The sequence below is a fragment of the Periplaneta americana genome, chromosome 13 (assembly GCF_040183065.1).
Source record: "Periplaneta americana isolate PAMFEO1 chromosome 13, P.americana_PAMFEO1_priV1, whole genome shotgun sequence".
Taxonomy (NCBI): Eukaryota; Metazoa; Arthropoda; class Insecta; order Blattodea; family Blattidae; genus Periplaneta; species Periplaneta americana.
The window spans coordinates 31,814,475-31,958,653 of NC_091129.1; the positions used below are offsets into that span (position 1 = coordinate 31,814,475).

At 34.3% G+C, this 144,179-nt stretch overlaps 2 protein-coding genes across 6 annotated transcripts; one reads left to right on the forward strand and one right to left on the reverse strand.

Annotated features, from left to right (window-relative positions):
• The first annotated feature begins 3,986 nt into the window (after positions 1-3,986).
• On the forward strand, positions 3,987-100,132 carry LOC138711787 (neprilysin-11-like). Of its 4 annotated transcripts, none has more exons than XM_069842995.1 (20): positions 3,987-4,054; positions 12,869-12,963; positions 21,968-22,048; positions 29,556-29,717; positions 34,308-34,391; positions 38,912-39,117; positions 47,164-47,361; positions 52,909-53,022; positions 53,133-53,274; positions 57,293-57,410; positions 57,555-57,651; positions 60,717-60,893; positions 62,498-62,598; positions 65,530-65,588; positions 70,448-70,499; positions 73,497-73,564; positions 75,637-75,785; positions 77,251-77,415; positions 77,589-77,784; positions 99,927-100,132. In XM_069842995.1, the coding sequence occupies exons 1-19, from the start codon at positions 4,032-4,034 to the stop codon at positions 77,763-77,765; spliced, it is 2,268 nt and encodes a 755-aa protein (XP_069699096.1). In that variant the 5' UTR covers positions 3,987-4,031; the 3' UTR covers positions 77,766-77,784; positions 99,927-100,132. The 4 variants fall into 4 exon arrangements, with proteins under 4 accessions (XP_069699096.1, XP_069699095.1, XP_069699094.1 ...); XM_069842994.1 differs by lacking the exon at positions 99,927-100,132 and adding an exon at positions 77,916-81,871; XM_069842993.1 differs by lacking the exon at positions 99,927-100,132 and having other exon boundaries at positions 77,589-81,871.
• On the reverse strand, positions 98,307-108,661 carry Pym (partner of Y14 and mago). 2 transcript variants are annotated; one of them, XM_069842998.1, is made up of 5 exons: positions 108,561-108,661; positions 108,353-108,391; positions 108,135-108,231; positions 101,302-101,465; positions 98,307-99,214 (listed from the first exon to the last, which is right to left on the reverse strand). In XM_069842998.1, the coding sequence occupies exons 2-5, from the start codon at positions 108,366-108,368 to the stop codon at positions 98,847-98,849; spliced, it is 645 nt and encodes a 214-aa protein (XP_069699099.1). In that variant the 5' UTR covers positions 108,369-108,391; positions 108,561-108,661; the 3' UTR covers positions 98,307-98,846. The 2 variants fall into 2 exon arrangements, with proteins under 2 accessions (XP_069699099.1, XP_069699098.1); XM_069842997.1 differs by lacking the exon at positions 108,353-108,391 and having other exon boundaries at positions 108,561-108,630.
• Positions 108,662-144,179: the final 35,518 nt, after the last annotated feature.

The following is a 144,179-nucleotide window of genomic DNA, read 5'->3' on the forward strand; positions in this document are numbered from 1 at the left end:
AGAAAACCTTTGTGCTACCTGGACTACAGGCTTGTCCAACACAAGTTACAAATCGAGGGTATACCAAGAATAGAACCTCGGTCCGCAGGATTATAAATTAGCGCCCTATCCACTAGACCATGGTGGTAGCAAAGCTTCAACTATGCACATAGGGTCCTTAGAACAGTCTGTTTTCATTAACTAAGTTATAAGAGAGATATTTGTAGTAGTATTTATTCTTACAATTTTTTTTATTGCTTTCGCGTGTTTATGCATTTTAATACATGATTGAAATAAATTAGGCCTTTCTTTTTAATTTAGAACCATTTTCTAAAGCATGCAGAGCACATGTATAATTGTTTCTTCGGATGAGTCTTTGATCGTTTTAGATTATATCCCAATGTCATAGTTGACTCTTCCATCTGAGTTTTGAACAGCCTATATTTCTTTATCTTTTAATTTTAGTTACCGTAATTTATAATACAACATTTCATTTGATGTTTCGTTCTTCTTTTATACATATGTTTGAAACTGTTATGTTCACAGTTTTATTGTTCCTTTTTTTGTTTTCTTTTGTTTTTTTTTTTCTGTTTTTGTTTGTTTTAATTAATGCATTTTGAAGTTTTTATTGATACTCCCACTTCTCTTGTGTTCTTATTCAGATACACCTGCTGTTATCTTCAGGAATTACATTTTCTTAGACTATTTTTTATTCAGGACTCAGTCTGATACACCAAAACTGCAACGATCATGTTTCTGGAAAAAATTGGATCGGTGTCTGGCAGAGTTCCCAGGTAGCTCAGTTGGTAAAGCGTTCGTACGTTTAACCAAAGGTCCTGGGTTCGATACCCTGCCCCGGAACAATTTTTCCCTCAAAATTATTCAAATCAACTTTACCTGAAAGCTTGACTTGCATAATACACGTCACTGTTCGTTAACAGAAAACCACAATTTAAGTCACACAGAGTTAGTGTGCACTCAGTGTTGGTTGCTTGATGGTTGTCAGCCCACTTTGAGGTCTGTGGATATAGAGGGAAAAATTGGATCGGTGTCTTGTAGAGTTCCCGGGTAGCTCAATTGGTAGAGTGTTGGTACGTTTAACCGAAAGGTCCTGGGTTCGATACCCGGTCCCAGAACAATTTTTCCCTCAAAATTATTCAAACCAACTTTAAACCAACTTTACAGGGAATTATACCTGAAAGCTTGATTTGCATAATACACGTCACTGTTCGTTAACAGAAAACCACAATTTAAGTCACACAGAGTTAGTGTGCACTCAGTGTTGGTTGCTTGATAGTTGTCAGCCCACTTTGGGGTCTGTGGATATAGAGGGAAAAATTGGATCTGTGTCTGGTAGAGTTCCCTCAGTTGGTAGAGTGTTGTAAGTTTAGCCAAAGGTCCCGTGTTCTATATCCAGCCCCGGAACAATTTTTCCCTCGAAATTATTTGTGTTTCTGGAAATTTGTATAGGGCCTATGTGTTGCCTTCTCTTCTTTTAATTTGTATTTATATATAAACCTCCTATGTAAAATATCTTTATCCTAAATAATTACAACTATTCACTTTTATATTATGACTAGCCGTACCCGTGCGCTCCGCTGCACCTGTTAGAAATAAATATAAAGTAATTACATAATTAAAATAGGTCGTTTGATCCAGGGAACATTCGTGTTTGTTAGAAGGACAAATCGTTTAATATGTTACTTAATTGAAATTGTATTTAAATAATTAAATTGCGATCATTTTGGCCAAAGAGCACTCATTTGGTGCAATGACAATTCCTTTAACATGTTTCTTATTTGTTATTACACGCAACTATAGTTTAATGAAGATTGACATATCATTTAATTTTAATGTGTAAACTTTATATTACTTGCTATATGGTTCCATTGAATTATGGTAATAACTTAATTTTAACCCTTGTTTACTACGTCTTCAGTAAATGGCCCTTGGCCCACTATGGTTCTGAAACCTTCAGATAACTTAAATAGTGATACAACATAAACAGTGATATGTAATTATATTTCTTTCTTTCGAAAATGTAAGAATTTACGATCTCCTATGTACCATTGTCATGGAATGAATAATTTTATATTTTGCACATGGGAATTACTGCAGGAACAACAACACTACAATCTGAGGCGGCGGTGAAAACGTATTGTATTGTTATTTTAAAAGTCTATCAGACCTACCAAATTTTGCATAGAATAAAACTTATCGGAAATCATTTTTAAAAAAACTTTTGTTACGTAACATTTTTCACAAAAAAACAATAAGCGAGATATTTCGATTTAATTCAGGCCCCGTTAAATGAAGTATTTTGAATGCCATATAGCCTAAAATCTAAATTACAACGAACTTAATTTATATTTCAATTTTCATCGAAATCCGTTCAGCCATTATCGCGTGAAAAGGTAACAAACATCCAGACAGACAGACATACAAACAAAAATGTCAAAAAAGCGATTTTCGGTCTCAGGATGAATAATTATACATGTTAACACCAATTATTTTTGGAAAAGCGAAAATTACCAGAAAATTTTCGGCTACATATTTATTATTAGTATATATTATATTATATTATATTATATTATATTATATTATATTATATTATATTATATTATATAAAAAGTGCGTTGATAACGGATGTACTCCAATAAGAAAGTTTTTAATTTGTTGTGGGGGCTCTTGAATCTCAGAAGCAACAACTTTTACAACAGCACAACATAATCTGCTTGGCTCATTACCCAATTTTTTTTGCATTGCATTTATTGCATATATAGTCTATTTTATGTATTTTAACACGATTCGATTGAGCATAGTTAAAATTTGAATTATAAAATAATGGATTGCTAAGCTAACGTACTACTACTGCATACTAAATCAATACACTCTCGTTGTTCGTTAATTCTCTGAGATTAAAATGAGTGTGTACATAAATATTATTTTAAGAAATACAGAAAACGAATGTACAAAAAAGCCTATCAAATTTTCTGTGCATAGGAAGCTATTTTAATCTTACCTGTCCTCGATTTACTAAGAAGTTACTGTAATAACATTATAGCAGTATGTCCATCTAGAGAAACTACACTTTCCAATGGTGAAATAATAATTAATTATACAAATCGGTTAATTTAGCTTCTGATATTACTTCATACAAACACAGAAACATTGCCTGTAGGCTAAGTTTAATAGTTTTCGATTGTTGTTGTCCAAGGCCCCTTATAGACGAAGTCATTTGTTATTTCATTGCACCGTCTTAGATGGCGTTATTTTAATTTTAAAACTCATTTATCTCATTAAATATCAGTCCTATCAAAATTTTGTAAAGAATAAAACTTATCGGAAATCATTTTTAAAGAAACTTTTGTTATGTAACATTTTTCACAAAAATCAATAATAAGCGAGATATTTCGATTTATTTAATTCAGGCCCCCTTATAACCCCCCTTTTAAATAAAGTATTTTGAATGCCATATAGCCTAAAATCTAAGTTACAACGAACTTAATTTATATTCCAATTTTCATATAAATCGGTTCAGCCATTATTGCGTGAAAAGGTAACAAACATACAGACAGACATACAAACAAAAATTAAAAAAATGCGATTTTTGGTTTCAGGGTGGTTAATTATATATGTTAGGACGAATTATTTTTGGAAAATCGAAAATTACCAGAAAAATTTCGGCTACAGATTTATTATTAGTATAGATGTGCGAGTTTATAATATTATTTTTATTGTTTGTGTTTTATATTGAATCCCAATGAAGCAATTATTGTTTTTATTTTTACAACTGATATTGTTAAATTATAATGTTTTGTAATGTATACAAGGTATTTATAGTCCTTCTTATCTACTATTAATAATTACATGGTTGTTAACTGCAGTGTTGTGCTGAAGGTTGTACATATAGCACACTTATGCATTATAACTCGTTCAGTTTCGTATGTAGAACTGTTCTAAAGATACTGTGCTTGGTACTGGTACCGTAGTAGGCCTACATAATAGTAGAGTCAATGGTGATGGGTCAGTGCAGTTGAATAGGAGCCATCATGATGAGAAGAGCGCATCCTGGGTAAGTTGCGTGTTCCTATCTTGCTCTGTTTCGTAATGGATCTTAGTGCACTTAGACATACTCGTTTGTAATTTTCTACGATTTTCATAAGAACATTATTTATTCTGTATGTCTTAAAATAAATAGTTAATTTAGCTGAAAACTAACAGTGATTTTTCTGTAATAAAAGATTCTATGTTGAATATAAAATATGTTACTATCAAGTTTTGAGATCCTGTTGCATGACAGACTTATGAAATCTCACAACATTATGCAGTTGGTATTTGGCAGTAGCCTACATCATATTTGAATAGTAGAATAAGTTAATGATGTCAGTTGTAATTATAGTTTATATATGCGTGTTTTTATAACTGTCAACCATAAAATTATTTTTTACTTGAAAAAGTAATTAAATAGAGTAGCGTGCAAATTTATCCGAACACGACATATTTCTACATTCTCTGTCATTGTTGGCCTCACAGCTGCTCATACCGCTTTAATTGACATCTGTAGTACGTTTAATTCCATTGTTGAAGGTCTGTCATTATTTTTTTTTTATAATATGTGACATTTTGCCTGTCGTTTTGTACTTATAGGCCTAAGCATTTCAGTTGTGTTGAAGACTTAATACTGCAATCCTGTGTACATTCTGTCGTCTTCACAAATGGATACAACTCCACGAAAACGGTCCAAAATTATAACATTAGCAGAGCATTCTTCTATGACAGAGACAAATTGCTACAGAATGTCACATCGGTTTGGCTACTGTTAATTTGATCATAAAACGATACAGTATTGTAATTATTTCTTAATGTGTAATTGGCTATTTTTGCGGTAGAGTAAAGTCATCGGTTTATTTTATGTTCACAGTTACTTAGACAATATTAGTTTCGTATTAAAATGTTCAATAACTCTACCTTCCTTTTAATAATAATTTCTACCTTTTGTCGGAACATATTATTGAAAATTGTAATTAAAATTTAATTGTAATAGCTCAAAGTTAAATAAATACATTGGCTACCAGCGTACCTCGGTCGGCTAAGGCACTTGTTTGCCGATCCAGAGTTGCGCTCAGGTGCGGGTTCGATCCTCGCTTGGGCTGATTACCTGGTTGGGTTTTTCCGAGGTTTTCCCCAACCATAAAGCGAATGTCAGGTAATCTATGGTGAATCCTCGGCTTCATTCGTCAAATATCATCTTGCTATCACGAATACCATCGACACTAAATAACCTAGTACTTGATACAGCATCGTTAAATAACCAAGTAACAAAAATTAATAAATAATATTAGTATTATGATATGAACTGTGTTATTTTTATTTCTGTTAAATAAAACATATTTTGAGCGTAATTGTTAAAATTTCATTTTGTTTATTTTTAGTAGGTTATTTTACGACTCTTTATCAACAGCTTAGGTTATTTAGCGTCTGAATGAGGTGAAGGTGATAATACCGGTGAAATGAGTCCGGGGTTCAGCACCGAAAGCTACCCAGCATTTGCTCATATTGGGTTGAGGGAAAACCCCGAATAAACCTCAACCAGGTAACTTGCCCCAACAGGGAGTCGAACACAGGCCACCCGGTTTCGCGGTCAGACGCGCTGACCATTACTCCACAGGTGTGGACTTCATTTTGTTATTATAAGGATATTAATATTAGAACTTCGAGATTATTTATTTGTTTGTTTATTTTATTTCGTTCATTCATTCATTCATTCATTCATTCATACAAACATTCGTGGTTCAAATATTCTAAAAACTTGCACAATATAATTATATTAACTGTCATTAATAAAACACATCGAAAAGCCACCGGCATGGCTCAGTAGGTTAAGGCGTTTGCCTGCCGGTCTGAAGTTGCATTCGGGCACGGGTTCGATCCCCGCTTGGGCTGATTGCCTGGTTGGGCTTTTTCCCGAGGTTTTCCCCAACTGTAAGGTGAATGGCAGGTAATCTATGGCGAATCCTCGGCCTCATCTCGCCAAATACCATCTCGCTATCACAATCTCATCGATGCTAAATAACCTAGTAGTTGATACAGCGTCGTTAAATAACCAACTAAAAAAAAATACACATCGAAATTTTATTCTTAATATTAAACAATATGGCTGATTACCTGGTTAGTTTTTTTCCGAGATTTTCTCCAACCATAAAGCGAATGTCAGGTAATCTATGGTGAATCCTCATCTTGCTATCACCAATACCATCGACACTAAATAACCTAGTAGTTGATATAGCATCATTAAATAACAACGTAACAAAAATTAATAAATAATATTAATTATTATGGTATGAACTGTATTATTTTTATTTGTTAAATAGAACATATTTTGAGCGTAATTGTTAAAATTTCCTTGTGTTATTATAGGGTTATTAATATTAAAACTTCGAGATTATTTATGTTTGTTTATTTTATTTCGTTCATTCATTCATTCATTCATACAATCATTCGTGTTTCAAATATTCTAAAAACTTACACAATTTATGTTAACTGTCATTAATAATACACATCGAAATTTTATTCTTAATAATCAACAATACAGTTCTTCACTGAGTGTACACCACTGCCGATTTGAATCATCGGAAATCTTCATCCTAGGATGGTTCATTTACCAACAAAGATCGTCGGTCGATTGTTTTTTGTTTTATCATGGATTCACCCTATTTATGTCTATGGATGGTAATGATTAAACAGCTGTTTTCATATCGAAGAACTTTTAAATATGGTAATGAAACATGAATTTCAATAGAGCAAAGATTGCTATCTTGAAATATATGCCTTATATGTCTGGAATTTATTAGAAGTCACATATAAAAAATATCATTTCCCATGTAATGCTTAATGATTCCCCATTACCATGTACAAATAATATTTTACTGAATGTAATTATTGGCGACGAAGCCTTTAATAATATAAAAACACATAATGAGACCATATCCAAAATCGCAGTGCGTAACTGATAATTCAAGGGATGTATTCAACATTTGAGTTGAGCCTGAAGAACAATTGAAAATGCATTTGGGATAATGAGCCAAAGATTTAGGGTAGTTATTTTTAACCAGTAACAATTAGCCTAAACAGAAATTACAGACTTACTTATTACAACATGCTGTTGCTTGCATAATCTACTAAGAAACTCAAATTTCAATGAAGATGACATAATAACGAATCTGACAGAAAATATTTTATTGGAGAACAATTCAGAAGCTTTTGTAGTGAGAAGGGAATGTTAAGTGGCTTTAATAAAAAAAAAAACTTACAATGAACCAACCTCGTTGTTAATATAGAATAAAATATCTGTGTGGCACATACCTGAATTTAATCACAAATGTGGACTTTTGTATGGAAAAATGTGCGTTAAATGTGTAATAATTAAAGCGTGCAATTATATTCTCAAATGTTCTATTAGCCTTTCTAATAATTCCGCTACTTCTTGCCACATAAATTCTTTTGCTTGGGCGCCCTTGTATTCTTTCGAATTCATATCATAGCATTGTCTTTAGAAACACAATCAATAAGAAATTCATTGTCAGATACTGAGAAGTAACAGAATGATTTGTTTTGCTACCAAATTTTTACAGTTAATGTGCAGATAACTTATGTAATTTGCAGGGTTGTCAGGTTCCCAACCTGAAAATGTTTTGGAAATGTTTGCCAAAATTGTTCCATCATGATATTATTGGCATGTTTCACGTTTAGGAGAACGTTATTTATAACTAACTATACACAAAAGTATTTAAAACTAAATCTGATCTCTCTCCCTTTTTTTTGCTCTTGTGTGTTATTTATTGGTTTGAATTAAGTTACTTACTGTATTTAGTAAACTGTCCATGTAAATTTTATGTTATATTATTTCTTAAGTTAGATGCCATGGAATTACTCTGCAGCACATATAAGGATCACCTTCAAACTTATACAGATGGATCTCTAAATCCTAATAATGGGACATCAGGAGCAGGGTATTATATTCCAAAATATCAAGAAAGTTATTTCAAACCATGTTATTTCAAACCATGTTCATCCTCCTCCAGTCTTGACACTGAATTGCTAGCTATTGATGCTGCTCTTCAGTGTGTTACTCAAATTTCTGAAAAACCTATTTGCATACTTACCGACTCCAAGGGGGCTATATTTAATGTAATTAAATATGTACCAAACTTATATGCACATAGAATTATTCCACTTCAGAAACAACTAAGTAAACTAAAAGAACTCCAAAAGGAAATAACATTTCAATGGATACCTAGTCATTGTGGTATACCAGGAAACGAGAAAGTCGATAATATTACAAAACAGGCAACATATTTGCAACCAGACCTCTTCAAGTGATGTCTCTATCCATTGCTTTTGCTTCAGTAAAGTCTCTTTTACAAACCTATAGATCAACAGTTGGCTCTCTTCTGACAAAGGAAAAATTTTACAATCTGTTCAAAAGAAACCAAATGACCTGGAAATGTACAAAAACTTTCCCAGACATTTTCAAACATTTTTAACAAGAGCCAGAACAGATCACATTGTCACTCAATTGTACCTACACCATTTTCACATTTCTGATAATGCTACTTGTCTGTGGTGTAATAATTATGATGAAGATCTGGAACACATTCTTCTATACTGTGCATCCATAAACCACAAAAGAAGTAAATTAAAATCATCAGTACCAGTTGCAGAAGACACAGCTCTGCAGTATATATTGACTACACCCCAACTCTGCCTACTAGCAACAGGCATCTATAATGAACACCGATCAAAATACCCCTCATTTCTCGTGAAAAACAACAACTGAATAGACTATAGTGGACTATATGTTGTCAGCAAACAGCTGGATACATTAAGAAGATTGATTGATGTTATATTATTGACTAAAACCACACTGTACACGAGACTGGTTCTTATGGTAGTGGCTAGAAACATTTTTGTTTTATAATTTTAATTTGTACTCGCTAGCTAGCTAGTTAAATAAATATATTAAATAGAAATTTAAATAAAATAGGAGAAAAAAATTATACACATTGAACCAAAAAGGCAGAAACTAAACATACTGTACCAGAACAATGGATTTACAAACACATATTATGCACAACACTACCAATCATAAACACAAACCTCCATCTACATACCCTCACTGACACCAGCAAGAAGAAACCAGAAGAAAGCACAAGACCTGACTAGCAATTTGAAGATGGCATACATTCCCACTGAAACTAATCATTAAGGTAAAATACTGTAATAGTTTCAAGATTAACACTGTAATGTTAAGAAGTTGCTCATTTAACAAATTCAATGGGTCATTAGTGAATATCGGTAATACATTTTAATATTCCTAACAATTTTAAGTAATGATATATATTTTCGTAAATAGTACATTAATATGATAAGCGATTACAATGTTTGATGAGCTATATCATAAGAATTCGTGCAAAATTAACTATATTTGTAGGTGTATTACTTCTTGAGAGTATTAAAAATGTATTTTCTGTTAGTGTGCGAGAGTGGATCAGAAAGTAAGCTCAAAATTTAAAAAAAGTTTAATAGGTAAATAAAAATAAAAAATGCACAAATGAACTCACATCTTTTAGCAACTTTTTTACATAGACGCCAAGTTTCTCAACACATTTCTCCCATTGTGGTACCAGTTTCAGTATACCCTGTTCACAGATGTCTGTTCGGTTGGAATATAGCCATCTGTGGACAGTTGATTGAACTTCTGATCAGTTGCAAAGCGATGGCCAGCCAGGAATTTCTTCATGGGACCAAACAGATGGGACCAGTCCGATGGTGCAAGGTCTGAACTGTATGGTGGATGCTGGAGCACCTCCCAACCAAATATGTTTATTTTTCTCATGAAAAGAAGCCGCAACATGGGTGCGAGCATTGTCATGAAGAAGTTTGACATCATCAGCATTAATGTTATGGTGTTTGTCATGAAGGGCATGATGCAACTTTACCAACGTTTGAATGCAGGCTGCAGCATTCACTATGGTCCCGTGTTCAGCAAAGTGTACCAACAAAACACCATGCATATTCCAGAACACTGTCACAAGCACTTTCTTAGCAGATTGCGTCACTTTGAATTTTTTCTTTCTGGGGAAGCAGAATGTTTCCACTCCATAGAGGCCTGCTTTGTTTCGGGCGTGTAGTGGTATGCCCAGGACTCATCACCTGCGACAATTGCTTCTAGAAAGTCACGCCCTTCTGCAGCGTAACACCTTAAGTGGTCCAAGCATGTCATCATTTGCTGGCGCTTGTGGTCATCTGTCAGGTTCTTAGGCACCCAGCCGGCACTAACTTTATGAAATTTCAATGTGTCATGCACGATATTGTACACTGCACTGTATGAAATGTTGAACTGCTGAGATAAGGTTCGCAGTTGGATACGCCAGTTGTTCAAAATTACCGTCTCAATGCCTGTGACATTCCACTGGGTTGCTGCTGTTACCGGCCACCCATAACATGGCAAATCACAAAGGTTCTCACGGCCGTTTGTGAAGAATGCGCACCACCTGGAGATGTTGCTACGATCCATACAGTCTTCCCTGTATATGCTTCACATGTCCCTTAGGTCACAAAAATCGCACAACACTTCTCTGCTCTTCACAAGTTGACGACAGTAACATGCGCGCCATCTTTGTTGCGTAGTTCACGCTTCTGTCGCTAGAGCTGCACATGCAAAACAAATTGTATCTATAGTGAAAACTTCAAACTATATATCGGTGAAATGTCAACATCCCAGGCCACAATACCAATGCAGAAAAAAAATATTGTGCGTTACTTTCCGATCCACCCTCATAAAAAGTGGAAGTTTTTTATTTGTGTATACAGTATATTATTTTATTTCTGATGATGGTTCAAGATATATTACAAACAAATATTATTTGTTACATGATGAAGAACTAAATTGTTGTAGAATGCATACTTAAATCATGTAATGGAAAATTGTCTCTTATGTTCATGTTACTAGTACCCATTTTTACAGTTTTATGTTTTAATCTCGTGTGTTGCCTATTACGGAAAATGTAAGATACCTATTTGAAACATGTTAATCATAATGATAAATGGGTGTAAAAGTATTATGATAATACTTGAAGACTTCTTGCTTTGTTCTTAGTTCTAAACCTATATTTAGTCACTTTGCATCTTATTCAAAACAATTCTTTCATTCATAGCTTTTTACCCATGGCCAGGTCTTTCACTACAAACCCAGCATTCTCCAATCTTTCCTATTTTCTGCCTTCCTCTTAGTCTCCGCATATAATCCATTTATCTTAATGTCATCTATCATCTGATATCTTCTGCTCCAAACTTTTCTCCCATTCACCATTCCTTTCAGTAAGCAGTTTCTTCTCAGCCATTGAGCCAACCAATTCCTTTTTCTCTTCTTGATCAGTTTCAGAATCATTCTTTCCTCACTCACTCTTTCCATTTCTTATTCTTTCTGTCTATTTCACCCTCTCCATTCTTCTCCATACCCACATTTCAAATGCTTCTATTAGCTTCTTCTCTTCACTTCGTCGTAATGTCCATGTTTCTGCGCCATATAGTGTCACACTCCACACACAGCACTTCACTAGTCTCTTTCTTAGTTCTTTTTCCAGAGGTGCCCAAAAGATGTTCCTTTTCTATTAAAAGCTTCCTTTGCAATTCTCTTGACTTCCTGGCAGCAGCTCATGTTACTGTTTACAGTACACTCCAAGTATTTGAAGCTGTCCACTTGCTGCCTCATTTAGAATTCGCACGTTTACCTTCTTTATTTTTCTTTCGATAACCATGGTCTTCGTCGTCATTTAGCTCCAGTAGCATATCCCTTAATATCGTTTCCTCTTCTGCTAACAACGCCATGTCATCAACAAATCTTATGTGCTTTAATCTTCTTCCTCCTGTTATCACACCTCCCATGTTCTGAAAACAGTTAATTCAAAACAATATTATATAATTCTACAGAGTGGCCATAAATTCTTTGCAACATTACAAATGTTTATAACACAGAAACTATTACAGTTATGGCTATGTGCTTAGTGGCAAAAGAAAGACAAACTCATAAAGTTTCGTTACAATGTCGGTGCACTTTCTCTTGTCGCCCGCAGAATGTCCAAGTGATATTTCACACCCTGTTTTGTGCAACATTATTGAGTGATATTAGTAAAGCGTTACATAGTTATCCTTCTCTGAGTGTCCAGATGAGGTACACTCTGTCCTTGATATAACCCCACAGAAAAAAGTCAACTGGATTATGTTCGGCGATCATGGTGGCCAGGGTTCTGACTTCAGCCCCAATCCACCTGTCAGGAAATGTGTCATCCAAAAACTTTCGAATGAATAATCCCTAATGTATGACGTGCTGCCTTGCTGTAAATTAACCATAGGTTGCAAGTCAATAAGTTGAGGTGTCATATAGTGTTGTCAAATCCAGGTAAAAACAAACAAAAAGTACCAATGACTTTATCATTCTGTGAGGTTACATAAAAAAGAGAGTGTATGCAACATCTGTACCTGATCTAGGCACATTGAGTAAGATAACTGACTCTGTTGATAGTCACCCAAAAAATGTTGCACAAAACATGACGCGAAATTGAATATTGCTTAGACATTTTACAGACGACAAGGGTGCAAAGGGTGCACATGTGAAAGTGTACTGATATTGTAACAAAACTTTATGTGTTCATCTTTTTTTTTGCCACTAACTACACAGCTATAACTGTAATAGTTTCTTTGTAAGAAATGTGTGTAATGTTGTTAATACTTTATGGCCACACTTTATTTTAATTAATATTTAAATTTTCGTTTACTACCTATTCCATTTTCTTAGTTTATTTAGGAGGGACATTTCTTTTTACAGGAGCAACTGTATTTGGAAGTTGCCTGTTATAGCACCCTTAATATTCCTCTACATAAGTGCTACAAATACAGAACACATTAAACATGGCAAAAAAGGTAAGAATGATTAAAATTTTGAAACAGTTACATTGATTTGCATAAACCTCGATTAACCATTCTGTGGATTATCCATAACTACAAAACAGGAGCAATTAAGTGAGGATTTAAGTAATACCGCTTTTTTCTACTTTTTGAATTCTGCCTTCTGCGATTTCGTAAGTTTGCTGTATGCATAACTTCCATTTGACTTTCTATCAGGGTTAAATATATTCCTTCACCCCTTTGGACTATCATGAAAAAACTCACTTCGCACTCCCTTGCTCGAGTATTTCTTATTAAGCTAAGAATGGAAGTATAAAAAAAAAGTAGTTTTAGGGAAGTTTAGAGAAAAGTGACTGATTTTTGAGAAGTATTATAATTGGTATGAGATATATTTAAGTCCATTAAAATTGAAAAATACTGTACATAATATCCGTTTTTTTTTTTCGATTAACCATTCACTGTGTGTCATTCATTAAAATGGATAATCGAGGTTGTGCTGTATTTTGAAGTTGTCTGTTTTAGCATCATTAATATACCCTCTACATAAGTGACAGAAATATAGAACACATTAAACATGACCAAAACAAAGAGAATTGCTAGAAACTGAAGTACGGTAATTAATATTGATTTGCATAAACATCTTTTGGCTCATCATTCTCTTCCTTCCATCTTCTAAGCACGGAAAATATATCTAGAGGATGCTTCACGAAATTCTCCCCCGACTTAGGAAGGTGATTCATGAAGTTGGTACCTACCAAAAATCTAAATAAGCTAATGAGACCATATTCGTAATTAAGGAGTTAGAGTAACTAGAAAACAAGAGAAAAAATTCAGTTTTAGAATTTCAGTGAAAAAGAAAATGCAAGTAATAATACAAACACTTCATCACTCTAAAATCAACATTAATTTTTTCAATTTCGTGATTTGTAGTTTTCGTGTGTTTTAACATAACAACAGTACCCAGCCCCGGAACAATTTTTCCCTTGAAATTATTCATAACAACAGTAATTGCTAAACCCTCATTTCTGTCGATTTGTTTCATAAACTGGATTTCAATCACATTTTCGAAAATCTTTCTCTGCATCTCAGTACCTTGAGTTGTACAGGTATTAACTGCTCGCATAGCATTTCACAGCTTCACACGATTGTTCCTTATTGTCACCATGGCATCCAGAAGGCATGCAAGCAACTCTTCGCGTGTTTGTACCTTAACCTGGCACACAATGTCCTTCATATAACTAATAGCTGGCGATCTGGGAAGCCAGATGGTAGGGCCCTCATGACCAATTCACTGTTCTGTAAATTGCTGGTCCAAGTGAGTTTTAATGGTGTGAGAGAAGAGAAGAGGTGCACCGTCATGCTGAAACTTTCTTCTTTTTCAAATTACCAAGACGAAATTGATATTAGAAGTTACACTTCTTGACATTGCCAAGAATTACCTTTCAAAAAACTTGTAGGTTACCATCCATCCATCCATCCTTCGTCATTTCTTTCAGTTCAGGAACCAGATTAAAAGCTTATTCTGCATTTGCTATTTTTTTTTAGTCCATTGTCCATTTGTCTGCTATTTTATACCTGTAACATTGTGTCACTATCCATTCTTTAAAAGTGCCCCATACATTGTCTTAACTTAATATTTTCTCACATACAGTAACAATCTTTATATCCATTCTAATATAACTTTGAGAAAATATCTAAAAATTTTTTACTGTGAGTGAGAAAATACACATTCATCAGCAGGTACGCAATATGCTTGTATGAAACACTTAGAACAATACATGATGCACAAATGGTATTGTTCCTGTTGACTTAAAATAAAAATAAAAGCCTTCTGCCTGTGACAAAAATGGGGGCAAGATGGAAGGTCTGATCACGAGGACAGGATGAACTTAACAGTCAGAATCAGAAGTTTGACGGCAAAGTTGCTGCTATTGGTGTCAGAATTATTTCCTGTTATTGCAGTTATACTCTCTACTGCGTCTTCCTACAAGGTGTTAGACTTCAGTAAAATATTCTTCTACAGTGCAATCAGTTACGCTTCTCCTCGCGGTGCAGGGTTTTTCCTCTCGTTTGCCGCGCACTGGAGGGAGTAGCTTACTTATTCACCTTGCCGAATGTCGCAGCACAGGTGTTCCCAGGTGTGTGTTGTGTTGCTCGTTTCTTAATTCAACAGTATACATAAAGTGTATTATGCCTCGTGAGTTTAAAATGGGCACAGCGTGTCTTTAATTACCGTTCATATGTGTTAACTCAATCAGCTCGTGAAATTCGAAGGTGATTTCAAGAAAGACTCCTCCTCTAGATCTTAAAACAGTCCATAATCTTTATCATAAATTTCAGGAAACTGGAAATGTCCAGCTTAAGAAACCAAAAAACCAGCATAGAGTTCTCACCGAAGAAAGATTCCATGACATTCGTAATCGTTTAGAAAATTCTCCTAAAAAATTTCTTCGTTGTCTTGCACAGCAAGTGGGACTTTAATATGGTTCTGTACAAAAGGCTACTAAATTAGTGCACTTCAAGCCCCGTATAAAATAACTGTGGCACATGCTCTTCAGTCAGGTGACCCTGTACACAGGCGCACATTTTATGAGTGGATTCTGGAAAATGTGATGAATAATTTCCTAAAGAGATGCGAAAAATGTGTGGAGAATGAAGACGGGCAATTTCAACACCTCATTTGATAATTTGGTAAGTAATGAGGCTCTTAAATTTGTTTGTGTATTGTTGTATAGTTGATTTGTTTTATTGGTTTACTTTCCCACTCATCACTAAGACCCGGTTAACTGGCTAACAAGCAGCGCACTTGCCCATAGGCAAAACACTCCAGCAGAAAGCACTGTATCTTGTTAATATTCTCTCAACATTTGTGCCATTTTTTTTACTTGTTGGCGAGAAGTTCCTCAAATGAAAATTTCAATGAATTTGATTGGACTATTGTACGAAAGAGTCCCGTGCCGTGGCGTCGTGGTCTAAGGCATCCTGCCTTTGACTCGCGTTACGGAATGCGCGCTGGTTCGAGTCCTCATGGGGGAAGAAATTTTCTCATGAAATTTCGGCCAGTGTATGGGACTGGTGCCCACCCAGCATCGTGATGCACTTGGGGAGCTACATAGTTAGCGAAATCCGGTTGCGAATACCAGCTGTAACAGCTGGGGGGATCATCGTGCTAACCACACGATACCTCCATTCTGGTTGGATGATCGTCCACCTCTGCTTCGGCATGTGGGTGTGAGGCCAGCAGCCAGCTGGTCGGGCTAGGCCCTTCATGGGCTGTAGCACCACGGATTATTATTGTAAGAAAGATATATACTGTGTCCACACTAACGGTCTTACTAATAAAAACTCTGTATACAGACGTTTAACTGTCTTATACAATGAGTAGCTCGTTTATAAGTCGTGTGTAAATTCCTTATTAATAATCACTACATACGTCGTGTACAACAGTATAACTGTTACACAGCTACGTCATAGTTTCGTCATTACTTCGTTACGAAAGGTAATAGAATATCTGAGGTTCTCTACTGGATCCGGTAGAGCGCTCTAGTGTGGCGTGTTAAATATTGATAGTACAACTGGCTCTAATCGATTACCACACTACATTTTGGTCAAAGAGTACAAGCTACAGCAATATTATTCTAATAATTCTGTGATCTTTGGTTTGTTCTTCTGTGATTACAAGGTAAACATCATCATAAAATGACAGTCGATATGAACAGCTGTTAAAGGGGCGGCCATTTTTTCCCTATATACAACGCTTAAACAAGGGGTTTCGTGTATATAACTACTGCAAAGCAATTCCCATTGTATAGTTACAGCCTGTTTATACGTCCATAGCTTATTCACTGTTTATTAGTAACGTTTTCTGTCTCAACTCTGCATAAGTCTGGTATAAAAACTATACACGGTTTCTTAGTAAGACTGTAAAAGTATACAGAAATAACAGCTTATATCGTAACTTGGATAAGGTTTATTAAATAAATTTCTTCTGCATTGTACAGAGTAACTAAAATAGTTTTTATTTCCACTAGTACATTTGAACATGAGCTCCATTTATAGCTCGACAGGTACCAAAATGATACTCAACCTCTTGTCAGGTGTTCACCAACGTATCAGGTGTTATAAGCTCAACTGCTTGAATGATACGTCGTCTCAAATCAATCAAATTACGAACGTTTCTTCTGTACACAAAATTTTTAATAAATCCCCATATATAAAAGTCCAAGGGAATTAAATCCCGGGGCTCTAGGCGGTCAGGAAGTTGACCCACCTCTACCAATCCAATTTCTTCGGAAGATTATATCCGAAAACGTTTTAACATTTCGATGGAAGTGTGGTGGAGCACCATCCTGGTGAAATGTTAAACCTGGCGGAAATTGAGGAATAGTAAAGTTTTCCAGCATATCAAGGTACATGATTCCCGACACTGCAGGCTCCATAAAAAAGAATGGGCCAATTATTCCATTTTTGTTCATTCCCAACCAGACATTGACATTTGGCGAGTCCCTTCCATGTTCAATCATGCTGTAGGGATTCTGAGAACCCCATATGCGGCAATTATGATGATTAACCTTCCCGCAAACATGAAAGGTTACTTCATCACTGAACAGCAACAAATCGACATATCTGGGATTTTCATTGATACGCCGTATCATCTCATCATGGAAATTAGCTCTCTTGCAACAATTATCTGATTTGAGTTGCTGTACCATTCACATCGTATATGATTATGTCTCGTGACGAGAATATTGTACGAAATGGAAATATAAAAATTGGAAATTTATCTTTTGAAGAGGTGGAGAAGTTCAAATATCTTGGAGCAACAGTAACAAATATAAAAGATACTCGGGAGGAAATTAAACACAGAATAAATATGGGAAAATGCCTGTTATTATTCAGTTGAGAAGCTTTTATCATCCAGTCTGCTGTCAAAAAATCTGAAAGTTAGAATTTATAAAACAGTTATATTACCGGTTGTTGCTTATGGTTGTGAAACTTGAACTCCCACTTTCAGAGAGGAACATAGGTTAAGGGTGTTTGAGAATAAGGTGCTTAGGAAAATATTTAGGGCTAAGAGGGATGAAGTTACAGGAGAATGGAGAAAGTTACACAACGCAGAACTGCATGCATTGTATTCTTCACCTGACATAATTAGGAACATTAAATCCAGACGTTTGAGATGGGCAGGGCATGTAGCATGTATGGGAGAATCCAGAAATGCATATAGAGTGTTAGTTGGGAGGCCGGAGGGAAAAAGACCTTTAGGGAGGCCGAGATATAGATGGGAAGATAATATTAAAATGGATTTGAGGGAGGTGGGATATGATGATAGAGAATGGATTAATCTTGCTCAGGATAGGGACCAATGGCGGGCTTATGTGAGGGCGGCAATGAACCTCCGAGTTCCTTAAAAGCCAGTGAGTAAGTAAGTAAGTAAGTACCGTTCACATCTCTATTGACAAGGAACTAGACTGATAAATGCAAATTTTTCATTCATGCAACAACATTTCACACAACAATGGCCGTGCAACAATAAGCTTGAAACAAAATACTGCACATAACAATGGCCATGGAAAAGGTATGAAACGAAATCTTGGAGTGTTTTTTTATTGATTGAGCTTTATCTTAAGGAATTATAATATACAGTTGTGAAATTATAAGCTATTATTTCTGTATACTCTTAGTGTGGACACAGTATATATCAACTTTAAAATCTATATGACTCCATACGAGTTTAACATTTAAAATTGGATGCCACTTTATAATCTGATGTTGAAATCACCTTTTCTTATTTTGTTACATAAAATGTGTGAGTTTACAAAGGCCTGTGTAATCGAATGTGTCATACAGATGATTGTTATTATAGCAAAAATTATATATTTGTTTGACACAGAAACTGTTCTTACTCTGAATACCAGTTATGCTTTATGGATAAATTATTTTTAATTAAATTAATCTAGCAGCTGTAAAACATGCCAGACCTTAGGCGAAAGTCATACGAGAAGGCAAAATGCTATTTGTGCGAGATCGTGCGTATTTGCTTGGTTTCCGCACAAAACCAATCCGCGGAAAGTCTAAAATTCCACATTCAGTATTCCCAACCTAACACACACAACAATTTCCCTCTTCTTACCGCTTAAGTGACATATTGATTTTACTGCTTTAGGCTTTTAACATATTATTTTTAGAGACGTTCATTATAGTAATAATTATAAATTGGAAACTTAATACTGCAATTTCACCTAAATTGCACTGTTAATTATTGTTTTTAAATATTTGCAAAAATTAAGTAAACTCTACAACTCCACATAACCTTACCATTTGTTTTAAGTTCGCATTTATAGACTGGGGGAAAACAAAGACAGATGTATATCACGGCCTGGTGGAATATAGTAAACACAGAAAACATTTTAAAGCAACAATGTTGAAGATAGATATTTTTGTTTTGCAAATTTGCCGTCATTGAACAGAAACCAAGATGGAGATTTCATTGCAACTAATTAGAAATTCCTCTTTCAGGTATGTAATAAATGATCTTCGCACAAAATAATGTACGATACACGAGCGGTATGTTTTCTTTCAATTCTCGGAAATTAAAAAAGCTCAACTACATTTCGCTTTTTCAAACTTTTCCTCGAACATGAAAACTTCAACATACCGCTCTTGTAAATCATATTACTATTAAAATACTAAACAAAGAATGTTGCAAAGTAATTATTGGGAAAGTTTACAGTTACTGTTTTTCGTCTTATTTTTATCCTATCATCACCATTGTCATTGTTATTGCTGCTGCCACCGACACTACCACCATTACCATCACCGCTATAATCATCATCACAGCCATACTTTCAATTCTTCACGAATTCAGACTATCTGTTTTGGCAAATAAATTAATATCATATGTCAAACTCTTCAGAAGTCTTAAATGTTCTTTTCCCTACTTGTTAGTGGCTCACATTTGTACACGCAAATTGTATACATTGTTTTATATCATATCAACTTATCAAAAAATGAGGACATTATGTAAGAACTTCAAATAGAACCCATTATGCAGTTCATCAGCAAATATCAACTTCAGTGGAAGAATCATCTCGAACGAATGGATTGATGCAGAATTCCAAAAGCACTGTTTCATTACCATCTGCATGGCAAAAGATCTCTAGGTCGTCCGAAGAAGAGATGGACTGAAAATTCTAGTTTGAGACCGTAACAGGCCACTTGGCCTAATACTTGTTAGCAGGGGCGGCTCGTCCATAAGAGCTGCAGAACTGCAGCACTTCCTGCTTTGACAGGAGAATAAAAATAATATTTATTTAATTTGTAGAAGAATTGTTACAGCTTTTATTGGTAAATTGCTTTATATTTCATCTGGCCGGGAATATGTACTATTATCTTATGCATAATCTTTTTGCGCGTCGACTGTATTGGAATTGACACTGCATTCAAAGTCTTACCTGGGATCTGCAGGGTGGTCAGCTCATAGAGAGTGTCTCTTGCATGGTCAGGGGGTAGAGAGGTGAAGGGAAGCAGAGGGAAACTGCCGCTGTTTAAAACCCATATCTCGCTGCAGTGGCTTGCAGCCAGGCCACAAGGGATCTTTCCTCTCCTCCCACACTGCTATTGTAATGCTGCGTCAAATGGATTCTCTATTCCCTTGAAACTTAATGACAAAATTTTTATCTTCTTTTCACATACTTATTGTTGTAGAATCTTATCGAGTTAATATAACGAAATTAATATTCTCTTTTGCCTTATTATTACGTATATATCCCGCCTCCAGCAGAACCTAATATTTACCTTAACTCAAAATGATTGCACGAGTAGAATCCTTTTGATATAGCACGTAAAATATGAAAGAGACTTCTTTTCCAGTTTTAGAAAATTGTTGACCATCAGTATATCTGAGTGTTGCTTTGGTGTGACGTCTTAATACCGTAACTTAACCAGTGCAAATTTGCAAGCATGAGTGTGTGTATGAATTACAGAATATTAATTTTATTTTTCTCAACTTTCCCTTGCGGAGAATATTGATGTAATGAAGTGAAATTAAAGGGTCGTCCATTACCCGACTTAAATCTTACTTAAGCTTCATCCAGCCGAAATAGTGCCTATATGTAAGGAAGTATAACAATGAAATTTATGCTAAGCATTTGTGGTTACGTGGATGTGAACAAAAAAATCTGTATTCTGTTTTCCTTGCCTCCTCTTCGGTGGTGATGCTGCATGGACTAGGAGTGGTGTGACAGATTTAGGACATTTGCCCCTAAAAAGCAAAATGCACAAATCTTCGCAGTCTCACCTGAAAAATGTTGTTTCATTGGCTATGTTACGCAACTCATACTGCTGTGCAATTAAGTGAAACGAACAGAACAAACCTTCTCAAACATAATCAAGAAGTGAGAAAAAATCGTGAAATTATTTAAAAAAAAATATTGATTGTATCAAATTTTGTGGCCAATATGAACTTGCCCTTAGGGGACATGATGAAAAAACGATTCGAAGAACCCTGATGTGTTTCGTGGGTTGCTACAGTTCGTGAGTAATCTAAACGAGCCTCTCAAAAATCATTTGGAACATGTCACTGTTTAAGGTTATTCTAAGACAATTCAGAATGAACTGGTAGATTGTAAGTTGAGTGTCTGCCGATCTGAAATTCAGACTGAAATCGATGGTATTAGTTTTTCTTAGGGTTTAGCAAATGGTCCCACAGACATCTCCCAACTAAGTCAGGAAGTTTTGGTTTTTCGATATGTAGTGCATTTATTTTTGTCCTATACTTATTAGTAATGGATAAAGAAGTGAAATTTGTATGTACCAAAATCTACTGCAGCTCTCCCAATCCACAAGTTCACAAGCCGCCACTGCTTGTTAGGAAGACGACGACAACTTATCAAATTGTGTTTCTACGTGTATATTAAATTTACTGAGAAACTGTGTGAAATCTGGTTTCTGTACACTTTCTTCATTTTAAATGTTGCACTTTTTTTCATTATTAGCTAACTTATAGTGTATTTTCTAGGGATCTTGCCATGGCCATTACAAATTATGCATCACAAGACACATGATGGTGTTTGTCGAACAGAGGAATGTAAGGAAACAGGTAAGTAACCTTTTAAGGTGTTTTTATCAACGTGAAAGTAGTTATTTCATTTTTACTCATATGAAGTAGTTTCTCCGAGTGGAACAGTTGAGAATTCTCAGGTAATTTTAGTTTTATTTTGTTCTATTTTTTCATTACACTAAGTACTGTATAAAGAGAAAATATGTGATGGCGCAATGAAACATTTAGAGATGTTACAGAAATATACAGTTTTCGCATTTGCGATATCGCAAAAGAGGTTTTTGGCATCCAACAATTTGCCTGAGAGCAGGGATATTTTTTTTTTTTTTTTAACTATTGGACAGATTTTGTTCAAATTCAGTATCAACGAGTTGGTTCATCTGAGAATGATACACATACAGTATAAACATTTTAATTAATTAATTAATTTCGGGATATGTATAATTAATTAATGTCTATTTAAAAAATAATACAAAATTATTTACTAAGAAATGGCCCTAATGATTTCTGAATTATGTAATTTCATGTGATATGCATATGCGCAAAATTGTTAGTGTCATTGAAGTTATTATTTACATAATTATGCGTCTAATTGAAACTTCTTGAGGCAAAATTTTAGGGCTTGAAAATATTTAAACAATTTACTTTGTAGGACCCTATTCAATTCAGCAGAAGATACCAGTAGATACTTTATTTTTCTATAAAAGTTGCTTTTGTACAGAAATATGGTACCGGTACCTCCAATTGAAAACATTTCAGTTAGAAATTTTAGAACTTAGACATGTACAACAACATCAGTACACTGTTTAGAAGATTTATAAAACATTTTCCATTCTAAGATTTGATAAGTTATGCTAGAGACTAATAAGCTTTCTATCATCTAACTGTACGTAATTCATTGTAATTTTTGTTATTTCTAATGTTTTGTATAATTTCAGTCTAAATTGTAAGTGTAGTTCAGACGTGGACATCAGTAGTACATGTCGAACTGAGTCGAACGCAAGGACGTGATCTCCCTCCCTCCACACCCCTAGCTGGGGTACCTGTCAGACCGGTTGATGTAGTGGCAGTCAGCGGTGGATTTCACTAAAAAAAATATCGCTCTCTAAGGAAGCTCCTGAAGTAAAAAAGTCCAAAAATATTATTTCCACAAAGAATGGGAAAATGAATTCTTTTGTTGCGAAGAAGGGGAAAGCATTAGGTGCTTATTATGCTATAAAATTTTACTAGCACGTTGAGCGACATTATGAAAAGACTCGTTTTAATGGAATAATTTTTTTTTATTTTATTTGTTATAATAATAGTAGTCCACACCTGTGGAGTAACGGTTAGCGTGTCTGGCCGCGAAACCCCAAATGCAAGTGCACAAATATGGCTGTTTAGATGTATATAAGCTTAAACAACTTTGCAAAGTAAAATATTAACATCTTCGGAGTTTTGTTATGAAAATTGCTTCTATGTTTGGCTCAACCTTTATTTATGAACAGTTTTTTTTCTCAGTTCGCCATTGTAAAATCCAAATCAAGATCACGCATTTCAGACGAAAATTTATACTATTAGTTCACAATTGCAATGTCTGACATAACTCCAAATTTTGAAACACTTGCTGATTTACGTGACGAAGAATAAACGAATCCTTTCTTTTAAAGGCATGAGTCAATTGACGTAAATTGACAAAAACAACAAAGAACTACAGTAAGAAGTTTAAAAAATAGCCTAATTGTTGCTTTTCTGTTTCTTAATAATCTGCTTGATATTTTGTTAAGAATCTATTTTTCCTTAGTTTCTTAATTTTATTTTCAAAGGATGCAAATTAGTCATTGAGGCCTTTTCAAAACAAATAGGTTCAGATTATGGCATTACTTTTTAACTGTTGTGGAATTGTACGTTTTATATCAATTTATAAGGTTTTTACAGTAATTGTTTAAATTAGAAATACAGTTATGTTTCAGCTTTTTGTAAAATAGTTTGTATTTGTTTTGGAAAATTTGTTTTCTTTCATTGTCATTATTCATAAAAATAACATTTGTAGAAAACTTTGTATCTTTTTGTCCTGCGTAATTACTTAACGTTTCGTGTTTCAATACTTCACGCGATCCACCGCTGAGTATTATGTTAACAGGTGATGCGTGTTGCAGCAATCAGAGTAGTACGGCGCATCTCTTTAAATGCCCACGTCTGGTGTAGTTCATTGTAATCATTATGTTTAATTACCAGTAGAATATTTTGTTCAATTTCAATGTACCAGTACTATTAACTTTTAATTTTTAGATTTGTATGCAACTTTAACATTCTGACAATGTCAGAAACTTGTACAGAAGTCTGTTGACTAATAATAATAATAATAATAATAATAATGATAATAATAATAATCAACTTCAGGGATTAGGCCTTTCGACTTGTTCTGTCCTCTCAAAGAAACTGGTCCCTCCATCTTGCTTCATAGGTCTTCCTCTCTCTCGTCTCCCTTCAGCCTTATATGTATGGAATTTTTGGGAATGCGGGAATCTGGCATCCATGACACATGATCATAATAATTTTCTTGATATTCTTTTATTTTATTATTTAAATTAAATATGTTCAATTGTTCTCTTATTGACTCATTATATTGTTTATCTAACCTTCTATATCCAGTAACTGCCCTCATGAATCTCATTTCTGATACTTATACGTATTTTATGTTTTTGACTTTTTGTAAGAACCCAGCATTCCGAACCATAAAGAAGATTTGGAACCGTTAAGACTTAATAAAATTAAAAAATTGTATCTTTTCGTGTTTTGTTTAAAATTGTCCTTGTAATTGTCACACATATTTGATAAAAACTCTGTAATTTCTTTTGTAGGTCTAGTTCTCTTGTGTTGCCGATTTCACACCCTAAATCTTTGAAATTTGTAACTTGTATAATAATATTAATAATAATAATAATAATAATAATAATAATAATAATAATAATAATCTATCTGTCTGTCTAAAACTGATTTAACAATGTGTACACATCTTCCAGTGCCCAATATTCTAGTTTTTGAAAATTAATTGTAAACATTCTCTCCAATCATCTGTTAACCCATTGTCCTTCCTTCAATCTTCTTTCCCTCATTGCAGTTTTAATTCCAGGGGATGATGACTCCGAATTCAAACATCCTGGTTCTCCAAGTTCAGGGTTATTTCGTCAGGCCAGCTCCTTGGCCAGTATAAAAAAATACAGTATAATGTTAAAAGTCCAATAATAATAATAATAATAATAATAATAATAATAATAATAATAATAATAATAATACATTATGCAGAAAAATTATGATGCTTGAAGAGTGTATCATTTTTCCAATATATGCCAAAATGAGCCTAGAAATGATGTAACTAAAATCTCCTGGTGATGTAAAACTCAAACTGGATATGCTATTAATAGTTTTGTGTGCATCAGAGAAAATCTTAAGAATTAGCCATTGAGACTTAAACAGTAGATGAACTTGGTAAAACAATTGATACTGTACAGTATATAAAATACCTAATTGATCTAGTCCAAAATCTCATAGTCGATAATTACTCATCGGCCTTTCATTGCACTAGACTAGACAGCAGTTCGGAAGGCGGTCGGCTCCTACATGCGCCGTAGCATTTCTGGCATGTGACGTCACAAGCTTGTACAGTAGAACCAATAAGAATCAGTCTATAACGAGTACTTCCAGAGTTCGTTTGTTCACGTGTGAGTGTTTCGATACATTGAATAAGTAAACTAACATTTACTGTGTGTGTGTAAGATAAATAAATGAAAGAAGAGACTGTAAAAAGACAAGTACTGCACAGGCAGGCGCGGAAAATAGTGTTTAAGGTATATAATTATTTTTGAAACATTGACGAGCAGAACGCTGCCGGCCATCTTGATGCTGGCTGCAACGTTGCCAATGCGCAAGAAACGACTGCAGAAGCATGTGGTGTGGGATTGAAAACTGTGCAAAGAATATTATTAGTGAAGGAAAGAGTTTATGTTTGATGTCATGCTTACAGTAATCAACGGCTAAGGTCATTATTGTCTTTTGATAATTTAAATACTCTCCTGCGCTATTTGTATTACACGTGCGCGTGAAGTACGATGTGGCAATGTTGTATGCTGCCTTGCTCTCTCTATCTGTCTCTCTCGATGTAAACGCTAGCAGACAACCGCCTTCCCAATTGCCGTCGACTCTAGTTTTGCTGGAACACAACAAAATTCCTGTATGTATTTTGAGAAAGAATACCGGTACTGATACAGCAAAAGAAATGAAAGTGAGTAAAACTCGAGGAGTCCATTCTCTTGAATTCTGTTTCCTTGACATAACTACGATCAGCAATGTCCCTAAGCAAAATGAGTCTGTAATTCCCCTAAGTATGATATAGGCCTAACACGTTGTTTCATTCAGTAAGCAGCATCCTGGAATCCAGGTGATTATGCTTTTCCAACATCAGGAGCAGCAAGTGACCTCTGGGATTTTAGGAGTAGAGGGGAGTGTTGTGTTCTGTGAAGTGTCTTCTTTGGATTGTCCCCCAAGTACCTTGTCCTTCAATTGTTCTGGTACCTATGATACTGTGATATAAGGCATTGCTCCCAGCAACAGGAATAGGAAGCAGTTTAGAGCTATATTTCGTCTGCTTTATTCTAGCTTACACTTATAATTTAAGCAATAGAAACAACAGACTGTGAAATATAATATGGTTCCCCATTTTACAAATGATTAATTAATGGCAAAGAGCAATACTGTGGCTATAGTTCTGACACCTTTTACTTTCAGCTGTAATAAATAAAGAAACAATCATTGTAAAATTAGAGGTGGGAAGAGTTGGAGACATTGGTAAATTAACAACAATGCTGATGGTCCATTTACCCCAGTCTAGGGTGACCAGACGTCCTCTTTTGTCCTCCTTTTTAGGCCTTTGTCCGGGGTCCGGGCGGATTTTTTAAAAATCAAGAAATGTCCTCTTTTTCATAACTTTTATACCGGTACATCTGCTATTTTGAAATTATCTGATTTGACGCTTTTTTCAAGTAAGTTGCCTGTACGTGGCAGCAGCATCGACGAAATATACTCTTTGCCAATGATCATAACTCTATTTGTTTAAAAAGTAATATTAAATTCACATTTTGTGCAGTCGTCTTATGTATTTTGATTATAATTATAGTTCCCTTGGCTTTCATATGTAGTTAACTGTAAAATCATTTTATATTATTAAGTTTTATCGTAAGTATACTGTAATAAAATAGATATTGACATAATTTTAAGTACCAGTACCAGTATAATATAGACCTAAGCCTAAATCTAAATAGATATTTTCTTTCTTCTTTAATAATTTATAGTTCCCTTGACTTTAATATGTACATAGCTGCTAACTCTAAAATCATTATTATCAAGTTTTACCATAGTTAGTTTGTAATATTAACATAGGTACCAGGTACTTTTAAGTATGATATAAGCCTAAATCTGTACTGTAAATATTTTGTACGATAATAGATACTGACGTAATTTACAGTATAATATAGGCCTAGTCCTAAATCTAAGTACATAGTTTGTCCTCTTTTTTCGAACAATGTCCTCCTTTTTGAAGCTTTGTGTCCTCTTTTGTATCGATGTGAATCTGGTCACCCTACCCCAGTCAAAAAACCAAATGCAAGTAACATACATAGAGGAATAAAAAGGGTGGCCCAGTTACTCCAAAATTTTGGGGAACTGGTCCACTAAGATGTTGGAAAGAAAAAAGTGAAAAGCTAACCAGTGTTGTTATAATTATTATTTTGAATGGACAAGAGAACAATTTGTAAATCATTCTAATTTAAACGAGATAGGAAATTATATTTATATGATTTCTATCTGGAGATGTAAAACTACTGTCCACTTACCCCACCCACCTAATATGGGACAACTATACTTAACAAGTACTGGTAGATTACAGTATATTTCTAGATAATATTTCATTTCTCTTCATATGATACTACTGCTTATCATGCTAAACGACGCAAATATGAACATTTAACATCAAATTACATCTTCGTCGCTTTTGCAGTTGAGACCTTTGGTCCGTGGTGTAGAGACGCTAAAGATCTACTCACCCAAATTGGTACACTCCTACTGTCCCGTACCGGCGATCCTAGATGTATCAATTTCCTTCGTCAACGCATTGGAATAGCGGTTCAGCGAGGGAATGCTGCCTCCATCCTGGGATCATTTCCTAACTCTATTTCGTTAGAAGAGATCTTTCTCATTTAATGTGTAGCGTACCTGCTTGAGCACGGGTAGAAAGTTCACAAGAACAAAACTTCCACGAAGAAAGGAGAGAGGATGTCCGATCTTTAATGAAGCCATGGTCGAGAATATCCACAAGGCGAGGTGCTCCCCATCGGCAACATGAAGATCAACTCTATGTCTGAGTTACAACGGCTGGCCGGCGTCAAGAGCATGGGCGATGCGGAATGCCCCACGCTGCTGGACATCGAGATCTGCAGCGAGCAGGTCGACCCCAGGCAGCGCCCCAACTTCGGCGTCAAGTGCAAGATCTTCGAACTGGATGCTTGCCAAGGCATCGGAAAGGTGTGTCTGGTGTACCTTCACAAGAGCGAGTGCGAATCCGATCTAAAACGAGAGGACCCCAAGATCTGGCTGCTGGACAGAAGTTTCGAGTGGCACTACCTGGCTGCAGACTTCGCGCAGTACTTCCGCATGATGCTGGTACACCAGGGTCTCCCCCAGTGGCAGTTCAAATTCACGCCCATGGACCATTATTATGAAATTAGTTTACAATGTTATACTTATCGCATGAGCTAATATATGAAGAAACAGTAAAATAAAAGTATATGGAGTATAAAAAAAAAAAACTGCAAGTAGATCTAAGCTTAAAATTAAATTGCGTCTAATATTATTGAGTTAATTTCTTTAAACCGTTCTTTTGTATTGATGTCTTGAATTTATCAGTTTCGATTAATATATGGTGAACTCGTACCAAAAATCCTAGTGACTCATTTACCATTGCAGCAAAGATTATTCCTTCAATGATGGTAAATTTTTTGGTTGTTTCACTGTAACATCATAGATTTAGAGACATCCGATATTTCGGAGCTACGTTTCTGATCATTATCAAAGAAGGTAAGGAAAGAGAGAAATCTCCCTTTTGATTCATTACACAATCTATTCTCCAGAACTGGAACAGTTAGTTAGGTTTCCCTTTCCATGTCTTTCTTGATGGAGATGATACACAGCTTCGAAACACATTGTATCCACGACAGCTGCAAAAATTCAAAAGCTTCAAACAACTTTGGACACGATGAAAATCTTAAACCATGATTATTCCTAGATTTTAGTAGCTATTTTATTTGTTAATTTTTTCTTGTAATTTATTTTTCATTACATTTTATCATTTTTATTTAGCTGCAATTTTATTACAAAGTCAGAATTATTTTTTCTTGTAATAGTATATTTTTCATTACATTTTATCATTTTTATTTAGCTGCAATTTTATTAAAGTCTGAATAGTTTTTTTCTTGTAATTTATTTTTCATTACATTTTATCATTTTTATTTAGCTGCAACTTTATTACAAAGTCTGAATTTGAGTGTCAACCCTTGTGAAGATTTCTATGAGTTTGCTTGTGGTGGTTGGGTGCAGTCACATCCTCTGCCTCCCACTGAAGCACATAGAAACCAGTTTGATCTTGTTATGGAGAAGGTAGATCTTGAAATTAAAGGTATGTTGAATGCGCGCTAATTTTTCAATGAATTTCTTTTAAACTCATGCTTGTAATTTTACAATTCATTTTGTTTTCTGATAAATCTAGTTCAATATAATAAAAGTTTCAAGTTCAAGCTATAAGATTTATCTATTTTCCAATGTTTATTTGCTATAACATTGTATATGGAATATTAACGTTTTCGCCTTTTCGGCATCATCAGATATTGTATAATATTGTCTGATTGTCATTAAGTATTTTACAATTAATTTTGTTTTCAGATAAATCTAGTTCAATATTCAAGTTGAATCTACAAGATTTATCTATTTTGCAAATATTTATTTGCTATAACATTGTATATGGAATATTAACAATATTGAACTAGATTTATCTGAAAACAAAATGAATTGTAAAATACTTAATGACAATCAGACAATATTATACAATATCTGATGATGCCGAAAAGGCGAAAACGTTAATATTCCATATACAATTTTATAGCATATAAACATTTGCAAAATAGATAAATCTTATAGATTGAACTTGAAACATTTATTATATTATCATGCTTGCAAGTTGATTACATCTTTCGTGATGAGTGCAAAGTTATGTGCATTGGTGTGTGTGGGCATGAGTGAATGTGTAAAAGTGAAAATAACTTTGTTAGTTAATTTGGGAGAGTTACACACAGGTATGTTACGGTATATTATGCAAATCGACTGGTCTGATGTGAGATAAACAGCTTAGTGTAGTTAGCGGCAAAGGAGAGAATGAAAGTTAGAAGGTTCGAATATTTCGCCTATGTATGGTTTCTAAAATTATTGTATGCAGAAAGTACATGTTATAGTCGCGATGCTGTTATTCCCAGCGTGACTCCTCCTCTTTGCTTACGTCTTAGGAAGTGAAGGCTCTATAAAGTCTATGTAGTTAGTATCGTTCACCATTTTTGTTCTTTCGTTGCCGAGCTACTAGACGAGGAATCTATTTGCCGTACCGTTAAACATTATCGTGTCGTACCTCCTATGATAATAAATCAAACGCACTGTAATTCAGCAAAAATTTGTGCGGCAAATAACGTCCTCGTGTGCTTTCTGCGAACGCCAATGAAAGAGTCAAAATGATGGGCGATTATATTAAGTATTTATCGAGCCTTAGGAAATGCATAATGACTTCATAGCAAATCACAAGACGCACACGTTTAAATGTAGCCGACCTGCAATGTGATTGGCTGCCGGAAATTAGAGTGACAGGACTATAGGTGCTAGTAGCCTATTCTGTGATTAGAAATAAACAATATGCAATTAAATGATTCTTAACTGAAATATGGCAAGGGAAGAATCAATAAAAGATAGAACATAATAATTACTAAGCTGAAGTATTTTATTGAAATTTAATGCTTTAGTTATTATTATATTAGATTCTTACAAACGATGTTATAACTGTCCTTTCGCCATTACATTCAACATAATATTCAAACTCAACTCCTTTCATATTATGCAGCTGGTTCTCCTAAAGATGTTTGAGGAATTGCTTTCTCCAGATCTTGTTACTTCTGATTTGAGTTCATCTAAAGGAAATCGTGTACTCCCAACTTTCGAAACAAGAAATCGTCTATGGAAGACAGTTGCAGTGACAGAATGTCATTTGAAATTTTCCAAATATCTTTCATATGAACAGAGCTGGATCACGTAAAAGGGCTGAGCCTCATGTCGACTGCAATGAAGGGCAGTTTCTAGATATTTTGTAAGCATCTAATGTGATATACAGAGTGATTCACGAGGATTTACCGTCACTTACGGAGCTTATTTCCGAAGACATTCTGAGCAAAAAATGTCATATAAACATTTGTCCTAATCTCAATATTTTTAGAGTTACACTAATTTGAAGTTGTTAGTAAAATATCTTTTTCCTTTAGTTTTAAGGGAAAAAAAGTATTACAAGTGGAATATGAACTATTAAGAAGTGTAATTTCTTTAATTGGCTAGTGATCTGAAGCTAAAAATATGTTGATAATTGCTTTGTACAAATTTTGTTTTTCATTTTTTAATTAAAAGTGACATCATTTTTACGCACTTATCACAAAAATGGTTACAAATCATACGACTTTAGGAACTTGATTCTTTACAGTTTAATTATGCATCCTAATGTACAATCTTAAAGAATTTACAAGAGTGGCGTGATTTGTAATAATTGTTGTGATAAATGCGTAAGGAAATGTAATTTTGTACTTAAAAATCGAAAAAAAAAAAAAAAAAAAATTCTGTACGAAGCAACTATGAAATTCACAACACATTTTTAGTTTCAGAATATTACCTAATTAAAGAAATGACACTCCTAAATAGTTCATTCTTTATCTGTAATATTCTTTTACCCTTTAAACTAAAGAATAATGGCATTTTACAAACAACTTCAAATTAATATAGGCCTAATTCTGAAAATATTGAGATTAGGACAAATGTTTATATGACATTTTTTGCTCATAATGTCTTCGAAAATAAGCTCCGTAAGGGACAGTAAATCCTCGTGAATCACCCTATATTTATAGCATTAAATTTCAGTCAAATACTGCAACTTAATAACTATTCTGTCTTGTCATTTATTAATTTATCCCTTACCACTTATACAGGGTGTTTCAGAAGCGATGGTAAAAAATTTAGGGATGAGAGGTAAAGAGGAAAAGAAGCAAAAAGGTTCCAGTAAACATTGTTCCACAAATTAACCGTTATGAGATAATGCCATTTTGTGCTGGTTGAGGCTTGCTGAATACTAATTAGGCTACTAATTCCAACAAAAGCAGTAACAATTTTGTTTAATGTATCAATCATGAGACAGTAATATTCATAATTTTGGCTTCAACACCACAGAAATGTGATTGAACATACACAAACGAAACATTTTTTTTTAACAACAGTCAAGTTTGTGGATAAACAAGGTACCGGTACAGTACCTACCATATGAACATGTTACCGATAACTGAAGAATTTTATAGTAGATGTTCAAAATGCTGACCATGCACTTGAATGCATCTGTCTAGACTTCTCCGCAAAGAGTCAAGAATGTGCTCAAGCAATCCTGGGTCATTCTTCATTTGCTAGAAGGCATCTACGTCTGATACTGCAATTTTTCAAATGTGGTGATGTGTGTTGTGTAAACTAGGTTTTTTTTTTTCTTTGCATAACCCCATACACAAAAATTCAATGGATTTAAATCCGATGATCTAGATGCAGGTCTTCCTCTACTTATCCACCGTTCACCATATCGTCTGTTTAGATGTCATCTCACACTTAGAATGAAATGGGAAATGGGATGGGGAGAGTGCAGCATTCATATGAAGCATGAATGTTGCCACTTTTCTGTAACGAGGTGCTCAGTTCACTGGCGGCTCCAACCAGCAAAAAAAAAAAAATGGCATTTTCTCGTAAACAGTTAATTTGCGGACTCAAGTTTACTGGAATGTTTTTGTTTCTCTTCATTCTTATTTCTCATCTCTAAATTTTTTACCGTCACTTTTGAAACACATTGTATGCAAAGAATCATTTCATAATATTTTGTTTGTTTCTAACCGTAGAATATGGTACCATACATCTACTTGCTATATGTAATTACGAAACACACTATACGGTATTAAATATCAATAGTAACTTCAAGAAGTTATATGTTGAATTCATTATTTAACTTAGTTACCTTTGTGAACTCAAGTTTACTTAAATGCTAATTCAAACTGTATGAACTTTGCGCGTCGAACATTAAATTTCTCCCATATTCAGAATATTTCTCAGTTGATATAGGACTATTTTAATAACGTTTTTAAATTCAAGTTGAGGAGATATAGTCTTATTGTATATCTTTCTTATTTAGTAAAGTGATTTTTAATAAACATCAGAATATCTGAGGTTAAAGATAAATCGGACGGAGTTATGCAATAAGAGGCCAACTGCCAAAAAACCTGTTTTTTTTAGATACTGATCATTGAAATTAATCTGGTTTTTATTAAACATTTTATGCAAGAAGTATTGTAACGTTCATACTATTACAAAAAATATAGCACAAATAATGCAAAAAAAAAAAGGCTAACTGATTTTTAATAACAGACCAGCAGTTGATTTAATATTGCAAAGTAAAATAAATACATTTTATGCAATAAACGTATTTTGCTTATAAATAGCAGCAAAATGCAGGTATCGCATTCTTTAATTTTTCCGAGTTCAATAATATAGCCAACAACAGATCTGTGCAAATAAGTTATTTAAATTTTTTCAAATTGTTAGTTGGTCTATTATTGCGTAACTCCGTGCAATTGAACAATTGTAAAAATCTTGGCTTATAATAATATGTACAATTTTATTGATCTGATAGATGTGTGAGAAGATATGGATTGGTCTGATAGATGTATGAAAGGATATGGATGTGATGGTTGTATTTATTTATTTTTTTCTTTTGTCAGAAACTTAAATAAGATATTAAAAGTTTCCATTCTCTTAGTTGTGATTCAATCTAACTTTTATTCCTTAAGTATGTCGGATGGGAAGAAAGTTGCTGTTGCAATAAAATAGTGACATTTTATTTGACTGTAATGCATGACTACTAATCATACGTTCTGTTTTCCAGAAATTCTTGAAGAGGCAGAAAATCCAGATGAGCCATTTCCTGTTAGAGCCGCCAAGAAAACTTACAAAGCTTGCATGAACACAGGTATAAAATTATTGATTAGACCTGTTCATTACAAGTCACTTTATTGTATATTTTTCTTTAATTAAGTTAAGTTAGTAGCTGTTTTGGATTAAATGGAGGATTTTGCTGACAGAATATATATTTTTTTAGAAGTGCTTAGTAAAGTTAATGTGAAACTACTAATCGTAACAAACTGTATTAATTATTAATACAAAGTCATTCAGGAAGTAAGGGCCTGTCGAATATTATTAACGATCGAGAGTTTTGAATAGATTCGCACATGACCAGTCTGTTAAGTGAATCATTGGGCAGCCATGTGGAATACATTGTAGTAATGATGGGAGCACAATGGATATCTCTCTGCGTAAACATGTGCTGCTTTTCTGAAATTCCGATTGCATTTTTCAAGTATCATCAACATGTCGAATGTTTTTTCATTTGTGAATGGCAGTTTCCAAATAGCAAACCCAAAAGGAGACAACGTGATATGGACGAATAAACAAAATTCGCGTACCTACTACTGGTACAGTACGTACATAAACAAAGCATTTCTCAGAAGATACTGTTTTCTTTGCTTTGTGAGTAAACAATAAAAGTTACAAAAAAAAGTTGCAGTAAAAATTGTTTCTTTTTAAAAGTAGTTTCCAATGGTACCTTCAATGACGTATGTTCTCATTTGAAATTTCGTAGTTGACCACAGGTATCCCTACTTCCGGTTTGTTACGGGAAATGGTACTACCACCAATCGATTCTTGCTTTTGGTAATCAAATTTTTTTTTAATGAACAACCGGTATTATGTAGTTTTCTAAAAAAAAGCCTGATATGGGTGGTCTGAAACATCTGGTCTAATTTTCCTTTGCACTATCAATCTCGTCCTGATAGCTTGTAATAAAGCAATTTCTATTACTTTTTCTTAAATCTATAATAATAATAAATCTGTAAGCAAAATTTTTCTGGTAATTTTCTTTTTTCCAAAAATAATTAGTGTTAACATGAGACAGAAAATCGCTTTTTTGAAATTTTTGTATGTATGTATGTATGTATGTATGTATGTATGTATGTATGTATGTATGTATGTATGTATGTCTGTCTGTCTGTCTGTCTGGATGTTTGTTACCTTTTCGCACAATAATGGCTGAACGGATTTTGATGAAAATTGGAATATAAATGAAGTTCGTTGTAACTTACATTTTAGGCTATATGACATTAAAATACTTTATTTAAAAGGGAGATTATAAGGGGGCCTGAATTAAATAAACCGAAATATCTCGCTTATTATTGATTTATGTGAAAAATGTTTCATAACAAAAGTTTCTTTAAAATGGTTTCCAATAAGTTTTATTCAAGCAAAATTTTGATAGGACTGATATTTAAAGATATACAAGAGTTTTAAAATAACAATACAATACATTTCCACCACCACCTCAGATTATAGCGTCGTTGTTCCGTAACTACTATGTGCAAAATATAAAATTTTTCAGTAGGAAGAAAAATAGATTTATTCATTCTATGGCAGTGGTACATAGGAGATCGTGAATTCTTACATTTTCGAAAGAAAGAAATAAATATAATTACATATAGTAGATTGTATTATTTGCTGTATCACTATTTAAGTTATTTAATATAGCAAAAATCTGAAAAGCGATATGTCACATAGGAGTTATTGCAGGAACGACAACGATGGCTATAATGAAATAAAAACAAATGACACTGTCTATTTGAGGTGGCCTTGAAGTTTATCAATATTAACATATTAATTTGTAGTTTCTCTAGATGGATGTAATGTTACTTATGAGGACTCAGGTAAGCTGAGAATTAGATCTTTTACGCACAGGAAACTTTATTTTCTGTCGAAATATTGTATAACTTGATTATTGCAACTTTATTTGGTCCACATAAAATACTCTAATTTTATACACTTCAGTTTCTTTTTTGTTCACAGAACATAATAGTTAAGAGTTTTGTCGTAAAGATGAGTATTTTTACTTGACTAAAAATACAGCTCATAAATAATAAATAAGCATTTTACCATAGAGCTCACTGGAGCTGAGTTATTTTAAAAGGTTTCACGAAATGGAATTCCTGCGCTCATAATTTATCCATATTCGTTTCCTGTGTTTCTTAAAATAATTTTTATGTAGGATAGCTCATTTTTTTATTTGAATAAACAATGATATACAACCGAGCGAGATGGCTCAGACGGTAGCATTTAAAACACGCATTCGGGAAGTCCCGGGTTCAAACCCCGTGGCCGACCAATCTGACCGCAGTTTTTCATGATTTCCCTTAGTCATAAAGGCAAATGCCGGATTGGAAAAATACATGCCATGATTCATCACCACCTCAATTACCAATACCAAAAACATTAATCAAAGTCTATAATCAGAGTAAAAATGGCCTACTGATATACCCACACATTCTAAACACGCGACATGACCACAGATGTTAAGGCGTGAATAAAATAAACTTAACAAAAGAAAAATGCACGTAAGGTTAACATAAAAATTATCTTCGTACACAATCAACTATATTAATTTGGAGTGTTTTATTGAAGGATGCATTCAAGACTAATTTAGAAAAACGTTAAACAAATTATCCTTGCATCAAAAACGGATGTTCTCTGAACCAAATGACCATATTTTAATTATTTGCATGTAATAACAATTAAGAAACATGTTAAAGCAGTGGCCGGCAGATGCTGTAGTTGTGACGTAAGAGCCAGTCAGATCGCAAGAGCTTGGGAGAGCGAGCAGTTGAGTCTGTCTACAGTATGTCACCCAATTACAGACACGAATAAGTATGTACAAATATTAGAAGAATTGAGTCAGGAATTTTATTGCAGATTTCAAGAGTTTGCAAATCTTCAATCTGATATTTTCATATTTGCGACAACATTTTCAGTGAATATTGACAGTGTTCCATCATCATTGCAACTGGAAGTCATTGATTTGCAAAATGATATTGAAATGAAAGACCGCTTTGAAAACAAAAAGGATCTATCTACATTTTATAGAAGATTTCCCCAGGCAAGATTCCCTCGATTGCATAGATTTGCTGCTAATATTCGGATCTACGTATGTATGTGAATAGTTCTTTTCCTGTATGAAGATCTGCAAACCACAACATAGAAACCACCTGTCTGATCTGAACTTGAAACATATTCTTCGCTTGTGTGTTAGCCAGATTATGACTCCAAATATTGCAAAATTAGTGTGCGAAAAAAGAGGAAAAAAATCTCGACAAAGCGTTTAGCTTGGGCACAGTAGTGACACAAAGTGATGGTATGTTTCAAAAGTTGAAATATACTTTGCATACTACTCACCAAGATAGGGCCTATGTAGTTTAATCTGTGTAGAGAAATGTGTGTTAAAAACACTTGAACTGTTTACAAGTTTCCGAGTAGACAAAGTGTTGTAGTAATGCTTAAATTATTTATTTATATGCTTATATGTTTATAGCAGTTTCGGAATTTCATTTATATATGCAAACGCTTCTGCAAGTGGCTGTATTATGAGTTTCATGTTAGTGTAAGTACATTAAATTTGATTACAAACCAAAATATTTTGTTACATTGATTTATGAAGGTTGTACAGTTTTGTTTTCGTACAGATGTATTGTAATTGTGCTGTTCCCATACTATCTCAGAAGAATGGATCGCGCTCTGTCAGTGCATAGACGCCGCACCACCACTGTTTAGATGAATCTTCTCTCCACGCTGTGCTCAGTATGCAGAGATTGCCGAGCAAAGAGCAGGGCGGCTACGTTGTATGACGTCACAGAGCACGGACCATGCCGGTCACTGTGTTAAAGGAATTATCATTGCACTGAATGAGTGGTCTCTGAACCAAAATGATCGCATTTTAATTATTTAATGACAATTTAAATTAGGTGACATATTAAACGATTTATCCTTCTATCAAACACGAATATTCCCTGGACCAGATGTCTTATTTTAATTATGTAATTATTTTATATTTATTTCTAACAAGTGCAGCGGAGCGCATGGGTATGGCTAGTTCTGTAATAAAGTTGTTTAGTTTCCATGTTTATAAACATGAAACATATCTGTTTAATATGCTTCCTTTGCAGACTGGCTCATGATTCACATATTTCATATTGACCATCACTAATTGTTCTTCATTTTGTTTCCAGTGAAGTAATTTCTGTTGTGTATTCGACTTCAGACAATCAGCAGTAGGCCTAAACACCCTTCCTATCTTTTGGAAATCTTGGTCTAGAGCTTTAAGAATGTTATCATTTTCAGAACCATAACATTACTGAATATTTTTCCAGTCAATGAACACCATTCTTTGATTCTGTTTGGTTGGTTTTGTTTTTCTTTCTTTTTTTTTTTTTTTTATTTTACTGATTGAACTTTATGTTTTTGCTCTTATGAGTAGCTTCAGAAAATACCACAGGTTTCCATTAAAGTTAGATAAAATAAAAGTTTTGCCTCATACTTTCTGGTATCATGTTAAATTAATTTTGATTTCAGTATGGATACTTATTCTGTTCAAAAATATTAGTTCTTACTTTACAGATTTTGTGGAATCCGAAGGTTTGAAACCTCTGATAAAACTGATAGAACACCTTGGAGATTGGCCAATGGCAACAGAAAATTGGATTGGAGAAGAATTTAACTGGCAAAAAACAACTGCTGAATTAACACGTCACTTGGGTCTTTCTACACTGGTGTCACTGTTTGTTTATTTGGACAGGAAAAATTCTAATCACAGTATTATTACAGTAAGTTATGGATTATGATATTTTTATTATATGTAGAAAATACTTCGAATTTACAACTTTTATGTAGGCAGTGTGGTATTCGTTACAAAATCATTATACATTTTAAGCATAGGCTCTATAATATGTTCGAGTTACAAATACATAAATAGTCAAAAAGTTCAGAAATAGATATAATAATAATAATATTGTGTTTTATTATGTGTTGTTAGAATGAGATAGTTGGTAGGTAAAAAGTGCCAATTTTTATTATTCTAAATGTAAGTTTTAGAAATATTAAGGATCAGACTATGTAAAAGCTATAGATTTTTATGTTTGTTATCACTTTCTGCTCTTCAGTAATTTCAGCTTAAATAACTGTAATATTCTTATAATAATCTATTTGTGAAGATGTACCGTAATCTAGACTGACCAGATTTTTTATAGTCCAGCAGGGGACAACGGCAATTAAAAAAAAAAACACAAATGTTTATCTAGTCACTATCCATTGAAATGTTGCGGAAAATACATGTAACAGTAGATACAATGACAGAACTTTGCACACTAAATTTGTAGAGTGTCTTAACTTTTTGAACTAAATTCATAGACACACGTAACTCCTATACGGTACATAATTATAGCCATTAAGAATTCAATTTAGGTACTGACGCATGCATGAAAGTCTTTCAAATAATATTGTACATTTTACAAGCACTTATCTGAAGAATGTAGCTTTTTAAGGATCTGTTCATTCCCATACAGCTTCACACTAACCTCTTCACATGAGAAATGAAAGTTTGTTTTCACTTGTAACAAAGATGTTTCAATTTTATTTCTTGACTTTTCATCAGTCCAGATTGAGTTCATTGTGGAGAAAAGTCTTTCAACTGACGAATTACTGACTGAAAGATACATGATTAATAATACTATTTTGAGGAGATTTTCAAATGTAATGGATTTTTTTTTGAAATGTTAAAAAACATCATACCACTTTTCTCTTGTTGGTTTGTCGCACAACTCATCATTTTGTTATCTACCGGTACTTAGAAATGGACACTGCGGCAGTTCTAATACTTCCACGCAATGTGAATGAAGATGAAGATGCTGTTCTTCTTAAAGAGTGCAGACTTTCTCATACTATGCTCGCTGGTTCTTCTGTCTCATACTGAGAACCATTCAGAAATGTGCATGACTTGCAGGAGTTTCATCACGATACTTAAATATTCAGTTTAAGATGTTATTGAAACAAAATCAAAACTTCTGGGGACAAAATTAATTTCCAGGGACATTTGCTCCTCGGGGACAGCAACTCAAAACCAGGGACTGTCCCCAGAAATCGTATGGTCAGCCTGCCGTAATCTCTAAACACAGTATTTCATTACAAAAGACTTAGGAATATTAAAATTGTCTGAAATTAAAAATACTTGGGAACACAAGTGAATATATTAAAGGAATAGAGTATGATGGAGATGGGAAGCATTAAGCTTCACAAATTCAAGTTACAGAAAGTACAGAGTAATTAATAGTGTTTGGGGACATCAGACTCCATTCTATGCCTGTGTAGGAGACAACATCGGCACTAATAATAGTGTACAATGTAATTATTTTCACTGAAAGCATAAATTTATATTTAAAACTGGAAATAATGAGCACTAATGTATGTCACAAGAATTGTTGAAAATTATGTCTCTCAGCAGCGACACATTTTCAACATCTGCGTAATAAATTCCTGTTAACATGCATAAGTTCCTTGGAGTATGTTTCAGTCAATCACCTATTTCATCCATAAGAATTCTGCACCTGGTAACAAACAGGCTTTTTGTCATTAAGAGATCCTGTTTGTCATAACTTTTGAAACACTTTTCATACTTAAAACAGGATTGCCATGATATTTTCTTGGGAATTGTCGTACCATTGTTCTGCACGAGATTGTTTTTGCATAGATACATATCTTACACAAAAACTCTCTCTTCTACTTATATCATGGCATAACTAACAATGAACACTGTAACTTAGGACAGGACTGAGTAAAAAGTCAACTTATTAAGAAATTCTAAACCAAACACACAGTGATGATAATTTTAACACAGAACTGAGTAAGACGTCAACTTATTTACAAACTCTAAGCCTAAGCCAAATTGATTTCACTCTGCCATTACAGCTGAACAGTCACATGAAGCAGCCGCATTCTGACGACCCCGAACTCCACTAACCAACCACTCTGTATATAAGCCTTAAAACAGGCCTGCTATCTAGCTTTTAAGAACCGGAACCTAAATGATTATTTTTTGAGCAGTATATCATCATTATGTTAACTACAGTATAATAGTACAGTCGAGTAAATGAAAATTTCCAGTATTTCACAAAAATTAATGTACAGAGTGAATCAAAAGTCTGGAACCATATAAATATCTTCCATATGCTTGATAGTACACAGACAACTCATTGACTACCTAAACAGATATGAACTCTTGGACACACATCAGTCAGGTTTCAGAACTCGACACAGTACAGCGACTGCACTGTTGGAAGTAACGGAAGACATCCGAAAAGCTATGGACGAACGTAAAATTACAATACTGACATTACTAGACTTCAGTAAAACGTTTGACACTGTAAATATCGACTTACAGACGAGAAAATTACGATCACTCCAACTATCAGAAAGCACAGTTTCTTGGTTCTCCTCTTATCTCAGCGAACGTCAGCAGTGTGTTTGCATTGGAAGTCGAACTTCCTCTTGGCGTATTGTTGATTCTGGAATCCCACAGGGATCTGTTCTATCACCACTACTATTCACTATTTACGTAAATGACATTCCCTCGACTCTACAGCACTGTAAGCATCACCTCTACGCAGACGATTTACAAATCTATATCCATACAACCCCTGACTCACTCAATGACGCAATACAAAATCTTAACGAGGACCTTGAATCTATATCTGCATGGGCCAGAAAGTTTGGTTTGACTCTCAATGCAAGAAAATCACAAGCAATCCTAGTGGGACATCAACGTCTATTATGCAATATTACTCCTGTTCTTCCAGTCAAGTTAAACGACAAAATAATCCATTTTGCTTCCTGTGTTAAAAACCTTGGAGTTTACTTTGATACGCATTTAAACTGGAATAACCAAGTAACCCATAGTACCAAAAAAGTGCTTTCCATACTACATTCCTTAAACAGCATTCGAAAATTCCTTCTGCTATCACTCACGAAAATACTAGTGGAAACACTAGTAATGGCCCACTTCGATTATTGTGATTTTCTACTGACTGACCTCAATGTCAACCAGTCGCAAAAATTACAACGTGTTCATAATTCTTGTGTTCACTTCGTCTGCGATGTCCGTCGCACTGACCACATTACCCCATCCTTCCAAGCTCTAAACTGGCTACAGCTTAACGAACATAGAAATTTTCATTCTCTTGTTCTCCTTTTCCAAGTCCTTCACACTTCTACACCTACCTATCTTGCCTCCCGTTTCAGTTACCTGTCATCATATCATAATCTCTTCACTCGCACGCAAAATAGCCGCATACTAGCCATACCAACACATAAGACATCATCGTATTCATCATCATACACAATCTCGCTCTCGCGCTTGTGGAATACCTTACCCAGTGACATCAGAGACTGTCGGAATTTAGTAGCGTTCAAAAGCAAGCTTATTAAGCATTTTCTTACTGCGTAGAGTAGGTTTAATTTGTACTTAATCAATAAAATAAATGTTTCTCTCTTCTTAACTTTTACAATAAACTGTCTAGCTTTTATTAATCAGTTAATCTTTTAGTACTTTGATTTTTATTGTAGTTGTAATCCCCTGGTAGCGGGGAGGAGAAAGCCTGATGGCCTTATCTCTACCAGGTTAAATAAATAAATAAATAAATAATAAATAAAATAAATTTTCGATTACTGTAGGTGTTATAAGTATTTATAAGACCAAATATTCTATCAGTGACACATTCGATTCTAGCCACTCGATAACTGTCACAGGTTAACCAAACAGTAAAGCTGAAAAAGTTAATTACCAGAATTGGGTAAAAATACCTTTTCCAAAGCCTCCTTAGTACTGTACCATGTTACAAAATATCTGTAGATGTAGTAGCTAATGTTTGTGTCATTATCTTTAAATAACATGAAAACGATTAGAGATATCTCAAAACAGATTGCACCATTGTTTTTTTTTTTTTTTTTTTTTTTTTTCAGAAAATTTCACATGATTTTGAGTACTTACATGACCCCCTTTCCATTTAAAATTTCAAAGTTGCATCCAAAATGGCAGCTTTTGAGATAGCTGAGGGTTAGAATCGAATATGTCACTGGTAGAGCATTTGGTCTTACAAATACTGGTTAACGCCTATAGTAATCCAAAATCAAGCATATGGAAGATATTTATATGGTTCCAGACTTTTGATTCACCCTGTATAAAGAATGTTGGAGTAACATTTCATTTCTGCTTGTAACTAGAGGTAAAGGAGTTTTCGTACGCACTATTGAGGTGCATGGGAAGCAAGCTGTCTTACTTTCGTGACCTCAATGCTAGAAAGAAGTGATGTATTTATTATCATGCTTTGATTACATTTAACCTGAGGAAAGACCAAGTACTCAGTTTTATGGAAGGCTGAGTGTACTCTGAAAATTGTAATGTGATGAGAAATTTCACCTTTACTTAAGATTGGATCTGGGCTGTTCCACTTACGAGTAGCTACACTCCTGTAAACAGCTGGGTCAGACACCATACAGGCCTTTCTAGCTCCGAATGGAGAGATGGGCTAAAGATGATCAGTAATGTTGTTCCTGTATGCGCTGTTCCAGGCAGAACTCAAGACAATAACCACTGTAGGCGATACCACAGTGAAGTTGAAACTTTGGCTTATGTCTTGGGTTCATGCCCATTTGGCGAAACTCTTCATAACAGCAGACATCACAAAATCAGGTCTGTAATCGCAACATGCCTTAAGTCCAATGGCTACACTACCTATGAAGAAGTCCATGGAATAGCGGATACTGGAAGTCATCGGCGTATTGATATTATAACATTTAAACCTGGAGAAACAAAAGGTTATATTCTGGAATCCAACCATCAGATTCAAGATGCATCAGAATCAACCCGAGGAGGTTAACCTAGAGAAAAGGGAAATTTATGAGCCAACTATCCCTTATTACAAAATATCATATAAACTCAGGGATATAGAAGTCATCAGATTAATGGTGGGCACTAGAGGACTATAACAAAACAATTCGTCTCATTCTGTCATAAACTTGGAGTCCCAACAACAACAATTAAAGAAATTTCTCTGCAGATTTTACGGCAACACTTGTACTTCAATTCAAATTACAGTTGAATTTTCTCGGTCTATTTTATTTTTTATCTGTTTTCTTTATTTTACTGCAAATTTTCATTATTGTGAAACATTATCTACTGTAAATTTCAGTTTATTGTAAACAATCTTCATATAAGACATTTTTAATGTCACATCTTTAATGTTACTGTTTAACGTTCTGTGCCTTTGGCAACCTCACCAAATTGAGGAAGATTGTATATTACTATATGAAAACAAATGCAGAGTGTAATCCAAAAATTCGCTTAGTCCATTTGGCCATTTTTATGATTTAAACATACATATGATTATGTTTGAGACCTCCATTATTATATTTTAAGCTTGTTTTCTTCCAAAACAACGCCAATCCTTGTCTAAAAGTTTGTGTTATTGTGCATGTCACTTGAAAACTCGCTCAGTCTGTAGACTAGTGTATAAAAAAAAACTAGGCCAGGTTCTCATAAACGTAGAGTTAACGTGTTTTGAGATTACACTCTTCAATTTTACTTATGCATTTTTCTTCATATTAATTGTAAAATGAATATGAGAAAAGACACATAGGTGAGTGTCAGAGTAAAAAAAAATACTTAATGAGATTAGTTATTAAAATAAATCAATAAAACCGTATGTCTATTTTTAAAAAAGCAAAAACCTGTGAAAAATATTAACTTAAATTAAACTTTAACAGTGTACAGTGAAACCTCTCCTTACGGACACTCCCCAGATACGGACAGATATTTATGTCCCAACTGAAATAATATAGAAATAATGATAAATTTAACTCTCGTTTATGGACACTCTTAGACACGGACACAGACAGCTGTTTCACAGTCCTAAAGCTTGTTTTACCTCCTGACTGCGGACATAACTTGGATTTCAAGACCTAATATGTTCCAAAAATGAAAAATTTAATACAAAAATTCCTTAACATGAAAGAAGACAATAAGGATCTCATAGGCTACCACTAGCCCAGCTGGCTACCTCTTGTTAGCTGTGAGCGGGTGGATAAATAAAGTCATTAAATTTAACCTGTATGATGGGTCCAGGTTTCCGCGATCGCGAAACTGTATTCGACGCATCATAAAATTAGTAAGATTATTCTCTTCACTTCAATCAGTTCTGTTTCGAGAGACATGGCACCTGAACGTAAAGGTTAAGTTGAAAACTGTAACTTAAATTACAGTACTGCATAACTGTAGACTTAAAATAAAACTGCATGGCACAGTACTCTATTTTCCTTTTTCGGTCTTATCTACTTTAGATCAAAGTTGCAAAGAATTTGCTGTAGTATACTGTATTTAGAATTAAACTACAGTAATACATTTCATTTAAAGCGTGAAGGGATACATAATGCATAATACAAATTTACTGTTAGATTGGAGAGTCTCCCTCCCAATAAAGGACACTTCCCAGATGCGGATAGATTCTATTGGAGTTGTTTTGATTTCATTACTGGTGGAATCAAAACAACTCCAATAGATTCTATGAGATTCATCACTAATATTAACAGCATCAAAATGACAATAGAAGAAAAAGCACTGATTCAATATGAAAAACTTATTAGATTACCAGGAAACAATTGGCATTCATACAGTCCTCTCTGTAGATTGAAAACTCAAAGAAGTTTCATATCCATTGTTCAAGAATTAAAACAGAAAATCAATATCCCGAATTTAAAAGAAAACCTACAAATTAAACCAAACCCTTTAACTCTATTAAATATGGAATATAATCTAAATTTAACAGAAGAAATACTGAAATACTAAAACAATTGTCTTTAGAGACAATTAATATTAGATACCCTCCACAAAACTGGCTTCATTTATACACTGACGGATCCTTGATCTCCAGAGAACAAGGTGCCGGTGCAGGTGTTACGTGCTGTCTCTTCTCACTTTATAGATCTCTTGGGTATGGAACAACAAGTTTTGATGGAGAAATCATTGCAATAAGTGAAAGTTTCAGGAATCTTCTATGCCACATCAGTAAATTTAAAAATGCAGTTATATTGTCAGACTCCAAAGCAGCTATTCTATCAATAGTCTCTAAACATACACCTTCATCCCAAAAAGCAGAAATAACTAAAATGCTCTCTCAATTAATATCACTCAATAAAAGAATTGTATTCCAATGGATACCATCCCATTGTGGAATCCTGGGAAACGAGAATGCGGATGCTTTAGCAAAGAAGGGCAGCACTGCTACTTACAGACCTGTTACTAAATCTACGTATTACTCTGTGAAAAGATTTATTAAATCTACATACTTAGACTTCAACAAACAAAATTTGATAACACAATCCCAAGGGAAAAAATGGAACTCTCTGCATCAAAATCCACAGTTAATTCCCGATTTACCACGAAAATCGTCTGTAGCTGCATTTAGATTGGCAACAGGCCTTGATTGTTTGGCCAAACACCTGCATAGAATTGGAATATACAGTCCCCTAACTGTCCATTGTGCAACTCAAACCAAGAAATGGATTCGGAACACCTCAAAATCTGTGCTTCAGTGGCTGGTCATGATAATATCTTTGAAAAATATTGGAGTGCAAGAAGTCAAATGACTTAATTGTCAAACGTCTGGCATTAGAAAACAACAACAACAGATTGTTACGTTCCTTCAATGTTCGTAAATGAGAGGTTTCACTGTATAGGTAATTCTGATTGTCTTGAACCATTCAGGATATTATTTATTTTGAATTCACAAATATTCACATAATCTAAATATTTAATCTGTTTTCAGATTGACCAGTCAACATTGGTACTACCTCGTTCAATGCTTGTTGACCCATACACCTACGGAAATCAGCTGGAAGCATACCGTCGTTGGTTAATGGGATCTGCTCTTGAAATTATTAAAGCTCGCAATGCTTCGATTCCAGCAACGAGAGTCAGTGTAGATGCATTCGAAGTGATAGAATTTGAGATTGAATTGGCGCATGTAAGTTTTGCAAATTGATCAATAATTATGAATCTCTATTAGTATAGCATGCCATTAATTATAGATATAAAATGAAGTTAAAATAATTTATTGGATTTGAACTATTAAAACGAAGACACTACAATAGAGTCTCGATTATTTAGCCTAAATGAGATCAAAAGTTGGTTAATGGAAATTTCCGAATAGTCGATAGATTAATCGAGCTTTGATTAATTTGGAGAAAGTTCTAATATACTGTAATACACAATTATTATTGTTAAATTTAATTTGTGTTTGGTGATAAGCATAAGTATAAAATGTTGTATATCTGTTTATAATGTATCATTATATTATAAAACAATACTATTTTAGTTATTTACTAACATATTTATTATGTAGGCTTATAATTTATTGTGTCAATTTCTCCGGGGATTTTTGAGACAAACACAAATAAAAAAAAAATATGAAGATTCTTGTAGTTAATACTGCTTCATCCATAATTTTAAACATGTAAGTGCATTCACATGCTCCGAAATAAGTGCCATTCTACGTTTACTAACAATATTTCTTTTATCACTTTTCACACAATACAGAAATATGATTTTTTTCTTTAGCAAACTAAACACACAAGCTTCATTTATGAACTCAGTAAAGAAACTGCAGTGGTCAAAACAACAGACTGGTCCCTATTGTAATCGGATTACAAAATTTTAGGAAGAGAAGAAGGTAGATACTCTCTCATTCGCACACAGTATAGCCATGGCTGAGAGGTGAGGGGGAAAATTCCAGAAAAGTATGTATTTCATATACTAGGAATTCGAACTGACAACCAGGTGAAAGTTTTCTTGGAAAATTGTAAAACTTATCAAGAGTTTCGCATTGTGTTTCAACTTTCAATAGGATTAGACAGGTCATTGTCCTCATATCTCCATCTCTTTCTGAAGTGTTTGTGCAAAGATTTGTCCTACGCTAGTTACAAAATAATGATACTATTGTGCTAAGTAATTTCTGAGAGACGAATATAGTTGGAATTTTTAGTTTGAGTTCGCATTAACAAAATAATTAATATCAAGTACAACCGATTAATTTTAATTGATTCGATTATTTGATTAAATATTTTTGATTGATTAATCTTATAACAGAAATTGATCGATTAATAGATCAGATTAATAAATTAAATCCAACAACACTAAAAATAACACATCTTTAATATGACGACGATCAAATGATTCTCCAGTAATAGATAATTCATGATCTCCACAAAGGTAGAAAAAGACTTCTCTCTGCTTTCCCTCCTACGTACAGTATATATATGTTTTATACCTGAAACTTCTTAAGCAGTTGTACTGGCTGTTTTTTTTCTCTTGTATGGAGGAGGAACCTGAAGGCTAACACTGTAACCTGAGGCTTATTGTGCTTATCAATCCTATCCTTTGAATGATTGGGTAGCTGACCAGCCTTTGCTGTTGTACAAGTACAGTACGCTGCACCATGAAGTGAACCCAGGCTGTGGTATGGATGATGATATGTGAATTAATGATGGCAAAATGAGTCCGAGGTTCAAGTTACCCAGCAAATCTGCTTCAATTGGTTGAGGAAAAATCCCGGAAAAACTCCAACCAGGTAACTTGTCCCAATCAGGATTTGAACCTGGGCCTGCTCGTTTCATAGTCAGATGCACTGACCATTACTCCACAGCGGTGGACGTACTGACTGTGACATTGCTCTTCCATTGGTTAAAAAAGCATCCATTATTGACAGTCTGTCATTCAGTCTATCTGTTTGTCTGTCAGTCTTTAAAATACTGGCCATTTTATTAGGATTGTTGATGGATTATGGCATAGTAGCTATCTTCATAATCTTCGTCATATTACTTTGCTAGACCTTTGTGGAATGTTTTGTATCAGTGTAATATCTTCTTCTTGCATCCTGTTGTTCCTAGGTGGAACATAGGGCAGCAGTAAAGTTCCTCCAGCGTACTCTGTCGCCAGCCATCTGTTTCACCTCTTTCCACCTTTTCCCACATCTCTCTACTTCCTCCTCTATTGATAGTTTCCATGTTTTTCTAGGCCATCCTCTCTTCCTTACTCCTTGTGGATTCCAATCAATTGCAGTCTCCTCAATAGCTCCATCTGGCTTTCTCAGCATGTGGCCTATCCAATTCCATTTTCTTTGTTTTATTTGGTAACATATTTGTGATTGGTTAATTCTTCTCCACAGTTTTTCATTTGCTATTATTTCCGGCCATCTTATATTTAGAATACGTCTCAGACATCTGTTGACGAACATCTGTATCTTTTTATTTCTTACATCCGTAATTTTCCATGTTTCTCAATCATAGAGGAAGACTGATTTTACATTTGTCTTCAATGAGATGTTGTTATTCCGCCATATAGGATATAGCTGTACAAATGCTCCACTTCCCAGGTATAGAAAAATATATTTCTATATCATTTATTGTCAATTTATTTTTATTATTACAATTTACCCTCATCTGTTTTATCTTAGAGGAGTTTATCTTCAATCCAACATTTCCTACTTCCTTTTGTAATTTCTCAACTTTAGCTTCCATATCCCTAAATCTCTGTGGTAGCAAACATATATCATCTGAAAAGATCAGTATAATATACTTATGTATATAATGCTGGGAAAGGGTCTATAAGGTGGATCTTTTTATTTTTTTCTAAAAAAAAATACATATATATATATATATATAAATATAAAGTAAATTCATTATTGTAAATGTACAGTGTAGTATAATTTATAAAACAGAATAAACAAAAACAAAATGAAAAAATAATTTTTACGAAAAACTATCTTTTGAATCACTGTTATTGAAACGCAAGTTCATAAATTTAAGATTGCTATGAAACTTATAATTATAACAGATCCTACACCATATGAACTACTGAAGAAAACGGAATTAAGCCTATCTGTTTCCCGTACACAGATTAATCACCACTTTTACTACTGAGAACTTTTAAACAGTATCATTCAGGGGGTGAAACTGAGAGAGGAATTTCCAGTAGCAAAACTATGCAGGCTGTTGTTTTGTTGCCCGATCACCAGAAGCGCTAAATGTTTCAATATAATTTTCTGATTGGATGCTAGTGGGAATCACCGTTGTATATCATAGGCAACAGAAAGCCACACAGAACAACAAAATAGCCGCTATATTTCTTTTGAGACTATTTTATGAGTCGTTTGTATCTTTATGTTATTTAATTAAGAAAATAAGTTACACTTTCATCAGATCAACTAATAGACTTGTTCTGTTGAAATTTTTACTTATTATTTTAATAACATAAACACACAACAATAATAACATTTATCTTTAACAATCTTTATAATTTGATCAACAAAACCACCAACATCGTGCTCAAATTTTCAAATGTTAAGCTTCACAGCCAGACATTTGTTCTCTGCTTCCCTGTCATAACATGTGCCGTGCACTTCTATTATTTTGTTGTTCTGTGTTATCATTCATCTTACGAATATTTATAGTTAGGCATTTTCGCCTTTTCATCACAACAGGCAACCTCAGAACTTATAACTTCCCTCACCTTACTGTGAGAAGCCTTTGTGAATTTCATGTTGTTGCCATACAGTGCTTATGTCATTATGTCTTCACATAAGGCAAGAGCAAGCATATCTAACACTTCTACCAAGCAAAGCAAATGTATTTTATCTGATGCTGCCAGTAGGATTAATCACTCCTCCCCTCACATCTCTCTTTATCAATCAATCAATCAATCAATCTTCTTAATGTATCCAGCTGTTTGCTGACAACGTAAAGTCCACTATAGTCCACTGTAGTCTATTCAGTTGTTGTTTTTCACGAGAAATGAGGGGTATTTTGATCGGTGTTCATCATAGATGCCTGTTGCTAGTGGCCAGAGTTGGGATGTAGTCAATATATACTGTCTTCTGCAACTGGTACTGGTGATTTTAATTTACTTCTTTTGTGGTTTATGGATGGACAGTATAGAAGAATGTGTTCCAGATCTTCATCATAATTATTACACCACAGACAAGTAGGATTATCAGAAATGTGAAATCAGTATAGGTACAATTGAGTGACAATGTGACCTGTTCTGGCTCTTGTTAAAATTGTTTGAACATGTCTGGGAAAGTTTTTGTACATTTCCAGGTCATTTGGTTTCTTTTGTACAGACTATATAATTTTTCCTTTGTCAGAAGAGAGCCAATTGTTGATCCATAGGTTTGTAAAATGAGACTTTACTGAAGCAAAAGCACTCGATAGAGATATCATTTGAAGAGATCTTGGTTGCACATATGTTGCCTGTTTTGCAATATTATCGACTTTCTCGTTTCCAAGTATACCACAATGACTAGGTATCCATTGAAATGTTATTTCCTTTTGGAGTTCTTTTAGTTTACTTAGTTGTTTCTGAAGTGGAATAATTCTATGTGCATATAGGTTTGGTACATATTTAATTATATTAAATATAGCCCCCTTGGAGTCGGTAAGTATGCAAATAGATTTTTCAGAAATTTGAGTAACACACTGAAGAGCAGCATCAATAGCTAGCAATTCAGTGTCAAGACTGGAGGAGGATGAACATGGTATGAAATAACTTTCTTGATATTTTGGAATATAATATCCTGCTCCTGATGTCCCATTATTAGGATTTAGATATCCATCTGTATAAATTTGAAGGTGATCCTTATATGTACCGCAGAGTAGTTCCATGGAATCTAACTTAAGAATGTATGGAGGATCATTTTTGGAATGATTTCCTGGAATTTGTATGCTATGTTCTGGTATCACCCATTTCCATGGAGGAATTTCGTTCACAACTGGAGTTTTAGCAATGAGTGTGTCTGTGATATAGATTGGTATTTCATCTTTTTTTATTTTATAGAAATTACACAGGATATCACCTGACAGTTTGAAGAACATCTGAGATCTGGATGAGGCTTGCAATTTTAAATGTATTTTAGATCCTTTTGTAATATATAGTGTCTGATTGGTTGAATATTACATTCAATTTCTAGGGCAAGAGTTGATGTGGTTTTTGGTACTCTTGTGGGTACTCACCTTGTTGTTTAAGCTAACAAGTAACAAAGAGGTACCCAGATAAGCTGCATTAACACCAACGCTATATTTTTTCTTCATCTATCAAGATAACTTGCAAAGACAACAATACCACACCGAGCTTTATTGTTGGATATTAATGGCAGAATGTATGCACAGACTACAAACACTTGTGCTTTGTTCACATATTCCTAATGCTGTTTTATTTATTTCTTATGAAAAATTCGTTACGAATATTTAAGAGTGTAAACTATTATTTCTCATACACCTTTAAAGAAAATATTTATTAAAGTAGTAGATATCCAAGATACTCTTTTAATACAGAGACAAAAGACTGAGAATAAGGAGACAACCAGCCATACGGTGGAAGGATCAATTTGTGGACTTCCTTGAAGGTGGAATCTCGCTACGATGATAACGACATAAATGTGATGCTGACATAAAATGCAGGTTACTAGAATCGTTAATTTTAATATTTTTATCTTATTGCAAACAATTTCTTTCTGCAGGTGACAATTCCTAATGAAAAAAGACGGAATGCATATCGAATGTATAATCCTATGACTCTAAAAGAGCTGCAAAACTTGACAGATTCTGTTCCATTATCAAATTCTCATGCTAAGGTCAGTATATTAAATAAATATGCCCTTAAGCATATATACTGATACTGAGATATTATGCATAACGAGCTACTATTTTAGATCATTCTTAAGAAGTATGTAATTCTTTTTAGATAAATTGGCAAAAATTCTTTGAAGATGTCTTTGCTGATATTGATGTGACCTTCAACCCCCAGGAGAGAGTTGTGGTTAAAGAGGTGGAATATTTAACAGATCTTATAACACTGTTGGACAATACCCCTCCTAGAGTTATTGGTAAGTTTCCCATAAATACTTTTCTTAACTTATAATTTAATATATGGAGTACAGAAAAATATATATATAGACAGGCATGCAAACACACACACACACACACGCACGCACACGCACATGCACACACACACACACACACACACACACACACTCACTCACTCACTCACTCGCACTCTCACTCACCCACTCTCACTCACTCACTCACTCTCTCTCACTCCCTCTCTCTCACTCCCCCTCTCACTCCCCCCCTCTCCCCCGCTCTCCCCATCCCTCCCTCCCCTCTCCCTCCCCATCCCCCTCCCCATCCCCCTCCCCTCCCCCTGTCCTCTCCCCCTCCCCCTCCCTGCATTCCTATCTCTCTCTTTTCTAGCTCTCTTCTTTCTCTCTCCCACTACTCACAATTTTGAGTAGTTTATTTGCACTTGCAGGACAGTTTATTTGCACTTGCAGTCCAGTATTGTCAACTCAACATGAACATTGTAGCACGGAGTGGCGAAAGAAATATTATTAAGCAAGTACATAATAGCATTTTGCGATGAAGAGAAACAAACAGGTCAATATCTGTTTCCTATAAATCAGGCAACGAAAAAAGCAGCTGCTGTCAGAGGTGGGGCTTATTTTATTTCAATTGATTACGTATTAAAATTACTTACTTAACTAATACTAATAATACAACATTTTATGTAATTTATATAGGCAGGTCAGAGGTCAGAGCGACTAACAAAGAAAATCAGGAGAAAGGGAGGCTGTGCAGAAGACGAAAAGCTAGAATCACCAGGGAAGAACAGACCAAGGGAGCCTTTAATTCTTGTAGATGATATGAACCGATGTATTTTAAGAAGAAAGATACAAGAATTTTATACCGTGTAGAATGAAGTTCTGACATTAAAGAAATAACTGAAGGTTGCGAGAGACAATATTTTCCAAGGTTGGAGAGAAACGCTGAGAAAAGTGATTCGAGGCATGGGATTTAGGTTTAAAAAATGTAGAAATACAAGATGTATTTTGATTGAAAGAAATGATATTGTAGCATGGAGGACTAGTTATTTATGATACCGTTTGACGGAAGTTTGGCAACATCCCTATTCAGTAAGGTTCGTGGCCTGCTGTTTAACATGGTGGGAGGAAAGTGGGTGGACTGGAGTGAGTACAGGCATTAACTTTTTCAAGAACGACGACAACGCTGAAGGGGCACAGATCCGATGGTCCGACAATACAAAAATTATACAGAAATCATAACTGTCAATATTATTCTGTATTGCGCATATTGAAAATTGTTCCACATTTAAAATCAAAATAAAATGCTCATTTCAACTGAAAGTGGGATCGGGGAAAGGTGGTGGCGGAGGCAAATTTTTCGTAAAATATGCCTGACAAATGCACAAAATGATATATAACTATAATTTTATAAAAAAAATATACTATATATATATATATATATATATATATATATATAGCTCTAAGAAAACATTCACTAGTTGGAACAGTATGATTTATTTATGTAATTAAATAATGTTGTATTTTTATACCATACAGTATAACATATATGTCAAATTTGAGTGCCCAAAGAGAAAGTTAAATCTTTATCCTTTCTAACAGAGAATTTAGAATTAATGTTTTCAGGTAGAACTATAGTCCCATCGCTCTTATTTCCGGCAGCGAATCACGTTGCAGGTCAGCTACATTTAAAAGTGTGCGTCTTGTCATTCACTACTCATGACGTTATGCACTTCCTAAGTCTCGATAAATACTTAATATAATTGCCCTCCATTTTGGTTCTTTCATTGGCGTTCGCAGAAAACACACAAGGACGTTATTTGCCGCTCAATTATTTGTTCAATTACAGTGCGTTTGATTTATTATCATAGGAGCTACGGCATGATAGTGTTTAACGGTGCGGCAAATAGATTCCTCATCTGGTAGCTCAGCAATGAAAGAACAAAAATGGCGAACGTACAATATTACCTACCTAGACTTTATAGAACATTCACTTCCTAAGGTGTAAGCAAAGAGGAGGAGTCATGCTGGAAATAACAGCGACACGAGTAGTATAGCAATATCTTCCGCAATTGTGCTTGCCTGCTCAAGGACATGGTTCCACAGTCTGGCCATGAATCATATCGTTGGCATATAATAATTATTATTATTAATTTTTTTTCCTATTTCTCCATTTTTACTTTGTCATTATACAAATACAGAAAGAGAAAGTATTGTGATACTACAAAAATTGATTCGACATTTTTACTAAAATAAACTTTTTTTATAACTGACATACTGAGAAGTTTGTTTCTGCCATGTTGCCTGTCTTTCTGTTTGTGTATAGCGATTTCTCTCAACCTTTGGACAGATTTTATTCATTTAATATTGATTAGGCAATTCATGCATGAATATTGTAGATTGTATGGAATATATTCATTTTTAACGAAGAAATAAAATTAAATATAACAAATAAAATGCTAAACTACAAGAACTTCTGTGCTAGAGAAATTAATTGTTATGTGCAGAATTGTACATAAAATCGAAAACTTCTTCAGTCCAAAGTTTTAAGTTTTAGGTACCGGTATTACAGAGGTCCACATTAATTACTTAAAAAAAAAAAAAAAAAAGATAAACCTAGCTGTTAATGAGGTACCGTAGTCGATATGGCAATATTCAATTACTGTGGAAATAAAGACTTCATATGTTGATATGCTTTATGTGGGCAAATACAGTATAGGTTGTTCAGAAAAATTAAGGCACCACTATATCTTTATTTAATATTTTTTCTATTTTATTTACTATCTGTCTTTTATTCTCTCTTTTTCTTTCTTTTCGTTTTCATTATCTGTTTACCTCTCTTTTCTTAGTATCTTCAGTGGTACTATTCGTCATTTCTTTCTAATTGTGTTTATTTATTTATTTACTTACTTACTTATTGGCTTTTAAGGAACCCGGAGGTTCATTGCCGCCCTCACATAAGCCCGCCATTGATCCCTACCCTGAGCAAGATTAATCCAGTCTCTACCATCATATCCCACCTCCCTCAAATCCATTTTAATATTATCTTCCCATCTACGTCTCGGCCTCCCCAAAGGTCTTTTTTCCGCCGGCCTCCCAACTAACACACTATATGCATTTCTGGATTCGCCCATACGTGCTACATGCCCTGCCCATCTCAACCATCTGGATTTAATGTTCCTAATTATGTCAGGTGAAGAATACAATGCGTGCAGCTCTGCGTTGTGTAACTTTCTCCATTCTCCTGTAACTTCATCCCTCTTAGCCCCAAATATTTTCCTAAGAACCTTATTCTCAAACACTCTTAATCTCTGTTCCTCTCTCAAAGTGAGAGTCCAAGCTTCACAACCATATAGAACAACCGGTAATATACTGGTAACTGTTTCATAAATTCTAACTTTCAGATTTCTTGACAGCAGACTAGATGACAAAAGCTTCTCAACCGAATAATAACAGGCATTTCCCATATTTATTCTGCGTTTAATTTCCTCCTGAGTGTCATTTATATTTGTTACTGTTGCTCCAAGATATTTGAAATTTATTTATTTATTTATTTATTTATGTACGTATTTATTTGTTTATTTATTATTTATTTATTTATTTATTTATTTATTTATTTATTTATTTGCTTTGTTACTTAGTTACTTTAACTTAGTTATTTAGTTGTTTATTTACTTAGTTAATTAGTTATCTATTTATTTATATATTTACTTGTTTACCTATTTACCTAGTTACCTGTGTATCTGTCTACTTGTCTGACTGTCTGTCTTCCTGTCCATCTGTCTGTCTGTTTATTTATTATATCTTCATGATATTTAAATTGGTCGTCTACTTTTTTTTTTAGCATTAACAGTTTTTGTTTCCTCTTTTTGTTCTTCTTCTTCCGTGTTTTGTTCCTGTACTGAAATTTGACGAGAGAAGGTGAATAAAATGAATAGTACGTAGGTAATAAATGTAAAACCACTTGTTTAAAGAATTATGATAGTGTTTTGGTTCGTCTCATTTATATTTATCATTATTTCAGCGGATTATCTTCAGTGGCGATTAGTAAAGACAGTTAGCAGAGACACGACTCAGAAAATGAGAGAACTTGCTTATCAGTTTGAGAGAGTTTACAGTGGAACTAAGGAAAATCTACCTCTGTAAGTATTCCATTAATATAATACATGTAATAAATGTATCATTTGTAATAAACATGATAAAAAAGATACTGGAACTAGTATGCTATTTATAATGTTCTTTCATATTGCACAATTTTTTTAATTTGTATTTTCATACTTTAACAGGTGGCGGGAATGTGTATTTATTACCAGCAGTTCTTTAAGTTTTGCTGTTGGCTATTCTTACGTTAGTCGATTCTTTGACAATGAAGCCAAGAAAAGAGTAAGTGTGTTTGCTATTTTATAAGTAAACAACTACACTACTATCATCTTCCACTGTCACTGTCATTGTTATTGTCTTCGTCACCACCACCACTATAATAATGATCATGATGATGATACCAAACAAGTGCTTAGTGCTAAAACAGTGTATTTGCATTTGGGAATGCCCAGTTAAAATTCTAGGGCCGGCCAATCTGTTGGGATTTTAGTGCTTTTCTCGATCATCAAATAGTTAGGATTGGTTTTTCATTACAAAAGATATAGATAATGTTTCGTAAGATCTGAAATCCTACTGATTGTAAGCCCATGTCTGCTAATATGACAACTAGATGGCATGGGAGTGATCAGACTGGTCGATAGATGGCAGCAATTCATTGTATCAACAACAATAATTTAACACTCCAGATAGTTGACAGTCGCGAAATGACCTTGTAGCAAATACCTTACTATAATAATACCGGACAGCTGTATATTAGTAGCATTAGCGTGAGTGCGAAATATCGCGGACCTGACATCTAGCGAAGCAGGATAGAATTACGTCCATATATACAAATAATATTAACATAGCGGGATTCGGACTATTGTTTAAAACGTGAGTTACTAATGTGGAATTGTATATGAAACACTTAAGAAATGTTGAATAGCATTTAATGTAAAATTATTACCTTATATCAGAGCTGCATATTATGAGAATATTGCATATTTCATATTACTTTCCGTAATTATTAATTGTTACATATTTTTTCTTTGCTTTAGTGAAACAAAATCAGTTCTGACATTAGGAATGAATTTACAATAATGCTTTATATACCCATTCCTGACAACTGCAAAAATAAAAATGGTAGTATTCTGATGCTTGTAATAATTATTAGTAAAGGCATGTAGACAACAATAAAATTTAATTTGCTAAAAACCTTAAAATTTCCAATATATTTTAACTTCTATTCATTTATTAGGTCTAAATAAAAAAAGCTAATTTTTATTGTTCTGTCAACTCAGAGACAATAACGAATTTTGTTGACTCACGTTTTATGAACTGTCGGAAATCGAAAGTACGATTTGGAGCAATTTGTAATGCTGCAATTGTCACAATTATAATTAGCTCACATACACCCTGACATTTTAACACAGCACTAATTAATAAAACTATTAACTAGCCCAGCAACAATATACATTGCAGTTGATTACAGCTTGTTTCGCGAGTATCACCACACCGGCCGCCTAGGTAGCAGCATCAGCGTCGTTCACACGCAGAACTGCTAGCTGTCCGGTATTATAATGGTAAGGTATTTGCTTGTAGTTAAAGCGACTATACATAACACACAAGTAAAAAATTATGATGATTTGGTTTATATTTCCATATCGGAAATGTGATTGAATGTACTACTGTTCTCCATAAATGTCCATGCCATTTCATTATGTTTTCTATAATGATAGTTATGTAATTTTTAATCCATTTCGTTTTGCTGTATTTCTCTGATTGCCGTGAAGTGTAACAAGCCAGTGGTCGAAGTAATTGTAAATATTGTTTGCAATCAAAATTTTGGATTTGTTTGTTCAGCACTGGAACAGTCAAAACTTCATAAAATTTTAATATTGTATTTCTACTGTACTTTTTAGTAATTAGTACTCGTTTTATTGCACATATTAACCCTCCGCAAGCTGACCTGAAATGCACATGCTGTAAGGTAAATGGGTATGAATATTAAAGATACTTTTATTAATTTGTCCTACAGGATAATATCTGTAATAGTGACAATTAATATTTGAGGAGAAAAATTCGCTCTGGCACCGGGGATCGAACCCGGGTCCTTGTTCTACGTACCAAGCGCTCTGACCGCTGAGCTACGCCGAATTCAATCCACAGCACCGGACCGAACCCCCCTCCTTCAATGTTTTCCTTTTGGCCTGACTCCAAGTTAGGCATATATGTTGACGTTTTATGTCCAAGTCAACTGCCATTTTACAAGGGGCGCACTCAGCTGAGTGACTTATTTGGCCGGGATTCCGCAGTTAAGTGCACAGTAATCTATACAGAAATATGCACTGCTAGCTATGAGAATATTAAAGATATTTTTATCCCTGGCGCCAGAGTGAATTTTTCTCCTCAAATATTAATTGTCAATATTACAGATATTATTCTGTAGGACAAATTAATAAAAATATCTTTAATATTCTCATAGCTGCAGTGCATATTTCTGTGCACTTAACTGCGGAATCCCGGCCAAGCAAGTTACTCAGCTGAGTGCGCCCCTTGCATAATGGCAGTTGACTTGGACATAAAACGTCAACATATATGCCTAACTTGGAGTCAGGCCAAAAGGGAAACATTCAAGGAGGAGGGTTCGGTCCGGTGCTGTGGATTGAATTTGGCGTAGCTTAGTGGTCAGAGTGCTTGGTACGTAGAACCAAGGACCTGGGTTCGATCCAAGGCGCCGGAGCGAATTTTTCTCCTCAAATATTAAATGGGTATGAAGTATAAAATGGACCCTGCCAGCTTGCCAAGGGTTAATTTATTGTGTGTATTTATTAATTTTATTATAAAATAGGTACCATTAATAATCATTTATGAAATAATGCTACTGAGATAATTGAAACCAAAAATTTGCTCATTATTTTTCTCTCTACAATAAACATTAAAGATTTACTCACACTCTTTATTCTTCTCTCTCTCCCTCTTCCTCTCTCTCTCTCTCTCTCTCCCTCTTCCTCTCTCTCTCTCCCTCTTCCTCTCTCTCTCTTTCTCTCTCTCTCCTTCTCTCTCTCTCTCTTTCTCTCTCTCTCCCTCTTCCTCTCTCTCTCTCTCTCTCGCTCTCGCTCTCTCTCATTATTTATTATTTAAATAAAAATTTGCTCGCTCATAGATACGTCATAAGACTATTTTTGTAGAGCTATTATGAAAAAGTCGAATCTTATTATGTTATTGTCACATCATTTTACGTGTTTTGAAGTAAAAAAGAAGCATTTTGAAACGAAGCAATGTACAGTATAACTCATGTGTCCAGAGGTGGCTAATGTTACACAGGAAAGAGTGTTATGTTGTGATTAATTATCTCGTTTTGCCAGGCACTTCAGATGGTGGAAAATATTCGATCACAATTCAGTTCATCAATAAATGATGTAGACTGGATGGATCCTGACACCCGCCATGTGGCACAAGACAAAGCAGAAGCCATGAAGGAGTTGATTGGGTATCCGGATTGGTATGCTAATAAATCAGCTCTTGAGGAATATTACAAAGGGGTAAGCAATTCATTATTATTTTTAAAATACGACACCTATTTTTGTTGCTAAATTCATACAGATTTTGCACACATTTTCCCATTACTCTGGCAAGTAAGTGAATGTCGTAGATATTTTGTAATTGAGCCAGTTATTTTTATAATAATATTACGTAAGTTTGGAAATATTTTCTGTTGCATTAAAAGCTGTTTAACTCAATTAAAGCATTTGGAAATTTATTTTGTAAGATTTTAGTTTTATATGACGAAATATATATTAATGCTTCTCTAGAAAAATAGTATTTCTACTCTCTACCTTAAAAAATCGGATACTATTGTTCTTGATTATTTTACGTCAATAAGAGCAAGGTGCCGAAACTGTGTAAATCACTTAGCTGTCTAGCCATCCTATCATTGCTCGTGGTACATCGTGGGAGGTGGGTCTATATCTACCAGAATGATGATTAATGAAAAATAGTGAAATTCTAACAAAAAAAAAAAAGTGAGTACCGGTACTTTTCCCAAATGTGCTTCCGTTCACCACAATTAAGGAATTTATATGTGAATCTCCTGCAGATGAATTTTACAATGTTACATTTGTTCGGATCAAATTTCTGCACATTTGAAGAACAAAACTAAAATTCTTTCAATAATTTATTATCATAATACACTGCACTCTTAAATTGACTGAGCTTATTGGGAATTAAGTCAATGGCTTTCACAAAACACACTATGGATTGTTTCATATAAAACAATTTTTATCTCGAAAATGACGCAAAAATGAGCAAAATTATATTTAACTTTTTTGTTTGAAATATCTATAAGAATAACCCTCTGAAATTAATGGCATTACTTTATGTTCACCCTGTAGGGGCTAATTATATTGATGTAATTAAGCATTATATAATAATTATGTATACCGTGTGTATTTCAAACTATAGTATACAGGAAATTAACATTGTCATAAGAAATTCATATATAAAAAAATTGAAAGTGAAATTTCATGTAGCTGGCCATGTGTAATAAATTAGTAGGCCTTGTAGAAAAGAAGACTATCTACTGATTATTGCCAACTTATCATATGATCCTTTGACAACATATTATCAGTTTTAAGTTAGGTGATTCAAAATAATTATATCATGATATTACTATTATAATTTCAGTTGTATATTTTATTTTAAAGATTTATTTGTCATTAAGATACACAGTTCAATAAACAAAATATTTTCTTCTGTAGTATAATAATCCATTGTTTCAGGATTGATGGCATTAAACATAATTTTAGTTGGCAATAATCAGTAAATAGTCTTCTTTTCTACAAGGCCTATGTACTAGTTAATTACATATGGCCAGCTATATTAAATTTCACTTTTAATTTTTTATACATAGGTTTCTTATGCCATTATTAATTCCTTTTGTACTGTAGTTTGAAATACACGTGGTATGCACTGCCCTCATTAAATGGGAAGTAGTGTAATTAATAAACTCAGAAACGTTAATAATAAGTGTTGAACACATTGAATCGGGGATTGCAGAAACAGCACATGTCACTGTGTGTGGCATATTGACATGTGCCGTTTCTACAATTCCCAATTCATTTATATTTGAGTTTTTCTCTTCTTTTAGGTGTCAGTTGGAAGGAGTCACCTGAGAAATGTTGTCTCCTTGAAAACACTGATGGTAAAACGGATTTTATCGAAGTTGCGTTTGCCAACCGATCGCACTGAGTAAGAAATCTTAATATGAAAAACTTTGTATATTATAGTTCTAGTAACAGAAGCGCCTGTTCAAAATGCAATGCATCTTTCTCAGGAAAAGATATAATTTGATGCACTATTCTGATCCCAAAATTGTCATTGTCAAAAATGAAATGATTGTGCTTCAAAATATCTTACAAGAATTTGAAGAATTGAGTGGGCTTACAGGTGTAAATTTTGTAATGCACTTCAGCTGTAAAATAATTTTAATTTTCAATTGCAACTACTGTATTACAAGACCTGTTTTATTCCATTATAAACTATATTTCAATAATGCTATTATTGATTCTTAGTTGTATCTTTCACTGTTCTTTCTGCACTGTCATTTAAAATTCAAGATATCAAAACAAGTTTATGTCATGACACAAAAGTGTTAGCATTGCACTTTGGAGCAGAAGGGGACAGGAGTCATCTTTTGGAAATTATGTTAGGACAACTTAAAAGGATTTGTAAAATGGCAAGCCTATAGATAACTTCCATATAATGATAATTTAAAACACTAAAAGATGCTTGCAATTTGTTGACATTTTATTGTGGCGCATTGATTCTACAAAGCCGTTTTACAAGTCACTGAATAAAAATTAAATTTCGAAATGTGCTCTTTCTTAATGTCTTTTTGTTACAAAAAAAGATAAGAAGCTGAAAGAAAAGTTCCTATACTTGTTAAAAAAAAATGCAGAGGAAAGGCTAAAGTTTTTAAAAGTGAAATAAATTTGTCAAAAAGTTAGATGTATCAAAGGTTTTTATAAAATTTTGATTACAGATTCTAAATATATCAATTCCTATAAAATGTAAATAAGAAGAAATTTTAAAAAAGACCCAATTACATTGAAGACCAAAGTGTACATAATGATGAAGATATTGTTGCTGCTTTTACAAAACATTTTACCAGAATCCTTTCCAAATACTTAAAACGAAAAGAGAAATATATGAGAAAGAAATTAAAAACATAGTTTAAATCGTTCATTGAAAATTACATTTAAAATTTAGGCTTGTCTACAGGAATTCATAAAAACCATATCTACATTGAAATATATATATAAAAAAGTTTGTGTCATGATGTGATTGTAGCAGAATTTTTAAAACATTTTGGAATTAATGCTTTAAAATTATTTCTCAAAATATTTAATCAAATTTGGTAAACAGCAGTTCCTGCAATATGTTGTTGTTTTCTAATGCCAGGCGTTTGACCTCTTGCACTCCAATATTTTTCAAAGATATTATCATGGTCAGCCACTGAAGCACAGATTTTGAGGTGTTCCGCACTATGGAAGAGAGTAATCATAATTCCAAAGTCTTCTGAAGACATTCATACCTATCGTCCTATATCTCTAACGAGTGTATTAGCTAAAACATCGAAAAACATTATTTCAAATAGACTTAATTGGTACCTTGAAACTGAAAATGTATTTTCAAAACATCAAACTAGTTTTCGAAAATTTCATTCAACAAGTCAACAGATTGCCTTACTTAAGCAAAATATTAATGATACATCGAATAGAAGAGAAACACTACTTGGGTAAAAACGTAATACGATGAACGCTAAGCTCCGCCCACGACCCCTTTCCACTTATCCCCAACAAGCTCACTACACACTCTAGCGGGAAAGAGTGGAAATAGGGGTTTAGGGTGGGGTGACATCTAGTGTAGGAAAGTGAAACAAAAAGAATAAATGCGACATCTATGAATCAAAAGAGGAACTTTGTCCTCTCTCTCTCTCTCTCCAGCCTCTCCTTCTCTGTTTCTTGCTTCATGTCTCTCTCTTTTTTTTTCTTATGACTTCGCAGAGGGTAAGATTCGATCCGAGGAAGTTGGTAACTAAAACTAAATGCTAAACGTACGTTTTTTGGTCACACTTTAGACCTCTCGGCTACCGAGGTGAGTTGGGGGTAGAAGGGAAAATGAATCTATTTATGTTTAAGGGAACTGCCATAACGTATTGCAGAATAATGGCGCGGGGGACAATGACTGAAGGTAGAAAGTGGCGGGCTTGTGAATATAGCTTGGTAGGGGTTGACTGCGGGGGTGGCATAAGTGTTAACGCGCGCTGGTGGAGCTTCATTGTGTCCGTGTCCAGCTTCGTGTACAGACGTAATCACGTGTAGTGATGAGTCGTACCGAAGACGTGTACTTCTTCCTGAAATTGTGCAGGGAGAATTTGAAGGCGGATACGGTAAGGTACTGTGAGGAGCATGGACTACTTGCTAGTCATTACGAGTGTCCAACCTGTGGGAAAAATATTAAATTGGCGCCGAAAAGCAATGCTACTGATGGTGTGCATTGGACAGTGGGGCAGTGCGAAGTTAACAGGTGAGTGTTGTTTAATGAAAAAACCACATTACATTGTATTGTGTTGTGTTGTGTTAGTATATGTGGTGGCTGTTGTCTAATGCGTCCCAATTTGGTGTCATGCTGTTGTCTAATGCCCCAATTTTGTTAGTACGTGTTACGAAGCGATTTTGTTAGTACGTGTTATGAAACACGTGCGAGATGAGACAGTGATCCATCAAAGCGGGACAGTAGAGAGAGAGAGAGAGAGCATGCGAGCGAGGTGCCGAGCGGTGTGGGGTGGGGATAACTTCCCCTACTGGTGTTCGCCGTATTACATTTTCACCACTACTTGCAGTGTATGTAGATTTCAAAATGCCTATGATTGAATATGGAAACTAAAACTACAGTATTAGAAAAATTGTCAAATCTAGATATCAAAGAAAGAAAGCACAAGTTTTTTCCATAAATCAATGGTTTTATATAACCAAATTTGGAAAGGCTTTTTCAAAATATCAATTATATATCCTATATATTTTATTACAAAATAAGTTATGCAAGTGTAAAAGTACAAAATATATGTAAAAATCATTGGAAAATTTTTAATTACAAGATATAATGTATTTTTTACAGATGGAACACAAGCCCGGATGTTGTTAATGCATATTATAATCCTCAGACTAATTCAATCAGTAAGTACAGAAATAAAATGATAGTTCACTATTTTAATGTATAACTATGCTTGGGTTTTTAATCTACGAGCTGTGGGATGTGGATTTTGTACACAATGTAAATATTTCCCAAAGTGCTCTGTCTTTGGTCTTCAGATTAAAAATCCTATCATTACTGTAGAAACTAAATATTGTAAATGTTTATTTTCATTTACAATTAAAGTTTTTAGGTAAGTTAAGTGAGTGACAAACCGTTTAAACATGCCAGCTTTTTTCTTAAATTATACCATGTTAGAGTCATTCTTACCTATAGTAGCGGCCACTAAATCAGACAGGTAAGGAAAACTGCGTTGTTGTCAGATACGGAAACGGCAAAGCAACAGATAATTGAGAGTTGCTTATCTCCGTGCACAGAGGCAACGCTGTTCATTAGGTGCTGCCTAGTAGAAGCACAAGCCCCTGCACGCCAGTCTATCTGACCACAGTCATTCGTTGTCATGCAGCTGTTGTCCTCATGTCATCATCATCATCATCATCATCATTAGAGACAAGAATTTCATGTACTATAAAATCCCAAAATATGCATGCATTCATGCACTATCAAACTATGAAATATGCACGATCAGGCGAAAAATACACTAAAATATGCACTTTCATTTTTGTTCCAAATTTCTTATTTCACTTCACTTTTTTTCTCACAGTTAACAACTAACATTTCTAAATTGGTTTCTCAGATTCCTGTGCCTGTCAGTCAATATGTTTTTGCAGGCAGAGAATGATCTCTCTATATCGCAAGAAGTTATGGGTGCAAACTTGAATGAACCTCCTTCTGTTATCTAGTTTTTTTTCTTTTCCTTCTTCAATTCTGATTCCTGAAGTTAAAATAAGGGACATAAAAATCGAGAAACTATGTCCGCTCAAAACCATTAAAACATGCATTTAAACTGAATATAATCTAGCCTATATTATATGCATTATTAAGCTAAAAATTGCTTTAATATGCATTATGCATGTTTTTATCCTCAAAAAGGTCAAAACATGCAAATATGCACGAAAAAAGTACACAAATTTGGAACTGGAAAGCAATGAAATGAATAAGTACTAAGTTTGAGCTACTGTATGTTCCGTGTTCCTATAAAAACATGCATTTGCATGAAATTCTCGTCTCTAATCATCATTATCATCATCATCATCATCATCAATCTGAATGACGACTTTACAGATAGCGAGATGAATGATGACAGTGACTGAGAAATTTGTAGACTACCTTGAAACGAGAAGCTGATTCCTGATACATTTTAATTTAATGTAAACGTAACTTTTACAGTAGTTTCATTAATCATTATGAGACAGCTCAAAATTTAAGGAAAAGTTGGGAAAAAAATAGAAAATGGTGATAAAGTTTTCGTTGTAGTTAATTGTGGGAAGAAGAACCTGAAAAGCTTCTTCTTCTTCTTCTTCTTCTTCTTCTTCTTCTTCTTCTTTTGTATAAGCATTGCCTGTTTGTTTTACGCACACATTCTGTCAATGATGATTACATCTCCTCGTTCCATCTTTTTAGAGGTCTGCCTACTTTTCTTCTCCCTCTAGGTCGTAAATCCTTCACTGCTTTAATAAGTCTTGTATTGTCAGCTCTGTCTACGTGAGAGTTCCACTTTCTTTTCTTTGTTCTTACAAATATCTCAACATCTATAATATTACATATCTCTCTTACATCCTGGTTTCTGACTCTGTTAAGTCTTTTTTTTTTTACCTACGATATCTCTTAAAGTATTCAATTTGCTGTTCTTATAAGCTGTTTAGTTTGATTAGTGTCTACTCTCGCATCTGCTCCATATATCATTATTATCAGTCTTACACATATTTTATAGATTTTTAAATATTTGTTTTTCCATATAGCATCTCGTAAATGTCCTGATATTCTTGATGATTTGAAAACCTGGGTTCTTACTTCATCGAGCAATCTGCGAGAGCTAGATATGTGTACTCCAAGATATTTAAAATCCATTACTTATTGTATAATTTTTCTATTAACTTCCAATTTACATCTTACTGGGTTCTTGATATATACCCAGGGTACACACATACTTAGTTTTGTTTGTAGACACTTCCATATTAAATTTGTCTGCTGTTATTACAAACCGATGAAGTAATCGTTGAAGCTCATCTGTTACATTTTTATAACCCATCTGATAACCAGAAAGACTCTTCACATCTTGCATAATTTCATCCATTATCAATCTGAATAATAAGGGACTTGAAGAATCTCCCTCTTTTACTCCTCATAGCTCGTAAAAAAACACAGCTGAAAAGCACTCTGAAAGGCAAAGTATAAATATTAACGTAACACTTAAAACAATGAAAATATCGATTACTCACATCGAAATATGTTCCAGAAATGTAAAAAGTCATATTGTAAATCATAAACAAATAAAAATATTTTAATAAAACTGAAACAGATTAATAATGGATTCCAAAAGTCTTACCGCGTCCTGTGCTGGCACACCCGCGACATTTATATGGTCACTCTCTGAGAAAACTAAAAAACCTATGAAAAAATATTTCAGGCAAAAAATTTAATTCAGACGATTTTCTACATTTTTCTTACAGACGAAATTTTACTGGTCCAAAAGACAAAAATGTCCTCGCTTACTGAACATTTCAATACATGATTTTTCGGATTTGAATTTACTTGTTCAGTTTTTATACGAGGGTCATTTCATAAATAATGTACAGGTTGATAGAACTGTGAAGTGAATGACGCAACACCAATGAAAATTACGTCAGGTGGAGTTGAAGGCTTAAGGAAGAAGCATGTGTGTTCGTTTCGTCCATAGCATACTCTGTGTTTAGGTAACGAGAGCTAGAAATGGAGCCTATACAGGTCTCGGGTACTGTGGTGATTGAAGATCAAAGATCATACATTAAGTTCGAATCTTTACGTGGCAAAAACTCAAATGACTATGATTTCAATTCCGGCCCAAAGTGCCTAATCCACGTTTCTTCAATAGTGACAATTCTAAAGAAAATGCTTGACCTTCAACGTCGAATCTTTGTTTCCACAAGTTCGCAATGTTCAGGCATTTCTGCTTTTGTTCAGCAGTCAAACAGTGAGGGATCATTTGCACAGAAATTTGTCTCGTCTTCAAATCTTTTGTCAAAATTCTGAATTCTGAAGTTTGTGGAATCTCCATAGCTTCTGAAAGTTCTTCACTCATTCCTCAACGATCTTCCTCAAAAGCATTCACCACAAGTTTCACTTCATCTGTTGATGTTTTCGGCCTTCCTGATCTATGCTGATATGACCATAATTAAAGCGAGTAGCACAACGAGAAACTGTATTATGATCCATTGTAATTCACCACAAACTGCACTTAAAGCACTGTGAATGTCTGTAGTGTTTTTTCCATGTAAAGATTCGAGCTTTAATCTTCAATGATCACAATACTCGAGACACGTGTAGGCTCCATTTCTAGCTCTCGTTGCCTAAACACAGAGTAGGCCTATGCTATGGACGAAACGAACACACGTGCTTGTTACTCAAGCCTTCAACTACAACTGACTTAATTTGCATTGGTGTTGCTTCATCCAATTAACAGTTCTACCAACATGTGCATTATTTATGAAATGACCCTAGTATTTAATAATTATGAGAAATAATTATGCCATTGAAATCAGCAGTCTTTCCAGAAGCTAGTGGTGTAATTTGTTTTGCAAAAATGTTAGCAATAACATCAGGAGTTCAGGAGAGAACAAATTGCCTTGTGCTCCTAAATGGTGTGTTCAATCGGACATTTCTACGCCAGTTACTGGATAACTTTTTTTTTAGTTTTAAGATGTTTTTATTAAAAGTACCAAGTCTCTTGGACCCTTGCCACTAGATAACCTTGGCAACAGCGTATTTTCTCTGACCTAACTGATTTAGTGGCTGCTGGTATAGTATCTTGTGTCATCTCACTGACGTTGATTAATCTCTGAGGATGGTGTGATGAAGCACCGAAACAACTGTAAGCCGCACAGACTTACATAATTAAGACGAGTAAGTTCCGCTAGTTAATCAATTACTTATAATCTCTCTTGTTGAAAGTGTCGTAAAATAAACAATGACCAAACAATATTGTATATTAAGCTAATGTGAATACAGTTTAGATCTGACGAACAGTGTGATAGAGAGATAACAGTATATTAGATATTTGTTTATTTTTGTTTCAAAATCCAAATGTGTTTATTTATTGAGCTTATTGAGGCATGCACGCACACACACACAAATATATATAACTGAAAATATGAGACTGATTATCATTTTTTGTCTGGCCGCGAAACCATGTGGCCCGGGTTCGAATCCCGGTTGGGGCAAGTTATCTGGTTGAGGTTTTTTCCGGGGTTTTCCCTCAACCCAATACGAGCAAATGCTGGGTAACTTTCGGTGCTGGACCCCAGACTCATTTCACCGGCATTATCACCTTCATTTCATTCAGACGCTAAATAACCCAGATGTTGATACAGCGTCGTAAAATAACCCAATAAAAAAAAATAAACCATTTTAAATTAACATTGATGAAATATCTATATTTGTAATACTAGTTAGACGAGTATAGAACCATAGAGTGTCAGAAATTACTTTGATACACTACTGATGGTGCTTTTATACCTGTATCCATACACATGAGACTTGACTGAAATAAAACTGAGTATATGATTACAGGTAAAATTTTGAGTCATGATACAAGAGATTTTAAGGTGTGAACAAGAAAATTAACAGGCACATTTTCATATAGAAAAACGATATTATATCTATCCTTCTATAGACCATCTCATTGTCTTGTAATTTATTAAAAGATCAACTGAATACAAAATAAAATATCATTTTTTGTTAACAGCTTTCCCAGCTGGAATTCTGCAACCTCCATTCTTCCATAAAGGAAGACCAGAGTAAGTTCACTGTTATGTTTTATAATATATGTCATAGTCACTACTGAACAAATTTATAAAGGTTTTTAATATAGGGGTCATTCTCCTGAAAAAGTAAATTTCACTGTCACAGTAACGTTTCTGCACAAATAAGCACTCAGTATTAATACTTACTTATGGCTTTTAAGGAACCCAGAGGTTCATTGCCGCTCTCACATAAGCCCGCCATCAGTCCCTCCCTGAGCAAGATTAATCCAGTCCCTACCATCATATCCCGCCTCTCTCAAATCCATTTTAACATTATCCTCCCATCTACATTTCGGCCTCCCCAAAGGTCTTATTCCCTCCGGCCTCCCAAATTCAGTATTAATACTAAAATTAAAAATAAAAATGGTGAACATACAAATACAGTTGAAATTGTAAATTAATTTTATTTCCTACAATTAAATTTCCTACAAACATTAAGTCATGTCCGTGGTCTGTCACAACCCTCAAACAGATTAACCCCAGAATGCTATCATCATTGAGTATTGTATTGCTATTGATATGTAAAAATGACGTAATAGGCGAAAAGAGTGTTTTTGGGCTTTATATTCGTTTCGGAATATAATTTTTATTTCTTTCTTTGTAGTTTTATTTGTTTAGGTGTCTTTTTTGTTTCTAATTTTTATATTCATGAAAATAAATTTACATGAAATATAAAATCATATTGATCTACTACAAGAAAATATTTATGAATATAATTTTTATTTCGTTTCTTTAATTTTATTTGTTTTTTGTTTAATTTCTGCTTATATCAGGTGGTTATAATTAAACTGACGGTGTTCAGCGTGACACAGCACGGACTCTAACGATCGTATGAGTGTGAAACCTGGCAGATATGCTAATTAAGCAATGCGTTCGCGAATTATTCCAAAAAAAATTTGTTCCAAATCTTGGACCAGGTGAAAATATGGCGCTGTAAGCAGTCAGAACGTGGTATGGGCGCAGGAAAAATGCAGGAAAGATCAAACACATAATAATGGTGATTCTGGCACGTTTACTAGGAACTATGGTTACAAACACTGTTCAACATGGCCTCCCATCTCAGCAACATGTTGCCTCCATAACACGGTATGGTCGACAGTTGCTCGCAGCATATCTGGTGAAATCAGAGCGACATGTCGTTGTATGCTAGCCTTTAGATCAGGCAGAGACCGGATATGTCCCTGATAGACACGATCTTTAAAATTTCCCCACAACCAGAAGTCACATGGATTTAGGTCTGGGGATCTTGAAGGTCACGCATCTGGAAATTGCCTAGAGATAATGTGGTCGTTACGAAAGTCTCTTGCAGCAAGTCTTTCACCTGGGGAGCTACATGTGATGTTACGCCATCTTGTATTAAAATAATGGTGTGGTCACAGTTACATTCTTGCAAAGCTAAAATCACGTGTTGCACAAGCAGGTGTCTGTAACATGCAGATGTCACTGTACACCTAACAGGCCCGTGAGGTGTTCATGTGTTTAATCTTTCCTGTCTTTTTTTCTGCGCCTGTGTCACGTTCTCACTGCTTACAGCGCCATATTTTCACCTGGTGGCAAGACTTGGAACTATTTTCTTTTTGCATAAATCGCGAGCCCGCGAGGTGTTCATGTGTTTAATCTTTCTTGCCTTTTTTCTGCGCCCTTGTCACGTTCTCACTGCTTACAGCGCCATATTTTCACCTGGTGGCAAGACTTGGAACTATTTTCTTTTTGCATAAATCACGAGCGCATTGCTAAATTAGTATATATACCAGGTTTCACACTCCTAGGATCATTACAGTCCGTGCTGTGCCATGTTGAAAACTGTCAGTTTAATTATAACCATCTGATATCAAAATAAATAATTTACAGGAAACAAAACACCATATCGTCGTCATTCAGGCAGACGTCACTAAGTCCAAAATTGACGAAGTCCATTATTTTGGATATTTTAAGAAATAATGTGTATCTACATGGCAACAATTCCACATTTATGCCGATAAAATTAACTAGGAGATATAATCAGAAAAAAAAAATAGGTTAAATTATGGCAAAATAGATTTTTAAAATTTGATTAAACTTTAAAATATTTTGGACTTAGTAATTTCTGCCAGAACGATGACAATATAAATTTAACTACAAGAAAAGATTTTAGAATACAATTTTATTCTCCTTTTCTTTTCTTCGATAGCAGAATACATGGTGAGTTTCCTGTTTCCTTGTTCCTGTTTCTTCTTTCCTCTTTCTTTTGTTTTCTACAATTATTCTCAATCTTTCCTACTATATCTTCCATTAATTTTTTCTCCTTGAGCTGAACTTCATCCCGGTATGTATTTTGGATCCTTATCACTGTCACAAGCTCCATATTCAATCTCTACATTGCCTTCAGCACCATCATCTGAACTTTGTTAGATAAAACACACTTATAACGAAATAATTGAATTGCATTGACAGAAAATTGTCTATTAATACTATTGATACGTAAATCTGACGTACACTTCCAAATATATCTTATAATAACTTGCTAAGTGTGTAAATTGCAACCTGCTGTCATGACTGATAGTAATTGACAGATGGAGACATAGCTAGAAGAAGGAGAGGCATGTTTGGCTGGAAAAGTAGTGAGGATCAATTGCTTACCCATTAAACGTCAAAATTACATATGATAGCATTCTAGGGTTAATACAAAAGGTTGTAAATCAAAATGGGAACTAAATTATAAACCAAAAACTGCATTTTTTGATATGTAAATACATCAAGGTAAAACTTGAAACAAATAGGTGATATGAAAACAATGAGTTTTACAGCAGACGAAATTTTCATAAAAAAAAATAAAAAATGTATAAATCAGATTTCACATGTTGTCAATGACAATAACATTAAAGTAACTTGTATTGTATTGTTATCATTAGTATGGCTAGAACAAATACAACTTCCTAGTTGAGTTATTTTGAGATGATTAATTTATATTTATACTACTATTATAAAATATATTTTTCCTCTTCACTTTAGGGCTCTGAATTATGGAAGTATTGGTGTTGTGATAGGACATGAGATTACACATGGATTCGATGATATGGGTAAGATGATTATTTATTTCCTTATTAATGGCGCACATCTTTGTTTTGGACTTGTATTTGCTCCTGGATTTTAAAAGCTTGATGTACGAATTGTTGTAATAATAGTACATTTAATGAGAATTAACTTATTTGCTGGCATATAAGATGCACCCCCCTTTCTTGTACAGATTTTTTAGGGAAAAAACTTAACACTGAATATTATAATGAATGTACAGTATTTTAAATAGGCGTATAAAAATACGTAGTAATATTTTCATCAAATGCCTAATCTAAGGAAGAACACCTTTTAATCTTCTTCGTCAAAATCTATTTATTTATTTATTTATTTATTTATTTACTTACTTACTTACTTATTTACTTACTTACTTATTTACTTACTTACTTATTTACTTACTTACTTATTTACTTACTTACTTATTTACTTACTTATTTACTTACTTACTTATTTACTTACTTATTTACTTACTTACTTATTTACTTACTTACTTATTTACTTACTTACTTATTTACTTACTTATTTACTTACTTACTTACTTATTTATTTATTTATTTATTTATTTATTTATTTATTTATTTATTTATTCTGGTAGAGTCAAGGCCATGAGGCCTTCTCTTCCACACTACCAGAAGTGAAATACTGGTACATAACGAAACAATGACAAAAATAGTAAAGTCATACTTAAGTGTAAAAATCATTTTCATGCACCTTAACAAGCTTACATGGGCTATAATGAAATATTAACTAAACATGATACGTCATAATTAAGTTATTTACAATTCATATCCTAATTCTACTTTATGATAGGCCTAAATGGCAATTTATATACACAGAATAACCTATAAAAATCGGCTAACACTCACAAATCAATATTATGTAAAAGTATGTCTCCAGAGCTAAATGAAAAGTCACTTGAAACCTCTTCTAAATCAGAATATTGAGTCCTTATACAACAAATTTTCTTCTATACCATCCAGTGCATTACTAGTACACTTCTTAAATGATTTAATCACCGTCTCAGTATTCACAGCATCCCATGACTCACACTTTGATGTCAAGATTCGATTAGGGAAAATTTTGGGTGAAAGTATGGCCAAATTCATAAGACACGTGTCTCGGCTTTTTTCCATATAAGCCTGGGGTTAAAGAGAGAAAAAAAAAAAAAAAAGGTACCTGGTTCTAATGAAGTGCGCTGGTAGCAATCTAAAACATGGGGGCATGAGATAGTTACTCTGCCTGCCATTAAAAATTCACTTCACCAAATCCCCAAGGTAAAAAAAAAAAAAAAAAAAAAAAAAAAAAAAAAAAAAAAAAAAAAAAAAAAAAAGAGAGAGAGAGAGAGAGAAAAAAAATGGAAAATGACGAATCATACGACTGTAGTCTACCATACTTGCTTATTGCTGCAACAGGAAATGATGTGGCAGCATGGCTCAGGTGGTAGCACATTGGACACGAGTGTAGTCAGTGCATGAAGTTTGAGTTCGAATCTCTTTTCGTCATTTTTTTTGTGTTTTTAATTTAATACCCATATTCGTAACTTCCTAAGGTTATATAATTTATTTATTTATTCTGGTGTAGTTAAGGCCTTCTCTTCCACACCACCAGAAATACAAATACAATAACAGACATAAAAAGAAAAATCACACTATAAACAAAGTAAAGCCACACAAAAATATACACAGGTCAGAGTCACACAAACTTTCGATGAGTGATGAGTCATTATGCAATGCATGCGAAAATTAATGGTTTGAAGAATAAATTTTCATTTTATATTGGGTCGTATTACATTGCTTTGACACAAAGTATTTCTTCAGATGATTCACATTACTACATATCAGTGATTGATTGTAAACATAGTGTATTGGCACTTTGTATCCAGTTGATATTGAAGTATTAATTTTTGATAACATTTCTCTTAGATTGAATCCAGAGAGGGCTTTGTTTCCTGAGTTCGAGCCCTTTAAAGTTGTAAGTGGTTAGTATATGTATGGATGAATTGCTCACATGTCATAACCTGTATACATAATGAATCTTTTCCATGTAGTCAATACAGCTTTTCATGATGTTTTTGTAGGGCGCCAGAGTGACAAATATGGAAACCTTGCACAATGGTGGTCTAAAGCAACCATTGATACTTACCTGAAGAAGGCTCAATGCTTCATAGAACAGTATAGCATATACAGAGTTCCAGAACTAGATGAGCTTCTTCATATTGAAGTTACGGTCAGTATTATTCTATATTTTCTCGAATATTCCGCGCACTTTTTTCCGAAATAGACAAGTAAAAAAATAAAATGCGGTTTATACAAAATGAATTTGGTAACATTGCCTGATTTTCCTCCTGCGCACTCCTAAGGTGGTAGCACATGCCATTATCTTCCCGTGTGGGAATTTCAATTATTAACATTGTTACATGGCATTTGGATTAGCAATACATGTGTCAGAATCAAGTTCAAGTGTGATAAAGTGTATAGTTTGTGTGTCTTATATTTTTAGTTACGAAAATGAGAATTACTAAAGGTATGAGATTGCGATCCTTTACTTGCAAGGAAAAACTTAAAATTATCAGAAATGTGGAGGAACATGAAAATCGTGATGTGCGCTATTAATGTTATAGGATATTGTGTAAACAGCCGATTAAGCAACACAATTGACATGCTTGCAATGCGTGTGCGAAGTTGGGTTTGAACAAATTTCCGGAAAAGAATAGCTTTACATGGAAAACAAACATCAATACTAATAATGAAACTGTACATACAGTAAAGTAAGATGTGTGTCTTAACAGGTACCAGTCAAAGTGTTTTACATTTTGATTACACAACTTTTAACACTATATCACTTCGGAAAACGTATTATGTGTCTTTCACGTGTTAAATTTTATATTACCTCATTAACATGTTTCAGCCTGCTATTGGTCATATTCAGAACTGGTTGTTGTTGGTCTTGGCGCCTTTTGTTTGTGTTTCCTGTGGGGGTGTGTTTATGTAGTGTATTGTGGAGTCAAAGAGTGTGTATGTGTTCTGAAATTGAGTTGTGTGTTGAGAATTTCATCTGGATGTGTTTTTTTGTGTCCGTATATTTCGTATTGTTCTAGTGTGTTTAGTTTCTGGCTTTTTGGTTGGATGTGTAGAATTTCCATGTCTTTGTTGATGTCTCTGTTGCCAAGACCAGCAACAACCAGTTCTGAAGATGGCTGATAGCAGGATGAAACATGTTAACGAGGTAATATAAAATTTAACACGTGAAAGACACATAATACGTTTTCCAAAATGTTTTAATAAATTTCGTCACAGTTACAAGTGAAAAATGAACAATAATTATATTGATAATAACATTAATCATTGTTAGTGGGCAAAAAACTTAAAATTAAGATAGCTGAGGACGTTGTGAAAAGTTTAAAGAGTGTGTCTGTGTATAGAATTTTGAATACAAGTTTTGCCACATATTTCTGATATTAATTTGTTTTTTTTTTTTCTTGTGAGTAAATTTTATGCATGGTTAGTGTTAATGTACTATTTGTGAAGGTTAGTATACTAGGGTTACTCAATAACGAGGCACTGGAGACCATGAGTTCCTTTATATCAAAACACTCAGCTAAGATCCTTGAACAAACTCTGGAAGTTTGTCAGCAGATTTCGTATTCACCCTTTATAATGGAAACAATAATGTTCACTATTTGTAATTGTAGATGAATGGCGTTACAACACAAGGAGAAAATATGGCAGATAATGGAGGGATGAGACAAGCATTTCTAGCTTACCAGAAGTATGTGGAAAAGAATGGACGTGACCCTCGTCTTCCAGGCTTAGAGCAATTTTCGCCAGAACAATTGTTCTTCCTTGGATTTGCCACTGTAAGTACAGAATTTCTAAGATTTTGTTGGTCCTAATCATTCATTTACAACATCACAGTACCGGTACATTCTTTACTTGTAGTACAATAAGTCTATTGTGTAATTATTAGCATTAAAATTGCATTATTTATATTGTTATAACATTTTTATCACTCTTAATTTTCTTTCCCAAGGTATGGTGCGAGTCAACGACAAAAGAAAATCTTCTACAAGAAGTTTTAACTGATCCTCATAGTCCACAGAGACTCAGAGTGCAAGGAACTTTGGCAAATTCTCAGGATTTTGCAAGGGCCTGGAACTGTCCAGCTGGTTCTCCAATGAACCCAAGAAACAAATGCTTAATATGGTAGAATCACATTCTTTTACTTTGTAAGTAAGCTGGATACATATGTATGTATATATACTTGCATTTATTTCTTTTCATCTCTCAATGTGTCCAATTTCTAACTTATTTCCATTAGGTCATTCTTATAGAACATCAGTAATTTATTTCGTTACAGATAATTACAGCAACCCAAGAAACTGATTTTTAACTCATTTTGTACGTCTTAAATGAAATAAATTTGTATATCAAAATCATAATATGTAAGTATCTAACTCTAAAATAATGTTACGTTGAAATAAACTTATTATTTACCTGCACTATAACTCTGCAATGATAGTAATTTGAAAGATTGCATGATATTCGTATCTGTGGTTTATGGACAGCTTGTAGAAAAAAGTTTTCTATTCGAAGAAACATTGTTAACTGAAGTAGAAGTATACCTACAAACTTGTTTTCTGGCTACTTTTTTCTTAGTAGTTTACATACAAAATATTATTTAATAATTGAAGGGTTCAGAACCATAGTGGGCCAAGCGCCATTTCCTAAAACCATAGAAAACAAGGGTTAAAATGAGGTCATTACCACAATTCAATGGAAACATATACCAAGTAATATAAAATATACACATTAAAAGTAAATGATATGTCAATATTCATTAAACTATAGTATTCACTTAACTTTAACCCTTGCTTTCTCCATTTTTAATAAATGGTGCTTGGCCCACTATGGCTCTGAACCCTTCAATTACATGAAGAATGACTAAAAATTTCTTACTCTTACACAATCATTAGTAATCCTCAATCTTCATTTGTCTGTTTTTGTTTTGTTTTGTTTGATAGGTCTATCCTTATAGTACTATGTGATTTTACGTCAATATACACTAGTTCTTTGAATTTGTGTTTGTAGTTTTATTTTCTACCAAAGCAATGATCCAGTCCATGGACTGTAATTGTTATGGCAGAAATTCACCACTATGATTTAGAATTGGTTAGCACTCACCTTAGCCAACAGATATAGCTCCATCAGACTTATCTGGGAACAGATGCATTGTAGGACCCACAGTCTGTTCAGTAGGATCTTATTGTAATTGATAATCAAATTTTTCTCTTAAGAGTTGTCCACTCTTTTATATGCTTGAATAATGCTACTATTGATGTATATTTTCCTATACCAACAACAGAGTCATTACCGGTACCTCTGAAGCTTACTTTTGATCTATTTTTCTGTGGACCAACAAACTCATTACTTTGAACCAAAATAAAGAATAATGCAGCTGTTAATATTCATTTACAGATAAAATATATATACAACACTGTATCACTACGGAATATGTATGGAAAGACTTTCCTGTGTTAAATTTCAACGTACCTTGTTTACATGTTTTGAACTGGGTCATCTTCAGAACTGGTCATTGTTGGTCTTGGCACCACTTGTTCTGTTTACTGTGAGGGTGTGTTCCTGTGGTATAGTGTAGAATCAAAGAGTGTGTGTGTTTTGAAGTTGAATTGTGTGTTGAGAATTTCGTTGGGGTGTGTTTTTGTGTGTCTTTATATTTCATATTGTTGTAGTGTGTTTAGTTTCTGGCTTTTTGGTTGGATGTGTAGTATTTCCATGTCTGTGTTGATGTCTCTGTGGGTGTGGTTAGCATTTGTGATGTGTTCTGCATATGTGGAGGTGTTTTATAATTTGGTTATGGCTGTGATGTAAGAAAAAACATAATCACAAAAAACATAAGAATACAACACAAACACAAGAACACAAAAAATACATCACACTAAGAACTAAAACAAAAACACACAAAATTGCAACCTCCTTCAAGAAATTAAATTACAACATCGTATACAGAACAAATAACACTCTACAAAAACATCTCAACACACAAACAACACAAACAAACAAATACAACCACACAGGCGTATACAAACTCAAATGTAACACCTGCAACAACTTCTACATAGGACAGACAGGCAGATCGTTTCAAACACGTTACAAAGAACACATCACAGCCATAACAAAATTACAAAACACCCCACATATGCAGAACACATCACAAATGCTAACCACACCCACAGAGACATCAACACAGACATGGAAATACTACACATCGAACCAAAAAGCCAGAAACTAAACACACTAGAACAATATGAAATATACAGACACACAAAAACACACCCCAACGATATTCTCAACATACAACTCAACTTCAAAACACACACACTCTTTGACTCTACACTATACCACAGGAACACACCTTCACAGGAAACAGAACAAGTGGCGCCAAGACCAACAACGACCAGTTCTGAAGATGACACATAAATAGGTCGAAACATGTAAACAAGGTACGTTGAAATTTAACACAGGAAAGTCTTTCCATACATATTCCGAAGTAAAATATATACTCCACCATTTACTAACAACTTTCTTCCTCCCTTCCCCCCGACTTTGCAGTCCTATAATGCATCTGTTCCTTTTTCTGTTTTCTCAGTTCATAATTCACATGAGAGTCAATATATGATTATGGGTGTGACATCTGCAGCAATAAACGTGCATGAAAATCTGTGGCTGCACATATTTGCAAAATTGCCAAAATGGGGATTAGTACAATTAAAATTGTTCTTTGGGTCTGTGAGGAAATATTTCAAATTAATTTGTTATAAACGTCAGAATAAAATTAATATGTAATGGTTATGGGTGTGACATAAAAAGGACATGGAAATTTGACTTCTCACACTCCCTGTCAGATTCCTGTGGATCTATTTAGTTTTCAAGCACAGTAATTTTTTTGTGTACTTAAGGCACCAACAATCAAGAACATGGAACAATAATATCTTTATATAGGTTATGGAATGAAATATTAATTTGGAAAATTATGGTTACGGGTGTGACCTGTGCAATAATAAATTGATCAATTTTACTATTCCTATTGACTGTACAATACTACATACAGACTAATAACTGATAAACAACATAAAGTGATTTCTGAAAATTAGGCTATTTGAAACTCATGTGATTTCTACTATCTAACATTTTTGCTTTTGGGAGTTCTGCTTTCTGGATTCCCATGACATTTCCTCAGAGTACACCCACACTCTTCCCTGTTTCTTTAGATATTAAACTGAAAAAGTTCATTATCAGTGCTGAAAACCTGAGCCCTATACTTATCCCTTTTTCTGCTTGAATCATCTAAATCTCCGCAGTTAACATCCATGCATACATTTTTCTCTTCAAAATGTTGTTTTGTTTGGCTACAGTTGGGATCACTTGATTCGATTACACCTTTGATTTTTATCTCGTTGTCTTTCTTTCTCTAGATATTGATATTTTTCTAGGTCTTCTTTCAATTTGGTACGGTGCCTTGAAATCTTTTCTTTTGATGTCATAGGCATGATTATCTAACCTAAAATCAATCAATCCCTTTTATGAGGTTCAGAAGATTGTGATGGAAATTCTGAAGGTCTCTCTTCAAATTCTACACTATCATTTATATGTCAACACATAAATTTTTGTTTTACTGTACAAATCGAATAATTATTTTACTCGTTTCATTTCCCTTTATCTTTTATGTTTGTTAATTCCGGATCCCAGTGGTCAACCTCACTTGAGGATGGATGATTTTAAATAAATCTTAGTAGTAGTTTAGGTCACACAATATACCTAGGCCTGTAGATAAAGTACTAGTACTAACTGAGAGTTTATTACAAAGTTGAAATTTCATGATAAAGATGTCACACTCATAACCATTACAATTAATCGAACAATAAGATTTCAAAATCATATTAATAGCAGAATATACTGGTGGTGTTGGACTAATTTTACAACTACAATATTAAGTGTGAAAAAAGCATGTATTATTGATATTATCATGAAGAAAAGCATTTTCTGGTTACGGGTATGACAGATTCTTTACATTTGCTTGACTTACTTGAAAATTTGATTCAGTACCGGTATACCCGACTCTACCCAACGACCACTTGAACATTAATTAGACACAACAAAAACCACCATGTTCAGCTTCAGTTAGTAAATATAGGATTGCCAAATTGCTCTGTTTCAACCATATTACAAATTAAGTGCACAGTGGTAGGTTTGATGTATGTTTTTGACTAAATAAAGAAAACTGATTCACTTTCAGTGCTAAATTACTAAACTGGACACAATAAACTTTCAAATAAGATCTGATACATAGGTCAGAACAACATTTTATTTTTCTACATCAATGTCTTATATCCCATGGATTGTCCCATGACTAGAATGAGGTTCAAACGGACAGGTTCACAGATATGTATGTAAACGATACAGTGCATAACTTTTCTGACAGCATGGCAGTATATTTTTTAAAACTGGGATAACAACTCAGTTCATCATTGAAACATATGTGTAACTTTGCAAAGCTGCTGTATTGAAAAATGAAATATAACAGTTTTAACTGAAATATTTTTTTTTAGTTATAGGTTAAGAACTTTTCAGCCATATGTAATATTGTTGCAATCAATGCATTTTCAAATAAAGTGGGCACAAATTTAGTAGCTATCTAGGTCTCACCATCTTCTGAAACAGAAAAGTAGTCATTTCTAGTACTTTGTTATTGTGATTCAACAGCATTTTTTTTAATAAAATATTGGTATGAGCTGGTAAATTTGTTATGTAAACAACTTTCCTGTGTTAATGGTATTTTACCTTAGTTAATTATTAATTTCAGCTTGATATCTGTCATCTTCAGATTTATAGTGAGCTCCTGCACTTGTTTCCAGGGCGGCTTCTTCTTTTTGGTGCCTTGGTGGGGGTTCGTTTATGATCGGTAGTATTGTGTCAAATAGGGTGTGCATTCTGAAATTTAATTGTGCACTCAAAAAAGTTTCATATCCATGGTTCAAGAATTAAAACAGAAAATCAATATCCCGAATTTAAAAGAAAACTTACAAATTAAACCAAACCCTTTAACTCTATTAAATATAGAGTATAATCTAAATTTAACAGAAGAAATACTGAAATGAGAAGTAAATACTGAAATAATGAAACAATTGTCTTTAGAGACAATTAGTATTAGGTACCCTCCACAAAACTGGCTTCATTTATACACCGACGGAGCTTTGATCTCCAGGGAACAAGGTGCAGGTGCAGGTGTTAATGTGCTGCCTCTTCTCACTTTATAGATTTCTTGGATATGGAACAAGTTTTGATGGAGAAATCATTGCAATAAGTGAAAGTCTCGGGAATCTTCTATGCCACGTGTAAAACACAACTTGTTAGGTAAAAAGTCGAATTCTGTAAATTTTGGACTTGAGATGTTTGTCAATTCAGGTATTCAATTATAACTGTGTTGGTATATTTTCTGAGTTTGGTGAGTAAGGATTACAAAACAAAGCCATCTTAGGTTGGAGCAGGTCAATATCTTTAAATCGTGTATGGAACTCTTTCCAGAGATTTTTAAAACATTGCAGTAGCCTATTTTACACTGTTGAGCAGGAGTTCAATGATTGAAGGCATTGAAATTATAAAAATTGTGCTGTGAGATCTGTGACATCCACAATGAAATCTTCATCTGAAAAATATCTGTCGACATAAATTAATTGATTCTTTCCTTGCGATCTCAAATTCAAAATGTTCAGATGCTCGAATATATCCTTGAGAAAGTTAAGTTCCTCGATCCATGTAGAGTCAACTAGTTCTGGACTGTCTTTATTTTTCTATTATGAATTCTGATTATTAATCACGCAATTCAAAATACCTCGACAGAACTTTTTCTTCGCTTAACCAAAGGATATCGTAATGATAAGAAAAATCGTCAAACTGAGAATTTATGTATGAAAATCTCGACAATTTCTTGACACAACTCGTAACTGACATGTAACGAGTCTATGCCATTAGCAGCACACACTTTTGTTTGTACTGCATTCTGTAAACATAAATGCAATGCTGTGAGGAAGAAGCTCTACAATACATCTACTACGGAACTATTTAATGTCAATAAAAACAAACTAATTTGAATATTATATCATTCTGTAGATGAACTAATAATTTCATACATCTTGATTACACAACTTTTAACATTGTATCACTTCGGAATATGTATGATAAGACTTTCTTGTGTTAAATTTTAAGGTACCTTGTTTACATGTTTCGACCTATTTATGGGTCATCTTCAGAACTGATCATTGTTGGTCTTGGCGCCTCTTGTTGTTTCTTGTGAGGGTGCGTTCGTAGTGTAGAGTCAAACAGTGTATGTGTTTTGAAATTGAGTTGTACTCATCCAACCACCCCACACAACACAAACAAGCTGCATTCCGAACAATGGTACACAGACTATTCAACATACCAATGAACCAACAGGATTACAGTGAAGAACTAAACACAATCAAATACACAGCACAAGAAAACGGATACAACCCCAACATAATAGACAACATAATACGTAAGACAAAACATAACCACAAAAAACAGAAGAATACAACACAAACACAAGAACACAAAAAATACATCACACTAACATACGAAAACAAAAACACACATAAAATTGCAACCTCATTCAAGAAATTAAATTACAACATCGCATACAGAACAAATAACACTCTACAAAAACATCTCAACACACGAACAACACAAACAAACAAATACAACCACACAAGCGTATACAAACTCAAATGTAACATCTGCAACAACTTCTACATAGGACAGACAGGCAGATCATTTCAAAGATCGTTACAAAGAACACCTCACAGCCATAACAAAATTACAAAACACCTCCACATATGCAGAACACATCACAAAAGCCAACCACACCTACAGAGACATCAACACAGACCTGGAAATACTGCACATCCAACCAAAAAGCCAGAAACTCAACACACAACTCAATTTCAAAACACATACACTCTTTGACTCTACACTACGAACGCACCCTCACAGGAAACAAGAAGAGGCACCAAGACCAACAACGATCAGTTCTGAAGATGACCCATAAATAGGTCGAAACATGTAAACAAGGTACGTTAAAATTTAACACAAGAAAGTCTTATCATACATATTCCAAAATAATAATTTCAGGCGTTTGACACTGCTTGTCTTGTAACTAAATAATTTCCATAAATCAACAAAGAGCATCACCTCATCTTTCACTTACATAAGAAGTCAAGAGTCTAGTCAGCCTGAAACTTACTGAACGACTTCTTCCTCAATGTGTAATGTACAACCCTTGTGTTCACCAGTGACTTGTACCTGCGTGCCTTACTTGCTCTGATCAGCGCATATGGGCTGTGAGCACGTTTGCGCTCTCATTGACATCACTGTATAAGAGAATAAACTATATCCATTTGTATTTTAATGTTTTATTGTATAATTACATTTTATTTTGTATACTTAGTTATATTTTATCTTATAGTAAACATTTTAAAAGTTTGCGGAACACCAGAATTACATAGAAATTACCTAGGGTTTAAGATATTACTTTCTTTACAAAGAAATATACAAACATTGGATTTCTTACCATTTCTTCATGAACTTAATATTATGTTGACACATGGTTGCAGAAAAATCAACATTTATACATACCAGTAGTTTTGTTTTGAGAGCTCATGAAATTTAACAACTTGGGCTTAAATTGTTTCAAGTATGGGCTATTATTATTACTATTTGTACTAGTTTTGTACTTTCAGTTTTGGATTAATTCCATTGATGCAAATGCACACTTATGCTGGCTGTGCTCTTGTTAATTGCTTTTTAGGCTATGTACCAGTACTTCAAAATATTTGGAGTCACTTCCCATCACAAAGAAATATGTTTTACATTATAATTACATGCGCCTTTCAACTTTGTTTTCTTACACCTGTTAATTAATTTCAGGCAAATCGTAACACTCCACCAGACAGTAATTTTTCCGAGAATTTGCACACCACCTTTTATAACATCATTTTTCACAAAAATGTTGATAAACGCACTGAACATTCAGTTGCATACTATAATCTTTATTTCATAAGGTGATGGAAAGAATTATACAAGGTGGTGCATAAGTACTGTCATCCTCTCAGGAGTTTAGTGCTGAGAGGAATGCGGTTCTGACTAGCCTAGCACAGTACTGGAGTGGGAAGGAACAGTGACAGCGGCAGTCTGGAAGGAAGTACAATCATACTGAAAACATTTCACTTGTATATAGAATACATAACACGTGCACACAGTCACACACTACTACAAACTGAAGACTGCATATTTTTGGACGATTAATACTTCCCACTCTGCTCGGCTCGTCTGTAGCAACAAAAGAATCTACCTGCAACCCCCCGCACCGATGGCAAGAATACCTCAGGTCCCAGCGCTAAACTCATCGGAGGAAGACAGTAGGTATACAATAATACAATATAGTTTTATGAAGTGTCCTGCACCGTGGCATCGTGGTCTAAGGCATCCTGCCTAGGACTCATGTTACAGAATGCCCGCTGGTTCAAGTCCACATGGGGGAAGAAATTTTTTTCATGAAATTTCGGCCAATGTATGGGACCGGTGCCCACCCAGCATCATGATGCACTTGGGGAGCTATGATAGGTAGCGAAATCCGGTTGCGAAAGTCAACTATAACAGCTGGGAGGATCATTGTGCTAACCACACGATACTTCCATTCTGGTTGGATGATCGTCCACCTCTACTTCGGCTTGTGGGCGTGAGGCCAGAAGCCAGCTGGTCGGTCTGGGCCCTTCACGAGCTGTAGCACCACGGATTATTATTTATTATTAGTTTTATTAAGTACAAATGAGGATTACAGTCGATAACAGATTCATCGATCTATCGATCAGTTAAATTGATGTTGATTGATGACATTCATTGTAACTACAAGTGGTATGTAATTTTCATTTGTACTTAATAAAACTATATTGTATTACTATATACCTATTTATGCACCACCTTGTATAACAATGTCATGTTAATTAATGTTCATTTTATTCTTTCCTAAGAAATTGCTGCGGCCGTCTTGCCATCAAAATCGTGATCATAATTGAACATCATTACCCATAATAGTATGGTAACAACAACTTGGAATCAGTTACTAATATTTTGCATAGATCATTAATTAGAACTTAACCTTGACTTCTTTCATTCAACCAACACTGTAATTTCGTCAAGTAAATTCCTTGCATAATTTATTTGCACTACCATATTTAAGAAACTAGAATAGAGGACTGTTCAGTGCTATTTTCAGGAATTCCCACAAGACTATTTCAAAGAAGAGATCTTATTCAACAGTCATAACTTATATTAAAGAATTATTAAGAAACTAAATTGGCAATTGAAGAAAACGCTTATAGTATTTTTTTAATAGTAATGGAATATTTGATGCTTTCATGTTGGTGTAATTTTTTGAGTATTTATACCGTATTACGAAAAAAATACCTCAAATGTTTTGAAACTTATTAATCAATTTCATTTTCAGAAATCACAGATAACTGAAGATCAATGTTTTAAATACATTATAAACATTATCATGGTGTTATTAATGCTAGCAGGGACTTTCTCTTTAGTAAAGAAAGAATAAATAATGGAACTTTTGCTGGATTGCACACAGAAAAATATTTATTGTACTTCGACCTTAGTTGACTGACAGCTTGGACAACATTTGAAGATACAGTAAAAACCCTGTTTTAACGTTCCCGTTTTTTAAGGAATAATCTATTAAGTCCCAGACAAATTACTATAAAAATAATATAATTAATTTCTATATACAATATAAGCACAGTCTAGTATATATAGTCACGTAGCTCAATACATAGTAAATATGCATCCATAGATAGTTGCTAACCACTAGGATCGCTACTATCACCTCATTACAGACAATGCGAAATAGTACTTGCACAGTCTATTCTTCCTAGTACCCTCATAAACTCAGGCTTCGTGACGGTATATACTAGACTGTGATATAAGGAAACCGAATTTAAGGAATACTTTTCAAGTGGATTTTGTGATAATGTAGCCTGAAATATGGCCTCGACTTTATTAATCAATAGTACCGGCATATTTGTTAGCACATCTCAATTGCTAGTAATGCAGCTGCGTTATTCTTTATCATTCTTTATGGTCTTGCTTTGCATTGCTTTCACAGAGTGATTGCTTTACTTGCTTTGTTCTTGTGAGTTGTGCAGATCCTGTTTCTAAGTTTTTTTTTTTTTTTTTAATGTCATAGGCTATCTTTAGAAATTGAGAAATATGTATATCACTGCTCATGTTAACTCTAGTAAATGCACCTCATTGGACCTGCTAGGGTTAATTCAGAATCTTTCCTAAAGAATGTTGGCATTTGAAGTTACATGCTTAGAAATTTTCTCTGTGGTGAATATCTCAATAGAGTCCACAAATGCATTCAAGAAGATAAGATTCTAGATGATTGCTAAGTATACTTTGATGCAATGTTCAAAAAAATGCTGTCCAAGAAGCACAAGTCGTGATAGAAGGGACCAAGACTTTTTTTTTTTCGTTGTTGGTAACTCTATAGTATCTATTAGATGCTTTATGGTTGTGCTAACAGATGGAGTTACTTGTCAACAATGTGATGCTGAAACGTGTGTTCAGGTTACTGCCCAGTGACAGTCCTGATGAATTTTTATACATGTGATGATTGGTTAATTAATATTAACCCGGCACATTCACAATCACACTCACATTCATACAAATTTCCAGATTCTAGACACCCAAGGAATTTCTCTTCTTCAAGAAAAATTCACCGAGAGCCAAGCCCGGGAATCGAACCCGGGACCTTTAAAAATCAGGATTTTGACTTACATTCCTAACTCATAATATTACCTATAAGTAAAGGTTCGTGAAATTCGCGAGATGTGGTAATGTGAATTGTTTTCATTTTGCCAATTTTTTTTGTACTATTTCTTTAAACTCCTTCCCATAATCCAAAAAACACACTTTCCAATCGCGAAATAACGTGAATTCGTATAATAACACGAAAAATAACACAAAAGTTTTTTAATGAATTCCAGCAATACCCACTGTTTTATTTGCAAAATGTTAACAATAGTGTATTTTTTTGCAATATTTTTATAACTTCAGTCTTTTTTTTTCCGATAGTACATTTTGTTCTGCCATTTAGCCAACAAATGAATGCAGCCATGTATTAAAATCTATGTAAATTGTAAAAACTGAAAACACCACTGTTACTGTGTTTACTATCTTAAGTGAGGATTATAAAACTTGCAAATATACACCGTGTCCCGCTTAAAACACCAATAAAATAAATGGTTATAACTCCAGATATATATGGCAAAGAGAAATAGTCAGGTTTGGTAGTGCAGATCTTGCAATTTATGTAACAATGGTTGCCATGGAGAAATAAATAAATAACAGCAAACTAATTCTATAAAACTAGCCATGTGGACTGTTCAGCAGAAAGTCTCGTGTTTTCTTTGGTTAGCAGAAACATATTAGTATATGTGAAGCATGTTCAACACCAATTTCGTCAGGATTACAACCTTAAAAGACATGATCCCGTTCCTGACTATAAGAGAATAATGGCCTGGGATGCAAAGTTGAAGCAAACAGGAAGTTTGTTGTTGAGCAGTGGTAAACATGCTATGAAAAGAGTTTCTGAAGAGAACATTGGACTCATACGAACCTCCTTTCAATCAATCCAAAAAGCAAGTTTGCAACTCCAGATTCCTTGCAGTACTGTTCATAATGTTCTACACAAAATACTCCGTCTTCAGGCATAAAAAATTCAAATCATACAGCAGATCAAGACCGGTGATAAAGATAAGAGACTAAATTTTGTTGAGAGTGTTTTGACCAAATTGACGAAAACAACTCATACTTAGATCATATACATTTCTCTGACTAATCAACTTTCCACATATCAGGAAAAGTCAACAGACACAATTGCAGAATCTGGGGAAGTGAGAATCTGTCTCTTGTGTTTCAACATGAATGTAATTCACCTAAAGTTAATGTCTGGTGCAGTTTATTGAAAGATTGTGTGATTTTTGCTGAATCTACAATGACTGGTTCAACCTATCTAGATATGTTGGAGTTATATGTTGTGCCACAGCTTCCTGCAGGAACCATTTATCAGCAAGATGGCACTCCTCTTCACTTTGTATTGGAGGTACGCAAGTTTCTTAATGACAATTTTCCCAGACAGTGGATTGGTAGAGGATCTGGGACAATCGCTTGGCCATCAAAGTCACCAGATCTATCACCCTTGGACTTTTTTCTATGGGGATACATCAAGGATCAAGTATACAGAACACCAGTGGCTGACCTCGATTTCAAGCTCAGAATCCACCTTGCGATTCACAATGTCACTACTGAGGAATACCTGGAGAGAGGTGGAAAACTGGTTCAACATCTGCCATGCTACAAATGGTAGTCATATTGAAGAGTATTGAAATTGCAACTCTTTAGGTAGGCCTATTAGAAAATGTTAACAGTTTCAATTAAATAAGTTTTTCATTAGAGCTATGAACTTTTCTTTTATTGATGTTTTAAGAGGGACACAGTGTATAATTTCAAACTAACGCCAACTATTTTTTTAAATAAAACCACTTTCATGGAACTCTTAGTACATGCCTCACAAAGGATTTTGATGAATGACCTTGATTGTCATATCTAAGCAGCAAACCTAATCAATGTCGCTTATGTAGTAAATCCCTGCCATACATGTGACTACCAAAACAATTGTTAAACCCTCAGACCACACCAGTGTTGTACAGTCCACGGAATATTCTTGTATGACATAGATGTTACTAGTTTGTAATAGTGATAATTTATCAATCATTATGCCTCCTATAGTTTCCACATTGAAAGGAAAAACACTGCACAGTCAAAGCCAGAAGATTATTACTAACATTTACGATTACATGAAGGAGGCAAAAGAAGGTACAGATTTTCACCCAGCTTTTTAAAGAAGTGACTAAAGAAGTCCAAGGAGGAGTTGCTGCAACTACTGGAGTCTACGGAAGTTTACGAGACAGAAAAAAGCATGAAGAGAAAGGGCACTCTTTTGGCACTCCTGGAAAAAAACATATATCCCAAAAAAAAAATTACCGACATCAATGATTTCGATGTGTAATCCGTTATACCATATACAATTTCTATGTAGAAGAAAAGTATGCGCCAACAATACACTACACTATTAATTTTCAAGGTAAACCCACAAATCTTAGAACAATAATCAAGGCCTTCGATGGAAGAAACAAAGCCAACTGGATAAACCTCCTACCTCAAATTCTTTACGAAAAGATATGCAAGTGTGGTTAGTGAAACATTACACCATAACAGTCATTATCATACATTTGATGAGCTAAAGGAGACTCTTTATCATTCAAAACTATTTCAACTTCAGTTCTTAGCTCCAATAACCTTGATAGTACTTTTCTGCTGCTCAGCATATATTTTTCTAAATTATAGACATCAGCTCAAAGAATTTGAGTGACCACAAGGGTCTTGAATACAATAAACATGTACAATATAATGTGATGTGATACATTAAAGAAAAAAGAAAGTTAACTGTTGAAAGAAAATATAGGTGGATTAATTGAAATAGAGATGATGATGTAATATTTGAAGAGAATCCTTGATAATATTTATAAGAATAGACATTACATAATCAAAAGGAATGTGAAGTTCCTTAAGATAATTCCATGTGAATTTTGTAATTGAACCTCTACTGCCAAACAGCAAACCAATACAGACCATTGATTAAGAGGGATGTTGTACTTTTGAGAAAGATACAGCAGACAAGGTTCATATATAGACTTCTTCTCAATATCAACTTCGGTGGCCTGATTTAGGTTCCTTTCGAAACGGATAGTAGGGTAAGAACAAGAGCCCGTTTTAAGTGTCTGTTAATAGCAATAATGTCTGCCCGTCTAAAAGAACCATCTGATGATAGACAATGTACTTCCTCATGAATCTCCCAATTCAAAGTTTTTAACGATGTCGCCAAAGCATGTCGTACACGATGATGTCTAGCATTGATCAGCTGCTCGCCTTTAGGGCATTGTTCTAGCACGTGTCCAAGTGTTTCAAGCTCACTACAGTCTGGATGACGGCAGCGGGTTGTGCTTAGAGTTCTTTCAGAATGTAGTAACAAAGTAGAATGTTGGACTCCAACTTCAGAACAGAAAGCTCCTAATAACCTGGAGATTTTTGGGGATGATTTAAACGTATTTACTATTTTAAATGCCTCTGTTAAGACGACATGTAATTGTGGTGACATGCCTTTACTGGCAAGATGTTCTCAGTGAATAAAGCAATGAGTTATGTTCATATAAAGAGAATGAGCTTCAATTCGTGTGCCAACACCAGAATACTGGCCAACCCTTGGTGCTGCCCCATCTTTGCACAAATCAACACAATACTTCCATTTTAATCCTTCAGTACTAAGTAGGTATTCAAAACATTGAAAATGTCCTTCGAGTAGTATCGGCAAGTTCAAGACAACACAGCATTTCTTCCACAATAGATGCAGTTTTGTGGTTTATAAATCTAACATAGACTATCAAAATAGCATGACCAATGATATCGGTGAATTCATCTATCTGTATGGCAAACCACGTGATAGTTTAATACAGTCAATTAGCTGAGACTTTGTATCGTCCACCATTATATTAACACGTCTAGTGATGGTGTCATTAGATAATGGAAGATCATTAACTTTTTTTGCCTGTGACTCACCAAACTCATTTCCAACTTGCAGTAAACATGGCTTAACAAGTGATTCACCTATTGTCAATGCCTCCTTATTTTTAGCAATTTCGTGAGCTACTAAGAATGAAGACTATAAAAGCAGCATCAGTTGATGGATATCTTTTCATGAGCATTTTTTTATCTTTGAAGGCCTTTCGTTTTCTTTCAAAATAATCAGGTGGCTTATTAATAAGATTAGAATGGACACTTTCCAAATGTCGTTTTAGTTTTGCTGGTTTCAGAGCTTCATAAGATAATTTTAAATTACATATGACACATATTGTGAAATGTACCCAATCAATACTTTCATAACTGAAACCAAAATTAATATGAATCCACGTACTTGCGTGTTTTGCTCTTCAAACTTCTTCTCTTAATGCAATCTTCTGTTTGGGTGGTAGTCATGTCAGCAGTAGAAGATGTACCATCGTCTGTTGCTACAGCATCCATATTATCTTGAAGACACTGGTTTTCTTCAGAATCACCTTGATCAACTTCACTGATTGATTTATTATTTCCATATACCTCTGCCTTCTTATTACTACTTTCACGTTTGAAATATTTGTACAGATTATTTTTCGAATCCATTTTAGTTGGGCTGCACAACAATGCAATGATTCTGGCAGACTGAAAGACATGTGCGGTTTACACGGGAAAATAATTACAATTTGTCTCAACAATGAACAATAAATAAATCATTTCTCATTCAAACTCCTGTACTTACTTATACAATATTTCACTGCAAATTCCTCATTGTTGCAGTTGATTTTCATTCGAGATTTCATTTTTATATTGTTGCTCTGCCTTGATCAACTTCACTGATAGATTTATTATTCCCACATACCTATGCCTTCTTATTATTACTTTCACGTTTGAAATATTTGTACAGATTACTTTTTGAATCCATTTTAATTGGGTTGCAAAACAATGCAATGATTTTGGCACACTGAAAGACATGTGCAGTTTACACGGGAAAATAATTACAATTTGTCTCAACAATGAACAATAAATAAATCGTTTCCCATTCAAACTCCTGTATTATCGTCACGGCCTCATGCTTAACATGTTGGCATCTTACAATTACGTGCGGTATGCTTTTAAAACTTAATTTTGCCGACCGATTGTTGCTCTGTAGGTTTCACTCTAAGCGTCACGTTGTCACGTCTACTTCCTCGATAAGAATAAGCACTAGTTTGTTATATTGTTAAATTGCTATTTTTATTATTATTATTATTATTATTATTATTGTTATTTCATATGCGAGTATATTGACATTCTTAACTCTTAATAACTCTTCAATAATAATTTTTAATCACATACCTTAATGTTCGTCCTCAGCACAAGACACTGCAACCTCGGTTTTAGTCCATGTGGATTAGACAAGTAGGTGTCATTTAATAATGGAAGCAGCTTATTGTTTGCAATGTTGAAATTGAGGCGAGTGATTGGAGCGGTGACACAAGAAATTGAAAACAATAATACAATTAAATTTCAAAAACCTGCCAAATCTTATGCACGAGGCCGCTCAAAGACCTGCCGAATGTTAAGCATGAGAGCGCGGCGATAATACCCACTTATACAATATTTCACTGCAAATCCCCATTGTTGCAGTTGTTTTCCATTCGAGATTTCATTTTTATATTGTTGCTCTAAGTACCGGTAATAGATATTAAAGATATGCAATAAACAGAAATTATAATGATTCCTTTTATTTTATGTTGTTTATATAAATAATACAAATATATTTAGAATTCACACCTTGAAATTTTTATGAAAGCTTCTTAAAAGTTTTCACGCCCCCCCCCCCCTCCTTTTACTGTACTGAGGACCCCTGGCCCCCCTGGTTGAGAATTGTTGGCATAGACAACTTATTTCCTTCTCCTTGCTTCACAAGATGCATTAGTTGAACAGCTAGAACATCAACTTCCTAACTGCTGATAGATTCATATCCTAGTGAGTTGAAATGGAATTTATGGTGGACAAAAACAGTGCTGGGATAAGTTTTCTCAGGTACCTACTCACATTCACCATTTTCACCTGTGTATTAACAAAAAGTCTGACCTTTCTAGTCAACAAATATGACATATCATTTGTAATATACAGTAAAACCAGTCTAGTAATATACAGTCACGAAGCTCAATACGTAGGGAATATGCATCCATAGATAGTTGCTAACCATTAGAATCGCTACTATTGCCTCATCACAAACAATGCGAAATAGTATTGGCACAGTCTATTGTTCCTAGTACCCTCAACAACTCAAGCTTCGTGACTGTATATACTAGACTGTGGTAAAACCTTGGATTATGAATAACTTGGTTTGCGAGTGTTTTCCAAAATGTGTAAACAATGAAGAAACAATTTTGTTTGATAAACAAGCGATGTCTTGCAATATGAGCAGCACAATTTGTACGTAACTCGCGAGCAATAGCAAGAGGCAATGGAGGGGATCTTGTCTGAGGAGGAAAAGGAGAAAGGAGCGCACAAATTCTCACTTCAAATGAGATTAAAGAGGTCTGTACAAAGTAGGAAGCAGTACAAAATTTTGTTCAAATTCATCACCCTGATAAGGTTGTAACAGTGTGTGCGATAAATCTGTTTAATGACAACGCAATGTCACATTTCAGCAAAATCCTCAAAACGAGGCAAAAGCAGGTGTCTTTGGATAGTTCTCAGTCAAAGCAAAATATTCCAGTCAGTGAAGCAGTCAGAAGTGATTCCGTTAGTGATAGTGAAAATATTTTCTTTAAATGTTCAAGAAGTTTACCAAGCAGTAAAAGAGGTGACAGACACTCAAAAACAAAATACAGCAAAATAATTTGTGTTGCACTATTGTATTGAATTTTACCTAAATTACACTGTATTTTATACAAATAAAAGATGAAACGAATTAATCTGAGTTTGCATTGGTTTTTATGGAGAAAGTCGCTTTGATATGCGAGTGTTTTGCATTAAGAGCATGTTTTCGAAACGAATTATGCTCGTAATCCAAGGTTTTACTGTGTTGGGTACTTTATATCTGATCAGCTACTTTAGTCAAAAACAAATTGAGAGATCTCCTTTGCTAAAAACAAAATCCTAGGATGGCAAGATTATAATAAATGCAGAAGATATGGATTCTTGATGCGGTATTAGTATAAAAACACTATAGAATATACTTAATATCTTTGGTATGCTTTCATTAAATAATGTAAAATATGAATTTGTGACGTTGATATGTCGTAATTTGTATGTCATTCATTCATTCATTCATAGTGTTCTGCCCAAGGGTAGGTCTTTCAATGCAAACCCAGCATTCTTCAGTCTTTCCTATTTTATGCCTTCCTCTTTGTCTCCTCATATGATCCATATATCTTAATGTCATCTATCATCTGATATCTTCTTCTGCCCCGAACCTTTCTCCCGTTCACCATACCTTCCAGTGCATCCTTCAGAAGGCAATTTCTTCTCAACCAGTGATTCTGCCGATTCCTTTTCTTCTTTCTGATCAGTTTCAGCATCATTCTTTCTTCACCCACTCTTTCCAACACAGCTTCGTTTCTCATTCTGTCTGTCCATTTCACATGTTCCATCCTTCTCTATATCCAAATTTTAAATGCTTTTAGTCGTTTTTTTTCACTACGTCGTAATGTCCATGTTTCTTCCCCATACATTGCAACACTCCACATAAAGCATTTCACTAGTCTCTTCCTTAGTTCTTTCTCCCCAAGTCCACAGAAGATGCTTTTTTTTCTATTAAAAGCTTCCTTTGCCATTGCTATTCTCATTTTGACTTCTTGGCAGCAGCTCATATTACTGCTTATAGTACACCCCAAGTATTTGAAGCTGTCCACTTGTCTACTGCCTTATTTAGAATTCGCAAGTTTACCTTCTTTACTTTTCTTCCTACAACCATGATCTTCGCCTTATTTGCATTTATCTTCATCCCATACTGCTCACAGCTGTCATTTAGCTCTAGTGGCATATCCCTTAGTATCATCTCCTCTTCTGCTAACAACACCATATCATCAGCAAATCTTATACACTTTATTCTTTTTTTTTTTTTTTAATTTTAGTAGGTTATTTTACGACGCTTTATCAACATCTAGGGTTATTTAGCATCTGAATGAGATGAAGGTGATAATGGCAGTGAAATGAGTCCCGGGTCCAGCACCGATAGTTACCCAGCATTTGCTCATATTGGGTTCAGGGAAAACCTCGGAAAAAACCTCAAGCAGGTAACTTACCCCGACCGGGAATCGAACCCAGGCCACCTGGTTTCATGGCTAGACGTGCTAACCGTTACTCCATAGGTATGGATAATTTATTCTTCTTCCTCCTACTATCACTCCTCCCATGTTCTGAAAACAGTTCTTCACTAAATCCTCCAATTAGATGTTGAACAGGGTAGGTGATAAAGGGTATCCTTGTCATACTCCTCTCCCTATTATATGCCATATCCATAATAAAATACGAAAAGGTTATTAACAGGACTGTAGAGTCGGTGCAAAATCTACAACTCTTTGGTAAGTGCTTATTAGTGTTAATAATAGTGAACTTATTAGAGTCGTAAATGTTACAGAATCGATTTCATCCCCAGATTCATTTTTTCACAATTACAATTTATGTTTAAGTGAAGAAAAAGTTAGGCTATAACAGCAATGAGTTTTTAAACACTGGAGACAAATTTACAAAGCAGCCATCACTGAATCTCCGTAAGTGAAGCCACCAGAGTGCTGCATTGGAGTTAAATCGCTCGCTTGAACTCGGTTGAGTGTCACACCCTCGAGTGAGATACGATCGGTCGTGATACGCTCGTAAGAAATAGAAGCACAGTAAAGGTCATTTCACCGACATGTCTTATCTTGTATGGAAGGCGACAGATAAGATACACATATGTTTTGTTCACACGGTAAAATAAGGCTTTATTTTCTGCGTTTATGACAAACGTTTACTGGAACAGTCAACGGAATGTACCTAAACAGGAACATGAAGTTATAAATAAAATAGTATGAAAAACTTCGATATACAGTTATTATTGGTAATTAATAATTATGATAGGTCCATACATAATGTTCCACCTATATACTGCGACAATGTAGAAACGTTTTACAAAGTATTATTGATATAGCAGTAGATTAATAACAATATTAGTACAGAGATAACGTCACAGAAAATATAAAACGAATAATCATGCTGCACAACTAATTATTAGAGATTATTATTATTATTATTATTGTTACTAGAAAACTTGATACAGTTCTTGCATTATCGTGATTGTGTTCTCAATTTATAATAATTACATTTACATCCAATAACATCTATCAGATGTGGCAAAAACAAAATCACTCCTGTGTTGGGGGAAAAAAAAAAATTTACCTACAACATTTATATCACATTTTAAAGCAAGTTTTGTAGTTGTACTATGGAGAGGTTAGTTAAACACTGCAAAGTTTTGAAATGATAAACATCTATGATGTTACTACACAGTTCATCACTGTAACAAGAACGAATGTCTAACGCTCGGCTTATACCATTCGAGGATTTATCGCTTGTGAAAATTTTACCCATCATGCATGTGCGCTACCTATCAGATTATGCTATGAACTACTTGGCACTCGAGCGAAAACGTCCGATGCAGACCTCTGGAAGCCACCATAGAACCACATGGAGCAAAAGTGTTGGTTAAACTAATGATCAATAAAATGTTGAGATAATATTTTTATAAGGTGATTGGATTTGGTGCATTTTTACTGATTCACATTCTATATAAAATCGTTTCTAACTCCAACTCCACAGTCCTGATTATGAATTTATATGATATGTTCACTATCTGCTAGGCCCTAGACTCCTAGAAACTACTTATGGATAATATGGTAGGAAGTAAGATAAAAATTGAAGCCAGTTATTCAAGTCTATGATAAAACATCAAAATCAGATGTCAAATTAGTATTTGTACAACTTACATGATTCTTATATTACATCCATTGAACATAAATATCATCAAAATATGGTAGTGACATCACAGTGGATCAACTTAAAAGGAAAATATAGAAACCATATAATATTGACATCAATAATTCTCTACTGGGAAACATTTATACAATTTTCAGAGTTTCTGTTAAAAATAACATATTTTCTTGTCATTCAGAGTTTTGTACATGGTTTTTTGTTCGTTCCCTACATTTCTCTGTCTAATTTCAGTTTTGTTTTCACTCTGTGTGTTAGTAAAGTTATGCTTTGTCCAACAGGCAGTCCCATTATTAGGAAAGCTGAAGAAAGTGTCTTTCTAAATAAATAAAATCACAACAAAATACTCCTTTGTATCTTCAAATGGAGTGAAAACTGTATCATAGAAACTCCATATAAAAGGTTATTGCAAATTTATATTCATCCCGGTTATATATAATATATATATATTTCTCTCTTTTTATTTCCACAACAAACGATTTATTTATTCACTGCCTAATGTGTCTGTCAACTGTTCAATTTCACTCAAAACTTCCTTCTTCCTTGCAACTTTATCTAGCTGTTCTTTTTCGAGTTTCTGTTCACCAGCTGCTATTTTTTGCTCTATGGACTCAATTTCACGTAACCTTTTGCGAAGATTCTTGATTCTTTTGGCAGGATCTGTCGGTGTGATGGGTGTGTTTGGCTGGCTGGGTGACTGCTGTGATTTTGACTGAGTTGGAGTTTTTGACTGGGGTTTAGGTTGAGGATTTTGAGCTTTAGGCTCAGGGGTCATTTGAATTTTGGAGAGACTCTCACTTAGTTCATCTTCTGTACCATTTTTCTTTTTTTTCTTTTTCTTGCTCGATTTACCTGAAATAATGCACAAACAGTTATTCAATTCTTTTAATGATACTTATTTTGAACTATTTCAAAATACCCCTCATTTCTCGTGAAAAATAACAACTGAATAGACTACAGTGGACTATAATGCACTTCTTGTTGTCAGCAAACAGCTGGATACATTAAGAAGATTGATTGATTCTGAACTATTCATAGATGTAATTCAACATACGATTAATAATAATAATAATAATAATAATAATAATAATAATAATAATAATAATAATAATAATAATAATAATAATAATATGTAATCTGTTTCTCAAAACTGCACGTTAATTATAAACTTTATCTCATACAAAATACGACTATAATCATTAAGACTGTAGAGTTCATTATTTAAAATTTACTCAAATAACTTATTTAGTTATGAGTTGGTTTCAAGTCTCCTTCAAAAAAAAAATATAATTGTCAATTTAAGTATGAAGTCCATTTCATTTGAGGTCTCCTATCTTACACTATGGCACCACATATCTGTTAATCCTTCAGATTTTTTTTTTTTTTAGAGTATTTGATGGATTTTCTTGTTTGGGCTCATTCTAAGATTAGATTCACGACAGCTGTTTAAAATTTTGTGAAATGCCTGCATTGTCGAACTGAACTTAGAGAGTATGACTTGCTGCTACTCTTCTTAAAAATTTAATTTCTACTGTTTCTATTCATTTACCTGTCTTATTTTCAGCACCTGGCATGAGAGGAGAACTCCAGAACTTTGTCAAACGTGAGATAAGTGTCCTTTCTAGTCTTATCCTGTGTGATTTTAGTATTGTATCACACATATTCAGGTTTATATTTAATATGAATATTAAAAATATACAAAAAAGAAGCTTACTTTACTACTATAAATGAATGCAATTTTTGTAAATGGAGATCTAATGTATAATTATTCATGGGTGTCATTGTTATTCAAATTTTCCACCTATTTTCAATTGAATAAAAAAATTAGATTGAAAATCTTCCTTAAGACTTTATTTTCAAATTTATGTAGTAGTACTGGTTAGATTATTGTTGTGTATAATATAAGTTTCAAGTTTCTTGTTACATTCAAATCACAAGATAATGTTGAACTATTGGTACTAATAATTTTATCAACAGTAATCTCGCTAGGGCTTTGATTTATGTAGAGAAAATCAAAACTCGAGTGGAATTTAATAGACTATTACATGATTAGAAGAAAGTAAAATTCTATTTCACTAATGTTAGCTTCACTAGCGGAGCCACCATTTTCAGTTGACTATCGATGCAGTAAACAAATGACAATCGCAAAGCATGTTTTATAGTACCATAAAGAATTTGCAGTTTGAAATGTTGGCAAATAAAGAAACAAATGTTAGGGAAGTGATAAAAACAAACAATGCTAGGGAAGTGATAAAATTGCAGCAATAAACAGCGATGATTGGTTAAAACACGTCCTTTTGTACCATTTTATTGATCAAAAGTAGTATGACGTAGTAAAAGTGTAATAGTCATTATAATTTATACCTACTGTCATGTTAATGCTAGACATATGAATGGAAATAGTCTAGTAAAATGTTACATTTTTCTTTTAACACATAATATAAATATGTTTTCCAATGATATGAGGGTTGTGGTTTTAAACCATTTGCCTTCTGGTATACAAAGTTATCGTATCTTTCCCATCTCTGGTTAAGCTTTAGCATGTTGGCAGATGGTCCTTTACGTCACCTTCCTTGTAGAGGCACATGTAGGTGACTTCAAAACATACATTATAATAGTAATTCATATATTGTCGACTTACTTCTAAAACACCATAAGTCCAATTTGTCCCGAAAGTCGAAATCTGTGTATATTTTCAAAATGCGTCTGCTGATAACATCTCGTAAGTTTGCAAATGTTTCTACATTTTATAAATGCGTAACAGTTGTTAGCTGGGGTATAAAAAAATAAAAAGTTATTTTGCTTCCTTGTACAAATTCCTCAAATGCAGTTACGAGATTTTAAAAGTAAGTCAATAATATAGAATTTTAGTGTTACTAAAACAGTAGTATCTATCACAAAAAAAAAAAAAAAAAAAAAAAAAGAAAGAAAAAAAATACCTTCAGTTGTGGGAACCACGACTAGTCCAGGTATGGGACTGGATTTTGACGCTGCTCTTTCAGCCTTTTCTTTCTTGGCTTTTGCAGCATTTATAATTTCAGGAGACAATCCCACTGGATAGTGAGGCTGACTTTTAAGAAACTGCTTTCCCTTGCTTTCATATCTAAAATAGAAAGTACAACTGAATTATATTCTTACCGGTACAATATTGCTATAAGAGTATTATTACTACTTTACAAATGAGCCAGTGTTGAAATTATATGATTATCTTATATACAATTAATAACCACTGATAAAATTTGAAATAAATCAACACAATTAAACTCTGAATATAACCATCGACTTTCAAATAGTAGGAATGTTTGAAATCTGAATGGAAACAGGAAGAATATATTAGAATAAATTTTACGATGCTGGATCAACATCTCAGGTTATTTAGCATCTGAATGAAATGAAGGTGATAATGCCGGTGAAATGAGTCCGGGGTCCAGCACCAGTAGTTACCCAGCATTTGCTTGTATTGGGTTGAGGGAAAACCCCGGAAAAAACCTCAACCAGGTAACTTGCCCCGACCGGGATTCGAACCCAGGGTATCTGGTTTCGCAGCCAGACTTGCTGATCGTTACTCCACAGGTGTGGACTATTATTAGAATAAATCCAAGAGAAGAAAGAAGGAACAGGAATACAATGGTGGAGATTATATATTTGAAGGATCAAGAATAAGAGAGGGAACATAGAGAAAGATAAATGTCCCTTATGTAGACAAGCTGAAGACTCAATCCATATCAAGGGTATAGTCTGGGTCAGCTTACTTCATACCCTAAGGGTGAAACCTAACCATTTTTCCCCCATTACTACATATGCTAGTGGGTTGTGGTGATTTTCTTGTTTGCAGGTTGAATTTTCTTTTGCCAACTTCGTTTCGAATTTCGATACTGACAAATACTACAAATGGTAGTGATTTTGTAACTAGTATGTTGGCAGCTGAGACAAATATCGACAATATTTGTCGGTACTGGCGTTCCATGAAATTGAAATTGTACTAGATTTCTGAGCCTGTTACTGGAAGCTAGTGAAATTTGAACATACTAATAATTAATTAATATCAGTATTAATATTAATACAAAATAGTGTTGCGTTGTGGTTATAATTCAAGACTACAGTCAGGTAAGTTTTCGGAATTAGAACTAATAATTCATGTGGTCAAACAAAATACAATTTTAGGTTAGGTTTCATGAGTCAATTGTTTAGTCAAACCAATGAATTTCGCAATGCCAGACAAAATACTTGACATGTTGATCCCTTTCTCGTATAGTTTGCCAACGAAAACACGTTACAAATTATTGAATTATTTAGAATAAACCTTCCAACATAAAGTACAGTAAGTAAACAAGTAATTTAGTACGAAGGATCGTATGATATTTAGCAACAGTTGGCAACACTGACAAGACGGCAATATTTGCTGTTTGGGAACTGTTCTTATGTGACCCTCACTATACACGGGAATAACGATCAAGGTCCATTTTAGAAAGTTTCGAGAAAAACGAATTTTAAAGTTTAAGCACTTAATACTTTGTTATGTGTGTATTTAATAGAAATTGACGTAGTGGAATGTCAAGAACGATTATTTCTTATTACTAGCTAGACTACATGATAGTACTTCCTTTCCACTATAAAATGGCATTATTAACTCAATTTCGATTTTTGATGGACCTTGATCGTTTTTCCCGTGTACCCTTCACATATGGTAGCTTTAAATTGTGCAGCAATAAATGATTTGAGAAATTTTCGGCTGGATATAAAATTGTTGCAAATAAAAAATAAATGGTCCCCTAAACAGTAGAAATCAGAATAAATGAGGGAAATTCCTCTTTAAAATAAAAATTACGTGAGAAGAAAAGGTAAAAGCTTTGACTGAAGTGTGTTTATAAATGTTGAGTATTCTGTACGCGATATAAAGCTATGAAGAGTGTACAATAAAAAATAGTATATCCACTGCCTGTGGTTCACCCTGGATAGTCTCTGACGAACTAGGCGTAAGTAGTCAGTGCTCATCACTTGCGACATTTATGAGACACATTTGTAGAGTCGGAGCGAATAATGGTAAATTAACAGCCCTAACATCGCAAAAAATTTTTAGCTTTCAACTTGCTGACTGGCTCCTATATAAACATTCTTGTGTAAAATAGAAAATCTGTGTTGTCTGGGAATCTGGAAAAATATACAGTAACTTAATTCACTACAACCCTAATTTCAGTCAAAAATGAAGTCGCAGATCTTGAAGTTTCTTGTGTGCAATAGAATATTTTTTTCGGAATATGTTTTACTTATTTAGTTTTCACGTGTTAAATATTATAGTACCTGGTTAATTAGTTTCGGCCTGTTATGGGCCATCTTCAGAACTGGTTGGTACTGGTCTTGGCGCCTTTTGTTTGTGTTTCCTGCGGGGGTGTGTTTGTGTAGTGTAATGTGGAATTAAAGAGTGTGTGTGTTCTGAAATTGAGTTGTGTGTTGAGAATTTCAATTGGATGTGTTTTTGTGTGTCTATATATTTCGTATTGTTCTAGTATGTTTAGTTTTTGGCTTTTTGGTTGAATGTGTAGAATTTCCATGTCTGTATTTATGTCGCTGTAGGTGTGGTTAGCATTTGTGATGTGTTCTGCATGTGTGGAAGTATTTTGTACTTTTGTTATGGCTGTGATGTATTCTTTTTAATGTGTTTGAAATGATCTGCCTGTCTGTCCTATGTAGAAGTTGTTGTAGGTGTTGCATTTGAGTTTGTATATGCCTGTGTGGTTGTATTTGTTTGTTTATGTTGTTTGTGTGTTGAGCAGGTATTATAATATTTAACATGCGATAGCTAAATAATACATATTCCAAAGTGATATAGCATTAAAAGTTGTATAATCAAGATGTTGAATAATTTTATTGCGTTACTTGTAAATATATTTTTGTTACCATTTCGTAATTATATAATGTAGCTGTTTACTTCAATTTCAATACAAATTGAAAATGTTTAATATGTATTTAAAATATTCTAGGTATTAATGAAATATGTGAACGATAAATATAAGTGAAATGCTTCCCCATTTCGTAACAGTACAAATATCCTAGTTTTTAAGGGCATACGTGCATGCATATTTTCCACTTTTTAGCACATATGAATCTGCCCCCTAGTCATCATTACTTCGTCCTAATCTAAAAATACAGGTATAAATCACTTGTGAATACGAATTCATTAACCTGAGAATTACATATTTGAAGGGTACATGGGAAAAACGATCAAGGTCCATCAAAAATCGAAATTGAGTTAATAATGCTATCTTATAGTGGAATGGAAGTACTATCATATGGTCTAGCTAGTAATAAGAAATCATCGTTCTTGACATTCCACTACGTCAATTTCTATTAAATACACACATAACTAAGTATTAAGTGCTTAAACTTTAAAATTCGTTTTTCTCGAAACTTTCTAAAATGGACCTTGATCGTTATTCCATTTGTACTTCATTCTTCTTTGTAGTTTACTTTAACGCAATTCAATGCACATACATTATTCGATCTCATAATACACGACATACAAACAACCCTCCCCCACCATAAGAGCAGCACATCCCCCACCATTGACGAAAGCAATCACTGAAAATCAAGACCAGTTAGAGCCACAGTTTGAAGGACACTGATGAGGATACCATAAGTGTTGAAATGGGCCCATCTATCATTAAGGTACATTACCTTTCTTTTTTAATTTTTAAACACTTTCAATGTTAGAAAGTTTTATAGTTTTATATGTAGTTGTTACATCTATATATATAATTTGAATTGGTAATGGAAATTACGAAAAAACGGTTGAACAGATTGTAATAAACGACTCCTCATTTTGAAGCTTGGAACCCAAAATTTTTCAGAAAAATAGTAGTTTTCAGTGAAATGTCAATTTTCCTACATCATTTTCCTATTTTCCAAAATCCATCTTTCGTCAGTTTTGAGAACTAATTGCATTTGAATATGAAACAAAACACACACTACAATAACGATAGGCTATTACACGAAGGCCATGACCTGCAGGATTGCTGACGTTTTAGAGTTCAAATTCAATTGGTTATGAAAAGCTTCAAGACTTACTAAAAATTATTTACACGTCTGATTTTGCGGTGGAAAATCTCTGCGGTGTGTAATTTTCTGAGTACAGCTGGTATTGGATATTAAAATCTACAAAACTTGAGGTGGTTTGATGACATTATTACTATTAAAAATGAATTATTATTATTATTATTATTATTATTATTATTATTATTATTATTATTACAGTTAATGCCATGATGTTAATATAAACTACAAAACTTGCGTAAGATAATAATATTATTAAAAATCAAATATTTTATAGTTATTGATCAAGTGGGTTGGGTCTTTTTCATATATTTAATGGCGGTGTGGTGTAGATTCAGTATTGGCTCGAGAGAGCGCAAAAAATACAGAGACGGTATTACTTACTGATAAAATAAGAAGCCTAGAAAATTTTGTAGTATCCCGATCATTTCAGCAAGATCTCTTACCAGGATAAAATGATTTTACCCTCTACATGCAGGAGCTACACCAAGATTGTATGTCTACTGTTCCAAAGCATAGCAAACCTGACTTTCTTTAACTTTCACCTAAAATCCACAATGATCTGAAATAGCTATTGCTTTCTCCCACATGGAAACCCCACTGATCGTCCTGACATTTTTACTTACGTTTTCGCATTGAAACTCAAAAACTGAAGGTGGATAGCTTCAAGAAAAAGTATTTGGCATAAAAATAACATTCAGAGGTAGTATGTTTCATTATTATGGAAGCAAATAATTTTCAAAATGTCTAGTATTTTTCGTTGAAAATAAATCTGAAACATTTTTATTTGAATGTCTAACGAACTTAGTTTGCAGCGTTTGCTGCACAAGCCACTAGTAATTAATATAATACGACTCATCTGATGAAATGAAACCAGTTTAATTTTTGTCTGACTGTTCAGATAAGAACTCTTTTTGGCCAATCTTCGGTAGGTCTATATCCCTACATCACATAGGGCCTGGCATTTTATCTGTGTTTCGTTATGGGTTAAATGAGAGGATAGCTAAGTGATCTGAGGCCGAGGTAATATGTGACAATTTTAGTGGGTTAGATGAGGGGACAGGTCTAGCTAAGTGACATGAGGCCAAGGGATGTGAAAAGGTTTCAATGATTTAAGTACGTTTTCTCTCCCATGTGTAGTATGGGAAGACATAGAAGTTTCACTGTTTTTTTAAAATGGATTTTGTTGACGGTATGAGATCAAAAGATTTTGTAACTCTTGACTTGCTCCACTGAAAATCATTAACATTTTCCAAAATATTTTTTACTATTTCACTTCTTTAGAATATATGTTTTCATACCCCAAATGAATTTAGTTCAATTCTGATTACAAATATGTTTAATTTTTTTAATTAAGGAAGAAGAGCTGTCGAAATTATTTTTTCATTAAGGAATTCTTTTGTTTTTTTGTTTTTTTTTTTTACAAATTTCTGGTTACAAATCTAGTAACCTTTTGTTCTAAAGTTAGCTCCCTGAAGTTACTAGATGAATGTAGTGGAGGAGAATTTTAATGGGTATATGTTACATAAATATTCATTTTACTTTAAAATCCATTTTTCTGTAAATTTATTTTTCTTAAAAACATAAAATTACTTAGTCACACGTTAAAAAGTGTTAAAATTTTTAAAAAAAGGTATATACCTTCGACAGACGGCCCGTTTCGATATCTCTTGAACTACTGTTATTTTTCTTGATTCAACACTAACTTTTTTACACCAAATATTAATCAATCTGGATGAAATTTTTACTACAAGTATTTATGAGGTAGCTGCATGTTTCTATGCATCTATTTTGTAACAAATGCTGCTAGTTAATTTTATTAATATTTTTTATCGCGAATTATAGAAAAAATAACATTTTCAAAAGTTCAAAAAAATTTTTTGAAAGCGAATAAATAAAATGAATGCGTAGAAATGCTTCTCTATGGCTTGTGAATGTAACCCAACAAAAGCACGCTTAAAAATTGAGATCTTCTACTAAAAAGTTCGGTTTGAAAATAGTTCTAAAAAATAAAAAATTGAAAAAAAAAATCAAAAGCCAATAATATTTGGGAGTTCAAAATTTGGATTTTGTCATTCCTTTACATAATAAACATCCTCTCAAAATTTGGTTAAAAAACAATGAATAGCAAAAAAAGTTGTAATTTTTAGTGGAGTGTCCCCTTAAAGCTTCAGTGCTAATGTAAGACCTATGGAATACAATAAATGAAAATTAAATTGTACACGAAAGCGAATAAGCAAGACATCGATATAATTATTTTCCCATTAAGTTAATAAACAAACTATTACTACTGGTACAAGTGAAAACTAAGTGTTTACACTTTAGTCTAATTTGATGATATTGGTTCAATGGTCACTGCGCATTACACAAAGTTAAAGTTAGATGGAGCTATTTTATAATAAAATGTCCATTGCGTTTTTTGGATTTATTCCAACTGTATAATTTAGACGAAATATTTTTCCACGAATTCCAAATTAGACTAATTTTTTATTATGGTAACTCCAAACGTCGCGCCCACTCTTCCTGCATACAACATTTCACTAAATAAATTTATAAGTTAAAGCAAACTAGTTACCTTTAGGGACACTGCAGAACATACTATTTATTGTAACTATTAATAGGCCAGTGTGAAGAAATTTTTAATACGTATATCACACAGAATTGCTATTATAATTTAAAAAATATATTAAAACTATACACTCTTCCAGACACATTATCTTACAGCGGAACTTCTTCTTGAGGGATGTAACCATCTCTCACTCTCCTTGGCTTTCTCCAAGTGCCATCAGGTCTCTGGCTTGCAGCAATAAATGTGGTACCTTTGAATATTAAATTACATAAATACAACATCCATATCATAAATTACACCGCTAACGAATGTGTACTAATAAGATACATAACATATATGAGATTGAGCTATAATGCCCCTTCCCTATCTACCTTCCACTTTCTCCATCACTTGCTATATTTGGTATACACCTGGAAAAGCATGGGAAAATATACCTAATTTTAGTTCATACAATACAAGAATTCTTACACATACAACTAGTATTGCATTATAAGCGTATACCATTAGATAAGTATGTTTAACATAACTTATAAATGATGCTAATCTCTCATTTAAAACTTGTGTTTTGAAAAGAAATACCTTGATCATCTTTAACATAAGTTGACGCTGACGCCATTTTAAATTCAGCAGAAAGTGCTGCTACCTACGAATTCAATGATTACACTATATCGTGATGGAACAAATTGCTATTACCAGATGGCGCTAAGTCACAGTAAATTAAGATTCACTCGTACAGATTGTAAATAACGTGGGCGTACGCACATGTATCGTATCTACATTGCCATTTATTATATCATACAATAGGTACCTACGCAATCAATAAGTTCCCCCATTCCCTTGCGTAGCTTCTAATAGTGACTTCATTTCTCCCTGCAGACTGAAATTTGCCGTCTTTCAAGGTTTAGGGTATTAAATGTTTCAGCGTATATAAAATATCATTACAGTGGAACTCCACAAATAGACACAGCAATGGTCCGTGTGCGAGACGAGGTACGAACTCTTATCTTTCTACGGAGTACTGCGGACATTGGTAAACATAAGGGCTGTACAATGTTTTTTTTATGGCGTGCGAAACATAAATAGTAAACGTACATAATTTTAAATAATATATTGTAGTATATGCAAAATATATAACAAAACAACCTCGTGATTAAGTATAATATACGTGATACATTTGAAACATAAAACAAACTTCTGGAGGAAAAACTCTCTAAATGTATCTACAGACAGGGCTTTCATTTCAAAACTTCCCACTCTAAATAACTAGTTATGTAAATTGAATTCAATTAAAAAAAACACGTAAATTTAGATATTGAGGGGAAAGTCTTAAACCAGGCTACAGAATGCCTCGTTTTTAGATGAATTTTGTTTTAGCCCATGCACTCTTCTCATCGAAATGTCAAATTCTTGAGCGATGGTTCTGATTGATTCACCTTTTTTTTAAACCGTTCCAATAGTTGTAACTTCTGCTTCAACATAAGTACATATTTTTTGTTCCCTGCCATTCTGCCAAAGTGTACGAGTAACTGCACACTACTGCACTGGTTCAACTGGTTAGCCCTGTGCAGCGCGGGACAGGGTGTGCTGACTGACTTTGTATCGTGAAGTATACGACAGTGAGCGTCTATTTGTGGAGTTGCACTGTACATCCAATCACGATTGTCAGAAACAGTTTCGGGTATAGCCTATACTGTACCTGTATCACCATTTCTGCATTATTATTATTATTATTATTATTATTATTATTATTATTATTATTATTATTATTATTATTATTATTATTATTTTATTCCAGTCGATTAATGTATGAAGGGCATATTTCATTTTCTACGCTTTTAAGTACTTCATTTTTCTCTGTAAGTTATTCTGATATAATTATTAATGAGTTGTATTAGAGCATACTAACTACCACCGCGTTAGGTAAAGGAAACCTAAGCACAAAAATCGTGTTGCTCGTGAAATAATCTAAACTAGACGTTAAGTAATACATGATCACTTTTCTCTAATGTCTAATGGCAGTCCATGAATGATCAACCCAGTGTGTGAACTTCTTGTAGCAGATATACAGTATATCCAAGTTTTATTTGCTGAATTCGAAGAGGTTAGTAATTTTTTAGTTTTATATTTATTCTTTATTTTTACTGCTAAGTTATTGTTTGCAATTCGTTTAAATCATCACGTTCTAAAATCAATTTAGTAAATGTAGGACTTCTTATTGCAGAATAAATATGGCAAATACCTATTACCTAATAGCTCTTCTAAATATAACATACCCGTTAATCAGTGGGTCGTCAAATGTATGTTATTTGGAGCGAAAGGTTCCTTTCCACAGTCTTTCTACTAACTATGGGTGAAATTAAAATTTGAAGTCTTTCAAGTACATAACATCTTATTACAAATTTTTAGGGACTCTTTAGCCTACATATAATTCAATATCATTTATATTTTCAAGAAAGATAATTTTGTCAATATGACAGTTTGGCATCAAGCGAATCCCAAATCCAAAATTTAGTATTTTCTTTTAAATTAATCGACTTAAAAAAAACAAAACTGTTGTGCATTCAGGATCCTTGTGGTCACCCTCACTGCAGGGCTGATGATTTAATCAAATCCTTCTCTCGGTTGAAAAGCTTTTGTCATCCAGTCTGCTCTCGAAAAAAATTGAAAATTATAATTTATAAAACAGTTACATTACCGGTTGTTCTGCATGGTTGTGAAACTGGGACTCTCACATTGAGAGAGGAACAGGCGTTAAGGGTGTTCGAGAATAAGGTGCTAGGGAAGATATTTGGGGCTAAAAGGGATGAAGTTACAGGAGAACGGAAAAGGTTACACAAACGTTGAACTGCACGCATTATATTCTTCACTTAACATAATTAGGAGCATTAAATCTAGACGTTTGAGATGGGCAGGGCATGTAGCACATATGGGCGAATCCAAAAATGCATATAGAGTGTTAGCTGGAAGACCTGAAGGAAAAAGACCTTTGGGGAGGCCGTGGCGTAATGGGCGGATAGTATTAGAATGGATTTGAGGGAGGTGGTATATGATGGTAGAGATTGGATTAATGTTGCTCAGGATAGGGACCGATGACAGGTTTATGTGAAGGCGGCAATGAACTTCCGGGTTCCTGGAAAGCAATTAGTAAGGAAGTAAGGATTTTTTACTACGCACAAATGTCGGCTCTACTGTAGAATACGGTACGGAACTTTTTTGCGTTAATATTATCTTGTTCAATATTAATTATGCTGTTTATTTGCCACCAAGAATCAGTGAATGCTTTGGTTTGTTTTGCGATGTGTTTTGTATGAATATTTTTCTAACGTTCACAATAGTGTGTTACGATGTTGTTTGTTACTAGTAATTACGTTATTTGTAGGGCAGCGAAGTCGAGATGACGCCGGGATCTAGTAGGCTCTGATGATGGTGTGAAGGATGCACCGAAACAGCTGTAAGCCACACGTAGTTATATAATTTAACACTAGTAAGTTTGCCATTTAATCAATCATTTATATTTAAGTGTTAAAAGTAGTATACGCAAGATTCAAGATGGATAAAATTATTATTATTATTATTATTATTATTATTATTATTATTATTATTATTATTATTATTATTATTATTATTGCTGTTGACATTACTGTGATGAAATGTAAACATTGGAAGTAAAAATAATGAAGTAATGAATCAAATCACCTCTGTATCACGACTGGATCACATTTTTAAAAATAGTTGACTTGAAAACGAGTTAATTATATCCATGAGCAGGCTTAAGATAATATGTGTAATTCCTAAATTATTGATTGTTGTCTGCTTGCCGGTGATGATAATCCAGCAATATTATTTTCTTTGCTTACTTTATACTTTATAGAGTATACTCGTATCAAAACAATTATATTTTGTGAGGGGTTGGAAGTTATCCCTAGCAGGGATGATAATATTAATATATGAGAGAGGGATAACTTTCCAACAGGAGGGAAATCTCCCCCATCAATTCGCACCCTGCGTCATATGATCCATATATCCTAATGTCGTCTATCATCTGATATCTTTTTCTGCCCCGAACTCTCTTCCGTTCACCATTCCTTCCAGTGCATCTTTCAGTAGACAGATTCTTCTAAGTCAGTGACGCAATCAATTCCTTTTCCTGATGAGTTTCAGCATCATTCTTTCTTCACCCACTCTTTCCAACACAGCTTCATTTCTCATTCTGTCTGTCCACTTCACACGTACCATTCTTCTCTATATCCACATTTCAAATGCTTCTATTCGCTTCTCATCACTTCGTCGTAATGCCTATGTTTCTGCCCCATACAATGCCACACTCCATACAAAGCACTTTACTAGTCTCTTCCTTAGTTATTTCTCCAGAAGCTTTCTAGGCCATTGCTACCCTCCTTTTGACTTCTTGGCAATAGTTAATGTTAATTTGAAGCTGTCCACTTGCTCTACTGTCTCACTTAGAATTCGCAAGTTTACCTTATTTACTTTTCTTCCTATGACCATGGTCCTCGTCTTATTTGCATTTATCTTCATCGGATACTGCTCACAGCTGTCATTTAGCTCCAGTAGCATATCCATTAGTATCATCTCTTCTGCTAATAATGCCATATCGGCAAATCTTATGCACTTTATTCTTCTTCCTCATACTATCACTTCTCCCATGTTCTGAAAACAGTTCTTTAATAAATTCTCCAAATAGATGTTGAACAGTGTAGCTGATAACGGACATCCTTGTCGTACTCCTCTCCCAATTTCACTTTCTTCTGACTTTTCTTCTCCTATCCTGACTTTGACTCGTTTCATACAGCCTTCTCTCTTTCCAGTCCACACCTATAATGAATACATGTAGTCTTAATATTTATTGAACCTATAATATATTGCGCCTTCTTGGTATCACTTGTGAGGTCGAGTCCTGTCTTCGGACAGTTTACTAAACAACAATTTTCCGTTTTGATGCAATGTATTTGGCATGGGTTCTTAACCTATGGGTCGCGACCCAAACAAGGGTCGCGGTGGCTTTCGGGATGTGTCGCCGTAGCTTCTTGATAAAAATAAAATTAATGAAATGTTAATTAAAATACTTGGGATTACGATTATATTTTATAATTATTGCTTATTATGAAATATTACAACTCTATATTAATAAATAATTGCTACACTTATTTATTGGTTTTATTGAAATAGCACTATTTGACTTCAAAACATTAACCACAAAATTTACTTTCATTCATTTTCAATTACATACCCTGAACCACATCTTTCCCCCCCCCTCCTTTATTTCGTTGTGATAACCTACTATAAGACCTTGCTACATTTGCATTTTGTTTCGTGTATTGAAAATACTGCCGTTATACTGCGTAAACCTTGGACTTAGGGTAAGGTTGCGTATATCGCACCACTTTAGCATTTATAATTTTTATTGAACAATACAATTTTTATTTTCTACATTCCTTTACAGAAATACATTCCCAGAACATTTACCTTTCATGTAAAAAATAATCCTTGAATTTGATTTAATATTTTTGAAGTAGAATGACATTTTCGAAACACTTGTCAATGGTGCCATTTAGGCAACTAGTTTCCTAAATAGCACCTGCGGTTTCTTAAATCGCACCTCTTTAACTGCAGGGAACAGGATGAAGGAAAGCTTTTAATATTTGAACATATTGAACAGTATTTAATATGAATAGTGTAATAAATGCAAATTACAAGTTTATTGAAATTATTGAAAGAGTGTAACGCATGTTAAAATGAAATTGAAAAAAAATAGAGCATAAATTACCTAACATTTAATCTTCCTGAATGCGTTTTTTATTGTTACACCCTTGCCATGTGCTTCACCAGGCAGTTCAAACTGTAAACTGTGTCACCTTTTCTCCACGATTATCTCGAAGCCACCTAAGAACTGCTTCATGATTTAGCTGTCTGAAATGGTTTGAAAAATACTGTATATATTTCAAACAATTTGCAACACTTGTATAATTTTTATCTCTTGTGTATGTTACGCGTAGTCTAACATTACTATATAAACACGAGTTGTACAATATAAAGGCTGTGTAGCGTTCGGACTTGGTGTTGCTGGTTGCGACAAGCGTTAACCATCGTAGGACCTCACTTCTTGGAGCCCAGGTAGGACCTGACTTCTTGGAGCCTAGGCGCTTACCACTAGCAATCGCACAAGTCGTGGGGGTGTGGGCGCTACACATTCTTTTTCCATTTATGATGAAAGACTGTCCGAACGATGCACAGTGTGTAATTTCAAGCATCTAGCCGGCCAAAAATCATTTTTCACACCCCGTCTTTATTGCTAAATTGTTATATAGACGTGTTTATAACACTCCAAAGTATACTATCCAAATGTAGACAGATGCTTACATCTGGTAGGGGACCCTCACAACAGAGCGAAAGTTGCATGCCTGCGATAAGATCATTTACGCAGGCGCGCAGCTTGTATTTGGATGATGCAAAGTGAGGAACTTAATATAGCATTTTTCTCTAATACACATATATTATAAGAAGATATATACTTACAAATAAACTAATCCTTTTGCGAAAAATTATCATCTTGTCCAGAATAAGTGTCTGAATAGACATGTGCAGAGAGTAGAAGTTCAACGTTATTAGGCTACATTACTAGCTAAAAGCACCCGGCATTGCTCGGGGTTTCCTTTTTGCTTCAGACTTAAGGAGATCTCGGCAACTCAAGTATAGAAAAACAAAACAAATTACTGTCTTTACTAAGCTTTCCTAGTCCCTAAAGATGAATTTATTTTATTGGGTTATTTTATGACACTGTATCAACATCCCAGGTTATTTAGCGTCTGAATCAATTGAAGGTGATCATGCCGGTGAAATGAGTCCAGGGTCCAGCACCGAAAGTTACCCAGCATTTGCTCGTATTGGGTTGAGGGAAAACCCCGGAAAAAACCTCAATCAGGTAACTTGTCGCGACGGGGATTCGAACCCGGTCCACCTGGTTTCGCGCTGACCATTATTCCACAGGTGTGGACCCTAAAGATAAATCTTTATATAGTGTCACAAGATTAACAGAATTTAAAACAGCTGAAGCTCAGGCACCGAAGAGAAAAGATATCATCATGTACCTTACTGTTTTTGTTTTTAATTAGTTTTGTCTTGTAGTTCAGCTAAACAAAAACATCTTCTCGGCCCTTTTACATGAGTACAGCATAGATTCAATGTTCTACTTTGATCTAAAGCTGTACCGACACAAATTTAGTGTAATTTCCTGTCTACATGTGCTTTCGCTTGACGTTTAAAGACGGTTAACGATAAATAGGGAATTCTCTTGTTCACAGTCTGAACTCCTTGGGGTTTCACGGTGAGTTACAATTTACCTTTTTATGCTCGTATCAAAGAATCAATATGGAAATAGAAATTATATATAATATGATTGGAGAATTTTGTACCCCTTGCCCGCTTGACGCTTGGTTATGTCATACCCAGTATCTTAAATATGACTTGAAAAATGACGTCTTACAAATACTCGTGCATAATACTGTATATTAATTATGTCATTTTTATTTTATGTTACAGAACAGGCCCTACAATAAAATCTCGGTATTATTGGACTTGAAGAATAATATTTTGAGAGAAACTTATTTTAAAAATGAACAGATTGTTATTTCCAGTAGGCTTAACATAAATACTACTGTACATTCACGACATAATAATGTAGATATAATTTAGCAATAACACATATTGGGACATGAACAACAATAATGTAAAAGACATATATTTTAGAATTAATACACTGTTATTTTCAGCGAGCTTATGTACGTACATTCACATAATTTTATGGTAACTTTGAGACAGCATAAATAAACTACTACGGATATATTGCTTATGTAGTAAAACTTCCTTTATGGCGGGTTAAAATAAAGTAACATATCTAAAATAATGTAAATAAATTATCAAAATAATAAAAAAATATATGTGAGTTGAGTACAGGTTCGAACCTGTGTCCCTATAATACTACAGCCATTCACCTCACCACAACGCTACAGAGAGCTACGGATTGAAGCGCTTGAATTTACGTTTTATGAATGCGTTCATATTTGCTGTCTATTATGTTTGATTATGAATTTTTAAAAACTAAACAAAAATGTGTTTTATGCCATTTTGTATTTTATATTATTGCCCATGACACATTCAATCAAGAGATCGTCCCTCATTTACGTAGTTTTAATTTAATGTTATTTTATTTAATATTTCAATAAAAATATGGCCGCTTTTACAACGGAACAATACGTGACTGGATGACGTCAATAAAAGACAACTGACTGTAGAATAGGCCATTTTAATATCATACATGCCTTATTTCTTTCATTTTTATTTTTTGTTTTCAATAATTTAACGTCCATTTGTCCAATTTTAATGTAGCCTATGTTCTTCTCCGGGTTATGAAGGTTAAATGTACAAACTTTGGCAAATATCGGTCAAAGCGTGTAGATTTGTATTGAGTACATACATACATACATACATACATACATACATACATACATACATACATACATACATACATACAGCCACCGGCGTGGCTCAGTCGGTTAAGGCGCTTGCCTGCTGATCTGAAGTTGCGTTCGGGCGCGGGTTCGATCCCCGCTTGGGCTGATTATCTGGTTGGGTTTTTTCCGAGGTTTTCCCCAACCGTAGTGTGAATACAAGGTAATCTATGGCGAATCCTCGGCCTCATCTCGCCAAATATCATCTCGCTATCACCAATCTCATCGACGCTAAATAAACTAGTAGTTGATACAGCGTCGTTAAATAACCAACTAAAATAAAATAAAATACATATATAAGATATCAATAATGAGCTGGCCTTTTCCCTGAAGAGAGATATTTAAATTGTTGAAGATTAATACATTTTAACGTTTCTAACTATCCTACCTTATGTAATAACAATAACGCAACTTTCAACTCCGGAACCTTTTTACTGCGATCTTCACCAACAAAACAATCGTATCTCTATGTGTGGACTAGTAATGACGAATTATATTATGTTTTCCTCTTTTTTTCAAACCTTTGTGGCAGATAAGTATTGACTCCAGCTGCTGTGAAAAAAATAACCGTTTTCTCATGTAATATTGAAAGAATTTTCCGGATGATCACTTTTCCGTCTTTTAGATTCCTCCATCATGTAGCCGTAGATAGGCAAAGTGAAATAGCTACTGATAATACACACTACACCAGATAGCTGTGTGGACTATCCTCTACCTACAGCAGGCCTACGTCATTGCGACGTAATTTTCCGGCGAGCTGTTTGGACGGCTTTCCCGCTTCCAAGGAACGGCCGCGTTCAATGAGCGGCGTTTAAGTGCGGGTCTGGTTTAGAGTGAGAGAAAGTGTTGAGAGCAGGCTGGTCAGTGCGTTTACAGCTATGGCAGAAGCACATATTGCGGCGGCTGTAGTGATTGCAATTCTTCTGAATAGAAAGTAGAGGAGAAATAGATCTACGTGGGGAAAAAGCCTGGATATCTCGCCGAAACACGCATGGAGCTTATACGTTCCTTGTCAGTGGGTTAAGGATGGAAGATCCGATTCAGCTAAACAATTTTCTGAGGAGGTCATCATCAGAAATAGAAAAATTAATAACATTGATTGGGTCTGCAATTGGCAAAAAAGACACAACTATGAGGATTGCCATTAGTATAAAGAAAAGGCTGTTGGTCACATTACGCTTCCTAGCAACAGGTTTGTACCCTAAACACATTATTTTATTGTTCTTAACAGAATAAATTATGAATAATAATAATAATAATAATAATAATAATAATAATAATAATAAATACACACGTGAAAAGGGTAGACTACAGTGTTCATGTAAAATGTATTTCTTTCATTATGTCCGAAAAGGTATAGTGTATGAATTGAACAACTGGAAGGTAGTGCCTGAGTTTATAATTTGTAAAATCTTTTCATATCAAGAATGACAACCATTTATTTTAATATAATTGAGACGTAGAAGTTTTGAAATTACGTCTATTGGCCATAAAATATCGTACGAATTATTTCATACGGAATGGTGAGTCTTTTAAATGCCCCAAATGTCAATGTCAGTAAGTGTTCTGCTACGAATATCTAGAACAGAATAGCGCTCTGAGCGGCGGAATTGGCGTCTGTACGTTTACACGGCAAGAGTTTAGAGAAGAGAGCTATAGATTATAGCTGAGTATAGCTCGTGCGGAACCTGGTGAAGCCTGGAGGGAGAGAGCAGTAATGTGGTGTGGGGTCGGCTACCGGCCGATGTTATGCAAGCGAGACTGAACAAGCGTTACCCCCTCCACTCCTAACCGCCCGTAGAACTGGTTTCGCCATCAAGGTCAAGCTTCACCAGGTTCCGTTCGAGCTATATCACCGTGTAAGCGGTTTTGAGAGTAGGTATCTCGTTGACTCTAATTAGATTTTAGAGAGATTAAATAGAGCGGCCTTGAAAACTGCTCTCGCCGTGTAAACACCCTGGACAGAGAACTCGCATATGCTCTCAACTCTCATTATAGCTACTCTAAATTATTCAACTGAGTTGAACTTTTTCATAAACTCTCGCGACAGAAGCAGTGTAAATGGCGGCAAAGAAACAATGGAGTGTCGAAGAGACGAAGATTGATTGAAGCATATGAATTGGAAAGTTGTTTGTGGAATGTATTTGACAAGAATTATAATAATAAGGACCTGAGAAATCGGGCATTGTCAAAACTAGCTGAGTCTGTTGAGGCGTCTGAATTTGGCATTTAGTTTTGTTAATTTATTGTAATTTGGTCGAAATTTTTTAGTAAGGTCCATTGTTTTACATGTTAATTATTTTGTGGGTTTTATTCTTGCTTATTTATTTGCTGGAGGAAGTACAGCTAAAGCTCCATAACCTCCAGTAAGTACGAACTATTATTATTATTATTATTATTATTATTATTATTATTATTATTATTATTATTACTATTGTGCAATTATCACCATTCACTTGATGTGGAATATTTTCTATATTCCTTTAATACTGTTGATAATACATATTGTATACTTATTAATTTCAATTCAGGAATCCGCCCCTGAGCACGAGTTCTACTCCTTCAGGGGCGAGCTAAAGTTTTTCTGTATATATTATATTTTATGTTACAATTATTAGCAAAATAAATAAATAAAATTAAAAATTAATTTAAATTAAATCATATTTAATGATAATAACGCTCACCTAGTACATCACAAACAAATAACTTCACTGGTACAGTGGGGTCAGTACCGGTATTCTGTTAACAAAAATATAATTATAGTTTAACAAAACGAAATAGACACAACTATTACACTGCATTAGTAGAACCATTATAAAAACAATATATTGAAAGAAAGAAGATGAACAATTTTATGTGAAAAATTATATATTTTTTTTACTTTAAACATTCGGTCTCTTTTGAGAAGCTTAAACGCAGTCAGTCATTTTCACCGCAAATTCTGCACACTTTCTCAACATTGGAGATAAATTGGACTTTGGTTCTGGTAGCAAGGATATTTTTTTTTCCTCTTTAATTTGGGGGGGGGGGCACAACGCACATCTTCTTCTTCTTCTTCTTCTTCTTCTTCTTCTTATTCTCCTCCTCCTCCTCCCCCTCAAGAACTACTTCTTCAGCTGCATCCGTTGCCTCTCTTTCATCAGGAAGCCTGATAATTGTCCTTATACAGGGTTCCTACAAGAGAACTTTCAGATTTAAAACATAAGTAATTTACGTAGTATGAATCTGAGGTGTATGAAAATAGTACCAATGGAAAGAAGAACCCCAAACGTTTAGTTCCGTAACTTAAAGATGTTCAATGCGTCCTCCCCCCCCCCCCCTTGGTAACACGGCACACAAGCCTATAGCCAAGTTCCACGTAGGTACGCGATTTTCCGATCCCCAGATTCTGAGGTTATGTCTGTTCACCTTACCAGAAAGTTTAAAAGTGACGTCGTCAGAAAACACCACGGAACGAATAAATTCATCATCGTTTTCAATTAAAGTCTCCAAAATTATGCAAAAATTTCTTCATAGCACTTTCTCCTCTGGTTTTAGGGCTTGCAGCAACTGTAGTAGGTACGGATGAAATCGCAACCGCTTGCGAAGAATCATGCCATCAAATCTGTGTGCCATTTACGGATTTTATGTCCACTGGGTGGATCTGCACCAAGCTTTGTTCGGTAATGCCACTGCACATCAATAACCGACTGGTTCATATGAAAATTAAGCTTCTCTGTCCTCTATAGCAACCATTTCCCCTCAACAATGAAAAATTTGTTTATATGCGCTATTATGGAGCAGTGTTACCAACTAGGAAAACAATGTTGCCACAATTAAACTTCTAGAGTTTCTCTTTCCATTGGTGTATTTTCATGCACCTCTGATTCATAGAACGTAAATTACATGTGTGCCGACTTGAGCTATAATTTGCACATTTTTCATCAAGACTATCCACTCCACCCTTCGTGCAATTATAGTAGCCTATTCTATACGAATAAATAATGACTCACCCAACGATATTACTAACACAAGTGCTATGCGCGGCCAGGTTACACAACTGCTGACACACTGCTCAGAAGTTAGATGAGTGCATGTGTCATAAAAACGCACTGACCAGCCTATTCTTCTCTAAATGCTCTCTCTCAACACTTTCTCTCACTCTAAACTGTCTGCACCATGTAAACGGTCCGGAGAGTAACATTAGAGTTTAGAATTATATAAATCTCATGAGAGCTCGCTAATGGGTTTAGAGAAGCTATATTCTGTCACCGTGTAAGCACTCCGTTAGATATCTCTCCTGATTCTTCAGAACATCGCTCTGAACTGTCGCCGTGTAAACGCAGCATGATTATTACTTTAGATCTGTATTTCAAGAGTTATGCGCAAGCTTTTATAATCTCGTACGCAACAGTCGCGACAATTAATGAAAAAGATCAACTTAGCTGAATAATTTAGAGTAGCTATAATGAGAGCTGACAGTATTTGCGAGTTCTCTGTCCAGGGTGTTTACACGGCTAGAGCAGTTTTCAAGGCTGCTCTATTTAGACTCTCTATTTAGATATAAGAGTCAACGAGATACCTGCTCTCAAAACCGTTTACACGGTGATACTCAGCTATAATCTCTACCTTTCTTCTCTAAACTGTCGCCGTGTAAACGTAGCATAAAGCGCTCAGGCTCTCATGAGCTCTAAAGCACGCGCTTGCACCTATGGGCATCTTTTGACATGACTGCTGTAGACTGTAGTGGAAAGAGAGAGAGGCTGAGCATCAACTCAACTGTACACCATTGCACTGGCTACTTGTGACCTTCAGATCCTTATTCCTCTGTACCTTGAGTGGTCAGACCTTGAGCTTGTCACGCAAGAGATCTGGGTTCGAGTCCCGACCATGTCTGGTTTCTTGTTCGAAAAGTCCATAGTGATATTAATGGTGCATGCGGTCGCAGTTGGAATTTCTCGGAGTTCTCCCGTTTACCCATGTTAGGCATCTACTGTGCATTATTCCGTATACATTTCTCCATTTCGTCATCTACCATAGAATTTCCTGAACGCCGGCTGTCCACGCACGGAGGGGGTTGATCTAGGGATGATTGGCATTGCTTGCTCGAAACTTAGGTATGTATGCAGCGAACCTTAGTGTAGTCAGCCGGTATGGTTTGGGAATGCACCGATACGCACTGCCTGCAACCTGGATAGGTACCACCCTTTCTCACTGGCTAAAACATCAGCGAATGAAGAATACCTGTGATTATTACATCATCATTAGACCTCGGATCTTTGGTTAAATGCCTATTTTTTTTCTGTACTGTTAAATTAAAACTAGATAAATATCTTCACATTTTATATAAAATATCAACGTTTGAAAGCGGTTTTATGGTCCCTAAAAATGCTTATTTTGCCCATTGAGACCTATTTTTAATGTTTCAAAGCCTAAAGTCGCCTATTTCTATGTGTCACGTATATATATATATATATATATATATATATATATATATATATAAATTTTCATGAAGCAGTGAAAGAGAAAGTTTTGAATGTTATGGGGTGGGTTTTGTTCAAATATCTTGTAATAGTTTGGTTGTAGGAATGAAGAAATTCCTGGAAGGTGTCTGGTTTTGATGAGCACTTGAGCAGACAATAGAAATGTGATTAATCGGAAGGATATAGTTTAGCCACCGGCGTGGCTCAGGCGGTTAAGACGCTTGCCTGCCGGTCTGAAGTTGCGCTCGGTTTCGATCCCCGCTTGGGCTGTTTACCTGGTTGGATTTTTTCCCAGGTTTTCCCCAACCGTAAGATGAATGCCAGGTAATCTCTGGCGAATTCTCGGCCTCATATCGCCAAATACCATCTCAATATCACCAATCTCATCGACGCTAAATAACCTTGTAGTTGATACAGCGTCGTTAGATAACTAACTAAAAAGAAAAGGATATAGTTCTCTCTAAAGAAATCAGCATGGTAAACATTGCTAGACTTAAATATGCATCAATTGCTCCGGTATCTTCTTCTTCTTCTTCTTCTTCTTCTTCTTCTTCTTCTTCTTCGTAGGTGCAACAGCCCGCTTCAGACCATGACCGCCTTCACCACATTTTTCCACTGGTCCGTATCTTCCGCTTTCTTCCTCCAAGCCCTGATTCCTAGCTCATGCAGGTCCGCTTCCACATTACCCATCCATCTCAATGGTGGTCTTCCTCTCTTTCTGATACCCTCTGGGTTATTAAAAGCCAGTTTCCTCACCGGTTCACCGCCACAGATGACCTAGCCATCTAATTCTTGTTGACTTAATGGTTTTAATTATATCTGGTTCTCTGTACAATTGGTATAGTTCAAAATTGTACTTAATTCGCCACATACCATTACCATTCATGGGGCCATAGATTCTTCTCAGGACTTTCCTTTTAATAGTACATTATGCAACGAGCCTATAATGAAGGTAATTAAGAAGTGAGTATGGATATTTATGAAACGAGCGCAAGCGAGTTTCATAATTTTCATACGAGCTTCTTAATTACCATTATAGGCGAGTTTCGTACGACTTTTTATGCTCGACCATATTTCTAACTTGATATTATTAATTTTTTTAGCAATGTTCCGTATGTTGTGAGATGTGCGCAGACGCGAAAGTATTGATTTTTTCCGAGAAACAGATGTCCACATTGACCTTGCTAGGCCATAAGAACCTGCAGAGATAACATTGAAATTAAATTAGACATTGAAAAACGAGATGACAAATTGAGTTTATTTGAATATTATTTACAATTAACGCTAATTATTATAGTAACAGAACATAACCTTCTGCGACAGTATTTGATTTCCAGCCTGCGTGACTTTTCGCTAATTCTCTTTCGATTGCATATCCGAGAATAATCGATACTTGCAGTTTTATAACGGTAGAAAGCTGACCTGTCATTGGCTGAAGAGTTGTAACCTGAGTCGTCATTGGCTGAAAGACCTGACCTTTAATGAGTAGGTGTACTTTAATGACATGCATTAAAGGTCTGCTACCAGGTGTATAATTACTACATTTCGGCATGGTCGAGCATAAAGATCCTTAAATTCTCTTCATCCTTCTTAGTAAGTGTCCAGGACTCACTACCATAAGTCAGAATTGGTCTAATTAATGTCTTATATAATTTTATCTTTGTCTTAGTACTGAGCAGATGGGATTTCATCTGTCTTTTAAGTCCTTAATAGCTTCTATTTGCAATAAGTATATTATTCTCTATGATATCTCTTTTTATATTTTACTATCATTTGTAATTAAAGTTCCAAGATATTTAAATTGATTTACATTTTCAAATTTATACCCTTTTACCTCAAGATGTGTTGTATTTCCATGTTTTATATTAGCCTCCATATATTTTGTCTTGTCTTGGTTAATTTGCAGTTCTATTTCTTTGGCCGCCAGATGTAATTTAGTATAGGCTTCTTTTAATGCTTTTGTTGTTCTAGCTATTATGTCTAGGTCATCTGCGTATGCTAAAATCTGTATTGTTCTGTTATAAACAGTTCCACTATTATCTAATTCGGCTTTTCTTATAACCCATTCCATCGCTAAATTAAACAATAAACATGCCAGACCATCTCCTTGTCGCAGTCCTGAATTAGTATCAAATAGGAGAGATATTGCTCCGGTATAATTGGGAATAAATTTTTTCGCTTATAAAAACGGTTCTGTCTAAGAGAAGGTAAAGTTTCAAAATTGAAAATTAGATAAAAACATTGTTACGTATTGCAATTCAAATTATAAATGTGTTACTTGTAAATTCATTGGTAAATTAATTAATTTAATTGTAATATGAGCATTTATGTATTAGCAGCCTTAAAGCAAATGAGGCAGATGAATTCTTTAAAAATTACGTAACCGATATTCATAATTTAAGACTTAACAAAAATGAAGTTTCTAACTGCAATATTTTTTACTGTTTTTGTCACTGTATACCGTAATGCTTAATACTCACTAATTAATTGCAATTTTGTAGTTACTGGAGTTTGTGTGGATAGAAACTACATTTTAGCTGCAGAAAATAGTATTTTAGCTGCTTAAATTGTATTTTTATGTGTATAAATCCATGTTTTTAGTGCCTATTTTGATAAATTGAGGGGCTAGTTTAGGTCCCTAAAAGTTAGATTTTAAGGGTGCTATTCATAGACATTTCGCTAGCCCGCGCTACGAGCGTGCTAAACAGGATTCATATAATATATCATATCATATCATATCATATCATATCATATCATATCATATCATATCATATCATATCATATCATATCCTATCCTATCCTATCCTATCCTATCCTATCCTATCCTATCCTATACTATCCTATCCTATCCTACCCTACCCTATCATATATCATATCATATCATATCATATCATATCATATCATATCATATCATATCATCATATATCGTATCGTATCGTATATCATATCATGTATCATATCATATCATATCATATATCATATATCATATCATATCATATCATATCATATCATATCATATCATATCATATCATATATCATATCATATCATATCATATCATATAATATCATATCATATAATATCATATCATATCATATCATATCATATCATATCATATCATATCATATCATATCATATCATATCATATCATATCATATCATATCATATCGCTAACATTGGTTTATGAATACGAAAAACGTTAGTTCGCTGATCATCCACCGAAAGCCTGCGCTAAGAATGTCTATGAATAGAGCCCCAAAGTGCTTAAAAATCCGCAGTCTAATCATCATCAACCAGTCTATTTGGTTCTGCGATGTAGTCGGTTTAGTACAGGAACATTGCTCAAGATAACACAAACGAGTGCACAGTGCTTTGGAAAAGAGATAAATTTGCATTTTCCTACCAGGAATCGAAGCCGAATACCCTCGACTTTTGGCCAGAATACGTTACATACAACCATATTTAACTCTTTGATTTACTCAAGTCAGCAATATATGACTAAAATACATTTCTAGCTCCTACTTTGTAGCTCAGCTTGATAAATCCAATTATTCTCCCCTGCACTTTGTTTTCAAGTATTCCCAGACTTCGACCCGTACAGCTAACTACGTTATATGTATCATAGCAAGTAAGTGAAGTTAGCCTGTGTCTGAGACTGTAAATAACGATCACAGGTCTTGTCATTACAAACTATAACTCCTCTGCTTGAATCTTCCTGCCACATTCCCTCCGTCTTCATCCCTTGGCACACATTAACTAAAGCTAAGGAGCGCTTTGAACGCAAAGTTTGTACTTCATACATTCTGTATAATATTAGCCTACATAAAAGCATACAGTAATATCTTATACACATATCAAATAATATATCAATTACACACTTGAAATTATCATAAGTGACAAAACAGCGTTAAGTATTAACGGAATCATGTTTACTTGACAATTTGCCAAAGACTCTTCCGAGTACTTCAAAGCACAGAACATGGATGGATATATAATAGGATGCGAAACTTACCGAGTTTCCCGTAACACATACTAGAGGCGCTGTTGTAGAAAATGATCTTGCTGCCACCTGTTAGAGGCGTTATTACATCTAGCAGCGCACCAAGCAGCGAAAAGAGTAATTAGTCCATGCATTTAGCAGCGCACCTGGTGACGAAAATGTTAAACTGTGCAGAAAGTATTCCCTCCCACCCTCATAGATATTCAAAACTAACCCAATTTAAAATAAAACATATACATTTTTATTCCTCACAGCAGCTTCTACTGAAAATTCTTACCGGAGCCAACAGGAAGATAAAAGATACGATCTATTTTACACTACCCAATTAAAATATAACCATTCACAGACAAAAAAAAATGAAGCAAAAGGTTAGATAATTGGGATTGTATTCTTTGGGTATTTATTGTACAGCGCAATTGAAAATTCTGCAAGAACTACTTTACTATTACTTTACAATACATTCAACAACACTATTTTTACAACGTCCATAAACATCACTGTATAACATGCACTGCTTATATACACACGTAATATCACTTAATGTTCACTTATTAGCAAGTTTCTGTCTGTCATCTTGGCTCCTTGTCGAGTCCTCGAACAATATCTCGAACGGATAAATAGAGAACTCTGGGTAATGTACCCAACACTTAGTTCTAATGTTCACCACCTACGACGTTCGACGCTGATCATCTTATTTCAGCCCCCCACTGCCAGATGGTGCTGACCGCAGTTTCGCATCCTATTATATATTTATCCATGGCACAGAAGCTGTAAAATTAAAAAAGAGAAGAAGGTTTATGCTATTGTATACTAGAGCTGAGTGGAGTTCGCATCGAGTGCTGATCGGAGAAGCATCTTATCGAACAGTGCTCCGCCCTGATTTGTGTTTACGTAGTTTTTTCAAGTTATATTTAGTGGAATTATATTATCTAACAGTTTAACGACATTGTGTGGTGTTTGTTTAAGTTATACCTTTATTTCTTCATCATTTTGTGTTACGTGCGCGAACATAATCGAGTGATTGTGTAGTAATTACTTTAGCTTGGCTCTCGGAGCCAAGCGTGGTGCCTGTTAAAATGACTCAAAATACTGAAGACTGGTGTCTAATCGAAAATCAACCTGGTGTATTTAACATAGTGACTTCAAATACGACAACAACCACAACATCTGTAACAAGTAGTAATACCCCTACATCTACAATGACTACATTATGTGATCCTACTCGCGTACCCAATTCAACTAGCAAACAAATTAATCCCGCGAAAAACGCAACTTCAAGTAGAAGTAAAGTAAGAGATCATGTCGTTAAGAAACAGAAACTAAATACGGACAAAGCCAAACCGAATTCTTCAGTTTCCGATACACAAACAACATTATCTCATGAAACATTAATTCATCCGGATATCAAACTACAAAATGTTTTTGATCCTCTTGTCCATGAAATGGACACCGACATATCACCACAAAACCAAAATAATCCTCAAGTAGGAAACCAAAAAGATAACAACACAGATTTTCCTAGACCCAAATCAACTCGAATGCCGCCAATTATTGTGAAGAATATCCCAGCCGGAAATTTCTTTGCAAATAATAAAAAACTGCAGTGACTACTTAGCCAGCCACTGAAAATCACATACTCTGCTGAAGGAATGAAATATTTAACTAGTTGCCGAGCTGACTATGACAAGTTATATAATATCTTGCAAACTGAAAACCTTCAGTTTTATTCTCACGAACCTCGGGAAACTAAATTACTACAAGTAGTACTGAAAGGACTTCCAGCTTTTGTAGAATCTGCTACTCTCAAAACAGAACTTGAACTCTTAGATTTCCAAATAGAACACATTCGTCAAATTACTGTTCCTTGCTACGACACTGATGGCATACCGACACGACGTCCCATCCCCATCTGGATAATTACACTTCCAAATAATGAACACTCCCGAACCATATACCAATTGCAAGATATTAACAATCATATCATAAAAATTGAGTCATATAGACCTCGTCCGCATATTACACAATGTCATAAGTGTCAGGGTTTTGGTCACACTTCACGTCGATGTAATTTGCCTACTCGATATGTTAAATGCGGAAATAATCACTTATTCGCCGATTGTCCTCTGAAAGGCCCTATACATAACCCTAAATGTGCAAATTGTGACGGTGCTCACACTGCCAGCTACAGCCAGTGCCCAATTCAACTAAAGAAGAAAGCGGAACTTCAAGAGAAGATGAGGAACAGGAGAATTCTTTCCGACGAACGTTCTACACCACCGACATGGAAACACAGTGACTTTCCTCTACTTGCTAATCCTGGCAACACCAAAGCTTTCCAGTCAACATTTAATTCTCAAAGTGCTACATCAACATCATCTGAATCAATATCAGACTCCTTCAAAGATATTGTTAATATCTTACGCTCACTGAACATTCAACGTACAATTCAGCTTGTCCGCACAACACTTCATAAAATCCAAAATGCAAATGACTCAATATCCAAGGTCATACTATTCATTGAAGGTTTCATTAATCTTTTCAATTTACAACAATCTATAAATGACCCCTAAATGCTTTCCAAACACAGAGGACTAAACATCTTAAATTTCAATGCCAATGGAATAATCCACCAGACTTACGAACTACAAGCCTTGCTCTTTAATTATGATATTGACCTCGCATGTATTAGTGAAACTCATCTAAAATCCACTATAAAATTTCGTGTACGCAACTATACTGTTATCCGTACAGATAGAAACAACAGACCTGGAGGAGGAACTGCTATACTCATTAAAAATTCCATACCATATCGAACAGCCATTCTACCGATTTTTCAGAATCTTGAAGCCACTGGTGTATTCATCCAGCTTGAAGGAACAGAAATACTCATAGCATCTGTTTATTACCCGCCATACGCTCAACTCAATGAAAACGACCTGACCCTGCTTATCACACATCACAAACATTTCATTTTCTGTGGTGATCTCAATGCAAAACATAAATCATGGAATTCTAGACTGAATACTCCGAAAGGTGAAACTTTGTTATTACATTCCAATAAATTTCATTACTCAATTACAGAACCAAAAGAACCTACAAGATTTCCCTGGATAACCACTCATCATCCAGATGTACTTGATATTTGTTTATGTAACACAAAATATTCCCCGGTTCAACAAATCTGCTTAAACGCTCTTGACTCCGACCATATTCCAGTACTTCTGACTTTCAAGGCCCCTTTCCATATGATATCAGATCAACCTTCTACAGAAAAAGTTACAGATTGGAATGGCTTCACAAAACGCTTGCACCAAATCATCCCAGGTACTCTACCGACTTTAAAAACTTCAGAAATAGAAACTGCTATAAAAATATTTTCAGACACTATCATAGACGCATTCGATTAAATGTCCTCCACATTGACTTTTGAGAAATCAGATAACAACGCTTATGGTAAAAATGAACTAAAATATCTTCTTAAAGCCAAAAACCAAGCTCGAAAACGGTGGCAACTTTATGCGGATCCTCAAGCAAAAAGAGCTTTTTATCGGTATCAACGTGCTATCCGAAGAAAATATGAGCTTTACAAAATCAATAAGTTTGCCGACACAGTGGAAAACATAAAGCCTACAGGAAAAACCTTTTGGTCGTTTACAAAACGAATGTTAGGAAAATCTATCACAAAAAATTCAACACCTATTAAAGACTCAAGTGGTACATTTAATTATGATCCCATTGATAGGCTTGAAGCTCTTGCAAACTCCTTTCAAAACCGATTCTCCTCCCATCATCACTCTTCACTACAAGACTTTTCAACAACAATATCGCAACATGTACAGTCCATATTACATCCCCCTGAACCGGGAAATGCACCTCACGTACGACCACAAGAAATCAAGATCATAATTCGAAATCTAGCACCGAAGAAGACACCTGGTCCGGATAAAATCACACCAGCCATACTGAAGAAATTACCAAAAAGAGCAATAACACATTTAACGAAGATATTCAACTCATGTCTACATCATAATTATTTTCCAACAGCATGGAAAACAGCACATATTATACCAATTGTTAAACCGGGAAAAGATCCAACATTACCCCAAAGTTATAGACCAATCAGCCTAACCAACTTCCTTGGAAAAATTTTTGAACGTATCATTCTGGCACGACTAAAGCCATATTTAACTGCACCAGATGTCATCCACCATGAACAGTTTGGATTTAAACCCCACCATAGTCCCAGAGAAGCACTTCACAGATTAACAACATCCGTTCAAAGAGGATTTCAACTTGGACAACATACAGTAGCTACATTTATCGACATTCAGCAAGCTTTTGATACTGTCTGGCACACTGGTTTATTATATAAACTTCACAAACTTAACATTCCTATAAATTATATTCAACTTATCGCCAGCTACCTTTCAGATAGAACTTTTCGTGTTCAAAACGGACGCTGTCTCTCAAACGCTCACGTCATAACAGCAGGAGTTCCTCAAGGATCAGTTTTAAGCCCAACACTGTACTGTGCATATGTCCGTGGTATACCAATTCATCCAAAATGTAAACTTACACTATACGCTGATGATACTGTTATTTATACGAAGCATATAAACATTCATTTTGCTTGTCTACAAATGCAGGAAGCCTTAAATATTATTACCCAATGGTCCACAAAATGGCGCCTTAAGATAAATGGCTCCAAGTCGCAAGCAGTTGTTTTCACAAGAAGATTTCCGCGGCAATCACAACCCTTAACCATTCAAAATGAAAATATACCTTTCACAACTACTGTCAAGTATCTTGGAGTTTTTCTTGATAAGAGACTTACTTTCAAACATCATGTCTTACATATTCGTGAGAAGGCCTTCCAACGATATATGCATCTTTACTCATTTTTCAAGAGTTATACATCTTTAAATGTTAAAACCATGTTGTACAAAGTTCTAATTCGATCCTACATGACATTCTGTTGTGAAATATGGGCTCAAGCAAATCCGCGACATCTTCAACGGCTGGACGGACTTCAACGAGCCATCTGCCGAACCATTACTGGAGCGGACTATCTCATTCGAAATAGCCAACTGTACGACGATCTTGGCATACTGCACTTCTCAGCTTATATCAAAACTCTTCGTACAAAATTTCTAACATCCCTCCATAAACATCCAAACCCACTAATAAGTAAAAATATACCGGTTCCTTTTACATGACATTATCAACATGCTCACCCTGCTATTGGTAGAGTTACGGTGCCTTGAAATATTTTAATTTCCAACTTGTCATATGATCTCCTACACTTCTTTTAAAAGGAAAGGGTCAATTTCGAGCTGGTACTTATGAAAAATCAATCAATGAAAAAAGAAAAAAAAAAGAGCTGAGTCGATTCATGAACGAATCTTTCATTCGAACGTCTAATAAAAAATCGTAAGAATCGATTCGTGGTATCAACGAATCGTCGTTCGAAAGAATCGTAACGAATCGTCGTTCGAAAGAATAGTAACGAATCGGCACGGTATCGTAACCCACGATTCTATTTACTTGTTTGATGTAACCTGTCAGCGGACATTTCCGAACAGTGCCGAATGCTTCCGAGCGAGAGTGAAATCAAAATACTGTACTGCATTTGTTAAGTGTGAAAAATAATGAATACGAACCTGAAATTTATATGGTTAAATAGAGATGTAATGAAAAAAAATGTACTTGATAATAAGGTTCAGTTGATAAATTATAATTAAGAAACATTATCTTGGATAATTTTGTAGACTAATGGAGGTTATGATGAATGGTTCCAACCAATGAGAAAGAGACAGTACAATGTCTCGCCTCTTATGCCACCTAAGCGAGATATAGAACGTTTTTGTTCTACCCGTGGTTTGCAAAGGAAAGTTTCATTCATTCATTCATTCATTCATTCATTCGTTCATTATATTCCATAGATCTTACATGAGCAATGAAGCTTTAAGATGTGGAACAAGTCAAAATTTTACAGTATTACAATTACAATTTTTACAAATTTTTACAATATTTTACAATTTTTAGTTTTACAATTTAGTAATTTTCTACAATTTTTTACATTTTGGCGAGATGTAGTGAGATGAGGTGAGGTCTGAGGATTCGCCAAAAGATTACCCAGCATTTGCCTTTTGGATGGGGAAAACCTCGGAAAAAACCCAACCAGGTAATCAGACAAAGGGGTGAAATGAAGTGATGCCGAGGACTCGCCATAGACCATCCGGCTTCAGTCCTATGGCTAGGGAAAACCTCGGAAGAAACCATTCAATGAGACCAAAGGGGAATCCAACCCAAGCCCGAACGCAGCTCCGGATCAGCAGCCCAGCGAGTCTGCCGACTGAGCTACATCGATGGCTCTACTAAAAATATACAATACATAGCCAATCAGATTATTAAATTTACAAACGCAAACGATCATTCATCAGTTGAGCTATATGTATAATACAAAACAAATAAGTTAATTAAATTTAAGGCATAAACAATTCAATCAGTTGTGATATACAGAAATTGATAATACATATTATGCAAACTACTTCAAATTACAAACACAAACAATTTATCAATAGAGCTATACAGATTACTATTCAATTTAAAGCATATACAATTAATCGGCCAAAACTATACAAACATATACAGTACAAAGTAATCAGATTAATTCAATTTACAACTTTCATTAAGCACTCCTGTGAGTGTTCACTCGCAGACTAGGAGGAATCGAGAACGAATCATTAGAATAGATTCGTAATATATGATCCAATCGTTGGAATCGACTTCTGAAAAAGAATCGTGTTGCCCAACTCTATTGTATACCGTATCTCTTTGATTTATAGTATCGCCAACAAAAAAAAATCTAACTACTTTTAATTTTTCATGATAACGAATGAGATGGTACGATTCAAGAGACAGACAGAGTGCCTGTTAATTCAAAGAATATTATTGCTTACAGAGTATACACAACCGATGACTGCCTTTTGACTAAAAATGGAGAAACCTGCGTATGAAATATGAAAGAGACTACACAGGAGGATTATTTAAAGACAATATGATAAGAGTTGCTGATGATGCGGACCTTTGGAGAAAGAACTAAGGAAGAGACTGGTGAAGTGCTTTGTATGGAGTGTTGCATTGTATGGTGCAGAAAACATGGACATTACGACGAAGTGAAGAGAAGCGACTAGAAGCATTTGAAATGTGGATATGGAGAAGAATGGAACGTGTGAAGTGAACAGACAGAATAAGAAACGAAGCTGTGTTGAAAAGAGTGGGTGAAGAAAGAACGATGCAGAAACTGATGAGGAAGAGAAAAGGCAATTAGTTGAGTCACTGGCTGAGAATAAATAAATAAATAGATAAATAGATCAATAAAAATAATTAGATAATTAAAATAGATTAATAAATAGATAAATAAAAATAGTTAAAATAGATAGATAAGATAAGATAAGATAAGATTAGATAAGATAAGATAAGATAAGATTAGATAAGATAAGATTAGATAAGATAAGATAAGATTAGATAAGATAAGATAAGATAAGATAAGATTAGATAAGATTAGATTAGATTAGATTAGATAAGATAAGATAGATTAGATTAGATTAGATAAGATAAGATAAGATTAGATAAGATAGATAGATTAGATAAGATAGATAGATAGATTAGATTAGATTAGATAGATAGATAGATAGATAGATAGATAGATAGATAGATAGATAGATAGATAGATTAGATAGATAGATAGATAGATAGATAGATAGATAGATAATAGATAGATTAGATAGATAGATAGATAGATAGATAGATAGATAGATAGATAGATAGATAGATAGATAGATAGATAGATAGATAGATTAGATAGATAGATAAGATAGATAGATAAGATAGATAGATTAGATAGATAGATTAGATAGATTTGATAGATAGATAGATAGATAGATTAGATTAGATTAGATTTAGATAGATAGATAGATAGATTAGGATAGATTAGATTAGATTGGATTAGATTAGATTAGATTTAGATAGATAGATAGATAGATGGATAGATAGATTAGATAGATTAGATTAGATTAGATTAGATTAGATTAGATTAGATAAGATAAGATAAGATAAGATAAGATAAGATAAGATAAGATAAGATAAGATAAGATAAGATTAGATTAGATTAGATTAGATAGATAGATAGATAGATAGATAGATAGATAGATAGATAGATAGATAGATAGATAGATAGATAGATAGATAGATAGATAGATAGATAGATAGATAGATAGATAGATAGATTAGATAAGATAGATAGATAGATTAGATAAGATAGATAGATAGATTAGATAAGATAGATAGATAGATTAGATAAGATAGATAGATAGATTAGATAAGATAGATAGATTAGATAGATAGATTAGATAGATAGATAGATTAGATTAGATAGATAGATAGATTAGATAGATAGATAGATTAGATAGATAGATTAGATAGATAGATAGATTAGATAGATAGATAGATTAGATAGATAGATAGATAGATAGATAGATAGATAGATAGATAGATAGATAGATAGATAGATAGATAGATAGATAGATAGATAGATAGATAGATAGATTAGATAGATAGATAGATAGATAGATAGATAGATAGATAGATAGATAGATAGATAGATAGATAGATAGATAGATAGATAGATAGATTAGATTAGATAGATTAGATAGATTAGATTAGATAGATTAGATAGATTAGATTAGATTAGATTAGATTAGATAGATTAGATTAGATTAGATAGATAGATAGATAGATAGATAGATAGATAGATAGATAGATAGATAGATAGATAGATAGATAGATAGATAGATAGATAGATTAGATTAGATTAGATTAGATTAGATAGACAGACAGACAGATAGGTAAAAACTGTGGTGGACTCTGAAGATGGGTTTTACCGGAGAATTTTTGATGAAATAAGAATTAATTTGGATATTTCGTTAAGCTTTTACATTTACTCCACATGTTCCCTGCCTGAGTGGAATATCGCTGCTCTTATCGCTTGCGAGACTTAGCGCGCTTGGATGACGTCATTATATTAACAGCTAGAGTGATTATATTTGAGTAGCCTATTTGCAAAGACAGGCAAGTCCTTTTTTTTTTTAAATGGTGTTAAGAGTTATTCTTATGTAAAATTGCTCCTGGAATCCGATTTGATATTATTTTCTGTCAAAAAACGAACAGAAACGTGTCAAATTACGCTTTAAAAACAAGCCTTCGTTACAAAGACGGCCACCTCGTAAGCGTATGTATGGCGATAGCGGATAACTCCACGCAAAACCAGTTAGAGGCTTGTATGGTTATGTGACTGAACAGGTGGTTATGGGAGATGGGATGGTATTAAAATAAACATTGATTCATTTTTGTTCTGTGCAACAATGTTGAAAAGCAATAACTTTATTTTCAAAGCGTCAGTGAATTTCTGCAGTGTTTCTATAAATTGTAATATAAAATTACTTTTTATTAAAAGTATATTTATAACACTGCTTTCTTTTCATTCTGTGTAACAATGTTGTAAAGCAGTAACTTTACTTGCAAAGAGTCAGTCAATTTCTGCAATGTTTTCTATTTATTGTGTTGGAATTTTTTCAACAGTAATCTCACTAAAGATTTTTATTTATCTAGAGAAAATCAAAACTCGAATGGGATTTAATTGATTATTACACGATTAGAAGAAAGTATATAAAGATTAGAAGAAATAAAGTACTCTAATACAATAAAATATTAATTGACTTACTGAAATTCTATTTCATTAATGTTAGCTTCACCAAAACGTTTGAACGGAGTCTCCATTTTCAGTTGAGTGTCTATGCGGTAAACATAGCATCACAAAGCATGTTTTGTAGTATACCGTAAAGAATTTTCAGTTTGAAATGTTGGCAAAAAAAAAAAACAAATAGTAGGAAGGTGATAAAAACAGAAGAAAGAATATAAAGATTAGAAGAAATAAAGTACTCTAAAGTACTCTAATACAAGAAAATAGATATTAATTGGCTAATTAAAATTCTATTTCACTAATGTTACTTTCATCAACATTTTTGAATGGAGCCACCATTTTCAGTAGACTATCTATGCGGGAGACAAATTACGATCGCAAAGCATGTTTTAAAGTACGGTAAAGAATTTACAGTTTTAAATGTTGGAAAACAAAGAAACAATGCTAGGGTAGTGATAAAAAAATAAATGCTAGGGAAGCGATAAAATTAAACAAATACTAGGGAAGCGATAAAATTGTGCGATAAGCAGCCATGATTGGTTGAAAGCCGTTTTTTCGTACCGTTTTATTGGTCAAAAGTAGTATGCCGTAGTAAAGTGTAATAGACATTAATTTCGTGTGATTACACTAATATAATGTATTTTTCTTAAAATAAATATGTTTCAGTTTATTCTTCAAGAGATAATAAGATTTTGAAAGTTTTAAATCGCTCTGATTCCCTATTGAAACACATAGGGTGTGCTGTCATTTATGTTACAAAAACAGCCACCACCTATCCTTTGTTGCAAAGCTGACCAAGTTCATTTTTATTTTTCAATTATCTCATTGTATATGGAAGATTGAATATTTAAATTAAGCAAATTAATTATTCTACGCTGCCAACATACTGTAGAAAAAAATTCAACTTTACAAGTTGGATTAAACTAACTAAAACAGTTTTTGGCCTCTACTGAAAATTTTTGACAAATGGACATGGCCGTCTTTGTAACTATGCTATTTATTTATTGAATGTGAAGAAGCGTAAAAGCGTTAAACGTTAAATACCAAAGGGATTGTCAGTTTCAGAAAAAATTCTGTTCTGCCATTTATGGGAATATAAATAACGCAAAAAATTAAAATATATAACATAAACAACACAAACAAACAAATACAACCACACAGGCGTATACAAACTCAAATGTAACACCTGCAACAACTTCTACATAGGACAGACAGGCAGATCGTTTCAAACACATTACAAAGAACACATCACAGCCATAACAAAATTACAAAACACCTCCACATATGCAGAACACATCACAAATGCTAACCACACCCACAGAGACATCAACACAGACATGGAAATACTGCACATCCAACCAAAAAGCCAGAAAGTAAACACACCAGAACAATATGAAATATACAGACACACAAAAACACACACCAACGAAATTCTCAACACACAACTCAACTTCAAAACACACACACTCTTTGACTCTACACTATAGCACAGGAACACACCCTCACAGGAAACAGAACAAGTGGCGCCAAGACCAACAACGACCAGTTCTGAGGATGACCCATAAATAGGTCGAAACATGTAAATGAGGTAAGTTGAAGTTTAATACAAGAAAGTCTTACCATACATATTCCGAAGTGATACAGTGTTAAAACTTGTGTAATCAAGATGTATATATAATTATCATTGAATAATATTCATCTCTACCACTTCGTAAATATAGTTGTAATTAGATAACAGGTCTATGCATAAAATTAAAAAAGTCTTTCCTATTAGCTTACCTTCTATGCTCCATGATCCCGTACCTTATTTCACTAAGGGTGGTTGTCACTAGGGTTGCCAACCCTACCGTATTGCCCTGGATCTCCCGTATTTAGCCCTAATTTTTAAGAATCTTCCGATTCCTGCATTTCCTTTCTCTTCGAGCCCTTTTCTTCCTTATTTTCGCATAATGTAAAAATTTATTTGATACAATTAATTTTTCCGCGACTAAGATGATTTATATGATGGATTCTATTGTTCCAGAGTGCTCTGAAATGTGCAGTCTCTGTAGAAGGTAATACTTGCCAGAAATAGTTTCAGGGCTCACTAGTTTAAAATCAAACAATGTTAGAGTTACAAATTAAAAAAAAATAGTGAGATGTGTTGTAAGCATACCAGGCAGCAAAGCTCATGCAGAGTGTTTTCTCTTATAAACAGTAAGTGAACAGATATTCGAAACAGGAGCACGAAACATCTAATCAAATCAGAACTGCAAATCACAATCAACTGGAACTACTCATGTAGGTAATTTTTAAAGTTTGTTTGAAATATTACGCGAGGCAAAAGTCTCAAAAGACTCTTCAATTAAACCTAATTGCCCAAGTGTAGAATGAAGTTGGTTTAGTAAGTCTACTGCTAAATGAATTGAATAATTTGTCAGTGAAATATTGTAAACGACTTGGTCTCCCGTATTTTATTAAAAAATAGTTGGCAACCCTAGTTGTCACATTTCTGAGCTTTCAGGAAATTAAAAAAACCAACTTAAATTGATTGTGGACTACCGCCTTCTGAACACGAAGAAAACTATTAACCATAAAGGCGGTCATCCATGTTATCTACTGTAGTAGGCTGTCCATGAAAATAATATAATTTTCTGAATTCTGAAGTTTGAAGTGTACATTCGCTCTCAGTGCCCAACAATGATACTGATTTCTAACCTTGTACAAACAGATTCTTATACAGGGACATAATTTTATTTTTACTTCAATTTTTATTGTACCTGAGTTTTTTTAATGTAGGCCTACTTCACTCCCACCCCTTCTACTAATGAAGTTCAACAGATACTGTCGTCCATTTGCCTACGTCACATCCCGGTTTTCCCCACCAGCTTCTATTCGCCTCTCTGTGAAGGCTAGTGGCTGGGCTGTCTTAAATCTTTTCTGAAAACATTAATTTCTGTTAGGAATTGGACGTCTACGTAATATTATACAAATGTTTAAAATAACTTAAATAAAAGGGCCTCGTTAAGTAATTAACTGTCACGTAATTTCCCCCCATTGTACGACCCTACGACGTGACCACTTGGACGGACAGTAGATAGCATGTCTGGGTAATTTTATCTTTTCGGATCGGGCAGAAGTGAAGATGGAATTTACAGTACGTAAGGTACTCTTTTATAGAGTAGGTACAGAATTATTTCAACATGAGTTACTATTACGAAGGACGAACTGGTAATTGGAATTAGGTACAATCGTCTATAGTGCGATAATATGCACATCAGAACTGAAGCCTGTATTGAAATGAATGACCGCCATTTTCAAAATCGTATTTAAATATCCATATTATGATTATTTTTCAATTTAACTTCATTCTCTATAGTGTACACTAATGTGCTGTAGACAGTATAATATACACTGCATAATGAATACGTCCGCATGGACAGCTCAGTTCGTGAGTAAAAACACTCATTGTTAATACTGTACTGTATTTTGATTAAACAAAATCCTAATGAAAATTATCAAACTCAAAATTGCGATATTTCCTAGTTTACGTAAATGGATGAACTACTTTTCTTCCCTCCTATACCTAGTAAAGTGATTTGTTTGTATTTTACGCCAGTATCATCGAACTCCAGTCGTGGGAGGGGGTAGCAAACGGTCTTTCCGGTTCTCAGCCGGTCCAAAGGTATAGCCAGGTTAATATTAGAAATGTTAGTAAAAATAAAATGATGTGCCTGTATAAGTTGTGTTGTTAGCAGGCAAATCAGGCTCTCAGTATTATTTTCCTATACAGTAGGCAATGAATGATCAATAAATAATTACTATTTGTAATCATGCAATGCATGACATCTGCATAAGTAGTCTACATCACATTACATTCCGAAAGATTGGCGCCCTGCACACACAGTCTGATAACAGCAGCAACAGATGTTACGGTCTTTTCAGATGTAATGTGTGCATGTGTCCGAATTATGATTATGGTGATTGATTGGCTGCTTAAGTATTGGCAGCGAATACACAGAATATCAATGCTAATGGTCAGTAATTGCAGAAACATTTCAGGCCAGCTGTTACCAGGGCAGATCCGAGTTAAAACAGATTAGAGTGAGTTCAGAAAATTTCTTACTGCAACTTTTGCGAACGTCAAAATCAAGTTTATTTTGGAAGTAAGTAATAAACTACGAAAGTTTTTGAGTAACTCAATTTTACAAAAAAAATAACGTTTCTCATTGAAATGCTGCCAGTAAAGGTGTCTGCTTAGTTTTGTAATTGACTAATATTAGAACTTGCTCTTATGTCCAATGGCGTTACATGGGATTAAACAACTTTCTGATGTTGGGAAATATGTAATCCCAGATTTTGAAGAAAGCTATGAAATTTTAACAATATATTAGATTTGGCATTGAAATAACTTTTTTCCTCCATGTTCAGCATTTACATTTTGAATGAATACACGCGAGAGGATATTTTCTGAGAAATAACGGTATTTTATTTGTAACCACAGAGCTATATATTGTTATTTATTTCTATTTATTTCACATTAATCTTGTCTGGACATGGCGGATTTGATGCATTCCAGTTCAAATCCGTCATTCACATATCAAATACAAAGTAAATATAACATAATAGTTTCATCAGTACTAGCCTATGAACTACTTCTTAATTTTCCAGCTCTGCTAATAACCATATAGTACCACAGATCTATATAAGCAATTAAGGAAATGAACTTCGCATACTGTAGGGCTATATAATGTAAAATATATTATTTCACAGTTAACGTAAGAAGTTAGGAGACGACATACCAAGATATTATTGATTAAAAATGGATAAAGAAATAGAGGGGGAAAAATAGTAATTACAACCTAATCCAATTATGTATCCCCTCAACTAACCCACTCTAGTCTTGTCACATTCCTCTGTCTCCTGCCACTTAGTAACCTCCTCATTTTACCCACTCTAATCTTGTCACATACCCACTCGCATCTTGTTACAGTCCTCTGTCTCTCTGTCACTAAGGTTATCCCCTCATCTAACCTATACTACTCTTGTCATTACTCTATCTCCTGTCACTTTTAGTTATCCCCTCATCTAACCCATACTACCTTTGTCATTTCTCTGTCTCCTGTTGGCCTATATTACACTATAAAATTTCTGTGTCACAGAAGTGTGATAAAATAGAAAGAGTGCCGAAAAATGTATACACACTTTGACAGGAGATATCTATTTAATATATTTAAAAGATGGACCGAAAAACAAGAGTAATGTGTAGTATGATGTACTGTAAACATATGAAACTCACATTCGTTATGCTAGTATTGCTGCGCGACAGGTCAGTCAACAACAACAACAAAATGGAGCCAAGATTATCGTTTGAACAGCGGAAAGCAATTTTGAAGTGGTATTGCAGAACCGAGAATGTTGTTGAGATTCAAGATTTGACAAATTTGATACTCATGGTACCGTATGCGATGTTTACAAGGGCAGATCTGGGAGACCTCGCACATAAACAAGCCCCGCGTCCTGTTATGATTTGGAACGCTTTGAGCACTCACTGAAGAAATCTACAAAGCAATGTGCACGCGACACTGTGATTACCAGAACCAACGTACGTCGTTTTATTAAATCATCAAAGTTGAAGTTTTCATCCCAAGACTTTTGCTTGCATTAAATGAAGATGACTCCGATCAGAAAATGCAGTACTATGAGTGGTTTCGGAACATGGTGCAAGAGGATGATGCCTTCGTAGGGAAAGTTGTTTGATCCGATGAGGCACAATTTAAGTTGAACGGAACTGTTAACTGGCATAACTGTGTCTACTGGAGTGCAACAATCCACATGTTTTTGTGGAAAAGGCTGTTAATTTACCTGGAATTAATGTTTGATGTGGGTTGTCATCTAGAGGTCTAATTGGACCATTCTTTTTTGATGGAACAGTAACTGGCCAAGTGTACCTGAAGGTACACAGATGCAACGAGTGAGGCGTTCTTAAAGAAAACATATCGCCTGGAAGTATTAACTAATCCGAAAAAACGTATTTTTCATGTATAAAATAACTTCGAAGATTGAGAAATTTATTGATTTATTGATAAAAGCAGTCGTGATATCACAGATACATAGACAAAGTCAAAAGAAAAACAAACAAACTAACTAAAATATTATATCAGCACTAGTTTCCATAAATTAAATTATATCATAAAAAGGGTTTTTGATTAGCCAGTCACGAATAACACACCTCAATCTATTAAAATTAACAATATGTCTGCTATAAGTAAGTTTATTAAACATAGGCAATGCAATTGATGTAAAACATTGTTTAGAATTGGCTAATATAACCCTAGGGGTCACAAGGTGGTAATTATGTCTTGTACCATAATGATGAATCTCACTATGTTGGTAATAACTTTTTAAATTTGATTTAATTTTAATCAAAGAATGGAAAATATACAAATTAACGACAGTTAATTTTTTTTAGAAATAAAGGTCTGCAGTGAGCATCAAAATGAGAATCAGTGAAAATTTCCCCACAGATGAATACCATAAGTAATTATACTATTAAGAAAAGCAAAATATGAGGTTTTAAGAAATTCTGTAGATATAAGGTATCTAAGTCTCCTTAATAAATAGATTATTCTTGACAATCTAATACAGGTCGTTAATATGACCTTCCAAGGTTAACTTAGAATAAAGAACAATGCCTAAGAGTTTGACCTATTTAAGGGTATTTTCAAATATCTCTCTACGTAACGAAAATAAAAGAATCTGAGTCTTGTTGTCATTAAGGCAAAAACTATTAGCAAAAAACCAAGAAGCAGCTTTATCAAAAGATTGAGTGATTGTTACTTTCAATTCATTTACTTTCCTATCAGTAGTATAAAGTATGGTATCAACTGGAAATAAAACAGATTCAATATCAATATTAAATAACAAATCATTAATCATAATACGAAATAACAAAGGTCCCAAAACAGAACCTTGGGGAACACCATACTGAATGGTATCAAGATTCGAGTACCTTATGGTTTAGTATACTATCCCCAATTACCTCTAAAATATTTGCATGTATACTCCTCCCGCCCTGTATAATATACAAAACAGACTACAAGAAATTTTACTCTCTTGTATCCTCCTTAGCTTCAGAATAATATAACGTGCAGCGTACTGGAATAAAACAGTTCTATGATTAACAAAAGAGGTGTTGAAAACACTCACACAATTGTCACGAGAACCGAACATGGGGTGAAGTTTAGTTGAGAACCCCTAATGCGAAATGGATTCTCTGAACAAAGTCTCAAAGTTCTCCCCGAGTTTGTTCCAAACGGTTAATTTTCTCGAGTGCGAGGGAGAAAGTCTGAGCGTGGCAGCTGACCACCTCTCCCCTAATTCACATTTCATATCACCCTCTCCACTGTGCATTCAGTCTCCATAACTTCTTAGTCTGATTTATGAAGGATCCAGTGTTACAGATTGCCAGCTAACCCATTTAATTATTACTGTGGTAGTGGTAATGGTTGTGTGGGTTGTGATGGTAGTGATGGTGATGAAGGTTATGTTAGGGAATTATGTGAGGAAAATATTTTCGAGTAGGCAACAATGACACGTTAACCCAGTGGTTCCCAACCTTTTTTGATTGACGATACACTTTACTGAACGCCCACGATATCGCGACACATGTTTTTATTAATAATAATATAATAATAAGTAGTGTCGGACATCCAGTGTTGTAGATATGTGGATGTTAATATGCAATCGACAATTATTCTAAAAATGTAAGCAGCAACTTGAGTGTCATTAGAAAAAAAAACAAAGGTGTGTGTCAAAAATCCCAACCTATCTATGCTGAATGTCCGATGAAAGATTTTTATTATCTTTTTTGAAAACTCACCTATTTGAATTAATGTGAAGTCTCCGCTTTGAGGATTGCACAGAGTTTGTGTATATGTGGCTTTATGGTTGACAGGCCAACACATAAATCATTTTCAAGATGCAGCAGTCTGTTTCTTTGTTTAGATTACACTATTTTTTATGGTAGAAAATGATGATTCACACAAGTATGACATTGAAAACGGCAGTTCTAAATGTATTTTTAGTTTATTTGGCACCATTGACTGAATTGAGAGAACTTTGAAGTATTAAAATTTTTTCAGGTCTTCCTAACCTCACAAAATAAATCCGTTTTAAGCTGCCACTGAATTCTGACAGTTACAGATCGGCCGCTAGCTTCTCGTCGACATGCCTCAGCTAAGTAAGGCCAAGGTCGACCAGCCAGCTGCTGATCTTATGCCAACTTGCCTTAGCAGAGGTAAACTATCATTTATTCATTTCGGAGGTAACGTGTGGTTAGCACGATATGCTCAATCAATTTAAGAAAGCATTGTATAATTTTAAATAATGATTCAAAGCATTTTAGTTTTGTTCTTTAAATATGCAGGAATTCGATCCCAACAAATAATGTAACTTTTCATACTGAAAAG

Excerpts from the sequence above, each read along its gene's own strand:
- Pym (XM_069842997.1), bottom strand. The coding sequence starts at position 108,597 with ATGGCGTCAGCGTCAACTTATGTTAAAGATGATCAAG. Across the intron at positions 108,232-108,560 it reads TTATGTTAAAGATGATCAAG|GTACCACATTTATTGCTGCA; the intron begins GTATTTCTTTTC and ends TAATATTCAAAG. Across the intron at positions 101,466-108,134 it reads CCTCAAGAAGAAGTTCCGCT|ATATGAAAGCAAGGGAAAGC; the intron begins GTAAGATAATGT and ends TTTCTATTTTAG.
- LOC138711787 (XM_069842995.1), top strand. The coding sequence starts at position 4,032 with ATGATGAGAAGAGCGCATCCTGG. Across the intron at positions 22,049-29,555 it reads AGAGGAATGTAAGGAAACAG|CTGCAACTTTATTACAAAGT; the intron begins GTAAGTAACCTT and ends ATTTTTATTTAG. Across the intron at positions 65,589-70,447 it reads TCCTCAGACTAATTCAATCA|CTTTCCCAGCTGGAATTCTG; the intron begins GTAAGTACAGAA and ends TTTTGTTAACAG.